The sequence below is a fragment of the Drosophila montana genome, unplaced genomic scaffold (genome assembly GCF_035044405.1).
Source record: "Drosophila montana isolate Dmon_TW-CO22-7 unplaced genomic scaffold, ASM3504440v1 contig_1761_1, whole genome shotgun sequence".
NCBI lineage: Eukaryota > Metazoa > Arthropoda > Insecta > Diptera > Drosophilidae > Drosophila > Drosophila montana.
Window position 1 is genome coordinate 1,361,883 of NW_026996690.1, and position 144,179 is coordinate 1,506,061.

General features: G+C 38.9%; 4 protein-coding genes and 1 non-coding gene across 7 annotated transcripts; 1 reads left to right on the top strand and 4 right to left on the bottom strand.

The window, feature by feature from the left end:
• Positions 1-23,043: 23,043 nt before the first annotated feature.
• Positions 23,044-23,115, top strand: TRNAT-UGU (transfer RNA threonine (anticodon UGU)). The gene has a single exon. It is a non-coding gene; the product is annotated as a tRNA-Thr (tRNA).
• Positions 23,116-37,326: 14,211 nt separating this feature from the next.
• Positions 37,327-38,394, bottom strand: LOC135440950 (uncharacterized). The gene has a single exon (XM_064700369.1). It carries the CDS (start codon positions 38,392-38,394, stop codon positions 37,327-37,329), a length of 1,068 nt encoding a protein of 355 aa, XP_064556439.1.
• A 13,244-nt stretch (positions 38,395-51,638) lies between these two features.
• On the bottom strand, positions 51,639-84,276 carry svp (COUP transcription factor 2). 3 transcript variants are annotated; one of them, XM_064700406.1, is made up of 6 exons: positions 83,327-84,205; positions 69,864-70,013; positions 63,426-63,449; positions 61,970-62,521; positions 53,027-53,184; positions 51,639-52,688 (listed from the first exon to the last, which is right to left on the bottom strand). In XM_064700406.1, the coding sequence occupies exons 1-6, from the start codon at positions 83,961-83,963 to the stop codon at positions 52,572-52,574; spliced, it is 1,638 nt and encodes a 545-aa protein (XP_064556476.1). In that variant the 5' UTR covers positions 83,964-84,205; the 3' UTR covers positions 51,639-52,571. The 3 variants fall into 3 exon arrangements, with proteins under 3 accessions (XP_064556476.1, XP_064556477.1, XP_064556478.1); XM_064700407.1 differs by lacking the exon at positions 63,426-63,449 and having other exon boundaries at positions 83,327-84,199; XM_064700408.1 differs by lacking the exons at positions 51,639-52,688; positions 53,027-53,184; positions 63,426-63,449 and adding an exon at positions 61,020-61,842 and having other exon boundaries at positions 61,885-62,521; positions 83,327-84,276.
• Positions 51,735-52,337, bottom strand: LOC135440951 (myb-like protein A). Its single transcript, XM_064700370.1, has one exon. It carries the CDS (start codon positions 52,335-52,337, stop codon positions 51,735-51,737), a length of 603 nt encoding a protein of 200 aa, XP_064556440.1.
• Positions 84,277-100,607: 16,331 nt separating the features above from the next.
• On the bottom strand, positions 100,608-101,056 carry LOC135440952 (neuropeptide-like protein 31). The gene has a single exon (XM_064700371.1). It carries the CDS (start codon positions 100,896-100,898, stop codon positions 100,608-100,610), a length of 291 nt encoding a protein of 96 aa, XP_064556441.1. The 5' UTR covers positions 100,899-101,056.
• Positions 101,057-144,179: the final 43,123 nt, after the last annotated feature.

The window sequence follows — 144,179 nt, forward strand, 5'->3', positions numbered from 1 at the left end:
TTAAAATGCAAATTTCACATGACTACAAGAAAAGTGGAAAATAAGAAAATAAAAAAAATAAAAACCCCAAAGAGATTTTCACAAATTTCCGCATAACACGCTGCGTACGACTCAGAGTGCGCCCCGCTTGATAGATTGCCAGGCGAAATTGTGGACAAGCGGGGTCGGGCGAGCTGCTGCTCGTGGTGGTGGTGGTGGTGCAGGTGGTGCTGCCTGCCAACTGTATTTATTTAAGCTGTCTGTACAAGTGGCTCACAATTTGTTGAAGATTAAATGCCATCTTGTGTGTTGACAATTTGTTATATTTTTTTTCGCAATGGGTGTGGCCAAGGCTTGAGCTTGTTTGCATCCCATTTAACCAGAAAAGTGTGGGTGTAATTCGGAAGGAGAGGCATCAAATCATTTAAATATCTTTGTACAACTGCGGGTATTTATAAGATTATCTGTAACTGTTCGAAATGAGCTTAGGCTAATAGGTGCTAGAGGGCAATATAGAAAGTAGGAACTAAATATTCGCCACATTCTCAATGAATGACCATTTGAGTAGATTCTTTTTAGTCCAGTTAAAGTTCCGTTTCAATAATGACAACTGGTATTTAGTATAAATTAAAAGTATAAAGCTGACGAGCTCGAGTTTAACAAATAACAAGGTATAAAGGTAAAAAAATTGCAAGCTATTTCTAGAACCTTTCAGTTCTATCATTAGCAGACTAAGCTTTCGACTCTACGACTGCAATCGCCTTTTCCCATTTTTGAAGCTTGAACTTGTTGAGAATTGCAAGCGTGAAGCAATAAAAAAAGTACAGTTAGCATAGCAAATACGTAATAATATTTGTTCGTATCTCACATATTATGGAAGCTTAATTCCTTTGAACATAATTTAAACGTTCCGAGTTCTCGAATGTCTTACACCCTTCTTATTGTTTGTAGCTTATTAATATCCTTGTATCCTTATATATCCCATAATATATTTTATTTGCATTTACATAGAAAATAGTTGGGTAGTAGCATTTTTAATATATAATAGATCAGTAAATGGATTAGGTTGCTTTGCTGATGGAAAACGATAATATTTTGGGCTTAAATGTTAATTTAGCAGATATTCATTTTTTACTTCTTTCTGATTAGCTTTTGAGAGCGTATTTGGGTTACAATTTGAAACGTATTCCTTGATTTTATTTATTTATCATTTATATTTGGAAAATTAGAGAAATTATTTCACAAAGTACTTTTTTTTCGTCACTTTTCCATAGTTATATATATTTTCTAGGGTCAATATAAGTGTTATTCTGCCTCTAAAGCTTCCAAGTAATTAAGGCAGAGCAGTTGCGTGTTTATCTTTAAGTACAGCTGTATATGTAAACCTTTTCTGTGCGCATTTTACCAAAATAACCCAAATAACCTGTTTGCATATTTTGCACATACTAAATAAGGGGATACCTGTATTTGGCGAACAGAAGGATAAACAATTTTGGCAGCTAACGAAATAATTCAAACGGGGCTTATCGCTCGTTTATCCCACCGAGCAGTGCGAAACTTTGCCGCTTAGGTGTAAAGTAAAGGCAAACAAATAAAGTTGAGGGGGGGGGGGGGAACCAAAACCGCAACCAAAACCTCGAGAATGTCGTAACTAACCTTTATTTGTTTTGTGGCAACTGCGTCAAGGATATCCGAGGTTGATAAGCGCCCACGTAGAGCCATTAAAAATGTTCTTTTGTTTTTGGAGAACACGGCGGGCAAACAAAGCCCAGCCTCCCGTCCCTCAGCACAACTCCCTGGCTATGTATAATACATGATGTAGAACAAATGTTATGAAAAGGCGGCCAAGAAATTAAGCGTGTCGACTCGTGTTGACTGCAAATGCCAAAAAGTTGCGTAATAAAGTGCCACGCAGAAGCCGCAAATTATAATTTTAACCTTTTACGCGCCTCGAACTGTTGCCCCACCGCCAGAGGGCGCTGCCAACAGTTGGGTTTGATGGAGGCGGCGGGCGACATGTGTGCCGGCAGCGATAAGCGACGAGCCTTGTGGCCTCGTCTAATAGAATTAAAAGCCAACGGAAGTGCGCCAAGCGCATCGCCGCAGCGCAAAGGTCGTGCCGGATTTTAATGGTTGCCCAAAACCGCCCCCGTTCCCCTCCACTCAGCCAACGAAACCCTCAAACCCACCCGGACGAGTGGCATATGAGTGAAAATAATAATAACAGTAATTTGAATGCTCAACTAGGCAAAAGGGCGAGTGCCCAAAAATTCATATGCAAATGATTTGGAAACATTGCCAAGGGGGTTGACCTCACATCTGGCCCCGCTCGCTGGGGCAACCCTTTCGTGCCATAAATTGAAAATAAACCATTTGCTTGTCTTTGGCCTGACTATGGCAAATAATAATTCAGGATTAGTCGCAACTTGTTTTGCCCCTCGCCAACTCCGAGGTTAATTACAACATTCGGTCAGGTCGGCCGTGCGACCATAAATGGTCGCCGTTCAACTGCTGATAACATAATCTGTTTTTTCTCTTTGCTCTCCGTTGCAATTAGGAACGTGTAGAATGTTAAATTAAATATTTTTATAAAAAAAATAGTTAAATATTAATTAACTTTAAATTTGTACTGTAGTTGGTTTCTCTGGCCTCGTAAAGTATTTGTATTCTTTGTCAGCAGCAGCATATTAATCTAGCTTAAGTTTTTTATTAAAGTAGACTTCTTTTATCTCATGAAGCATATATATTCTTGATCAGCATCGGTAGAATCGACCTAGCCATGATTATGCGTCCGTTTATATGCATGAACGCGTCGATATTTTATTTAATTAAAATACATGTAACATACAACCTTAGATTGTAGCCGTGCAGATGTTGATGAATGCATGTTCGGTGGAGTACGCGCTGGATCCGGCTCAACTTCGTCGGCAATATGGGCTGTGGGTCAAAGGGGGGATACTACTATGCTTCTCGCGCGTTCTTTTTATACCCTTGCAGAGGGTATTATAATTTTGTCGTGAAATGTGTAACGCATAGAAGGAGACATCTCCGACCCCATAAAGTATATATATTCTTGATCAGTATCAACAGCCGAGTTGATATAGCCATGTCCGTCTGTCTGTTTCTATGCGAACTAGTCTCTCAGTTTTAAAGCTATCTTTATGAAACTTTGCAGAAATCCCTCTTTCTGTTGCACGATATGAGCTGCATATGTCAAAACCAGCTGGATCGGACCACTATATCATATAGCTGCCATAGGAACGATCGGTCGAAAAGTAGGTTCTTGTATGAAAAACATTTTTGTTTATAAAGTTATCTTGACTAAACTTGGTATTTATTAGTTTTACTACGCTCCCCATATATATGCAAAATCCTATTAGATCGGGCAACTATATCATATAGCTGCCATAGGAACGATCGGTCGAAAATTATGCTGTTGTATGGAATTTTTTTTGTTTTTCAAGATATCTTGACCAAATTCGGCATTTATTAGTTTTACTATGCTCCCTCCACTTATGCAAAATCTTATTCACATCGGGCTACTATATCATATAGCTGCCATAGGAACGATCGGTCGAAAATTAAGGTGTTGTATGGAAACCTGTTTTGTTTTTCAAGATATCTTAACTATACTCGGCATTAACTATTTTCCCTGTGCTCCTAGATACGGGCAAAGCACTATGAGCATTTTGAAAAGGTTGGGTCTGCAAGGGTATTAAATCTTCGGTGTGCCGAAGATAGCACTTCTTTCTCGTAATTATTTAAAATAGTTACTCGCGTACGGTTTTGAAGGGAGAATTTTTGGGAAGCCGAATGACTAACCTCGAGTCGGGGCAGGGGAAGGGTAAGAGAGGAGAAGAAAGAGATTTAAAAATGTATACTTCCTCAAGCGTCCATAGTGGTGTTATGCTGGATACTTAACATTTTGAACGTAGGTTCATCTATTGTCGCTCTCCACGAAATCGATAGAAATCGAATTTCAGTTAAGAATTTTTAAAACTTTGTCGTAATTTATAGCTTATTATATTTGAAAATAAATTAGAAAAGGACCAGTTGAGTCAAATCCAGAATTCTCCACCTTTTGAAGAAGAGACAAAAGCTATGTATAACCTTGGGATTCGGTATATACACATATTTGTATGCCACATTTATGCCTTCATTAAGATCGGACTGTAAATACCGAAGTAATTCAAGAATGCATTTCCTATACATTGTATTGGCTACTGGAAGAAGAAGCACAACCGCAGCGTAAAGTGTGCAGCTTGCTGCGTGCATGTATGTGTGTGTGTATATGCTTTGTATATGTATTGAAAAAAGTGTAAATTTTGTATCGTCAGCTTTGCACTGGGTTCAGGGTATATTCAAGTCGTGCAGTCTTACCTATTTTTAGTGGTAGTATATTATTTATATATATATTTTAAAAACCTTCTTGATCTCTCTATCGTGAACATTTTTCCTATTGATTGAGTAATTCGTTAATTGAACAACTTAAGATCTCTTTTAAAGTGGGAAAACAACTGGAACAACTCTTGTAGCGCCCACGCAGGATTGTAGATTCATTAGCACCTCCTTAGACGCGTAGACATTGGGCAAGCGAGCAGTTGAGTCAAATTAAATGTAAATTTTTTGTGCGCCAGCCGACAAAAAACATTAATTGTAAGGCAATCAGTCGCACAGAACCCACGCAGCGCCCACAAAAAAAAAGAAGAAAATAAAACCAACAACTGCAATTTTCCTGGTGGCTTCAATCAGCCAACAATCAACAGCGTGTGCAACAAAGTTGAAGGGCAGGGGGTGAGAGGAACTACGCCGTCAATGATCTCGGCTTGCTGCAGTTGTTGCAAATTGCTGGCACCGCAAATTGTGGCAAGCAAAACAAGCAGCAGCAGCCGCAGCAACAGAAACCGACTTGCGACAATTTGGCCAAAAAACACAATGCAAATAAAAGTGTTAGAAATTCGCTTTAAGCCAGACAAAACAAACTTTGCTAACATGCAAAAAACAAAAATTGGAAGTGTATTTCACTTTTTGCGGTTTGTGGCATTTTGTTGCTGCTACAGTTAGAGAAACTCCACGGACAAAATATATGGGTATATTGAAGACCACACACAGGGATTTTACAGAAATTTTAATTGTAATCGACTGACTAAATGTGAATATATATTTATTTTAATTAAAATAAACACAATATAGAATATCTGAAATCCTTTGCAAAGTTCGAAATAAAATCAGTTGGCATACAAAAATATTTTGAAGTTTAAATACCCTTGAATATATGGGGATTTATGTTTTGCCGATTAAAGAGGAGAATAGTAAATCTCGTAATTGCCGTGTTTGATGGAGCTCTCTTGAAAAATAAAGTCATGCACAAAGAATCAATATAATATATAAAAATAAATCCTGTAAAGCTATATGATATATTGGATCGATTTTAATAAGATAGATATATGGAGCATACATATTTTTAATAGGAAAAATGTTTTTCATACAAGAAATATATATTGTATTTACCATATTTCATTGTATCATTGTCATTTGTATTATCTACAAGAGAAAGACTATGTAAAGTTTTATTATAAAAGCTTTAAAGCCAGAAGAGAGACATGGCTATATCAATACGGTTATTGATGCTGATCATGAATATATATATGCTTTATGGTCTAGGATATGTCTTCTTCTACTTCCTGACATAACCATCTATACCATCCAATCAGAAATACAATCTACATGGCTATACTAAAGCACATTAAACAATTTCGTACGCACACTTTTCCCGCTTTTCCAAAACCGAATTAAGCACCAACTGTATTTAATTACATCAGAATTTCCACTAATTAAAGCATAGAAAAGGAATATCAATGACTCGTAAATAGATGAGACAAAGAGCAAAAATTATTCACGCTACATAATTAAAAACAAAATGCGACAAAGACAAAAGGCAAAGGGTTGAGAGGGCTAAGGCTGAGGAATGTTTTGGCTTGTGGCTTGAGCTTTGGCATCGCCTAACCACAAGGCAACCACGGGCAACCACAATGCCACCCACCGAGAAACCACAGGCTCAAAGTGTTTGTCATTTGTGTTTTTTTGGGGCAGGATTTAATTACACTCAATTACCGGATACCACAAGGCGATCCATTTACACTTGAGCTCCACTGGGCACAGTCGATGGCATTTTACCGGGCAACAGGTAAAGTTCTAAACCCCTCCGGCTAGCTCATTAATGCCGTTAGACATTTTAACGAATTTTATGCAAATTGCAAACGGAAACACTTTGAAATCGCGACGCGTCCCCTTCCCTTTGGCCCGACTGTGGGCACACGGCGCAACTCTTTCAGTGGCTGAAACAGGAGCTGTCGGATTATTGGATGGGCCTTTGGGGTTTGAGGTGGTTAGCAGCTTGTGCCATCGTTTCGTGTTAGCTGAGTTATTATTGCAAATTAATTTTTGTTCATTAGATTTTAGAATGTCACAAACTTTCTCGACACGCAGCTGAGACTGAGTGCTGCTCTGCGGTCGGGGGAAATTTTAATGAGATATAATGAGTAGAAGGGAAAGTATTGCATGACGGAAGGCGAAGCTTTTCAAATAAAGTGGGCAAGGTTGTCGATGAGAACCATCGAAGAGAGATAGATAGAAATTATATATAAAACTTATCAAATATGAGAGTAATTTTTTTACCATAATCCTTAATAGTACTCCACATAAAAAAATAGCTAATTTATAGCTACTATATAAGATTTTAAAAATGATAAACTGTAGTAGTAATTAGCATGTAAGATTCTACTGTGATATATCACTAAGTGTCCCACTAATAAATATAACTATAATCACATCGAAGGCTTAGAGAGCGAAACATTCGATGCTCTTACTCTCGCTCTGACACGAGCATAAGAAAAATGAGAACGATGGTGAAATAAAATGATCTGCGACGACATTCTAAAGGTGACGCGCACAAGAACGGTTGCATTTTATTTGCGTCAGGCCATTCCTACAAAACAAAATATTTATCTGAAATAAATAAAATTGAATTCGATATTTTGAGGTCTCACGGTCTACGAAGTTAAAATGTTTACCAAAACTTCCCTTTGAGGCGAAACCAAGCACTACAACAAGGTCATTGAAGTAGGGGAAACTGTGGTGAAAGTATTTATTGAAAAAATCCACAATATCCACATCATGCCCATTGAAGTGTGCTTTGCAAAGGTGAAGTCAGTGTTGTGTAGGCGTCTGAGCGTTGGACTAGCAAAAAGGAGGTCGACGGTTCAATTCCAGTAGCAAAGGAATCTTATTTAGTTAAATATACTCATAATAAATATAAATAAATACATTCACATGAGAGGGCTATGGAAAGGTATCCTTTTTTTTTAGTAAATAGTATATTTATAATAAATATAAAGAAATATATTTTTTTATCAAAGCGCAAAGAAAAGTTTATTGATTTGTATTTCTCTCATGTGTTTTTTGATATATATATTTATTTAATATTCTTTATGTTTAAATATAAGTCCATTATATTTGCGTTCTCCATAGACAGACTTTATATATGTATGTAATTTGTATTGACAGCTTTTATATTTAAATACCTTTGTATGTGGACATATATGCCACACACATACATAAGTATACACACACGCACACACTCTCCTAACTTAAGCCTATTGACTAGCACACACACACGCACCCATACACTCGCACACACACTCTCATCAGAAATGAGCGGTAAATAATCCTTTTGAAATGCCGCAAAGCAAATTAATTAATGTGCCACACAGCCGGAATTTATGGCATGAATAGCGAAATTTGCGGTGGAGCGCAGATGTTACAGGTGCACCTGGTTGGGTGGTGGAAAGGAATGAATATATGTATATACATTGGTTCACATCCTTATGTGCAGATACACTTGACACCCCCTCGGTCTATGCAAATCGATGCGATTGAAACTTTCGCCGCAAAACTCGTTTTGCATATTTTAGTTTTTGAATTATGGCTGAAAGTTGGCTTTTAATTGAAAGTACACAGTGCGGACGGTGGCTCTTTATGAACTCATTGATATCGTAGCATTATGAAAATGAATATGAAAATGTTTATTATTATCATTTTGCACATTTGGTCCTGGCGACACAGAGATGACAAAGCATAATAAATTGCCAGACTCCCCGAGTCCGATTCCGCCTCTGATACGGCCTGAGCTCTCTGTTTTAATGTATTTTTAATTAGTAGCAATTAATATGGTAATTTGTTCAAGTGCTAATAGATACTACGAGCCATAATGACTGGCCAATTCGAAATGAGTTGCGATGAACTGCGGCTTCTTTTGGGATCGCAATTTTAAAGTAGATGGCTATGAGTCAAACTAAAGGGAAAGGAGAAGATGTTAGAGGATATAGTAGTTGTAGATAAAGATAGATATAGATATAGATTTAGATATGGATATAGATTTAGATATGGATATTGATATAGATATAGATATGATATAGATATAGATATAGATATAGATATAGATATAGATATAGATATAGATATAGATATAGATATAGATATAGATATAGATATAGATATAGATATAGATATAGATATAGATATAGATATAGATATAGATATAGATATAGATATAGATATAGATATAGATATAGATATAGATATAGATATAGATATAGATATAGATATAGATATAGATATAGATATAGATATAGATATAGATATAGATATAGATATAGATATAGATATAGATATAGATATAGATATAGATATAGATATAGATATAGATATAGATATAGATATAGATATAGATATAGATATAGATATAGATATAGATATAGATATAGATATAGATATAGATATAGATATAGATATAGATATAGATATAGATATAGATATAGATATAGATATAGATATAGATATAGATATAGATATAGATATAGATATAGATATAGATATAGATATAGATATAGATATAGATATAGATATAGATATAGATATAGATATAGATATAGATATAGATATAGATATAGATATAGATATAGATATAGATACAGATATAGATATAGATATAGATATAGATATAGATATAGATATAGATATAGATATAGATATAAAAACTTCTATATAGATATAGATATAGATATAAAAGCTTCTATATAGATAAAGAAATCTTTTATTTTCGCTTTTAAATCAAATTTAAAGCGATTGAATTTTTTATTTTCTGTTGAATAGGCAATAGAAATTGATTTATATTGTACATAGTCGTATTGTTTATAACAATATGCGTTAAAATATATTTATTGTTGACGAATAAAGTCCGAGCCTCACCCAGCTGATGCTTGTGAAAGTCACCTGAAGTTTCTATATCGAGCGCAGCTTTTGATTCAATTTGATTGTCAGCCAAGCAAATGGGTCTGACTTTAGAGCTAAAGCTAAACCTTTCTGCCAGTTGGAGTAAGACTAATTTTTGGCCCGAATTTCTATAGCATGTGAGATCTAGAGTTAAGCTTAGTTAAGCTAATTATTTAAGGGAATACTTACATGCCCATGGGCTGTATATTTTTAATGTTGTGTAGAATATAGCCATGATCCTCGTTAAAGCTGTAGCTGATGCTATGGTTGCCCTGAACAATGTTGTAGTTCAGATGTTGCTCCGTACCATTTAATTGATCTGTGAGACAGCCTGCTGCTGTGATTACGAATTAGCCGGAAGCAATGGTGCCCGCTCATCTAAAGTCATAGATTGCTGCGATGTTTGAGTTCCTTTGGAATATGCTCACAGTCCAGGGCAAAAGTTGAGTATGTTGTGCGGACTTAATGCCGAAAATGGGCTTACATTTGGGATTGCTTACCTCATTTGTCCAGGTGCCCAGCTCATTGCAGCTATGTTCACCTGGTTCACTAGTCTCCAGCGCACTTTTATAGCCGTCCGCGCAGGTTACAAATAATTCTGTGCCGAATAATTGCGAATCACTTTACAAGTCAACAAAATGCCATAGTAGATGCATTGAGTCGCATAGTGTGCCTTGGTTATATCATCCTATTGGCTGCACAGGCGCACATAACCGTAAACCTCGTGCTGCCATTGCCCTTTCATGCATCTATTGATGGTCGAGCCGAAGTTCACATAGCCCTCATTACAGCTCACTTCCACGATGCTGCCGCCTGGCACACCATCAGCTGAGCCGAATTCAAAGCCCGAGAAGTAATTCTTGACATGCCTGCCCTCTCTCGTTTCCAGGGAACAGGTGTCCGTCTGCCACACACTAGACTCTTCCTTGGTCGGTGTCGGTTTTGGCATCTGTTCGCTTTTCTCAAAGGCCGAAATGTCTCCTACACTTAATAGTAGTGAACAAGTTTCCATCTTTTCCCCTTTTTCGCGCGAGCACATGATTGCAAAAGGAGTCGTCGTTGATGCAGGCGCCATTCTCGCAGCGAAACGATTCGGCTGGACACTGACTGACGACACACAGCTCCGCAGATACATCAAAGCCATTCGTACAATCGTTGTGGCCATTACACACCCGACTCCATTTTAGGCACTTCTTGTCACAGCTAACGGCATGGGCGGGGCTGCATACGAATAGGGAAATATATTATTGTCATGCTGCATGCCTTGAGTATATATTCTGTTCGGTTTGATTAAAAACTGAAGTGAATACCTCGTATTCGATTTGTGCACAAAAACATGTATTTATCTTTGGGCAAAGGAATTTTTACAAAAAAAAAATTGGGTTGGTTAGCTTTTATGTTCGGCAATTTTTTTAGGAAACTGATTCAGTTCAATGCTTGGATTGCATTAGGGATAGGGAATAATGGAATTTCAGGCTCGACCCGTTCGCTGTCTCGATTTAAGCATATTTTTGGCTGCAGTAGTAGCTGCAGTAGGATTATATAGGTAGTATTTAAGACAGAGGAGAGAGAAGCTTAGAATAGAGGCATTCCAAGAAACCTGACTTAGAGTAGGCTTGACAGATAAATAAAGCTGTAGTAGAATATATAGAAAGTAGTTAAGAGAGAGGGGAAAGAGAGAAGTTAAGAATAGATGCATTCCGAGAAGTAAATCAACATGCTACTTCGTGTTCTCATAAAGTGATTAAGTGGCTTATTTCTTTTTTATCTTTATATAAAACTGTTTGTCCTGACTGACTGACTGACTGATTGGTGACCAACGCACAGCCCAAACCATAACAGCTAGGAAGCTGAAATTTTCACTGTAGTTACCTTATGTGATGTAGGTGCACGTTAAGACGGGGTTTCCGGAAATTCCACCCGCAAGTGTGGAAAAATCGCGAAAAACGTTTGTATGTAACTTTTTTGTTTAAAATCCGATCGGCCTCAAACTTATTTTCAAAGATCTTTGTTCAAAATCATTTGAGGGGTGTTTCACACTTTTCGGAAAATCCATGCCTCCTTGGTGGAAATGGAGGTCAAAGATTTGGTGGGTGACGTTTCACGCTCAAATTAGTTCCCAGAGATCTATAAGAAAAATCATTTGGGACGTGTTTCCCACTTTTCGCAGAATCCAAACTTTTTCGGATGGAATGCGACTCAAAGATTTTTTGTCGAAGTTTTAAGTTGTGTCCGATTTGCTTCAAACTTATTTTCAAAGCTCTACATAAGAATGTAATAAATACGTATTTCAGCGATTTGGGAAATTCCACCCGAAACAGTGGTAAATCGGCGGAAAACGGTTGTATGAAAGTTTTTTGTTTACGATCCGATCGGCCCCAAACTAATTTTCAAAGATCTATGTTCAAACTCATTTGAGGGGTGTTTCACACTTTTAGGAAAATCCATGCCTCCTTGGTGGAAATGGAGGTCAAAGATTTGGTGGGTGACGTTTCGCGCTCAAATTAATTCCCAGAGATCTATAAGAAAAATCATTTGAGACGTGTTTACCACTTTTCGCAGGATCCAAACTTTTTCGGATGGATTGCGACTCAAAGATTTTTTGTCGAAGTTTTAAGTTGTGTCCGATTTGCTTCAAACTTATTTTCAAACCCTACATAAGAATGTAATGAATACGTATTTCAGCGATTTGGGAAATTCCACTCGTAGCAGTGGTAAATTGGTGGAAAACGTTGTATGAAAGTTGTTTGTTTACCGTCTGATAACATACGTGCCACGGGCAAGGCCGGGTTATACCCGCTAGTTATGTATAGTATATCATAAAATGAATAAATAAATAGATTAAATATATATAAGAAGAACTTTGGATTAAATTAAATTATGCGAAATTTCAAACATTTTTTTTTTAGAAACGAAGAAATTTTAAGTTCCTGGCGTTCTATACAATACATATATATTTGCTAGATTTAAGAGCTAAATAATTAATTATTTTTAAGATAACAAGTCGTAGTCAGATATAAAATCATAGATGCGTTGCTTACACAGTTGCTACTCAGTTGATTATCAATATTACAGCTGATCACATTATGATAATGCCGATAAAAATGGCAATATTTGAAATTAAAATAAATTTATTTTGCATCCTTAGGCAGTAGCCTGTGGGTTCCTTTATGTGGGTACCTTTGTTAGGGATTATTTTTGTTTTGCTCAAGATAATCCCTAACTGTGCTGTAATGTAAATATAACTAGACTTTGCCCTTGAGGATAGTTTTTAATTTTTTCTACTGTCTGGCTATGTCTTAATTAGCTAATTAATTTCTTGTTGCTTGGTATATTAATGTATGTATACACTTGCGTTGCGCCTTAATAAATTTCTTTATTAGCAATAAGCTCAACTTAATCTTTGCCAGGCACATGTTTGGCTGGTCAGGGTCTGTTTCAGGGGAATACACAGAAATGCGCACAAACAATTTCATCAAAACTGAAAGGCAACAGGCTCAGGCCTCAAGTCACGAATCCAGCTGCAGATTAATTGCATTAATTAATCGCTAAAAACAAAGTACATAAGCAAACAGTAAGCTACCCACGTCATAAGCCCGCCCATGCCCAGTTGTAATCTTTCGCAAAAAGCAAAAGCTTTTGCGGCGGGGCATTCACGAGGATGTTGAATGAGAACATAAAACAAGTGGCATTTCCGTTTTTCATTAAGTCCAGACGAAAAGCCAAATCAAAATGTCTATGGGCTGTGTTTGTGTTTTCATGTATTTTTTTTTTGTTTATTCATATCGCTGCACACAAAATGATTTGTTTGCCGGACAATCGCTTCGGCTTGCCGTCCAGTTTTTAGTGGTTAATTGCAGCTTGGTCGAACCGAAAACCAAAGCGCAATTTCATAATTAACATGGCTTCCATTTTCCACATCAAGCGCAATGCAATAATCATAATAATACAATCCCGCGTTTCCCCGTTTCCACGCCGCAACACACGGATTCGATCCAGTCAGTTGGATAAAATCAAATTTGATGCGAATTGATTGATCATTCCCAGCGGGTGTTGGCTACCTATTGCTGTTGCCTAACCGTCGCCCACCCGTCGTCGCTTGTAATGTATCCTGTAATCGAGTGTAATCCTGTAAAGACCTGCACAGACGAACTCACTCAGCTGGATGCCATTCATTCATTGTTCAAACGTCCTTCCAAATGCCCATCACCCGCCCCGACCAGAAGCCGCTTAACTTTGTGCTGATGAATTAGCTTTTCTAGTTAGTTTGTTTATTGGGTTAGGTTTCAGTTTCAGATCGAGTCTACGATTCTTTACTGAAACTTTATTCACTAAATCTTCATCTGAATGCCATTAATTATAATATAGTACAGTAGTATACAAAAGTGTTGTGTAAAACATAAAATTATAGAGTTTTAAGATCGTTTTAATGCATTTTATATTTATGTACATATTTATGTATACATTTTTAGACTGACCATTTTTAGACTGACTACAAAAATAGTTTTCCATTTAAAGTTGCCTCATAGTATTTTGTGCAATTGCCAAATGTCAATTCTACAAATAGTTTTAGTATTTAAAATACAACTCTTTTACTTGTTTTAATATCTTAAGTGTATTCAAATATCTTTCCCATTCCTAAAGATGTTGACTTTTTGTGTTTTTTATTTGTACTTTGAGTATTTTATAGTGTTTTTTCGCCCATTGTCCGACTGATTAAAAATTCATATTTTTCCACTTTTAGGGCTGCCAAAAAGTTTTTTGTGACCTTGTTAGAGTTACTATGAGGCAGTTATAGTATTTTTTAGCATAGTAACATATTTTATATACATAATTGCCTTTAACGATCAATTTTAATTTATAACTATTTATGACAGTATTTCTCCCATTCCTCCGAAACTTACCTGGCTGGTTGTACGCGAACCTATGCTTATCCGATGACATCTAAAGTCAGCAGGCGAAATGTATCTCCCAAATCTCCCCCATTGTTCCCCTGCTGCTGTTGCTGCTGTCAAACCGCGTTCAAGTCCCAAGAGTCAATGGACAAACAGAGAGAAAAATCAAAATCAAATGCCATAGCAAAGTGGATTTTCCACCCTTTTTATTAGCAATTGCTGAACGCCCCTGCCTGCTGCCCCGGCTCCTGCCTCTGCCACAGCCAACGTCAATGTTAACGCCAACGACAACGCGGCCCAACTACGCTTAGTGGTTGCTCAGTGGTTGTGGGTCGGTAATCCCACAATGAGCTGCCATAATAGATGGCAAGCAAATTGAAGAGCTTTGTCGACGATGCATCGAGTGGGTCGACGGCATTTGCGGTTTGTCGGTGGGTTTGTTTGGGTGGTGGGGTGGCATTGACTTCTGTGTTGCGCTTAACATTTGCGGTTTCGCACTTTTGCAACAATTCGACGACGACGACGACAACGACGACGATGACGGCTGTCGTGTGCCGGCGGGTGTCCTCTTTCACTCGCCCCGCCCCGCCCCGCCTCTCACCTGCCACACGTTTGATTGTACGCAACAGGGTGGAAAGTTGAAGTGCATCCGGCTGGTCAGCTAAATGTGGCTGGGGTTGATTCCATGCCACCCACTGCATAAATTACCAAATGAGACTTTTTGTCATTATGCGAATTATGAGGCTGGATAAAAGGTATTAAATATTTTGGTCACCAGCTTTTCAGCCTTTTTGTCAGCTGGTTTTAGGCTAATTGAAAAATCCCGCCCACCTTATTGGACAACGTGACGCAGCTGGCCAACAATTTTCGGCAATTTGCAAATGGTCTACTCGCTGGGCGCCAGCTCCATTAGTACTCGTTAGTCGCCAGTGCTGTAAACTACCTCACAAAATTATGCCCATTTTTCTTTAATAACTGACTTTTATGAGCTTTCAGAACTGATGGAAATATTTGGTGGTTTATTAGTAGGCGGTGTGGGGCACAAAGTGTGGTGGTATATTGGTACAGTGAGACACAATTGTCTTCAGCTTAGTGTAGTTACCTATTCTGTGAAAAACAAACTTGGAAATTTTATAGAATTTATATATATATGTCTGAATGTAAGTATTTAAATATATTTTAAAGTTAAATTTGTGAAAATATGCTTGCATTGTTAAGCATTTCAAAAGGGCACTCTTCGCTTTCTTATTCTTATCTGATACAATACAAATTTGGTTCATTGAAAAACAAACAAATGTACAAATTTCTTCGCATACAAAATGCTTAAAATATCTATGCATATATCTGAAATTATTAAATGCAAATTGAAGACCTACAAAATTTTCTACCCTAGACTTTTTGCATTTACAGTGAACTCTTTGTCAATATTTTGTTATCAGTTATTCATGCATGACATCATTCACATATGAAATCGCATCTGGATTGTAAACGTGGGTACGTGTCAGCTTTTTTGACATTTTTAAATTTCAATTTTGACACTTTGCTGATGAACATGCGCCAAAAAAGTGAATATATTGGGGGAGGGCAGGAAGTTAACATTTGAATGAAGTTAGGTGGAAGGGCTGTCACACAAATGTGCTTTAATAATCTGGTAGTTAGATGGAAACATGGGTTAATTACAGTTCAGGCAAGGGCGAGAAGAGAAAGTAATTAGACTATCTTAGGGCTACCAGATAGGTTGAAAGTTAAAGAGCAAATAAATTAATCTGCCAATGGAACTAGTTGATAGAACCAGGAGCGAACTAAACAGTTCAGGCAAGGGCCAGAGGGAGACAGTAACAAGTCTATGTGAGGGTTGCCCGAAAGATACAAGGTTGTAGTGCAATTGTACCATGCAAGAAGAACTACTTTAATGAACTAGAAGAGAACTAAACAGTATTACCAACTCAGCTATATGCTAGCTAAATTTATCTATATTCAGAGGCTATAGCTATTTCTTGGCATCCCAATGACAAGTACTATCAACTATGTTTGTGCTAGGAAAGCTACTTCAGATATTTTTAGCTATTTCTAACATTGTTAAAAGCTTCGTTTTTGAATCGTCATTGGGCAACACTGGCAGCGTAGCTAAATTATTATAGATCTGATTAAACTGGTTAAGTCCAGTCATGTCTTCATTTGCATGGCTGTAATTAAATTTGGAAACTGTGACAATTCGTTTTGCGGTACTCTTTCCATTTACCCTTGTTTAAGGATTTTGCACGCATGTCCAACCCTTTGGCTGTTTTGACACGCCCCAGCTTTGTCTAGTTCCCTTTTCAAGAGGAGGCGGGGGTTGAATGTTGTGTGCTACATTATCATTGACATCAGGCAGCACGGTGCGGTCGCCGGCTCCTGTGCATGTCCTGGCCCTGTCCTGACTCTGCAGCCAACATCATCTCCGCGGCAACTGTTTGTAGTCGTATTATATGTCATTGCTCTGAAGTGCTCTCAAATTCTCGAATGTTCGCTTTTTAGCGTTTTTAATGCAGCCACCGCGAGATTTGTGCATTTTAAGTGATTTAATGGATTTTGCATGCATTAAATTGAACGCGAACCCAAGTTGTTAATTGCAATGCGAATTTATGATTATTATTCTGTCGCCCATCTCTGTGTAATGATAGGGGAAATGCGACAAATTTTGAAGTGCGTGGCTCTGCAGTGTGCAGCCAGGCGGAAGGGTGCTCATATAATGGACAACTGTTTCTCTATGAAATGCTCAAAAAGTAAATGGATCTTGAGCATCAGTCATGTTTAAGCTTTTAGAGGTCTTATAGGAAGAGAACACCAATTACACATTGTCAGAAAATTAAACAAAAGATATTCTATTGAACAATATTCGAGTAATTTGAGTTTTATAAATAGTGCTTGGATACCCATTAGAATGATTTATAGCTGAGATGTAGTCAGAAAATTTTTTTAAATAACTCATGAAATAATTTTCATCGAAATCGTGCTTAGGCTTTTAAATTTAAAATTTTTTATATTTATTCATGAAATAATAAGGTTGAAACTCGTAATTATCTCGTAAAAAAAATACGTTGCATATATTAGTTTAAAAACTCTCTAAAATCGTACTTTGGACAATTTATATTAATTTTCAATAAAGATTAATTTTTTGCTTGGCGAACCTAGTCAAGCATCTAATGTAGTTTGATTTTAAATAGAAGTTTAAATTTTATAAAATTCATCTTTATATCTTCTCGTATTTATCGCTTCTGACATGTTTTTTTCAGGTTTCAAACATCTATGTGTACTGTAAATTGGTAAGTTCTATTGCTTTTTACAAAACTTTAAGCCTGGTACCAGGAAACATATGTTTATTTATTAGCTTTTTAATATGTATTTATATATTAGGATTTTTAAACAAAATTTGAGTTTGAAATTTATATCGAAAATGTACATTTAAAGCCTCTAACTTGAGATTATGTCACATATTGCATAATTTCTATCTTATCTATGCTTTAAACAACTGAGTTTAGTTTTTTTGAACGTGCTGCTTACTTTTGCTTTCTTTATGTCGCAAACGAATAATTAAAGAATAACAAGAGACAAACCGTATCGGGACAACAACAAAAGCCAGTTGTCAACCGGGCAACATTCTATCAAACTGTCAATAAGCAATTCATTTGCAAATGCGATTCTCAATGGGAGCCAAATAAAACGGAGAAATTCGCAACAAATGCGCACCCAAGTAGTAGGAGGTGAGGTTCGTGTCATTGTTTGTCAAAAAGCCATTTCGGTTCGTATCGAATTTCAAGAGTATAGCAAAAAAAAAGAAAGATATGCCAAAGAACTTGCATAGTATATAGATCTATATCAAGCACATGAGCCAGTTTCGCTGGTCAAACTCAGTTTGAGCTGCGTTTTGTTTGGGGTAGGGTGTTGCGACAGTCGGAATTGTCGTGCGCTGGAAAAAATACTCCCCCGGGTGGGCTTTTGCCACTCGCATGTGACAGCAGTCGACGCGTTTTGCCACTCAGGCACTCCACATGCGGATAAGCTGGTAAGGGGGCGGGAGCAAGGGGGCGGGTGGAGCATTGGGAGCTGGCAACCTATCAGGCTGTTGCCATCTAACCGAGCGTTGACATTTGTGCCTGTGCGCTTCATGCACAATCAACGGTTCGATTTAATGGAAAAATGAATTTCACTCCACGCTTTGCGGTTTTTTTCATTTTTTTTCGGGCCGCCTTTTGTGTGGGCAGCGAATTTTCATGAATGCGAAAATTGGTTGGCAACAGCCAGGAAAAGCGTTTAATGAACCTTATTTTTCTTCTTTTATTTTTTGCTCTTCATCTCCCCCCATTGGCCGCCGTCGCGCTACAAATCGAAACTCCAAATCGTAATTGAAGCTACGCGCAACTTTTAAAAATGAGAAAACAGCAAAAAAAAAATTATATTTGGCAACTGTCTATGAATTTTTGCATTTGAGTTTTGCTGCATTGTTGTCAAGAGCTGGCGCTTAATTAATTGTGGTTTGGGTCGCTTTTGTGCGATTACAACATATCGCATATAAAAAAGTTTAGATATCCGTTAAATGCTTTCCACTCAAAGCCACACTCAATTTAAATTTAAAAAAAAATTTAAACAAAAAACAACCTTACAGAAAAAATTGACAATTTTTTGACACAATGCCGCGCCCGATAAGCATACTCTGCCAGCGTATAGGAAATTAAATTTTTTCCAATCAAAAACATTTCAATAGCACTTCTCACACACACACACAGTGAGAGAAATGTGTGTGTGTGTGGGGCGGTGAGAAGGGAAGCTGTCCCTGAGCACAGTTCAGTGGAGTTTGACTAACGGCGTCGGATTTATTTCCATTTCATGTCAATAAAGCCTGCACAAAATGTTAAATTTGATGCATTAGCCCGATAAAAGAGACAACATTTTAAATGGCGAGTAGTGTTATATTATAGATTGGTCAAATCTGTCAGAAACGCCTTTTTTCCAGGGCTTTCGACGACTTACTTGGTGAAAATTGAACATATTTTTAATGCGAATCATTTTCCCTCTAGATTCTTTTTGTATAAATCTTCTTTTTTTATATTATAATAATATTCTATTTTTTTATGTATTTTTTTAACTGGTTCTCTCATTTTGAGATGTTTCTCTCCTATTTCTTATTATTGGAAACAGATGTGGTTTTAAATTTAGAATTTTACAAATCTTCTACTTTTTAGTCGATTGGGGAGGTCAATACGAATATAAATTTGGAAAAACTAGAAAGTAATTCTGATTTTTGTTTTTTTTATAATTGCCATGTTTTAAATAAGGACTTTAAAAAACACACTTAACTTTGATTAAGCGCAGTTTTTTGCTTTATTTAATATATTCTTTTAACATTTATCTCTCTTAAATCTGTTTATAATATTTGCCTTCCAATACTGAGAGGCTTCAGGCTTTAGAAGAGCGAAGCATTTCAATTAAATGTTACGCATTAATATTCATTAACTTATTTAGACTCTAGCTGTCTAAAGGGTGGTGGAGAGGGGGGGGGGGGAGTATGTGGCACTTACTATAAGAAGTCGTATAGCTGGGGAGCTGTTCGAAAACAATAACATTAAATCACTTAAAGTGTCAACGTTGTGGCTGCCACAGAGGCGCCCTTGACTGCCTGCACAGTGTCCAGTGCAAGTCCAGATGGCATTCATTATCATAATCTGCAACATCATAAAGCAATTTGGTGTTGCGCGGGGGCCGGAGGGGTTGGGGGCGTAACGCGCTGAGTTGTTTGCGTTGCATAGAGCGTGTTTATGGATATGTGCTGCTTGTTGCTTTCGATTGTTGTTTTTGTTGTTGTTCTGGGGCAGGGAACCAGGCAGAAATCTTAATTACTTGCCCAAGCGAACGCTTGACCTCGTGCAGCGCCTGAGCTCACACGCCCAGGACAAGTGCTGCTGAAGCTGGAGCTGGGGTTGAAGTGTTGAGTCGTCGTCGTCGTCGTCGTCGTTGTGGTCGTCGTCACCCACAAGCGCAGTCGCCCATAATGGGGGTTAATTGGGCTGCTGTGCGCGACACGCATACATCTTGGTAATTAACCAAAGAAGCGACTCCAAAGGCCCATAGGCTAGCCACTGTCATGTCCAGGCAAACGGACATGCTTTCTACAATTGGGTGGGGCAGTGTAGCGTAATTAAGGCCCATTCTTTCACTGTCCGCCATGTGAACTGCTCACTTTCACTGGCCACTGGTTGCAATTGTTAGAGATAAGCATCGCCATCCAGCTCCGAACGCCCATATGCACATTTCATATTAATTTATGTGGCGTTACATTTTGCGCTTTCTCTAGAATTTATTATGCTGCCCAATGATAATATTTATTTTCATTTTTATTTTTGCCTGCTTTCTTTCGCATTGTTTATGTCAATTGGACTTTCTTCTGGGGTGGACTTTCGCAATTTATGGTTCCATTATGTTAATTATTGACAATTGCTGTATGGTCAAGTGCTAATTATTTCTATTAACTGGCATATATGAAGAGATATAGGGAGTGAATAACCCCCGGAGCACTGAACAATTTATGACCCTACTGTGACCATGTTCTGGGCGGCTATTTTCTATCTAAGGAATGTGAACTTTAAACCTTACTTTTCCTTAGACATATGTATCATTGCAAAATAAACGATCGTTCGAGTGGCGAATTAAGTGTTATATACAAGAAAAATAATTCTTCAATTTAGCTTAGAGCATTTGTAATACAGAAGGTGCTGCGTTCAAGAATATAGTTGAATATGTAAAATAGTTTTTCTCTTATTACACTCGATTTTATTATAAATATTTGAGGTTTATATAAATCATTAAAATGTTTACTTCAATACTATACAAATGCTATAAGCCAATGTGCAATGCCCAACAATAGTTCCATTAGTTTTTGTAGAATCTATAATATCTAGCTACAAGCCATATCCTCCATTTCTAAAAGTCATTGTTATGCCAAAAATGTGATGCACAATGCACAAAAAAAAGAAGAGAAAAACTGACCAGAAATAATGGACTATAATGGATGTAAACATAAACTGAAACGCAGGACAAAGAGCGACTGCAACAAACGATGCGGAATAAAGGAACATTTAGATTATATAGAAATTTAAACAAATGCAGTTAAAGAAATTTAGAAATCAAAAAGGAATCATTGCCTTACATCATTAGTCAATGACAACTTGACTGCAATTGCGTCACTTTCACTCGAACAGAACAGATTTCATTAGCCAACTGTCAAATGGCTCTGTGCGTTTGGGGGCTGTGTGCGAGGGTGCGAGCTTGTGGTTGGTAGCCTTAATTGTTATTTGGACAAATTGTTTTTGGGCTAACAAGGCGCAGGATTAATGATTTGGTCAGTCAATGCGTAGATGGGCACAACCCCCCGCTGAGGTGTTTGCCAGCCCTTTCCGACACTCTGCCCAGTTGGGCGCTGACTCGAGGCACCATAAAGCACAACGGTTGCCACATTTTGTGGCATATAAATTGTTAACGGTTTGGCAATTAAAGCCGCACTAATTGCCAACAATAAGACACTTAGGAAAACATGACTTCTGCATGGCAAATCAGACTCAAAAGCAGCAGCTAAGAAAAGGGTTAGCCTATTCCATTTGCCACTTTATGCAAAAACTTAATGTCCAGACAAATAAAAAGGGCATTACCCCAAATTCAATTTGCATTCCCTTTAACTCGCTCCAGTCTGAGGCTGACAATGATGTCATAGTCATTTCATTGCTAGGATAATGACAGGATATCATTACGACATCCTTATCCCAGCCAAATTAGCCATTATGCCAGAATTACGCCCGATTTTTGCGGCATAAACAAATCTTTTGATGTCGCTGAAAAATCAGCTTACAGTCAATTTTTCATTGCAACGCCCGCTAAGAACTGTCCACATTTTAAAGCCTCGCCGAAAGCTTAACTCACGAAATACTCAAATTATTTTTTTTTTGTTTTTACCCTCGGGCTGGAGCCCTTTTGCTCTTTTGCGGTAGATAACGGGCGCAGCCGAGTCGCGGCCGGGCGCAAGGCAAAAAAAAAGTTTTGCGTCATAATAAATAATTTCAACGCATTCGTCTGGAAGGATTAAACCGCAAACCTGTGCGCACAGCCCACCTTTTGGCTCGGGGCTCTGGTCTGCGAATAGATGGATTTAAAAGTGCTGAAAAATCAAAACAAAACTCTTTATTTAAATAAGAACCATGATAAAAGCTGAACATTTCAGTTATGCTCTTAACTCTAATCTGGATTTATATAAAAGTAAATGCGGATAAGTACTTGAAGTAAATGAGGCAACAATTTCGCCTCTTAATAGAATGAGTATTTAAGAAGTTTGAAGAATGAAAAGTTGTTTATAAATCTATCTAACTATTTTTATCAATTATCGACTTAAACATTGAGTTATGCTACGGAAAAGTGGGTGCTCTTAAATATGCCTATATTTATTATAGCTGTATTTATGACTGGAATATCTAGCCACAGTATTATTTAATATTAAATATATTTCCATAGCTATCTATCACATATAAAAGACTGGCGTCCAAACCGTGTTTCGTTCGACACTTATAAAAATCAATTTTATCTTTAAAATCAACAAATCATTTGCAGGCTGCAAACAGTTTTTATCTTCGAGAAAAAACGAAGTATTTCCAAGCTGCACTTAATATAATTGGAAACAAGCATTTGTTATCTAACCTCCAATGGAAGGTACCAGCTTGAACTTGCTTCATATACGAGCGTTCTGATAGATACAAATTTGACTGCCGTCAATTCTTCAACTTGTGCTGGCTACCGGGCTGCATCTTCAATGTACGCCTCTTTAGCTCAGTGGCAGAGCACTGGTCTTGTAAACCAGGGGTCGTGAGTTCAATCCTCACAGGAGGCAGGCAAATGAATTATTTTTTTATTGTAATTATTATTGTTGTTGCTATTATTATTTTGTTGTTATTGTTATTATCACCTTTAAATATTATTGTGATTGATTAGGTATATTACATAACAAAGGTGTTAAAATATATGCCTAATGTACAACTGCGTGTATTACCACTTTTTCCACAGACAAGTTTATTCTTTAAATTTCAGACCTAACTCTCCTCAAACTTTGATCAGTTTCCTTCCGTATTTTATTAATTGATTTTTTTTATAGTGTTAAGCCTTGTATCTGAGCTTTAACCCTTTCGAATTGTACACATTCGAATTTCACAGAATCGTTTTTCACAAATTTTCCACTGTTGCGGATGAGATTTTTTTTAATTTTACTTCCAATAATTTAACTACTGTCAACCTTTTAGCTTACTAACTCCTACGATTAGGGCTCTGCGTTTATCATCAATCAAACAGAACAAACATTTTTATACCCTTGCAGAGGTTATTATAATTTTGTCGTGAAATGTGTAACGCATAGATGGTATCAACAGTCGAACCGATATAGCCATGTTCGGACCACTATATCATATAGCTGCCATAGGAACGATCGTTTGAAAAGTGGGTTCTTGTATGAACAACTTTTTTGTTTTTCAAGGTGTCTTGACCAAACTCGTCATTTATTTGTTTATATATTCATATATATGCAAATCATATCAACATCGGACCACTATATTATATAGCTGCCATAGGAACGATCTGTAGAAAATGAAGTTGTATGTAAAACATTTTGTTTATCAAGATATCTTAACCATACTCGCTATCAACTGTTTTCCCTGTGCTTCTTACATACGGGCAAAGCACTATGAGGGTCTGCAAGGGTATTAAATCTTCGGCGTGCCCTTCTTTCTCGTTATATGTGTGTATAGATAATGCTAAGAATGCGAACCTACCGAAAAATCACTAATATACCTTCATTTAAGAATGCGATACAAGTCCGCAACATTTATATTTTTCTTATTTCCATATACTTTACAGTTTATGTTGATTTCAAGATTGTATAACACTAGCCCAATCTTGCTCGAGTTCAAAAGCTGAACAAAATAAAAAAAGGAATATGTGAGCAGCGCTCAAAGAATATTCAATTTAGAGATTGTAGTCCTTTGACAAGCGCAAATGTTTTACATTTTTAATTAGAAAGTCACACAAGGATGCGAGAGGGCAGCCATGTGTGACATTATCGCTGACAGGATATCAACGGCACGAGCTACCCAACGCCAGAGGGCGCCTGTTGACACCCTCCACCGGCGACATTTGCGCTTTGCATTAAAAGGCTTGGGCAAATAGAACGGGCTTTTGGTTGGGGGTTGGCTTCGTCGTATTTAAGGACATGTTAAGGATACTTCAGCTATTAGTTGATGTCCTCGTTGTTGCCCAAATATTTGCACAAATGTTTGTGCCAACAGCGATCCGCGTGCGCGAGTTCAAAACGTTGTCCGCCGTTGACAACTTTCTATTTGACTTGTTGTTCGCTTTTAATTATGTTGTTTATTTTATCTATGGCCTCATATCTGCTGCTATTTGTTTATAATTAAAGTCGCGCTCTCAATGCGTTTTTTCTTTTTATTATTTTGTGTGTCTCTCGGCGTTTATCGGCCGCACAAATCGCATTTAATTTGTTGGCCATTCAGGGGCCTTAATTAAAAACCAACAATTGAGGCGCCAACGCTTTGTTATTAATTAATTTGGCCTTGGCCCGAGCATGAAATGCGCATTAGCCAATAAATCAGTGCAACTCGCAACGCGTCGCCCGCCAATGCCATTATCCTTATTATCCTGACAATGCCACAACATGGCCATTGTTGTGCCACAGCGCAGCACATTTAAAATGTGGAAATTGCATGTCGCAAATTTGCTGCGCTTGCAGCTGCATTCGAGCCAGTGAAAGGGGTTATACGTGGGAAGAAATTGTAATCCATATATTCAAAGATTATATTTGAATTCTTTCTTATCTGAGCGTGTACGGCTTTTGACTTTAAGCCTTAACAATGTTTAAAGTTCGAAGCCTGTCTTCCTATCTTCAGGGTAGCTTGCTATGAAGCTATATTTAACTTGCGAATACATTTTTTCCATTGTATACAATGTATCGAAATGTGGAAGTCTCTATCGGTCAAGCACATAGAGCACATTTTACAAACATAAAAAAAAAATATAAATATATACATAAAACTAGGTGAAACATCTTATTTTTTTATTTTTAAAGCGAGGTCAGCCGGCTAGCTCTTACGATTCTGGCTGTGGTTTGGTCAATCAATCAATCAATCAGTATATAACAAAATAAAAATTTAAGTAAAAGTTTAAGTACTTTTTAAAGTCTATATCATTATTAAATTTTTAATACTACGCCGAAATAAAGTTAGTTAAATCGCTTCATTGATCTTCAATAATCCAAAAAAAAAAGAAAAAAGCAAGTAGCTTTAAAATTAATTGTCAATTAATTGTAAAGCTCATGATATAGTTAAATTAACACCGAGTTTATTTTAGTTTAATCGGTTCGGACTGTACGCTGATCATCAATCAGTCCATCAGTTAATAAATAGATATGAATGAAACTGGCTCTTAGATTGTAAAGTTTAGACTTGTTAATTGTGGTTATGGCAAATATAACAATAACATCGTTACAAATTTGAGCTGATCATTAATCAATCAATCAGTCAATCAAAAGATTAAAAAAAAATATCTTAAATTGTTAATATTCCTTAAACTTTGCCCAATTATATCTAAAATGCTAACAAGCTAATGATTCTATTTTAAACATAATAATATTAACAAATTGCATTGCAATTACAACAAAAATGCGCTGCAAAAGCAAAAGTTCTATCAAATCAGAAGTAAATTGGCTGCTCGCCTTCCAATTGGAGTGTCAAAGCGTCGCCCCAAAGTATGCAATGCTTTTTTCATCTGCTGACAAGCAAAAATGCTGCGTGACAAAAATGCTACTGGGGGTTGTGGTTGTGGCAATTTATCATGCTGTAAAGTTTGGCGAGTTTGTTGCAACTTGTTAAGCGGCTGCCACGTAGGACAGTGTTGACGGCTGAGCACATGGCTGCACGTTGGTGGGAGGGGGAAGAGATAGGGCCGAGTGTGAGTGGCCGTTAGAGGGCGCCAGTTGCCTGGCTTATTGCCCTGTCGCCGGGACCCCCTTTTAACTTTTGAGCTTGCCACAGCCACGTCACACCCCGCTACTCCCGCGCCAACATCTCTGCCTGACAATTGGCCTGCACGGTGCGTCTTTTGTAATTAATTTTGATGGACGACACGTTGCGCTTAGTTGGCTAACAGCTGCGTACCCAGGTAACAAGCTACCAGGACAACTTTTCACCAGGACCATCAAAAGTTTTTCCAGCAGCCGCAGCCTAATCTCCGGGCTGTGGGTGACGACTGGCAGCTGCGCTTGCCCCCAGCCAACATATTTTGGCGTTTTAATTTTTGTTGTTGGCTTACTTTTGTTTTTATTTTTTGGCTGGTCCATCAATGTCTGGCACAGAGACAAAAAGCTATTAAGGGAATTAAAAATGCATGAAGCTAAAAATGGGTTTTGGCTCAAACCACGCTGATTGCCATGGCTTCCCGGCTACGCCTCGCACTTAGTTAATTAGAGCGAGTCTTTTGGTACTCATTTTGCTTGATTCACAATACATATTTTTATTCATAATTCATAGCGCAAATTGTTTATATCTTGTGGCAGCTGCTCACTAATTGCATGTTGCGACTTGCGGCTAATGCAACGGCAACGGCAACTGCAATTGCAACTGCAACAACGTTTGACTGTTTGTGTGCACTTTGCAACCGTGGCAACGCCCCCCTGCAGGCAAACGCTGTCAGTCGCCTCATTTATGTAGCAGAAATTCTATCCCATCATTGCGCCCATTTGTCTAATTTGTGTGTGCGCATCTTGGGAATTAGAGTTGAGAAATTATAAGCTCACCCACCCCCACACACACATACACTCTCGCACACCGAAACACACACTCACTCATTCATTCACTCATTCATTTATTTATTCATCTTGTTTAATTGCCTAAGTCGGCGACTACAAAACTCTCGTCACTCTCACAGTTCCGCATGCGGCGCAGATCTTTTGTTTTTCTTTTCTCTGCCCCACTCTCTCTCTCTCTCTCTCTCCATCTTTCTGGTTGCATTTCTTTAATTGTTCTATTAGTTTTAATTGATGTACTTTCATCTATTCACATGCTGTCCCTTCAGCTTGCAAATGCACAATGTTTGATTAAGCAATTCACAATAATAACTTTACTTACATATTGTCGTGGTCTGTAAGAAGAAGAATGTCCTCTTAACAGAACATTGCGTATATATAGGAATAATGTATGCATATAAATTTGTATTCTTTCAGTTAAAGCATCAGCTGTAGTTCATCTTTATATTTTCTCTATACTGATATATATCCTATGGTTTCACAACCTTTAAACATGTATCGACCTATTCTAAGCTTGCTTTAACAACCCTTAATAAGCGTTTCCCAACATTAACTAACACAATTAAGTGTTACTTCAATAAACCTAACCTTACATCCTCTAGCTAACCGACCTTAAGTTATAATCATTTCCGTCTGCCTACAAATCCATGTTCCTCTAACTAACCTAACTTTCCGAACCTTACCTAACTTTAATATAATTTAACTTCTCTTCCCTTCTCTTTCCTTCTCTTCCCTTCTCTTCTCTTCTGTTCTCTTATGTTGCCTTATGCTCTGTTCAGTTCTCTTCTCGTTTAAATTTTGAATGCTGACTATCATTTTTTAGTCGGGCATCAGTTTCTTATCTTTCATCAATTAGTTCAATTGTTATTTGATACTTTTAAGTCCTGCTTGTAGGTAATACACAATACATTCGTATTTTTTCATACATTACAATCCTCTTTCAATGACATATTTTTTTCTGATTTTCCATCTCATGCGGTTCCAAAACAATTCGGAATTCCATGCAACATGCCTCAGCACTTCTTTTGGCAGCATTTCTTGCCAAATATCTTGAAAATATTTTTTTCTTTTGGGGGTAAGCAACGGGCCCGTTGCCTTATCGATATTGTTGTTGGGTTAACTCAGCATATTGGTCAGCCATAGGCCAAGTTATTGATGCCGGCGATCAGATAAAGCCACAAACAGAGAGAAAGAGAGAGGGTGAGTGAGAGAGGGGGCAAAATGAAAGAGAGAGGTAGAGCGTGCCGGCTGTTCCAGCGGCCTGTTGTGATTTTGTTGCTGTTGTTGCATCTTGATTTTTTTGTATACCCTAATATTATAATATTGTATAATATTGTCATCAAATGTGTAACGCGTGGAAGAAGGCGTATATTATATTACAAGGCGTATATTTATTCTTGATCTGTATCTACACTGGAGTCTATATAGTCTGTATCTATGTATCTCAGTCTTTAAGCTGTCAGCGTGAAACTTTGTAAAGTTTCATCTTTCTGTTGCAGACAGTACAATTGTCGGAACCAGGCGGATCGAATCACTATATCATATCGCTAGATATCTCGACTAAATCCGGCATTTATAAGCTTGAACATATTTCTTAGATATAATCTATCAGCGGATTACTATATAATGTAGCTCTACAGGCTACTATATCATATAGGTCTATAAGAAAAATCGATTTAATAATTAGGTGTTAGTATAGAAATCTTTTCAACTTTTCCAGAAATCTTCACCAAACTCAGTAATTATGAACTTCACTATTTTCCTTAAATATCTGCAAACCCATAAACCATATATATTCAAGGATATTTCATATTCGGCGTGCCGTTCTTTCTTCTTTTCTGGCTGTGGCTCGCGACAGCGATGACGTTGCATGTGTGACACTTTTGGCACCGCAAATGCTTCCTCATCCTTGGCATAACTCAAGAACTGTGCCATGTCGTTGCTGCTGAGTGGAATTGTGGCGATAAGCGATCAGCTGCCCGACCCACTGTGGCTCTTTATGATGTTCAAGTGGTGCTAAAGTTTGTCTCTTTTAGCGGAATTTAGCATAAGTTCGAGCTGCTTCTGCTGCTGCCGCGGCTGCTGTTTGCTTTGCTGCTGCTAATCAGCAGCTGCCTTTTAAAATAGCCACAAATTATGTTTATGCGATTACCTGCACAGTTAGCCAGCCATTTGTCCATTTATTTGGGCACCCGCACCACGGGAACTGACAGCACACAAACCACCCCCGTTGCCAGGCATCTTAAGTAGCCCACAATGTGTGTAAATGTCGCACGCCTCTTCGGTCCGCCTTGTTTTCTTTTCGCTTTTGTTTTCCCGCTAAAATTTCTGGCTACTTTTCTAACAAATTGATTGCAGCTACAACTGGACAGCGGCCAGCCCGGGCACGATCCCTGCCAGCGCACGCAGGAGCAGAAGCAGCATATGGCGCATCTTTTGCTGTGATTTGCCTCATAGATTAGCCTGAAGGCTGCTGCAACAGACAGCCTCGGCTTCTGCCTCAGCTCCTGGCACTGCGCCTGCCTTCAGTTTCTTTGTCTTTGTCTTGCCGCATTGTCATGGAAATGCGTATGCGCTGCAACTGCAACTGTGTTGCATGCGTCCAGTCTCTAGATCTGCTGGGCATTGTCCCCATGCCATCCAGAATGGTATTCTTTGGTGAAATTTGTATCGCCTTTTCCAAATCTACTTAGCACACAATGGCGTTGAAATAGTCTTATTGCTTTTTGAGTGCTATTTGCTCAAGATTTATGGTTTGATTTTCTCTCTCTAGCTGACCAAAAAATGGAAAATATTACAGCATAAATAACTAGGTATGTGTGTGAGCGGGAGTCCGCAAGGCAGGAAAGTTACGATATTATGCCTTCTATAAGCTGGCAAATCTTTGGTATTTCTATGAAAAATGTCCTGGATAAAATTAGGATACCTTCGCGAAATCACTGACCACGCCCAGCTATGAGTAGGAGTATAACTTGCTGAACACGGATTTCTTATCATTATCTCTCTGACCTAAGTACATATATTACCTTAAAAATTTGGACAGCTGGACACCTTATGAAGTAGCTGTGCTTCTTCTTTCCTTGGCCCATACCATGGGTGGGAAGTGTAATCTTAAGTAACTTCGGGGTTTATAGTCCGAACTTTCAGTGTTTAAATATGGCACATAAAAGTGTGTGCATACTCAAATCAATGGTTATACCTCTTTTCATTATTAGGATAGCTCTACGAGAATTTACGGACGCCCAGGGAGACAGACATGTCATAGAAGCATCTGTTTTGGCTTTATGCTTAGTATTTCGCTAAACCAAATAACATCGGGAATTTTTTATTATGTATTCAGATAAAGGTAGCTTTGTCGGTTAGCTTCTAGAGAGGAAGTTTTTGAAAGTTTATTATGTAATAAACATATATGTATAGTGAACACATTATTCTGACTGTGTATTGTTCTAACTATGTAGTTATCTGAGATCTCATTAGCTCACCAGCGATCTATTCAGTCAATATTTGCTTTAATTCGCAGGCGCGCAAGAGAGTAAGGTCTTGTTGGAAACTTTCTCATTTGATTATTGAGCTGACATTCATGAACCAGCATAGAGTGAACATGAAAAACGGCACCTTAACATCCCACTTGATGGCATTTTTGGTATGGCAGACTTGGGTCAATTACAAACGCCTGACAGATGGGTTCAACATCGTGATTGTGCAGATTTATTCTTTCACCAACTCAATTTTCGCCTCACAACAACAATAACAATCGAAGTGACTACCAAGCGATATTCAAATGTTGTCAAAGTCGTCGATTATTCAAGACGAGGCACTAACTACCGTTCCGAGAAGGCTCAGTACAGCTACAGATGGTAACACTCCCCTCGGTAGGCTATACACACCCACACCTAACCAATCACTTGGCCGATAAATTTCACAAATCTTGGCATCGCGACGTATCAAAGAGGCAGCAGCAGCAGCAGCGGCAACAACAACAATGTAAAATTCTGCGGAAAAACAGTTTTTCCTTTGCTGCGTCACTTTGGGCTCTTTTTCGGGACCTGGGTCTGGTCTGGTCTGGTCCGCTTGGGTCTGGTCTCTCTCTCTGGTTTCGTAGTCGTATTTATGGCATTTGCATATATTTTGCATAACGCAATCGATGGCATCGACATGGAAAATATGTTTACCTTACCCAACTGCAGCTACTGCTTACCTCTGTGCCTCTCTCTCTTTCCATCTCTGTCGCTCTCTCAGTCTTTGGCATTCTTGTGCTTAATTCGGTGAATACAAGTTACATTTGCATAGCATCGAGTGGGAGATGCGCATAGATTTGTTGGGAAATGATTATGCTCAGGCTTTTCGCGAAAATTTCCCGCCATAGAAAGTTGGCCAAAATTAAACAGTCGAGCAGAGTCCGCCCTCAAAATGCGGGCCTCCTAATGTATTATGTATATCCATGCCGACATTGGCATACAAAAAAATGGTACAGAAAAAAATGATAATTAAGTCTACTTGTTGTCTATCTACAAATTAAAATCTAAACAACATATTTTTCATGTTCAAGTCAAATTTTTGCGACTACAACTAAAACGTGCGCCCAAAAACAAACTTAATAAAAGCCACAGACAGCTTAAACTGAGGATCAGCGACGGCGGAGGAGGGGGCGAGGTGATGCGGTTTGGGGCGTGCAATGACGACAAACTCGAGATTATAAATATTTAAAATGCAGTAGCAAACTTTTGGCACGTTATTGTTTGAATAAAAAATTCGTTTCTTCTTGTTGCTGTTGTTGTTGTTGTTGGGGGCTGCGATTTTTATCAAAAACAATTTTTAATGCGCGATTTGAGATAGCAAAAAAAAAAAAGAAAACTAAAAATAGATATAAAAATAAAGCAAATAGATTTCTGTAGCGCCCTCCGCTGAAATTCAGTAGCCGGCAGTTGCTTGACCCGCAGCTGAACTCAAATTTTAAGCAAATTGCATTGCTTTTGCCGCAACAGAGCCACTCGATGACGGTGGTGCAGTGGTTGCAGCCGCTCGCAATGATTGTCTTTCAAATGCGAGCAACAGCCGCAACAATCAACAGCAGCAACAACAACAGCAAAAACAACAACAACAAATGAAGTCATGTTGCTGCAATTGAACTGCAATTGCAAAGTTTGTTCAATTTGTTAGTTTAACAAAATAAAGTAGACATTAATTGAACCCGGAATTTTGGAATAAATCAGCTCGAAGTTCGATCCAACTACATCTAAATCATGCAAGTAAATTATTATAAATAATTATCGTACAGATAAATGCTAATGCTGCCTAATTCGACTGTAATTTGCTTTTTTACAAATATGAATTGCAGTCAGAAGGAAGCATGTTAATATTCATATGATATGTGTGTATATATATTCTTGACTCTAACGAGCCTTGCCCGTCCGGCGAGAAAGAAGCACAGCTGAGTACAGGGTATCCCTTGATCAGTCACTCCCGACTAGACCACACTTACTTGCATACAAAAATGTGACTTGATTTGGGGATAGCTTCGGCAGTTTCTAGGCTTGGTTTGAGCCGGCGAGTATCAAAGCCGGTTCAAACCCATGTTCTATTAAGAGTGTAAAATCTACCGACGAATATTATTTCTCAATTTTATCCTTTCCATAAGCTTTGCAATTATATCTGCTGGATATATATTATATTTTCTGATCTTTTCGGAATATGCATTCAAGTTTTTTCTTTCCATGCCCTTGATCAATTTTTGCATCCAACTCAATTCAACGCAAATTTGCGTGTGGCTTTTGTCGTCATTTGAGTCACGTACAAGCTGCAATAATTTGCAACACGTTCGCCCAGCAAGTGCATGCACATCAGCAACAGCAGCAACAACAGCAACAACAGCAACAACAACTAGCAGCAGCAAGCAGAAACAGTTGATGCTGCAAGCGTATTCTAATCGAACCGACAGATGCGGCGGCTGGGGCTATAAATTGGCAAACCAGAGCCTGACCAGAGCAATCAACACCTGTCCAATGAGCCACAACAACAGCAACAGGCTACAGTAACAGCCAACAGCAACACCCAACAGCCACAAGCGGAGCCCTTTCAACGCATAATTTAACGCTGAGATATGAAGGCTGAGCGGGCTCTATTACAAGTTGATAATCCGTGACGATCGATTGCCTGGTGATATCCTTGGCAATGCAATTAAGTAATGTTACCGGCACAGCAGCAACATCAACAGCAACAGCAGCAGCAACAGTTGTTGCCGTGTGTGCGAAATTCAAATTACATTTATTACCCACACTTTGAGCAGCTGATTTAGTACACTTATCGAGAGATCTGATTGGGTTTTTGGATCCAAACAGATCTGTGCCTTAATGTTGTTATTAGGTTTTATTAATGCTTGCGGTTTGCAGTTCCAATGACAAGCGACTTGCTTTACTATAGAGTTTCACACCCAAGCTGTTGTCCAAATCTCAGGCGCATCTGTTGCGCATTTCCAGCGAAAAACGCGGCCAGATTTCAGCGCAGCGTCTGCAATCAAAGTTTTGCCCGTTCGCCTTGCGCAGTTTCCACAGTTTTCATAGTTTTTCTTTTATTTCCCCCCTCCAATGCCCATTTCGCGCTCTCGGTCTCACACAGTGCGCAATTGACGCGTGTTGGTGATTGCCTTTGCCATAGCCTTTCCCATTTAATGGTGTCCATATGATTCACGGCACTGCGCACCAGGCCAGGTCCGGCCAGCCTAGCCTAGCCTGGCATCGCCATCGCCATCGCCAGCCGATCCGCAGATGCTTTTCGGGTTACTCAAAAATTCGTTAAATACAATTGGATTTCTTTTGGGGCTGCGCTCGCTGTCGAAGTTGATGATGTGCCTGGGCCAGTGCCAGTGCCCATGCCTCGTTGTGGAGTCGTGCCCGCGCTGGGTCTGTATCCTCCTAGGCACTCCCCCGCGGTGCGCAGCGCACTTCCAGCCAGTCAGCCAGCTAGCTAGGAAAAAAAAAACCAAAACAATTGCAATTTTCAGCTAATGCTTATTGCTGGAAATCAGTTTAGAAAAAAGCCAAAGGAGCGAGTGTATGTGGAGTCGAGCTCTCTGGAGCTCTGCTGCCCGAGTCAACTCACAGTCAGAGTCGCCACAGAGTCATCGTCACAGTCACCCGGGCTTGAACTCTCTGCGCTGTTGTCGCTGTTGTTGTTGTTGCACTCCAAAAGGTGAGTCCAGTCCACTAAAAGTCGCCTCTTTGATGAAAACTGTAAATTTACGAACTTTACTTTAATCACCAAACATGAATCGCGCACAGCATGCAGCAGCAGCATGCAGCAGGCAGCATGCAGCAGTACTGGGGCATGCAGCATGCCGCATGCAACCATAGGGAGCGAGTGAGAGAGGCAGACACCAATTGCTTGCTGTTGTTGTTGATGTTGTTATTATTTCTGCTTGAATCAAATTTAGCTAGGTTTATATAGCTGCTTAAATCTCAAGTCATTTACCAGCTATCTGTTTTGCTTATTATTTCTCTTTATCTATTTCATTCCTCTTTTGCTATCGGCTAAATTATAAAGCGCTGGACATTTTTAAAGATAATCGCAAGTAGTTAAAAATTAAATCCGCCATTCAAAACATTAACCTGTTATTTTTCTATAAAACATTTTTTAACTTATATACATAAAAACTAGGAGAAGCACTAAGTGTTTATAATATTAATATTCTTTTTTATGAAAAGGTATTATTTATTTTTATTTTATTAATATTTTTTACTATATTTATGTTTTTAAAATGTAATATTGCATGATAAGAAGTATGATAACTAAATATAAAATTTGAAAATTTATGGTAGATTTAAACCGGCGACTTCTCTCTTGTTAGTTCGAGATTTTGAATTCCTACAGTTTGAACTGTCAGGACTTATTCTTTTATATGCATATATTATATTGATTTTCATATATGACTCAATTATTGAAGGTATTCCGCCCCTTTTTAGTAGGCTCAGCTTTCGATAGTTCCTATAGCTCAACTAGAGTCTATCGATATGTGCAGCTTTCGATTATTGTTATTTGCAAAGTCTATCGATACTATCTATTTTACAGTTATTATGGCTTTTAGACCCATAAGCCCAATGACCCATAGGCCCATTGAGGTAAACAATTGATATCACATTAATTCTTTTTGTGCTCAGACACGCTGCACCGAAATATGCTACCAGCTACACGTGACCAAGTCTTAAAACTCCTGCACCCCGCGATTCTTATAAGACATATGATTTGACTCTTAACTTTTCATGTATACCCTTGCGATTTATATTCAAAATCTGTGTTTCGTGTGGTGCAATTTCGTACAGCTAGCATAAGGCCAAAAGTTGATACACATTGTAATATATTGTGTTCGCTTTAGCTAATACCTTAAATATACTAAGTAGACCTATCAAAATAAGTATCTGCTGAAGACCTTATGATAATTAATAAAAATGGACCAAAGTTATAAAAATCGAATTATTAAAATCGATAAGAACATTTGTAATTAGAATTTTAATAAAAGTAAAAGTTTTGGGATTTTAAAGGATTACCCCTTTAAACTATATTTCCCAACTGCCTCCTACAAATCGAAAGATCGCGCAGACATTAAATCTCAGGTAGAGTATACCATCTTCGGCCATATTTGGGTTAAATTTTTCATTCTTGGTTTGTTTTATTTTTATTGCCAAAGAACATTTTGAGTCGTTGCATGTTTCGAGTCGTCCCCGTCGATTGTGGCAGAAGGCAGCAGAAATATTTCTTAGCATTTCAGCATTTCAACGCATGTTGAGAGTTTTGTTAGCTGTCGTTGTATTCATGTTTTGATATGGAACGCGCCGGGATCCTCCTTTGTCCACTCCACTCGAACGGAGGGGACGACAACTGGGTGCAGGAAGGCGCTCATTGACTTTGCCCTCAAAGTTGTCATTTGGGACTGCTGTGCGGCTGCTTCCGACTGACTTCTGGCTTCGATAAGAGCGGAGCAGAGCAGAGCCCCGTTTACCAGGTTGAGATTTGGGTTCAGGCTATAGCTTCGGGGTCGCAGCATGTTGTCCAGTGTTTATTGTGGCTGCATTTTGTCTTGTTTTGTCGTACGCTGTTTTTTTTTTCTCGTTTCGGCCATACAGTTCTGGCCATTCGCGAGCTCGAGTTTTGTTTTGTTTTTGGTCTTTTATGTTTGTCAATTGGTGTTGTTGTTGCCATCTCTTTTCACTCGAGTGCCATTGTCTACTGCCCTCTCGCTCTATTTGGGACTCCTTGTGAAGCTGATAATTTATTGCATCGCTTGTGCCAAAAACGGTCGTGTGCCTGAAAACTCTTCGAGTCCCGGGCAACAACTGAATAGCCCCGTCGATATATGTGTATATATAGGTATATATATGCGGGCAGGGCAACACCTTCGCATAGCATCTGTTTGGCCAACAACCAGAACAACGCCAACAACAACAACAACCACAACTGCTGTTGCTGCTGCTTTGGTAGCCGTTGCCATTGCCCAGTGATTTGGTCACTTTGTTGATACAACTTTGTTCGGGTCTTCGTCTTATCCTTTTACCCCCACCCCTGCACCCCTCCCCTGCCCCGCTTCGCCTGCTTTATAAATGGCCAACAATGAAAACAAATGAAAAATACGTTTTGTTTTCTTTTGTTTTTCCTGTGTCGCCTGTCGCTTGGAATTAGTAACTACAAGTATGTTAAAAGGTTCATTCATGTTGCGCTTGTTCCTGCGACTTTTTGTCTACTTGCCACCTACCATATACAGTTCCCCTAACCCCTCTCATTCACCCTCACACTCTCTGCACTCGTTACCATTCGCCTGGTATCAGTTTCATTTGGCTGCTTCACGCTTTGCTCTTGTCTGTAAATTGATAGCCACCAAATAGCTGGCATATTTGACATTGACTTTAACTTCAGCCTGGTTTTGAACTCGAACTCGTTGCCGGACAATTTGTAGTCCATTCGATTTAAGTTTATTACGATTGGATGCTGTTTAAATCTCTGTCGATTCAGTGCTTCGATTTTGTTAGCTTTTAAAGTGGTTTCTAATAAAGTTAATGTTGCATGCAGACTTTTCGCTTATAGTTACTGCTATACGCAATATCATTACCAGACTTGGACTTAATTTGTGGATTATTATAATTTTGCATGGGTTGTTCATTCCGGGACTTCTCAATACCATAGCTTTCTTGCTCTACCTGCTGCCCTTCGTATGTTTTAGTAGATTGATTAAGGTTAATTCCATCATTATTATCTAGGATGTTTTGTGCTTATCTGAGCTTTAGCTTGCGTTCCTATTGGAGGATCCCGATAGAATTCAGCTGCTGGTTCAGGATTCGGATTTGTAGACTTATTGATTTGTGTAGCTCTTTTGGCTGATCCACTCTTTAACTCATTGATCTTTGGTTTTGCCGGGAAAGCGCTCCACTTATCGTAAATGGTCAATTTTAAATCGATGCGTTTCTGGGCGACAACCAAATCTTGTAGACCCTTGTCAATTACCTTTAGCTGCTCTGGAGATAAAGGCATGACGGCTTCAGTTAGTTTATGCAGCTGCGCGTTCTGAGTGCCATTCAAGTAGGCCAACTGCAGATCCAAGAAGTTGAGTTTGTTGATGGATACCTCGTGGACAGCTTTGACTAGTTCCACATTCTGCAGCTCTTGTGGCAAATCGGACTGAGAGATATTCAGGCTGCTGAAGGAGCTGTTCAGACTCGACAATCGGGGCAGCACGGCGCGTGAGATAAGCTCAGTCAGCTGTAAGAGACTATTATCAATATCCAGAGAGCTGTGGAGCAGCTCTTGCTGAAAAAAGATGATTTTTTTTTTAATGCCTTTGATTTGATCCTTAATTAGCTGCTGCTCCCGCGCCAGCAAATCAATATTGTGTACAGTACGCTCCATTTTACCATTTACTTTCGTCGTAGTGTTGTAAAGCGACTGCTGAAATTTGACAGTTTGATTTAGTGACACCAAACTAGTTCTGGTAAGCTGCAGTTGCATTGAACTAGGTTGAGGTACTTGTTCGATTTGCTCTTGCAAATTGAAGGATAACAAAGCTATATCATTCTCAATTTTGTCAAATAAATTATTGACGGGACTTAAGTCAAAAGAGCTTGGTTTCACTATATTCCGTAGCTGCTGCACGGCGGCGACTCCTTTGAGGATTTCTGTGGTTGAGCTTATGGCTGTGGTCTTTGCTGTGGTATCCTGTGCTGTTGTATTTGTGGGCTGTTTCTCAGTTGTGTTGGGCGTGACCTGTGCGCCTGTGGCAATTATGCAGCCCAGCAGTGGAATAAGTAGTAGAAAAAGTTTCATCTTGCTCTGTTTTCTTTTAAACTTTCAACTCAAATGTTTACATTGCAGCTTGTAACTGTGCTTAAATACCTTTTGACATATTTTTACTATCGGCTCTTGAGCTTTAGTAGCAATATGTAAAATGTTCTAATTTCTTTTATATATGTTTGTTTTCTTCTTCTTTATCCTTATCATTTTTGTTTGAGCGCATTTTCAAGCACGAATTCGTTGACAAGAACAGCTGCTTACTTGTTGCTGGTTGTTTCAGGTGCTTCACGTAAAATTTGCAGCAAAAATAGATTTCTTTTTGAATGAGTATTTGGCTATTAAAGAATTAAAAATCTAAGCTTTATAAATATGCTTTGTAAGTGCGTGCCTTAGGTGTCTGAGTGTCGAACCGGAATGTTAGAAGTCGCTGGCTAAAATCCAGCAGCACAGATATTAAATATATTTTTGTTATTATTTACAAAAAGCAAAGAGATAAATTAAAAAAACAAAGAAGTGGAAAATGATTGAGATGAGATGAAATGAGATGAGAATACCCAGCCGTCGCCGATTCTTCCCGACCACATCAAGATATTTTCTTTAGGCTCTTCACTATATATCTCTATATGAAAAACGATCCAATCGAAAATTAAAATTGAAATACAATAATATTATAGATTCTGTAGTATTTTCTATAAACTATTCACATCAAAGTTTTGCTACTGATGTGTAACTTTCTTTCTCTCTCTCTCTCTCTCTCTCTCTCTCTCACTCTCTTTCTATCTCTCTCTCTCTCTCTGATCTTCTTTATTTTATCATACTGGCAAAGTTATTTACTCACATTAGCCGCATTGAAGTCAACGGCAAGAACATGAGGGTCACGCTCAAAGTCAAATTTTAATGAAAAAGTGATTCATCATTTAAGCGCCGAGCATCGGGCGACATTGTTAGAGCAATTAAAAACGGGGTAAACGGGCGATCGGCTCCCTCATATCTTACAAATAGTTATTCCGTAATCGGAACTACGAGCGACCCCAAATGTGAGAATGTTACGCGGCCAGCAATAAGCGGGTCAAATTAGAATAAATAGTTATACAAACAATCAACAAGCAGAGACCCCTTTAACATGCCCGGAATGAACTGAGAAAAAGAGGGAGTTGGCTATATTGTTACAGCGAAACAGCGGTATATTGCAACAAATCAAAAAATTAAAAATAAATAAAACTGAATTGAATAATTTAGGTCAGCTATGTGAATAGCCATTGATGAGGCGACGTTGGTTGGATTCTTGAATGGGTTTGCTCGAGGGTTGCTGCCTAAGTAATTATTCATTAATTGCATGTGCGCCTAGAGGAAAACTCGTAGAAGACTCGGAAAAAAGAAAATATGTTCTCTATTAAAGTATATGAAAATATTTTGAAAATAGACACAGCACAAGTGCTGGAACTTGGCGGCCTGTGAGTCGGGTTCACTTATATGCTGGTTGACATTTAAGCCCATTAGATGAGGAACACGTAACCGCAAATAGCAGGTCGTTGGCTGTGGGTGCCTGACGGGGGGGTAGGCGGGGTTGTGGCATGGCTTGCCTGGGTGCCGCATGTCGGGGCATGCAATTATGCATTCATCTAGATTATGACACGACATGCAAGTTCCGATCGCCTTCAGTGTCTTTAGCAGCAAATGAATTTGTTCTTTGCGAGCCAGAGCAACCCATTGTTGTTGTTGTTGTTGTTGTTGTTGCAGTGGTTGTTGTTGCTGCTGCTGGTTGTTTTGATAGCACACATTTTGCTGGCGTCGTCGACGGCACGCGATTTAGCAGCGGCGCGTAATTAATCGTCAAATGAGTTTAATTGTTTATGTCTTTTATGTGAGACTCGAGGCAGGGACCCATACAATGTCGCGTTCTTCAAGTGCCTGCCCCGAGATCCCAGATAAACTCATACATATAGATTAGCCTCGCGAAAGCATGTGTATTTGGGCAGCCAAATTGGAGCAAACCGAGCAAACAGATATGAATCGGCGTTTGCTCAGGCATTATATAATCTGACATCAATATAGAGATTAGGTATCTAACAAATTTGTTTAATGTACCGAAAATCAATTGCATTAAGAAAATCAGAAAATGTTCTCATTGGTGAGAATTTTATTTCTATATGGGAGAATCTCTTAAGAATTTTATAAAATATATAAGTGACTTTATAAGAGTGTTTAATTTGAACCAAAGTAAATTGCACGCAATACAATTAATTTATATTAAAGCTCATTAGAGCTATTAATGCTTCAAGTTCATCTGCAGACTTTATTTTATTCAAATTGATTGATTAGTCCAGATTTCAATTTTGAGCAAAACAGTTTGCAATTATGTCAATTTATTTATATTAAATCTAATCAGAGCTTTTAATGCATTAAGTTTAACTACAGACTTTCTGATGAATTAGAATAAATTCTGGAATGAATTACCCAGTAAATTCTATGCAGTCAATCCAGATTTAAAATTTGTGTAAAAAAAACGAGGCTTAATAAATGTATATTAAGGCTGCGAAAGGCTTTTAGCTACTTCCGCACACTTCTCGTTGTGCTTAAGCTAGAATACGTTGTTCAATAAATTGCATGCAGTCCGTGCAATTAATATAGCTTAAGTCTTTATGGACCTTTTAAAACTCTTTTTTTATAAACAAATTTGAAGGACGTCTCCGTTGGAATTAGAAAACAATAGGAAATATCCAAAGCTTCTTTATAGAGCCACTACATATTTGTTGAGATATTATATAGTTAATTAAAATATTGGGGAACATTGTCAACAAAAAATGGAACGAATAATAAAAAACAAATTCGAATTATAACTTTTTTTTTTATAATATTTATAATAACTTGTTCATGGGGCAAGCTAATTAAAAATGAAAGAAATAACAATCAGCAGCTACAATTAAGAGCTGAAAATTAAAAATATAGCCGCAGGTTATGCAACAAATCTTCAATCTGAAAACCAAGGGCATTACCAGGGGGCTGCTGTATGCGAGGGGTTGAGGGGGATAAGGGGGCGCGAACCATACGCCGAGGTTATTCATCATCAGCCAAGTGCAACCGCTAGACAGGATGTGTTCCGGCTGGTAAATGGATAAGCTTTTTCTCTTTTTCGGGGGAGCAAGGCGGCGTCGCCTTGTTTGGCCGCTGATTAAAACAGAAACAACAAAATTAACCAAAAATTTGCATTTTAATACAAAAATGCTGCAAAACGCGACGCTACATTTTTTTGTCAAGCTCTGTTGCGGGGTGTGAAACAAAGAGAAGCTAATAATTTTATCAGTCGAAAACAGTTGACAAAATCAGCATTTTCTACGGGCTGAGGGGGGATGGTGGGGATGTAAGGGTGGGAAGCACAGTCAGGAGTTGCATCCGTTGGGCGCTGCCAACTTAAATTAACTGTAAAAGCGACCACGCAGCAAGGACATTTGTCTTGGCGCCAGGTCCAAAGGGAAACTGCAGATTTTCCGCGTGCTTTTCTTTCGATTTACAGGCAAGTGGCAGAGTGGGAGCAGTGTGGAGGGGTATGGGGGGCGAATTCTCTATGTGAAGCGTGTGCCTTTGAGATTATTAATCATCTTTTGTGCGTATCTTTCACTTTTCGTATGCCTCATTGCTGTGGCAGCGTCCCAAATGCCACTTTTGAACTTCTTTCAGCACGAATTTCCCCAACGTTTTGCATTTTAAGGAAGTTAGCTGGCAAGGACACCAGGAAATCCTTTGCTAAGAAAATGATGTTGTTTTTACTTTAGCCGCGCTTTTATTCTTGGCCTTATAATTTCAGCTTGGCTCTAATGAATTTCAATTCGTAGCGAAGCACTTGATAAATTATCAAGTTAATTAAGTTTTTTGGATGCACCCAGAAGATAAGAATGGGCTACTCTAATTTACTGTATATACACAGATAAGTGAAAAAAGTTTTGGAACATTTCAAATTTTATATTTTGATTGTATTTGTATTTATTTATTAAGTCAAATTTCGAAATGAAAGTCAAGTTGATGAAAGTAGTAAAGAAAATTAATTAATAAAATAAAAAAATATTAGGGATATGTCCAAGCCTCAAAACGAACAATTATAAGTCAAGAAAATTTGAGTTTTTATATCAAAAAAACGAAGTCTGGATTATTTATATAAAGTATTATATGGCATTTATAAGGGTATGTGAACTTTTTTTTATGGTTTATTTAAATTGTTTTGCTATAATTTATATAATATATTATATTGAGATATCTGAGTATGTGAACTTTTTAAATTATTTTTTAAATGGTTTTACCCTTATTTATATCAAATGTTATATAGGCATATCTGAAATGGTTTACTTTATTCATTGTTTATTTAATTGGTTTTACTTATAATGTCATATCTGAGTATGTGTACTTTATAAATTGTTTACAAAATAGTTTTAATATTGAAATTTTGTAATTTTATCATTTCTCTATATTTCTCACAGTCTAATAAGTTATACAATTTCAAGATCTGACAAAAGTTGCACCAGCTGTCAGCAGTCAAAGCGCCAAGAAAATTTAAAGACTATGATAATAATCATAGGAAGGAATAATTTTTGATAGAAATGGGCTCTGTTGGGAGCTCATTTAAAACGATGCCTACGACTTGCAGGAGTCTAAAAATTAAAATATTTTCCTGATGCGTTTTCATTTATTATGATTCCTGCATATGCTTTGAACTTTAAAGAAAAGGGTAGGTCAAATGTAACATACGATTTGAATAAGTTCACTGCCAGCTCAAAGACACAATTCAATGGAAAAATGTCAAAATTAATTCCAAGTTGGGCCAATCCTATGCAGTTCCTATAGCTGTGGCCGGATATGTAGGGTATATGCTTGATTTATAAGTCCGACGCATGCGCAACTACCAAATTGATCGAAAAATGCCGAGTCGTTGTTGCTGTTGTTGGGATTGTAGGTCATATGTAACATACGATTTGAATAAGTTCACTGCCAGCTCAAAGACACAATTCAATGGAAAAATGTCAAAATGAATTCCAAGTTGGGCCAATCCTATGCAGTTCCTATAGCTGTGGCCGGATATGTAGGGTATATGCTTGATTTATAAGTCCGACGCATGCGCAACTACCAAATTGATCGAAAAATGCCGAGTCGTTGTTGCTGTTGTTGGGATTCTTGTTGTTGCTTGCCCACCCGTGACCTAGTAGAGGCCCCTGGGCCAACCTGAGCACCTCCTGAGCTCCTGCCTCCAGCTCTTCCCCGCTGTACTCAACTGGTTGGCGTTGAGCTTAAAGCGTTAATTCGTAATTTATGTGTCACACAAATCGAAATTGAATGCCAAGCGAAATTATGGAATATTTATCATTTCACACGAGCTGCGCCAGAGGACTTAGTGGAAACGCCTGGTCAGCTGTGGAACGGTTGGCGGGTGGTGGGTGGCGGGGCAAAGCCCCTGCTGCACGAACGTTTGTCAATTCGAATTACGAATAACGACAAAGTGCGCTTAACTTATGTGCGGGCTTGGAGATTGGTGTAAAAAGGCAAAGACCAAAAAAAAAGCAGAACAAATCGAAAAAAAAAGAAAAGGGTTTGCCGCCATAAACTTGATTTCCGCTCCCCCCGAGAATGGAGCTTGGGGCCTCCACTTGGCCTGATCTTGTTGTGGCTCTGTTAACCGTAAAAACGTGAAATATTTATAAGGTTTGCATACCTGGCTTGAACTGTAGCTTTGATGCAGTGGCAAGTGTTAATTGGAATCAATTTGATAATCTCCCAGGGCACAAACACACACACTCGACTTTGTTGTGCTGAGTTCATGATAATTTCGCGGATGTGCGATTTTTATTGAAAATTAACGCTGTGGGGGGCTGCGCCATGTTTTTGCCCCATTGCCCGTTACAGGCCACATAATTCAAATTGTATTAATTTAAATGCCAATTTATTGCCAAAAAAAACCTCTGTACACCCCTTCACCCAAATCCCCTTGGCTTTTATTGTGCGCGCGTTCGTTTATTAAACGGAGCAGCGAACGTCTCGTAAAATATGGACATGCAAAATGGATGCGTGTAACTGTAACTGGACAGATTGGGTATAAATATTTTCGCATTATTATTTTACAGCAATTACAGGAGGAGAAGGGGAAGGTGGAAGGAGGTATCAATATAAAATATAGCCTGCTTATAGCTAGAAATTGGTGGAAAGAGACTGCAAAACGCGTCAGATATAAGATCAAGTCTAAGATTCGAGCCAGCGACCTTCTTTATAAATTGATTTAATAAGTCGAGGTATGCTGTTCAACATGCAATTTAATTTTCTGAATTTTATTGAGAGGCAGAGTTTGTTATAGGGGACATGCTCACTATGCTACCTACATATTTGAAAAATATTATCAACAGCGGACCACTATATCATATAGCTGCTATGGGACCGATCCATCGAAAAGTTGGCTTTGATATGGAAGTTTTTTTTATATTGAGACAACTTGACCAAATTCGGGCTTATTAGGTTAATCTTAACCATTTTTTTCAAATTTGACATGTATCGATTTCTGTACACGAGTTTTTGATCAGTTCTCGGCATTTTTAACATATGGTATACATAGATATTAATTTTGGATACGCTTCCCCAATGCAGAAATTGAAAAATAAATACAACTTGATTTTTTTTATATTAATCTTTTGTATGGGCTCATATTTGAATACAATCTTTATGGTCTTCAAGTTTCATTATGATTGTATGATAAATATAAAATATATTAGGAAATATATAATAGTCTAAAAATACAAATGAGCATATTTTAATTTTATATACGCTTAAATAATACAAATATAACTCGATTTCTTAGAGAAGTTAAATTAAAATTGATACGTGAACACATTTGAATGTCTTTTCTCTGACCCAAGAGGCGTATGATTAAGAGACAGTTAATAAAAAAGTTATTAAGAAAATAATAATATTTTTTTGCTCAGCTTTGCTTTGTTTAAAATATAATAAGAAATAATAGAGTATATTATTTAAAATAAAAATTAAACTAGATTTATTAAGGAAATTAAATTGATTATATGTTATATGTTATCTTTAGAAAGTTTATAACGCTGAGACATCATATAACTGTATATTATATATCGTATTTACTCTACAAATACACCTAACCCTGTGGTTGAACAGAAAATACAATTACCGCCCATAACATCGTTGCGTATTGTTTGTTGGCAATTGTGAAACCACCCGCAATTTGTATGGTACTCAAGCGCTGCAAAATGTGGCTGTGACATGTCAGGGAGCGCTGATTAACATATTATGCGACAAACTGCCACTGGACACGGCTCGGACTGCGAACCAGGAGGAGCACGGTGGGGGGCAGTGGGCAGAGAAAGAGAACTGTGGCAATTCAACGCCTGTCACTGGCTGTTTGCACAGATAATTCACGCCAGCGCCAGGGCAACAAGCAAGGGCAGGGGCGGAAGCAGGGAATTAGAGACAGAGTCAGAGACTTGCCCACACATAACCAGCTTCAGGTCCAGCTTCAGCTCCAACTTCAGCTTCAGCTCCAGTTTGTCTGTTGTGTAATTGAAAAAGTTGACGGCGGGGGCGCATATCTCGAATCTGTCGCTGCCGCTGGCTCTGGCTCCGGCGATGGCTATCAATGTCAGCGATAGGTGAGCGGCCGGTGGCCACAGAATGTCGCCCCGGCCGTATGGGCCAATTAAGGGTTAAACATTTTGCATATGCAGGCGATGCCAGCCCAGATTCTGTCTTTGATTTGCATAATTTTCGGGTTGCTAACTCCATCCACATATCTCTCTCTCTTTCTCGCTGTCTGTCTCGCTCTTTCTCTCTCGTTGTCTCGCCAGCGACATGCGCACGATACATTAATTTATGTGGCTCAAAATGATGCCAAAGTGCTTGGCAAAAAGGGGCACAAAGTGGACAACGCCGGTGTCCAATTTCATTAGGCACATCAGCGCCTTAACCCCTACCCCGCCCCGCCAGCTTAACCCCCTCGCTCGACGCTTATGTTTTGTTTAAATGTCATCGCAATGTGTGTGTGTGTGTGTGTGCGTGTGTTTCCCTGTTTTGTCACATTACGAGAATTTACATAAAATCTATTGTAAGCGCATGAAATTGAATACCCCAAAAAACGAATCGGACATGTGGTCCTTTTTACGTCTCAGAGAGGGGGAGGGGCGGCGGCAGGGGTTAAGGGATTGCGAAGTGCATGATATTTGCCTTTCCGCAGACGCATTTCATAATTTAATTAGCAGAGCCAACAAATGGCTTGGCTAGTTGGGGCGAATCGCAATAAATATCTTTGCAATTTTCACAAGTCATAAATTAGGCAATGGAGGAATTTGTTTTCCAATTACACATATTTCACACCGCATGCCAAAAAATCGAAATTGAATGCTATTTTCTATTTTAATAATTTATAACGCGCCGCAGCCGCTGCAGCAACAAGTACAAATTGTCAAAAGCGTTTTGCATCAGAGGCGCGGAGGCCCACCCATGGCGACGGTCCCGGCCACGGTACCGGCAGCCGGCAGCGGGTACTGCCTAACCCGATCCTTGCCCCCGGGACCAGTGCCACGCGCTCTTAACGAGTCACAAATTCACGTTGCAATTGCCAGAGTCGACGCAGCGACCCATCGTAACTTCTCGGCCAAACAACAGCAGAGCGTGGAGCAGAGGCAGCAGGCTAAGAGAGTGTACGGAGCGGGGGGAGCGGGATATACCAGTTCATGGCTGCCCACCCGCCTAGCCGTGGCAGCCACCCAACCAGTCGCTTATTTTTGCGTATTAACGCGCGAAATAATATTTTATTTTGACCATCGTCAAAGGATTGAAAAATGCACACTAATATCTTTGGGTCTTTGTGACGGCTTTGTGCGGGCCACACTGTCAGCCTGTTCGTTCGTGCTTGTGCGTGTGTGTCCAAGTGTATGCTGCACTCTGTTGCCTGGTGTTGCAAGCAACACACAGTAGTTATGCTTAGCTTTGCCATGCATAAATCTTTGTTGTTTGATTTTTTTCTTTTTAATTTGATAAATATTTCAAGCGAAACAACGGAAACTTATAAATTATCTAAATAAATAGCTAAAGAGAATTAAATAAATAGCTGAAATATATTTGTGCCGAAACAAATAATTTGTGGCTGCAGAGGTATGCACATCTGGTAAATGGAACGTACTGCTAAGCCCTATTCGTAAGTAGTTTTAATATGTTAAGTATATTATTTATCCAATGTAGTCTTTTTCATCATATTTCAATTCCCTCATTCAAATAATAAATATTTTCAAGCATAAAGGGTATTCATAAAATATATTTATTTTTATTTGCTATTTATATGCTTTATATTTTGATTTTTGTATTATATCTGTTGTTTTATTATTTATATAAATAATTTAAAATAATAATTTGAAATAATAATTTGAAATATTTAAATAGATATCATTATAAGGAAATTATCGAAATTTTCCCAAATAATCCTATATTACTTAAGAACTCAATTAGTTGCGGCAAGTTAACACCACAAAAGTGAGTAATTTTTGCCAGATGGTATGCCCCAAATATACATACGGATTATTGCATTAGTCGTGGTTAACTCTAGGCCATGCTGGATACACGTAATTCGACTAATTTTCCATAACTCATTTACAGCTCGTAAAGATAATAATTTGCAGTACGAAAAGTAGTGCGCGGACACACCTTCGATTCTTCAAGCCAAATTCCCACGTTCTCCAGCACCGCAGAACGAATCAATCATTTGCCTAGCCAGATTCCAGTTCCCAGTTTTGTAGAGAGACTGACTAAAAGAGAGAGAGAGAGAGAGAGGGGATGGGGCGGGTTGCAAAATGATCGCATGGCATGCAAAATAGTTGCAACCGTTAACTCTGACGGAAGGTGGCAACACTGCGGATTATCAAGCCAATTGGTCACAAAATCTTAACACCTACAGCGAGTCCAAGGCTGTGCTGATCATCGGATGATCATCTGATCAGATGATCACTCAGTGGCGGCCATTAAAGTCAAATCATTTTTCACATTTAGATATTGGCCGCGGGGCAGGCACAGAGAATCTACACCCACTCCCTGCCGTTCCACCGTCCGTCACAGTCAGTCGGCACAATTGAAGGCAGACTCGAAATCGATCCATCCCAAAATTGCCGCGATCACGATTTGGAAAAATATGTTCAACTGCAGCAGATCTTTCAAACTGCAGCTCTGCCTGCGCCGCTTACATAAAAGTAATCAAATCAACACCTTCATCAACTCCTTTGGATACGCTTGCCCCAACCGCAAAAAAATAGCCAGGAAAGAACGTCTATCTGCTGCAGACCGTTGATGAAATACCCTTGTACACATGTGCCTTACGATTTTACAGTTATGTGCAGAGAATTGAACAATTTTCCATACCGATATTTTCTATATGACATACTTATCCCATTTGAATAACCCCCAAAGATCTATTGAAACACAAATTAGTATTTCATGCCACAAGATAATTTTCATCCGATCACTCCTTAGGCATATGATATAGTGGACCGATCCATAGGTTTTAGTTTCTTGACAGTAGGCTTAGAATGAAGAGAATATATATATATAATCTTTATGTAGTCGTTAATTCCTTCTCTGCGTTACACATTTAGTGACGAAACCGTGAGACTCTCTGCAACGGTTTAAAAAAAGTGCCTTCCTTATTTTGTGCTGGCAATTTGGACTCACGGCTCGAATCGCAAAGCAATCTTTCTTTATTTTTTTATACCCTTGTTTTTTGTACTTTTGCTGCACTTTTTTCGGCTTGTTTCGGTGGCGATCGCCTGTCGATCAAATTGTTGTTTTCGATATCTAATTTGTCATTCGGCAACGGCAGCGACGGGCCGCAAGACAGCCGCAATTTGTTCATGCAACAACTGTGCAACTGGCAACTGGCAACACGCTGTCTGCGTTGCACGATCCTTTCGAACTTGGTTCGGAGTTGCTTGCAGCAAACTAGGGAATCCCGGCATTATGTGCGACGATTATCTTGTCGGCGCGTGAAATTTTCGTGGCGTTGAGGAATTGACCTGCAATTGATACCAATCCATGGCAATCCATTACAGAGGCTAAGCGCGCGAGCTGCATGTCTCATTATTGGCAATTTTGGAGCAGTACGGGGTAATTGGCCAAGCCCCATGCTCATGCCCATGCCCATGCCCATGCCCATGCCGAGGGTCATTTGTATAGAGGTCGTAAGCGGGGTTCACGCCTCAGCTGCAGCATGACTTGAGCATTTATTTTGCAACACATAGGATATGGTGGCAGAGAGAGTGGGTGAGAGAGAGAAAGAGAGAGAGAGAGAGAGAGAGAGTTATGAGAGTTAGAATATAATCAATTGCAAAAAAGAATCCTCTTTGTTATTTCATGTATTTTTTATTAAACAAAATTACTTTAACTGACACTGGATTTCCATATCGAAATTATCAAAAACAAACAGTTTTTACGTTTTCGTTTAAACTAATTAATACTTAAATATATATATATATATAAATATGCTTTTTCTTCGATTGCCGCAATCAACATTTTTGCATAATGCGGAAATTTTATATTTGGCTGTACTTTATGAATGTCAATTTTGATTCACACACATGCATATATACACACACATTCATACACATTCCCCCACCCTCTCGCTCTTCCACGACTATCAACTGTGATAAGGTTTTTATATATATATGTGTACTTGATCTATGTCTATAGCTGCACTTGCTCAGCTCTACGGTGTATATGCATATATTTACCATTCGGTTGACATTTATTATCAATTAATTTACATATTTCGCACCTCGAAATTGTATTTACACGCGCTCATGCGATGCTTTTTAATAACTAACTGTAATTTTTCAATTATTATAATATATAGTTTTATATTTTATTTACACAATGTTTGCTTATCAATAATGCGCAAATACTCGACAATGAACGAAAATTACGAACAAATTTTTATTGGTTTTTATTAATATTATTATTAATTATTTGCTATACTTTTTAAAAGGTTTAACACAATATTATGTACAAAACTTTGGCTGCAGTTGCTGTTGAAAAGTATTAAAAATGAGAATGCAATTCATTGAAAGACAAAATGAAATCTATTTAAACTAAATAGATTTGTGATAAAGTAATTCAAGTCTGCTTTGTATCCATACCAAGTTATATCAGGATATATCCCAAAAAATAAAAAGAATAAAACTCCACAAGAATTTATTTGATATGGCTTTCGTATATTTCGTCTTCTTCTTTATAAAAAAATAATAAATAATTATTAAACAATTTAATAGTAAAAGGAAAACAATAGAAACTTTCTTTAAAAACGCAATTTTTATTATTATAAAATATATAAAACGTTTATATTTATACATATAAATAAAATAATGCTTATTCTATTAGATCGTTTTAAAACTGAAAACTTGCACTGAATTGGTATTGCCCGCATTTTTTTTAAAATTGTTTATAAAATATAAAAAATTAGCTAAATTTTGCAGTGTAAAATAATGAAAGTAAAATTTATATTTTCGTTAAATTTTTGCCACATCTTTGAGACATGGCTTGGAGCAGTTGAGAATTTGATTTTCTTAATTTCCTCATGATATTTGATTTTATTTTTTTACATTTTACTTAAAGTAAAATAAAGTAAAAAAAATTGCTAAAGCACACACAAAATATAATTGCCACACATAAAGTAAAAATATATTTTTGGTATAATTCTGCAAACCACTGGGAGATTAGAGTTTAAAGTACACTATAAAACGCATAGACCTATATAGTTATAGCTGTCTAGTATATATAAATGTATATATATATAGATGTATAAATATATATATATATATATGCTACAAGAAATACATAAATATTTTGCCTAACATACATTTACATTTGTCTTTTTTGTGTATTTTATTTGTTATATTTCGTTTGTGGTAGGGTATATCAAGAATTTTACTTTAGTTTAGTTTTCATTTGATTTAAAAATTAAGTAGAACTCAGTGCCTTTAAATATTATACAGACATATAGTAGAACTGATGGACGCCCAAAGAAAAAAGAGAATTCAAAAATCTTTAAGCGTTAAACGTTAAGGATTTATTTTAATCTTTTTCTTCTTCTGGTACTGTTAACCAGGGAGCAGCTTTGTATCTACAAGATACAAAACCACATTTGGCTGTCAGTTGTGGGCGCCTGGGTGAAAGTTGAAAATTGTTTATGTACAAGTTACAACAACTAAAGGAGATTTTAAAACAATTAAGCTACACGATTCTCGTTTCTTGTTTTTGTTTTTTTTTTTACATTTTTCATTAGAGATTTTTTTTGTTGGTTTTTTGTTTTTTTGTTTTTTCAATATGCATAAATAATTACACTACTTGACATCCACAATGAGAGGAACTTCGCTGATATCGATTAAATTTGGCGGCGATGGCAGCGACTGTTGCTGTTGTTGCTGGGCTGTCGCGACGGCCGTTGCTGTCGGTGTGGACGATGCCGACGACAGCGAGCCAGCTGAGGACGAGGAGGAGGCCATGACCGCTGCCGTGGCCAACTGCTCATGGCTATTGCTGTTGTTGCTGCTGTGGCTGTGGCTGCTGTTGCTGCTGGCCAGCAGCAATCGCTGGTGGTGTTGTTGCAGGCACTGATTTGCATTGACAGCGGCAGCGGCCATCATCATAGTGGCTGCATCGCAGTAATTAGACAGCATTGTTGTTGTGTTCACTGCCGCTGGCATTGTTGTTGTTGTTGTTGCAATTGCTGCTGGTGTCACATATGCAGCAGCAGCAGCTGTTGCATGGGCCATATAATCGCTGCTGCTGCCGCTGCCATTGCTGCTGCAGCCGGCGCCAAGAAAACCGCTGGCGTTCATGTTGTTGTTGCTGTAGTTGCTGATTTGCTGCTGATTGCAAACGCTGTTTAGGCTGTTGTTGCAGTTGTTGCCGCCGTTGCCGCCGTTGCCGTATGTTGCATGCATGGCAGCAACATTGCTGTGATCGTGGCTGTGATTGCCAGCAACAGCAATGCCCCCACACCCATCGCTGCCGCTGCCGTCGCCGCCGCCGCCGCCGCCAATGTTGCTGTTGCTAGTGATGTTGTTGTTGTTGCAGGGATTGATGTTGAGCGTAGTGTTGCTATGATTGGCTGCCACAGCGGCCGCCACAGCTGCGGCTGATGATCAAGTTGTTGTCAATTGGCGCCACATTGTGTGTCACATCGAAGGCAGATAGGGCCAAGAGAAACTGTTGCCGCTCAGCAACATGTCGCGTATCAGCGTTTCGATGGGCGTTTTGCCGACTAGACGCACAAAAAACAACTGCTCAATGACCTGGTGAATAGAAAAGCAGAAGACGAAAGAAATCAGCATGTGGATTATGTGGGTGATAAAGGGTTTTGGGTGATTTTTATAACTATCATGAATTCGAATAAGTATTCAAATCTCAAGATCTTTGGTTTTTTGTGCTGTGTCACGAAGAGCACAGTGCTAGGTCTAGCTTATCAGCTAATATACCAGATTACATAGTTACATAACTCAGGATCTTTTATATATTTAAAAGTTAACTTAAATCAAAGTTACAGCTCTATAATAACAGCTCATATAAGGATTCTATTATTTGAAATTGTATTGACGCCAAGTTTCATTATTTTGCCATAGATGTTACTTACTTGTGAGGAGACGGTACGCAAAGATGGCAATCTTAGTAGCAATTTGCCAAATCTCGTGGGCTGATTCGGATACTGCGTTCGACAATATTCCTCCAACGCGCACTGAGACTTTTCTTGCAGGGATTCAATGTGTGTCACATCCGACAGACCGCAGGCATCTAAAAAATAAGTAATAAGCAGAAATTAGTTTAAAACTCCAGCTCTAATCGAACTCAACAAAGACAAATGAGGTTTTGTGTATGTGCAGTTCACCTGGCGCTGGGCCAAAAAAATGTACGTATTCCAGCGAATCGGCGTCCAGCGTTCACTTCAAAAGTAGCTCAACATAAACATGGGCCACACCCACACACAACAACAACAACAATATCTAGAAAATGGAAAATGACGAAATTGCGTCACTCGCATGATTTATGTCCAATTGAGACAACATGGACGTGGACGTGGACTCAAACACGAACTGCGCAAAAGACAACAGACCGTTTAATTAAATTTACAAAAATTAAACTAAGCGGCGACGCCCTCAACACAAGAGTCATAAATAGTTGACTGGGTGTGGAAGGGAGGTGGGTGGGTCGGTTGACTTGTCGTTAAAATTGAGAAGACATTGCGCATACGCAGCGTGCGCCGTCAAGTGTTAATTGGCAGCGACACAAAAGTTTGCCTATCAATATATGTACATCTTTGTTGTGTGTGTATGTGTGTGCTTGAGTGTAGTAAAACAGCAAAAAATTATGCACACATACATACACATATATATATATATATATATATATTTGCTACTCATATTTGTCGTGCTGCGCCTATTTGAAATTCAAATTAGACATCAGCACTTCTAAATTTGCATAGCTTTAAACATACTCAATCGCTGTTAAGAATGCGTCTTATATCAGCATTTTTTTTTCTTGCTGCTGTTTTCATTTGCTTAATTAGTCAGCGCATACAAAACGCCAAAAAGTATCTGTTGCTACTCAAAAAAAAACAAAAACAGAAAAAAAAAGTATCTTTTGCACATTACGCAAAATTTACAAGTGGCATTTTTAACGGTTTGACTTGCAGCTGGTTTGCGGCAGCCTAATGAATTGGCCAGTTTTGGCGGCTTTTGTGGCCAAACTCTGATGGCATCGCTGTGTGTCCAACGCGTCGTCAACGACGTATCCGATTGCGGTGTGAATTTGAATTTGATTGCATTGCCAAATGCCAGCCTATGGGACGTAATGTGTCGTTTTAATGTCTCGCATTTCAGCTAAGTTTTTTAAGCGAGCAGCTCTTTGAATTTCATTATGCGATTGGATTGGTTCAAGCTGTCTGTGGCTGCACGCAAAGCGTACTTCAAGTTGCCAACTGTCAATTGAAAGCCAATACATTGAGCCACAATGTAAAATGAGGCAAACAAATTGCCAAATGGGTTCATTAGAGTTAACCCCGCAAAGTAACCGATCGCTATTTGGATTTGTTTATGCGATAAAGCTGGAAAATTGTTGTTTAAAGAGCTCATAAGCTGGAGTCTATTAGTGTTTATTTATCGGGCTATAGTTTTGGCATAAAGTGTTAATTCGAATTCTAATCGAAATGCTTCCCTATTTTTTTCCCCCTTCATGTTTTTCTAGATCTAGAAGTTGGTCTCTTCCTACCCATTTTGTTTAAACTAGGCAAATTATGAAGTTATTTGATTTTTAATAAATATTTTTCATATTAGTTTTTCTTCTATAAAAATTATTTATCCTTAAAATAATTATTATTTAAAATTTTGTACCGATATTTAACCGATTTTTTTTAATCAGATTATATATTTTCGAAAAAGATCTAGAGTAAATTATATATAAGTTAAATTAAAACTAGTCAAATACCTAATTTATTTTATTACCAAAAACATATATAAAAAATTGCTATAAATATTTCTTAACATAATTTCAATAAATTCAGTCAATATTAATTGCTAGGTATTATCTTAATACATATAATAAATACATCAATTTTCAATTATTTTTGTTTTTAAGTCAACAATTATCAAATGCTGGCTATTTTAAGCGTTCAATTATAAACTTAAATAAAATCGCCGACAAATGACTTCTGTGTGCAAATTGTAAAAATAAACAAAACTCAAATTCCCGATAAGTGTTTACATTCATTTTGTTCATTTTCTGCCATTTGCTAAGTGAATTGTCAATTTTAAATATGCCGCAAAGTTGAATAAATAAAAATTACAATTGCATTAAATTATACAGCTGAGTATAAGAAGAAGAACTGCAATCACATAAAAAGCACAAAGTTCAAGTGTAGGGAAAAAGAAAATTGCAAACAAATCTTTAAGCTATCAGTGCAAAACTCTCCTCGCCACAAGATACTTTATGGCACAACAGAAACTTGCATTTAGGCCAAATAAACAACCAAACTGAACTCCAGAGTTGGCCGCCCCTCCCCACCTCCCAGAGCCACACAATGCGCGTAAATCAAGATAAATGATTTGTCGCCGAAGGCAACAGAAATTCAATTAGCCATTATTAACCATTTCATTTCATAAACAACCAACCGAAAATAATCGTGAAGTTACAAATTAGATCTGAATAGTTGGGGATGAAAAGCTTTGCGAATCACATCGCTTGGCCATGGTCAATAATTGTCAATTGACTTTGGCCATTAGCTTTGATGATCCTGTGCCCGAGTGCCAGTCGAATGTCGTAAAAGAAAACGAGTCCGGAGGACATGAGAAGAAGGCAGCAAAAAAGCGGAAAGACGGGCTATCTCCATCATGCCGAAGACTAAATACCCTTACAGGTATTTTATTAAAAAGTTTTCAAATGTGTGAGGGGAACAGTAAAGTTCGTAATATCTGAGTCTGGCCAGGATATCTGAAAACTGTTCTATCGTTAGTGCCTATGGCAGCTATACGATTAAGTGGTTCGATCCGCCCAATTCAGTTTCTGAATGAGACGACAACTATATATACTTTAAATACTGAGAGCCTAGTTTGCTCAAGAAGAGAGAGGTTGGAAGACGAACTCAGCAGATGATACTATGTGAAGTCGGATTGGTCTCCTCTTTTGGGTAACACATTTCGTGACAAAATAACTATTCCCTCAGCAAGGGTATTTCGAAGAAAAAATGTGCCACAATTCGAATCAATAAGCCAGGCAAAAATTTTATTTTCATTGAAATGCAGAAGACGTCGACGACGACGAGGAGCGAGTGAAAGAAATTCCAGTTTGTGAATTTGGCCAAAAGAAATGCAGCTTTGGAGCCCGCGAGCTGCAGCTTTCTCGGGCGTTTGCAACGGGCTGCGGCTATAACTATGGCTTAACTTGGCTTTGATTTTTGGCTTTTTTTTGGGTGTTTTTTCTTCTTTTTTTTTAACTGTTTTCGGGCTGACTGCGCTTTTGGTTGGACCTCTGCCTGGCTGCCTTCTGCGCAGTTACTAACTCAGCGCGGAGATCGTGACCGCGTGTTTTAAATGCATAATGACCGTAAAGTAGTTGATGTAACTACGTAACCGAATTGTGCTGCCAATAACAACAACAACAACAACAACTGCAACTACAACAACATGCATATCGAATAAGGAGCAGATTTTTTTTTGTATTTTGGTCACACAAGAACGTGGCACAGGCTGCGCCCCGCCCCCCACGACCCTGTCTCGCTTTCAAGCCGTCTTGGACCATAGCAAAGGTTAAGCTGTTTAACCAAAAATTATGAATTGCTGCATTATATTTTATTATATAGTTTTTATGGCCAACGTAGTTGTTGTTGTTCGACTTGGGCTTCGTGTCTGCTCTGGTAACAGTTATAACTTTATTTAGTTTTAATAAGCATTAGTACATAGAAAAAAATAATAATAATATGCCTGCAGATATGATTCGGGCCTTTGGGCTAAGTTCATGTTAGGTCAACTGTGAATTTATATTCGAGCGGCATTTTTAAAAGTTGTTCAAGAAAAAATGCAACACATAAATGACAGGTATTTGCTGGGTGACAACGCTTTGACTAAGTTTGGGGAGAAGGTAATGTAAAAATGGGCAATGGATACATTTTTGTCAAGGAAGGCCATATTGCGGAAATATATCTTTATATTCAAGAAAGATAAAAGGGTTTCTGGAGAGATCAAATATAAGCTGATATATACGAAGCTTATATAAGTATTAGAGATCTAAGCCAGAGGATATGATATATTTTTCTTTCATTATCTTTCGGTATAGATGAGGCATTTTTTTTTAATGCCTGTAAGTTCGGTTTGTAATATTAAAAAAAATTTGAATTGTGGTTAAGAACTCTTGTACAATTGTTTTCACTACATATTCTTGTTATTTTAATACGATTTTTTAAATGTTTCGAGAGATATAGAGACCTTTTTTTATCTTTTACACCGATATTTGAAAGCTTAAAGCCAACAATAATATGATCAGTTAGAAAACATAAATGTTTGCTAAATTTGAGAAAATTTGAAATTTAACATTACAACATTCAATCGGTTTTTTGGTTTAAAGAAAAAAAAATCGCCTGCTTAGAAAAAATTACTGAAAACAAATAAATATTTATATTATATTATATGTAAATAAATATGTTTTTTTGCAACTTCTGGTGTTTGGATAAAAATTACAAAATAGAATAGATTTTGGGGCTCATATAATTTCATAAGTGGTATACAAAATTTCTGATGGATGCATTTTAACACATCATAAAAAGTTTGTATTATATAAATAAAATTATAAATTTTTTTTTGAAAACCTTAACCTGGCTACTTAAAAAATTAAATAAAAAAAAAGGTACATTACGTTTATATCTAGTATATGTATTATTTTCTAGTCAAACGTTTTGCTATTGGCCGAAATGTTTAATATCTGACATTGCGATCAGTTTGATTGCAGCTAAATCTTGGCTCTGAGTTTAACTGATACAGCATCAAGGTTTCTGAGTGAGAGGGCGAGCTGGGATGAAATGGAAAAACGCGCCCAAAAATGATTCTAATCAAAGAGGTCTCTGTTCGAAACTGTTAATTACAAGGCACAAAAGGCACGTCTGTGGCAATTTTCAGAAAGTAGCGCAGGCGATCAATGAGCATCCACAAAACGATTTGGGCAAAATGGAAAAAAACAACACAGGCAGACATAGGCAAGAGGCAAAGCCAAAGCCGCAGCACAAAGGTTGGCCAAGAGTCGTAGCCAAAGCTAAAACCAACACAAAATGTTGGTCAAAAAGTGTGGCCAAGACATGAAAGCTACAACTCTTAACAACTGCAACAAACGACAGCAATCAGGCAGCCAGTGCGGTCAGCGGGGGCGAGGCGATAGGGTGGCGGTTGCAAGAGCTAGACGAGGCCAACAACCAGATTGGAAGATGCACCACAGAGCCCGCGCAGACATGTCGTCAACGTGCCGCCGCCTGGGTCCAAGGCAGAAGATCTACTAAGTCTATACCCGGTATTTTACTACCGCGCGATCGTGTCTATCACAAGCAGGTGGGTGAGCAGCGGGTTGGTGGGACGTTGAGGAGGAGGGGGATTGGGCACTGCAGCGATTGATCGGCTGCAGTTTATGGACTCATGCAGCCAATTCAAATGCAATTGCGCTGCACAAGAGTCGAGAGTTTCAGTTGAGAGTTGCAGTCGCAGCGCTGGCAACACGAACTCGCGACGCCCCCTCACAATGGACCAAGAAACCCCAGCCCAGGCAACAAAACCCGTAGATCGACACACACAGCGTTTGGGAAATTGGAAAATTATTTTCATGGCTCTAGCTGGACTTGGCCAACAACAAAAATAACAACAACAACAGACTTGGCCAAGGAGCAGTCGTTGCGGCTTGTAAGTAAGCGACATAAACGAGTGTTGTATTAATGTTCATAATGTGGTATCTCGACGTCAATAAACGTCGCCAGCTCCAAAGGGGGGAGCAGTGTAGCAAAATGAATGAAGGGTTGTTGAGGGGGGGGGGGGGGTTGCCGTGTAGTCAGTGTCGCAGATCGAGGACAGCCGCCGCAACGTGCGCCCGGGACAGCTGCTTGACATGAGCAGCCAACGGTTTGACAAAGCAGCACACATGAGCGGTGGACTTAGGGGGGTTAGGTGTGTGGAGGGGGGTTTTCGCAAAGTTGCAGTTGAATGCATCGCTGCATTTTTTGGCCACCGTAAAGTGGACAATGGGCAGATAAGCGTGGCAGACAAAGCAGCAACAGCTGCGCAATCTTCAACTTAAGCTGACTAAACTTAAACTAAGTTTGGCATTTAAAATAAACTTAAACAAAATAAATATGCAGAGCCTCGATTTTGTCTTTTGAACAAATAATATTTGCATACAAATATTGTGCATTTATTTCAGTTGAAAGAAAAACTAACAAAAATAAATAAATAAAAAAATCTAAAAAAAACCATTAAAATTAAGCCATGTGCCATATTAGTTTTAAAAGTTTAATATTTATGTAACTGCTTACTATATATGTAAGTATGTAAATGTGTATGTGTTAGGCATATGCAAGTATGTGTGTGTGTGTGTGTGAGTGCAAGTTGCTTCCAAAGTCCAGAGTTGGTGCCGAAATGTGTGTGTACGAAGCTGCTTTGTGTGTGTGATTTTGTATTTTTCTTTCGCTTTGGTTTAAAAATAAAAAATGCAAAATTAGTAATCGAAAAAAATGTATATGGAAAACTATGAAGGCAGCTAGTTTATAGCTAAAATGTTTTGTTAGTTACTTGAACAAAGTAACTAGGTGCATTCATAGTTTTCGTTGGGATGTGGCATATGAATCGGGCATTATACTATATGACTTTGGCTTAATGCCCGACTCATAGGTATTGCCAGAGACCTCAATCAGCAATTATTTGTTTTGAATTTTTCATCATTTCAAGGTTTCTTGGCAATTGAATAGTTTAAGCAAATTTTTCATAAAACTATATTGTGTATAATTGCTTTAAAAACGATCAAATCCTTTTTATTTTAGATAATTTATAATAATAATAATTAATGAAATATAAATAACTTGATCATGAAAAAAAATAAAATACAAATTAAGAAAGGAAAAATAATTTCAATGTTTTTAAATCTTTTATAAGTATTATTATAAAAAATTTAAAAATAGAGAAATTATTTTAAAAAGTTAAAAAGATTTACAACGGTAAATTTTTTTGAAATAAAAAGTTTTTAAAATATAACATAATTAATTAGTTAAAATTGAGAAAGTTAAGATGAAATATATGAAAATATTAAAGAAAATAATAATAATTAATTAAAAACAAAATCTAAAAAAAATACTGTGTGATAATATTTCTATGTGGAAATTGGGAAATTTTCTCAACAATTTGGAATTTTAAATTTTCTTCTACTTTGGCTGCACAACAATTTAAAAGAGTAAATGGTACTAAAAACATTTATCAAATTATTGATAAACCTGTTCTCCAAAATAATTTATATGCTTGAACTTGTTCTATTTGTGCTCAAAGCAAAGTTTAAACTACATAGATTAACTAACTAAGGTAAGTTATTTAAGTAATATTTTTCTGGTATTAGTATCATATAATAGTATAGTATTAATAGGCAAAACTCAAATGTTGTTAACTAAATTAAAAATAAGCAAAAATTAAAAAACAAAATACGAAACAAAAACGAAACGCTTAAAATTAGTCAACAAGCTTAAAGAATTAGTAACAAATGGAACACAAGTAAAAACACAGGTTAGGTTTAAATTTTTTGTTTAACAGCAACAGCAGTGTATATTCTTAAGTCTTCTTCGAGCTTCTCGCTACGCTTCTCCCTACACTTTCCTTATCATTTTCTTTGTATGCATTTTTTGGTAAAGTTTTTTGATCTAAGCTAAATTACGACTAAAATAAGTTAAGACTTAGTTTAAAGGCAATAAATACATAAGCAAATAGGCACTAAAATTAACTTTACAAAAGATACATATTTAAGTACTTCATAGATACATAGAGAATAAGCTATACATAGATAGATAAATTAGCTAAACTAAACTGTTCGATAACTGACTAACAAACAGATCGACTGACTCTTTAGGAGCTGGTTAGGGGCTACAGCTGCCATCTACTGCCCGCTAGGCTATATGGCGAATATCTATAGCTGGGACTACCGAAGCTGGCGCCGCTGCCATTGTGAGCGGCCGCCGCAGCCGCTGCTGCCGCCGCCGCCGCATGACTCACCCCAAAGGGCGTACTGTGATGGAACATATCAAAGGCCGAACCGAAGGCGCTGCGCGGCGGCGTCTGATAGAACATGGCCGCTGCAGCAGCCGCCTGCTGCTGTTGCTGTTGCTGCTGCTGCTGCTGCTGGCCCGGCGTCTGATATGCTCCAGCCAGTGAGCTGCTCGCTGTGCTGCTGCTGGTGGTCAGTGCGGTGGCGGCGGTGGTTGCGACTGTGCTGCGCGGCGAGGCGGTGTGTGAATTGTGGGAGGATGAGGCGCTGTGGGAGTGTGTGGGCAGCGAGGCGCCCAGACCGCTGCTGTTATTGTGGCTGTTGCTCGAATCGCCGGCATTGCCATTGGAGCTGGCATAGAGCGCGGCAAGGAGATCGACCTCAGCATTGGCATTGGCATTGGCATTGGACTTGGCGCAGCTGCTGAAAGCGCTGCCGGCGGAGGGCACAACAGGCCCAGAAGCAGCAGCAGCTCTGGGCTTCGATTCGCTGGGAATCGGCTGCAACTGCTGCTGCTGTTGATGCTGTTGCTGTTGCTGCTCCGCCTGCTGCACTGCAGCCTCGACGCCCGCCACGCTCTTCATGAAGGTAGCCAAATGTAAGGGCGCCTGCTGCAGCTGGGTCTCAAACTCCAAGCGATTCAACTCATCGAGATGCTCACGCACCACGGCAAGCACATCATCATTGCTGCAATCGGCGAGGCCAGCATCGCTGGATGTGGACGCCAACGCTGCCGGCACACGTTTGCCCAGCAGAGCTGAAACTTTGGTTAGCAGTGCGGGCACATCCTTGTACAGGATGTCCAGCAACTTACCGGTGGTGAAGAGCACAATTGCCTTGAGGCAGGAGTACTCGGCGGAGTCGACATGCAGCGCCTTCAGCTTCTCCACCTGCTCCTGGAAGATGCGTATGTGATCCATGAAGGCCACCACACGATCCGCGGCCATTGGTGAGGCATGCAGACCCGCGGCGGCCAACAGCGGCGCCACATGCAGCGGCATCGAGCATTGGCTGGCATTTAGAACGAACAGCTCCGACCAGACGAGACGCAGCAGTGCCACCTGATCGGTCACCTGCAGCTCCGGAAAGAAGGGTATATTCTTGGCCCACTCGACGGCCGAGAAGAGCAGACGGGCGGCCAGCTCGCAGATGTTGTCAATGCCCATAATATTGTTAGGCTGCAGGCACTGGCCGTATCGGGATGTGGGATATGGCTCGGCGCGCAGCAGCAGCGAGATGTAGGAACTGAGGTACGAGTGCCCATTGAAGCCAGCCACGCCCATTGGATCGCCGTTGGCCAGCTGATACTGGCCGTGCATGCCGGCCAGGCCGGGCTGTGTGGGCGGCACGCGGCCACGTTGAACAGCTGCAATGAGAGAGAGAGAGAGAGAGAAAATTAGTATCTGTATCTGTGTGTATGTGTAGTTGTAGATGTATCTGTATCTGTATCTGTAGCTGTAGCTAAGTAATTCAATATGCGCGCTCTTTTGTGCGCTTATTTTGACCGCGACATCACACGCCGCACAATGTTGCCCCATTCAACGTTGTTGGCAAAGCTGCCACAACGCACAATGCCTATCGGGCGCCTCAATCTGTACGCAACCTCTTCGAGACGCTGCGCTCCCTTTTGTTCTCGTCCCGACAACGTCATAAGATACTTTTCTGCTTTGCAATACCTTGAGCTACCCTTAAACCCTTTTCTTTTTTTTTAGTTTTTGTCTTTTGCTTTAACATTTTCAATCTCGTACCCGAATGCAACCCCCTTGTTGCCACAACTGCTTAGATATGCAAATTTGACTAAATACTTTCAACGCATCTTTAAGATACAAGATATGTACATGCACGAGTGTGTGTGTAACTGTTGAGCAGAACTTAAGCCTAAAATGTATAAACAAGGCGGAAGCAACTAGTTAATCAAAGCTCAGTCTACAGCTGTTCGAATTGAGCGTCAAAGCTCAGCAACAAATAAGAGCGTAAGCTTGCAGGGGAGATCACAAAAAACGGCAGAGTATTTGCTCTCAGCATGGTAAAAAGTTGATCGCAAGAGAATTTTAGAATAAATATAACTTGAAGTTAAATATATCAAAGTGAGCATAAGAAAAGCTTCTGGCAAATTATATTTATGAAAGGTTATGAAAAAGAGAGCGAATGAGCTGCATTATGATAGAACCGAGAGAGCCAAAAATATTGCTGATTCGAATAAAGTTCAAAGCTCTTCAAGAGATAATTTAAAATGAGCTTTTTTTTGCTAAGTTGAGAGATAAACTTACTTAAAAGCTGCGCCCGAGCAAATCCTGTCAGCAGAAAGAGAGAGCGACAGGTTATGAAAGAGAAAGAGAGAGATTACTGATTACTGAGTTGAGAGACAAATGAACACAATAGCTGAACTTTGAGAGCACAGAAAGGCTTTTCCGGCTTTAAATGAGAGATTTTAAAGATGAAGGGAAAGAGAGATATTGCGCTTGATAGATTAAAACTCTGCTCTGACTATAATTGAGAGAGACATTTGGAAAACTAAGTTTTCATAGAACACAAGCGATTCTTGGTTAGTGAAAGCTCCAGAAGAAACTAAGACAGCTTTAATGCTAATATGAGAGTTCTTTCGAACTTGAAAAACTTTATAAAAACTGTATTTCCATATCAAACTGACGCAAAAGCTGGCGTTTAGGAGCGCTCAATGGCTCTTAGTACAAGCGCATTCCTTAGCTTTGAACTTTGACCCGCAATTCCCTCAGCTAAGAGCTTACACCTGCATAGGATACAAAGTTGAGACAACTATTTAAGAGGCTTGGCCATTCTCCAAAACGCATTTGTTACATTTATTTGCGAAAAACAATGGAGCTTTGCGCGTTGATACTTGAGTGTGGTTAGCAAATGTGGGTTAGCAAAGGTTTTTTTTTACACCTCAAAATATGAGGTACACACCTAGACGGAGTCATATGCACCACACCTAACCCCACTCTAGAGTTTGAAGCAATAGGCTGGGTTCCAAAACTAATCGAAGCAAAAAAATCGCGAAATTCAGCCCAAGGCGCTGAAAAGCAAATAAAGCTAAACATGATTATTGATCAGGCCAAGTGTTGGGCACAGCCATTGTCTAAGGCTCAACAAGCACACACACAGATGCACACACTGACACACACAGATGGACGCTCACACACACATCTGGCCAGGCAAAAGTAACGTCTTTTGTTCAAGCGAAAAGCGAAAGCATTTCTGGTCACTCGCACAAAGCGCACAAAAATCGTAAAAAAAACACAGGACCTGGTTTAGGATGGGATAACAGAAAAAAAGGGAAGAAGTGTATTTGTTTATTGCCTTTACCCAAGCAATTAAGTGCAAGGGGGTTGCAGAACCGGAACTACCAAAAGACTTGACCACTGTCCAGCGCCGGACGAGACAATTATTTATGAAATACATTTGCGTAATTTGCGCAGGCCGCTGATCCTCAACATGTCTAGGCAGGCAGAAGACGCTGCTAACCGGTCTGGTGCCCTCTCTTTCACTCCAGTGTCCAGTTTTCGAGCATGGGCTTATTTATGCGCCTGGGAAAATATATTCCACACTGACCACAGTGACTCAAAAGTTGCCAGACTGACCGCAACTGCAGCGCAGATCGACTCCAGATAACACAGCAGCCAGCAGCATCAACAGCAACAACAATAAACAAGAAGAGGAAGAAGATTCAGCAGGAGTAGGAGATGGCAGAGTCTTCTTCTCTCTGCTCTGCCATTTTGCTTGATTACTTAATGAATGCATTCTGTGGGCCAGCGCACGTGCTCAAGTCTCTCGACTGCGCTTTTGTTTTGGTGTATGTGAATGTGTTGTGTGTTAAGCAGCGCACTTATGTAATCGATAAACGATATACAAGTCATCGAGTCATCGCGTCATCGCACATGTCAAGCAGCCACTTGAGCGCGTGCCCAAGTGGCCCACAGCCAATTGTGGCCAAGTGGATAAAGCATCTAAAACCGAGCCATACTTAATCCGTACCCAAAGGGTTTTGAATGGATATCTATGGAAATGCAATTTCCGGCCTCGGGTTCAAAATGCCTTTCACTTTATATGCGAATTTGCGTTTTAAATATTTTCCTTGCTTTTAATGTACTTTGTAGCGGATGACGTTAAGTTAAAATTTACATTGTTAATTATAATGCATATATATTCATGGGATGATATAAGAGATTTAAAGTGTCATGCGAATTTAGCTAATCGTCTTTCTAAAATTTTTTTGTACATATAAATTAACATGATCGTTAAGACTCTAGCTAGGATATCTGTTGCTTCTTTATTGAAAAAAAAAACGAGAAAGAAGTGCTATCTTCGGCACACCGAAGATTTAATACCCTTGCAGACCCAACCTTTTCAAAATGCTCATAGTGCTTTGCCCGTATCTAAGAAGCACAGGGAAAATAGTTAATGCCGAGTATGGTTAAGATATCTTGAAAAACAAAACAGGTTTCCATACAACAACTTAATTTTCGACCGATCGTTCCTATGGCAGCTATATGATATAGTTGCCCGATGTGAATACGATTTTGCATAAGTGGAGGGAGCATAGTAAAACTAATAAATGCCGAGTTTGGTCAAGATATCTTGAAAAACAAAAAATTCCATACAACAGCATAATTTTCGACTGATCGTTCCTATGGCAGCTATATGATATAGTTGTCCGATCTTAATAGAATTTTGCATATATATGGGGACCGTAGTAAAACTAATAAATACCGAGTTTGGTTAAGATATCTTGAAACACATAAAAATTTTCTATACAAAAACTTAATTTTCGACCGATCTTTCCTATGGCAGCTATATGATATAGTGGTCCGATCTTAATAGGATTTTGCACATATATGGGGAGCCTAGTAAAACTAATAAATACCGAGTTTGGTCAAGATATCTTGAAAAACATAAAAATGTTCCATACAAAAACTTAATTTTCGACCGATCGTTCCTATGGCAGCTATATGATATAGTTGCCCGATCTTAATAGGATTTTGCATATATATGGGGAGCGTAGTAAAACTAATAAATACAAAGTTTAGTCAAGATAACTTTATAAACAAAAATGTTTTTCATACAAGAACCTACTTTTCGACCGATCGTTCCTATGGCAGCTATATGATATAGTGGTCCGATCCAGCTGGTTTTGACATATGAGCTGCGTGCAACAGAAAGAGGGAATTCTGCAAAGTTTCATAAAGATAGCTTTAAAACTGAGAGACTAGTTCGCATAGAAACAGACAGACGGACAGACGGACAGACGGACATGGCTATATCAACTCGGCTGTTGATACTGATCAAGAATATATATACTTTATGGGGTCGGAGATGTCTCCTTCTATGCGTTACACATTTCACGACAAAATTATAATACCCTCTGCAAGGGTATAAAAAAAACAAATAAACAAATGCACGTTAAGACAGGGTCTTAATTCCATTCGAAAGCGTGAAAAAATCGCGGAAAATGGTTGTATGACACATTTTTCTTTACCATCCGATCGGTCAAAAAGTCATTTTCAAGGATATTTGCTTAAATTCATTTGTATGCTGTTTCACACTTTTCCAAAAATGGGGTGCATTCTTGCTGGAAATGTCAGTCATAGATTTAGTTGGTGAAGTTGCGGGTTCAAACTCAAAATCTGTATAATACAAGCTCAAACTCATATTATCCATATATGCTTCTAATTTTTTTTAATTGAAAAGCGTTTGATCATAGGCTATAATTGTAAAAAGTTCAGGGATTTTATATGCAAGGCATCTTCAAAAAGTTAATTTTCATTTCTGGAGCTTCTAATTTAATAGCAACTATTAATTCATTATAAAGTATATGTTAATCAACTAATAATATATAAAAATATCTTTTCCTTTTTTACTGCTTTTTATCTAGCTACAGCCTAGTTTTCATATATCTGTCGAACTGCACACAGAAACCGCCCTTCAACCCTCTTTTTTGATAGCTTGCCGACCAGTTCCAAGAGTTCAAGTTCAACTTTACTGTTTCAGCAGTAAATTCCGTCGCTTTAATTTATTTTTCCTCACAAAAATGCCTTTATAAACTGAAATTAATTTTACTAGCCCAACCCTTGGCTGTAGAAAATGAAAAACAAGTTTCTGCACAAATTATTGTCCAGTACGCTGACCCAACCGAAGCCCAGTCCGGTCCAGCCCCTCCAATTGACACTGCAATTTAATTAGAGCGACCTTCGTGCCTTGATTTTATGCGCCTTTTCAGGTTTTTTTTGGTTAGAATTTCTTGACCAGGTCTCCCAAGGCATAACCTTTGTGCCGCTTTTGTGCTAAGTAGCGCCCGAAAAAAAATGAGGCAAAAAAATAAAAAAGGGACCGAAATTCTATGCAGAAAAGACATTTTCTCACGATTTCTCGGCGCTGATATAGGTTTTGGGCTATTGTGAACTAGTTTTACGCAGAACTTGTACATTAGGAAATGCCATGAGAGGAACGGGGTGGTGGAACCAAAGGTGCTGAACTCTTTTGCGTTTTTATTATGATGATAAAGTTGACAAGTTGTTGTCAGTGCTGGTGGCAGCCACAGGTAATCGCATATTTAATGGCCCAAACAGGTAGCCCACAGCTGGGTTCATGCCGTGTCATTAGCCACAAACAACATTTTGTACTTGGCCTAGGCAAATTTTTTACTATTATTATTTTTTTTTTTTCGGCTGCTCGTTGTTCATATTTTTGCGCAATGCCCAAACGCGACGAGGCTTAAATCAATGTTTAGATACATTTAATTACAATGCGGCTATAGCTGCATTTTAATTGCCTCGTTCTTAACCCAAATCGCAGCAACAGCTCAACATCTGCTGTTGTTAGGAAGGGGGGTTATTAGCATTTTGCGAAAAACCTGTCAATATTAGTGCAAATAATAACAGCTTTGTACAGCAGCTGGACAGGTATCTATCCCTCCCTCTCTCTTGCCCTCTCTCTCTCTCTCTCGGCCAGACAGATGTTAATTGTTAATGCCGACAACTACAGCTAACCAACTAACCAACTAGCCAGTCAAGCAGTCACCCAACCAGTCAGTCAGTCAGTCAATCAGTCATTCAGTCATTCAGTCAGTCAGTCATGCAGTCACCCATTGATCGATTCACAGTGGCGTCTGTCAATTTGTCGTCGTTTGCCAATTTGCGGACAAAACATTTGGCCCAACTATGCCAAATATTTGTGCAGCAAGCACTGTTGCATGCTGCCTTTGATTAAGTCGAAGCATGCACTGCAAAAAATCAAGAGATACAAACTAAAAACACACAAAATATTGTTTTTTGTTTAACTTTAGTGTTTGAACCCCTGAGTAGATGGAATATAGATAAACATGTCGAGCACTTTCCGTCGTTCCTAGCCAGCACGACTTTATCCTTAAGCTGTCCAGCTTTTACTCCCAATTTTCTTAGAGTGTATGTCACTAGATCTAATCGAATTAACTTTAATAAATCATTTGTGCCTAGCGGCTGCGTGCCACCAGAGGCACAGAAAAAAAGTGTCGACACACAAATTACAATATCGAGCTAATTCCTAATGCGAGTGTGTATGCTCAACTATTCAAGTATTCAATTATTCAACTGTTCCGAGTATTCGATATATTCGAATACTCATGCTCATTCAATGTTGTTTTTTTAATTATTAACCAGCGACCGAACAAGTTTGCATTTGATCTCTAGGGTCAATATGCTGTACCCAATGCTTAATTGTTTTTTTTTCTGTGTACCCTGTAACCATAAAATGTGTTAAGTAGACATGCTCAACTTGTGCAAGCTTGTGTAAGACATAAAAGAAGTGATGCGGAATACATTACTTCATATATTTATTATAGGGTAACGCCTAGTCGGGCACGTACTAAAAAGTCTCAGCTTAAATAGTTATTACATTGTTGTGTGTGTGTCTAGACAAATGACTCTATGGTTTGCTTTTAATGTAGTTTAGGAACTTGGCTAAATGTCATGCATGGAGTTTGATATGTAATGTAATATGACAATGATTGGATAGCTAATTGGTTGTCTATAAGTCGTATATGTGGACAGCTTATTGAGTTATCTGGAGGACTTTTAATGATGCATTAAGATGCCAATAGTTTTAGCTATTTAGAGGATTAAGAATTAGCTGAGTAAAAGGAGATCTATTAAGCTTTAACTGTTTTGAATTTATCTTTAAGTTATTAAGAGAACTCCCAAAACTCAGACAGTTTTTTTTTCTTAGTAAGACTTACTCTCTAAGAGCCTGGTAACAGCTGTATCATCCGAATGAGGCGTTCGGAAAGCTTTTCAATTGGGCTCTTTAGGTTTGGGGCCTATCATCAAGTGGCACTTTGACTGTAGCCACATTCTTTGGCAGACCACTTGGCACAGTCCAAATAAACCCCAGCAAGTAGAGCGCCCAAAAGAGCAGCGCACAGTTGTCAATTGTGTGAAAATTCCTAGCATGTGACATTTAGTTGTCCCATTTATTGGACCGAATGTAACCTACATACAATTGAAAATCAAATTTTATTTCTTGTTCTACTTCCGTTTCTATCGTTGTTTCATTTTTCTACTCGCTCGTCTTTTCGCCTGCGGTCTCTGCGCATTTAATTTATTTATGTATTTGCCTCACTGTTTGACTTTTAATTGACCCACACCCAATGCGAGAAATTTCGAATATTGTAGTATATAGTACATAGTATATGGCAGCGGTTAGTTGGGAGGACTTACCTTCGCGTCGCATGCCCATTTTGAGGCACTTTTTCAAACGGCAATATTGGCATTGATTGCGATGATGTTGATCTATGGGACAGTTTCTGCTGCCCCGACACGAATATGTCAGGTTGCGTCGCACGGATCGCTTAAAGAACGATTTGCAGCCTGAAAATAAGCAAAAGAAATGAACAATGTGGAAATTAATGAAATGAATAATTGATATATATTTAAACATTTTTAAGATTTTCGTAATGTATAACAAAGTTTATAAGAAAGCAAAATATATTAATAAATAGCTATTGTTTGCAAATGGATTATTGAGCTCGCAGTAGGTAATTCGATTAATCAATCTAAGATAGCAATATTTTTGATTGTATATATAATAATAAATAAAATATTGCTGGAACAGGATATCTTAAACAAGCAGAGCGTTCCAAATCGATAGTCGATGGTTAGAACTATCAATGTCGATATTGGTCTTAATAAACAGACCAACGATAGTCAGAACTACTAATATCTATAGTCGACAGTCAGAGTTGCCAATATCGATAAAAGTATTAATAAAAATATCGATAGTGGATAACCAGAGCTTTCAACGTCTATAGCTAGATTTATCGAAAGCGAAAGTAGACTTAATAATTAAGCTTTATTACAATGTTTCCTCTAAATTATGAAATCTTTAATCGACTATTCTAAAATCTGAGCATTGTACACCGCCAACTGTTATCTATAACAAATTTGAGCCAAATAAATAGTACCATAATTTGTGCCTTGGATCATCCCAAATTAATTTTTTCATTTGCCTGAAACATGTTTTTTTCCATCTAATACCAAGTTCGCATAATGCAACAGCCTTACAGCACTTTTTTATACTCTTCTCTTTCGCAGAAAACATTATGACCTAGCCTATATGCCAGCATACCTTTAAGTATGCCTAAGCCAAGCTAACGCTCGCTGTCAGTTACACCTTCGAATGCTTTGCAACAAGCAAAACAAATTCCATGGCACTTGGATCAAAAAAAGAAAAGAGGGGCAACAAAAATTGTTACCACTTGTAAAGCAAAGTATCCAAAGTGCAGAACATGCCACCAAATGCGGCAAGTTGCGCTTCACTTCATGACACTCGCAGTTGTTTGTCCTAGTCCTGGTATAAGCCAACTCGCCCTCAACCTCTCTCTCTGCCGCGCTTGTTGCCCATGTCAATGGTCATGTTACACGTTTCATGGCTTAACGCCTTCCATAAAATTACCTTTAATGGCTTTCAATTAACAAAGTGTATCTTTGGGCACGAAGATACGAATGTATCTCTGAGTGGCCAGAGCCTAAGTAGAAGAAGAGGCAGTGCCTCCTATATTGCTGGGCGGCTGCTGAATTTTAGTTTTTGGCTTCACGAATTTACTGTTAAGACTGAACACTAGACAAGCTGTTGTTGTTTTTGTTGCTCTTGCTGTGGGCAGCCATTAAGCACTCGCTGATATAGTTGGAGCCCGGCGCGTTGTTTACAAGCTTCACTGCAATTTGATGTCGCCATGTAGCTGAACATGTGTATCACTTGCGTGCCGCCTGCCCCCTTCCGTTTCCCTGCACACTGGCAAAACGTGCGTCCTGTTTGGGTGGGGGACCCACTTTGGCTGCGGGGGCCGCACTTTGGGCCATGCCACACAAAATTTCTCACAATAACTCAAAACAATGGCATATGCTCATAAAATTCGTTTTAAGCTGTAAAATCATCATCAAACAAAATATGTAAGGCCCAGTGCCAGGCACAGTCGCAGCCATGTCTCTAGCTATGCGATCAGCGCTATAAAAGCTATTCAATGCGCGCTCCTGCCTAAGCATTCAGGGGGCGAAGGGTGGAGGAGCCAACGGACGCAGACAGGGCAGACTGCGTTGCGATCGTGTGCACCAAAACGTGCCCAGGCACAGTGAATTTAAAGCTATTAGCCCAAGTCGATCAACAAATGCGCTACAGTTGGGCTTAAAGCTGATGAAATATAAAAAAAGTTTAGCTTAAAGATGTAAAGCTCTTAGATAAAGATAAGATTGATCCCTTGACTAAGAAGCCTAAATAATAAATGTTAAACAGGAGCTCTTAAAGCAGACAGAAAGCTTTTGATATAGCGGAAAAGGCACATCATTTTAATTTGTTCTTCATAAGAGAAAGTCTGAAGCTTTGCGAGCTTTAAGACAAACTAAAAGCAAAATTGACTATTGCGAAGCTTTACTATTTTTGAAAGCTCCATGCTTGATAAGGGGTTTCTATGTTCGCAAAAACTGTAAAAGCTTGCAAAGGCTTTTTAAATAAATTTGTTAAAGCTTACAGTGGGAAATTACTTCAAAATAAAAGCGTAAAGGAGCTACTTTGTAGCTTTCTACTGCACATAACTCAAGATAAGATACAGTATCTGAGTGTAGCTGCATCTAATATGAGAAGGGCATGCTGCAATGTCTAAGCTGCCAAGCCAAACGTTGGCCTCACACGCCGCGCTAGACAAGCCCAAGATGCAACTAAAAGGCATCTAGGAAATATACACACACTCACACACACACACACAGATACACACATGCACAGCACACACTTAAGCTTTTACACCATATGATCTACGAATAACGATATTGTACCAAGTCACGATTTCTGCACAAAACGTACCGTTGCCTGTGCCTCTTTTCCACTCTGTGTGGTTGTGGTTGTTATTGTTGCAGTTGTTGTTACTGGTGTGGACTGCGGGACAGTCTGGACAGGCTTAGGCCTGGCCATGGTACCTACAGCTTTTGGCCAAGCATCGAAAAATAAAAGAACTGCAATCGGCCAGGCGGCTGCCCATATGCGCATATCGCTGTTTTATCTGGAGCTGAGACGATGCGAACGCTGCGCCGTGTCGTTATTGATGAAGATACGAGCAGAAGCATTCAGCTATGAGCCAGTAAGATACCGTAAACCCCGGCCAGACGAGGGGATACGCTGGGGCTCTATGGCATATCATGTTATATCAATAACCGCAAAAGGGTGGAGCGAGAGATGCCCAAACCCAGATACAGATACAGCTACAGATACAGATGCAGCCATCGATGAAGATGCAGCTGAGGCTGTGAAGGTGTAAGGACCCAAAAAATCAAAAAAGTCACTGCGAGTGCAAAGCAACCCACTCTGTACCCAGCCAGCCCCACCCATACATACCACCCGCTGCCCTCTGGGAAGCCCTAGAGCAGCCTGGCTCTCAGGGGCCTTGCTATGGCTTCAAAAATGTATCTCATAAGTGCAGACAGTTTAGCTATAAGCCAGGCGCACTTTGCGGTAGTTTCAATTACGCTGAAGCTTAATTGCAAGCCTTGGGAGAGGGCTGGAGCGGGTCTTGAGGAGGAGTGCGGGGCAACTCTCGCGTGCGCTACGCGCCATAAAGCGTTCAATACAGTTAGACTTCCAAGAACTACAGCTAAGCTAAAGCGTTCGTTCTATTAATTGAACTTCCTGAAATGTGTGCGAAAAGGCAAGATAACCAATGCACCCCCCGTTGCCCAGTTAGCCACCACCCGCCCCCTTCCCTATACCCTATTAATGCTAGCGTGACCATGGCCATAAGACCCCCAACCATTTTCCCCATAAATGAAAGTGCAGTCAACGCGCGGCTTTTTCCGCTTGGCCGCCTCAATTTGAAGCGTGAAATTAGTTGGGGCCACAGCGGACGAGTACATATGAGTACCTTTGAGTATTTGTGCGTATCTCTATGAGTACAATGAATATATATATAAGAGTACTTCGTTATTACGCTCTTTGAGTACCCATGAGTATTTGTGAATATCTCTATGTGTATAATGAGAACCTGTGTGAGCTTCAATATATTTACGTTTTTATATATTGAGCTGTAATTGCCAATTCGAGTTTGTACAGCAAACGAGTACATATTAGTACCAATGAGTATTTGCAAATATCTCTATGAGTATTTGCATGAGTATCACTTAGCTGCAATTGACAATTTGAGTTTGGTTTTTTGGCCAATTGCATTTTTTTTGCGCTCGGTCAATGCACCGTTGCCGAGAAGTGTAACACACAGAAAGTCAATAGCAGCGACCAGACGCCGCCCCATTGTCGGCTCATTTTCTAATTATTAATACACACACACACACACACACAGGCATACACACACACCCAAAGTACACAGCTAGAGAGCCATCATTAAGTCGCAATAATTAAATATTAAGCTTACATGTGCAGGCAGCTAGTTCAAGTAATTAGCACAGCGGCTCAAGACTTGAAGGCTAGAGATGAGGGCAGGTTGTGACACGAGCAAACACGACTCAACACTAGTTGGTAAAATCTATATATTCTACTATTGAAAACTAGTAAAATTATAAATATTTTGAATGAATTCACATGGGTTAAAAGTCGTGAGAGTCGTGTCGATTGTGTGTCGATATTCCTGCTCGTGTTCGTATCGAAAACGATCTGACACGCGCTCATCTCTATTGAAGACAGGCAAACTGATGACTGAGATTGGGGCGGCGGCAAAGCCAAAGCGCAGCAAAAGCTAGACAAAGTATCTGGAGTACAACCGAAACATAATTGCAGACCCAGACACGAACCGCAAAATGTTTTAACTTGCATGCACTTCGAGTATCTACAAAATGCGCTGATTATGAACGCGCTTGAACTTCACGAGGCGGAAGCTCAGTTCCAATTGCAGTTGCTGGCTGTTGGCTGCTGGCTGCTAGTTGCAGTTGCAGGTGCCCCCCACAGCTGATTACTGGGTAACAGGTAACAGGTAACAGCAGGCAACGCCACTCGGGGTTGACATTGCTATAAAGCAGCAGGGTTTATAACTCGATATAGGTCAATGGTAAAGATACTTGTGGGAAGTATCTGAGCTCAAAGCTGAGACCCGAGTGCTGAGCTGCGATTGCAACAAACTTCTCAGCTGTGGCAAATTTAAGAACTTTCCACTTAATGAAAATGTTGCCCAGACTTAGCGAATTGTAAATTGGTTTTGTTTGAATTGCAGCTGGTTACTGTTGGCAATTGAATGTTGAAGATACTTTGATACGACTTGAGATACAAACGGTTGGAATGTTTATGAACTGCAGATACTTGTATAAGGTTCACTTCAGATCATATAATACATGGTCTTGTGTATAGAGTGTTAGCTCTTAAAATGCAGTTGTACAATACTAAGTTGCCTTTAATCATGAATCTATCTTAGGCTGCAAATAGTTCTCGGCACGATAGTAAACCTTCAATACACTTTGATAGCAACGATTGTATTGATTAAAAATGATCTCATAATATATGAACAGATCTTTAGATATAAGCTTAAGTCGTAAATTTTGATTTCAAATTACACCGGTTGAGCGGGCAAAGATCATATAGAACTTTTAATAAATGTAAACTATTTCTAAAACTCTCACCTATAAAGAAAATCTTAAAGAGAGCATGTGAAATAGTTAAATCCTGGCTAAATTTGATTAAAAAATAATATTTAATTTTGTAGTTAAAAATATGATACTGCTTTTATATAGCCAAAACTTTACTTAGTTAATTTATTGTACCACAAATTAGCTCTGAGCCTTAGGTACAGACATTGGGCAGAGATATTTATGTAGTTTTCTCAGCTAGCTGCTCACTTATTTGATGCAAACCCGTTTTAAAACCCACAATTTTTATATGCCCCTGAACCTTTTGAATTATTTGTATATAGGGTATACTGTTTTTGTGCAAATGTATGTAACAGAGGGAAGGAAGCATTTATTCATCTCCATAATGTATTTAACGTATATATGCATATATATTCTTAATGAGGAAGGCGAGCTGAGTCGATCTGGACTTTTGAAATCAGTAATATATGTTCTCCTATGCTATAGGCAAAACGTGCTTATAATTTTTTTTCGATATATTTTCTTTATTGAACAATACAGATAAATATCGATTTTGAAGCGAAGATTATCCGAGCTAGATCCTCCAAACTTTGTATGTAGGTTCTCGTATAGTATATACAATTTAAAAATACTTAAATTTTTCGATACCTATCCCTCTCCCCAACGAAATTGGAAAAAATGAAAACATTTATAAATATACTGCCTTGCGATTTGGTTTACACACGATTTTAATGTCACATTTAAGCACTGGAAAGATCATAAAGATCGGACTTTGAACACCGAAGGTAATCAAGAACGCATTTCCCAAGGTAGGAGGATAAAGGAAGAAGAAGCAGAGCCGCTGCCTAAGTGCTTGTGTGTGCATATGTGTGTGTTGTTATAGAAAGAAGCGAAAATCTTTGTAATGCACAACTTGGATCTGGGTATCTCCTAGTCGAGCACTTCCAACTAGATGACTATTAGTTGTTGCTTTGTAAGCAACAAGTCCAGGCAACGCTTGGCCCATATGCCACCATATGCAGAGCAATTCGCACGTTGCACAGCCGACAACAACAATAACAGCAACAACATCAACATCAACAACAAAATGCCGACTGAGTCTTGGCGAAAATAAAGATAAGCGATTTAGCTTTGATTTAACTGATGCTATGTGAAGTTATGCAGCCGAAAGGCAGCCTCTATGGGAAGTGGCCAGGCCGAGGCGGAGGCCCAGTTCAAGTCCAAGTCTGCGCGCCTGGTCATGTATACGAGGGCTCTCTGTGGCAGCAGCACATGGCGATAAGAAAGGTTATGTTGCTGCGGCCGTGGCGTTGCACTATTAAAGACAGAGAGAGAGAGAGAGGGAGACTGTGCCACTCCGCGGGGCATGTCGTCATGAGCTGTTCTCCGCAAATGTTGCAAGTGCATATGGAGGATGCCACAAAACGTGCACAGTTGAAAATAGTAAAAGAAACCAAATATATATTTGTGTGTTAGGGCAACGTTGCAGCTGATCGATTAGCCAAGTTAGCTGAAAATGAAAATTGCGCATGAAGTGGCAACAACTGTGTCTGCCTGCCTGCCTGTTGCACGTTGCCCCTTGGCTGCGGCTCTGCTGCTTAACATAATTAATTAAACCGTTACATTATAAAGCGGATCAAGTCGCTCGCTAGTTCACGATTTTTGTCCGTCTGCCGCGGACAATGTCGGGCAGGGGGGGTAAGGGAGTGGAAACTTTACGAAATCGCATCGTGTCAGGATGCATTTTTTGCGCCTCATTTGGCTGAGACGAGGCACCGAGTTGCAACTGCAACTGCAACTGCAACTGTGGCAGCAGCTTTATTGGCTTTAACTTGGCTTCTAAGTACAACGATTTGTACTACAAGTCAGCGCTTAATGATTACAATGTCGAGTCTCAGTTGTTGCTGTTGTTGTTGTTTCAGTTGTTTCAGTTGTTGCTGTTGTTTGTTTTGTCTTCGGAAAATCTGTGTACAATTAAGTTTCGTATTCGACGCGATTTTGCTGTAGCTTTTTAATGAAGGGCCGGCGCTTGTGCCAAATATTTTGTAAACAGGCCAAGCTCTTTGAGCTCATTAATGTTGACACCGAGTTGAGTAATGCACCCCAAAGCCAGAGTTGCCACAGCTCGATCAGACATCATGCATATAACCATAAATATCCACATTTTCTTAGCTACCTCGTAATTTTATGGCCACAATTTGCCAAAAAAAAACAACCAAAATAATATACATAAAACAAATAACAGTTTGTGCCCCGGGTGATGCCTGAAATGGGGTGTGCGTAAATCATGTGTTTTGTCTGCGCGAGCCAAATCGCACGGAAGTTATAAATGTTTATCATAAAGCGATTTATATGCTCTTATAATAAATGATATGGATGCTTAATTCATTGCTCTCCGCTCTCTCTCTCTCGATCTCTCTCTCTCTCTCTCTCTCTCTCTCTCTTGGTTGGCAGCCAAAATGATGCAAATTTAATACAAGCTTGGAAATTTATTAAGCTTTTCGTTACTAATTAATAAGTAAAATACGTTTTGTGGCGGGCGTCGCTGCCACGCCCCCTGAAAATATACAACCGCGCTGCATAAGGCTGCAACGTCATAAATTGCAGCACGAAGAAAAAAAAAACACACACACACATCTGAAAAACGCGCTGTGGGCGTTGTTAATTTTTTTGAAATCGTATTTACTTTGTTGCTGTTACTTATTCGATTTTTATTATTTTTTTGTTTTGGGTTTTTTGGGGCATCGAGTAGACAGCTAATTGATTTATGTGCGCCTTTTGTTAAAGCTCAGCGAATGTGTCTACCAACTGGAATTTTCATATAATTTAAGACTCTCGAATCTGAAGGCGCCATTTCAAGTATTTTTACCCCAACCCTTGCGAGGTGCAACTGCGAAAAGCCATGAAATTCGCAGCATTTTACATAAGTGAAATATATTCCAAATAAAAATCAAAAGTCAAAGGTCAAGAAATTTTATGTGCATCAATAAAATAAACAAGAAAAATATATATGTTTTTATATGGTAAAAAGAGGCTTTGCCAGGGCCAAGTAATGCATTTTCATATATAAATAATAAAAATTAGTGTGAAGTTAAGAGCATGAAATTAAGAAAAGACGAGTTTAAAGTATTTCAAGGGTGAATTTGAAAAACTACAAAGACTCCGTAATAATTTGTATTTCGGCAACTTTTCTACAAGAACTTTGAGAATTTTTTTTTTTGATTTTCTGACTGCAATTTACAAATTAGTTCGCATGAAGAGAAGAGAAATTTGCGTTAAATGCTTTATTTGCCTACATCATAATGAAGTGAATTAAAAAGCCACACATGTTGTTCAGCAAATTTCTTCAAAAGGAAACCCCTCCATAAAAAATGAAGTAGAAGAAACAAAGATACACGACACAGACACACAATGATGACTATGGACAAGCATAAAGCAAACTGTGACATTGTCAACATCAAAATTTTGTTTTTTTTTCTTGGGAGGGGGGCTTTAACATGGAACACGAACCTCCGCTTGGCTTGACCAACGTGCGGTTCGGCATATGAATTCTTGAGTTTGGGCTGCGCTTTAATTGCGGCAACGTGGGAAACTATTTAAATGGGTTGACATCAAAACTTCCTTCATTTTTATTTTTTATTTTTGTTGTTTAATGCACTGTGCAAAATGTTAATGCACTGCGTCGGCCTACTCTATCAGGTTGACAAAGTATCTGTGTATCTTTGAGATACATTCGCACAGAGCTAATGCGCGCCGCTCGCGCTTAACAATTAGACAAGCTGGCAATTTTCTTCAGAGGCGCCAGGCCAGGTCTGCTTTTATTATTTTATATCTATGAATTTTCCACTGCATTTTCCAAAGGCTTTTCCTTTGTGCTAGTTTATGTTTATGTGGCATTTAATTAATTGCATGCCTGCTACTTAGTTGTTGCAGCAATTTTTCATAAAATTTATTTGTCATTTTCATGTGGGGCAGCAGATAAATCAACTTAATTAGCTTTTGACATGGGCGCTAAGATAACTTTTCATGCAATAAATAAACGCAGCAACATTTGCAATGCAAAAAGGTGTGGAAAATGGAAAAACGCACAGTTCTTGGAAAGCTGCTGGCAGCTATATCAAAGCGTATAGAGAGTGCGCCACATGGGAGTGCGCGACCAGAAGATACCCTGAACAAGGTGAAAACATACACGCACTCACGAGCGTTTTGCTTCTTCTTCTTTCAACCTCCACACTATATTTGGGAAATGCGTTCTTTAGTAACTTCGATCTTTATGAAATTTGGAGGGCTTTAATATGGAATGCTTGGGGGATTATATACCAAACCCCAAGGACATACCTCTTAAAATTTTTAAATATTTATAATATAAATACTTCGTAAGCTCATAGATGTTGCCTTCTGCCTATTGCATTCATTAGCACAAAGTCATGATACCCTCTCAGCCAATTTCAATGGGTATTGGCTATAAAAAGTCGCATAAATGAAGAGCGTATGAAGACTGTGAAAACCTCAAGTATTGCCTACTAATAGCCATGACAAATAGCTAAATTAATAGGCGAGGGAACACTACGTGGTTGCAGCAGTTGTTGTTGTTCTTCTTGTTGTTGTTTTTCTAGCTGGTCTGGCACATTAGAGGCATGCACTCATCATTAATATTATCAGGCGGCTGATATCAGCGCACATTTTTCAGTCAGCAGCCTGAACCGTGACTTTTAGCCAAAAGGTTAGGCGGCAGAATTTGTGGCTGCAGTTCCCAAATGTTGAGAGACAACATTTATCTTTTTTTTATAAATATATATGAATATATTCTGAATAGTACTCGATTCGTCCAATTTCACCTACAAATTAGAAGAAACAGTTTGGTCGAACAGCTGTGTGCGAAATCAAACAAGTTGCTAATACAATGGACACAGCCCGGAGGGGTAAGGGGTTAAGGTTCAAGGCACAGATACTCTACACACACACACACACACACACACACACAAATATGCACGCATAAGCTACAATTAATCTTAGAGTACGCGGCGTTGTGGAGGGGGCTGCCTTTTGGAATAAATTTCACATACTGCGCCCTGCGACTGGACAGAGCTGGCAGACAGCGCCGACAGGCAGCGAACTGAGAGACAGACAGACAGACCGCCAGATAGACAGACAGACAAGTGAGACAGCAGCGCGGGCAAGAAAACGAGTTGTGGCAAGTATCTGCAAGTACGTGTATCTCAGCTTGGAAGTGAATCAGCTGAAAGGACGCAACGGCGCACATTATGGCATTTTGGTGCCAAAGCGATTCTCAAAAAACAGAGAGAGGGAGAGCGAGAGAGAGAAAGAGCGAGAGAGAGAGGGAGAGGGAGGTAGAGCATATAACGCATAACTGGCAATGATATGCGCCTAAGCGCTTTACTATTTATTTTGAAAAACATTTTTGTGTGTGCCTCAACTTGAGACGCGAGACTTGAGACTACGACGGGCATAGAACAAAATAGATTGCTATCGTGGCAACATCATCAGCAGCAGCAGCAGCAGCAGCAACCGCTGCCCCCAAAAGATACACAACAACAACAACAGATACATGTATCTGTGAGCTACATGCGGCATGCGGCAAGCGGCTAGCGGCGGGTGGCGAGTTGCAGAAAACACCTTCAGAACGCAGCGAGGCGGTCACCGAGCCACATATTTCGATTGTTGTTGTTGTTGTTGCATTCTAGTTGTTGTTATTGTTGCTGCGCATGCGTACAAAATGCTGGGTGATTAATAATAATAAAAGCGCCTACAATGCATTGCGAACCGCCAACGTACAGTGGTAAGAGGTACGCTTTGTATCTGTAAGATACTTTTTGCTATTTGGCATTGATAAGAACAAATAAAGGGAATGGCAGCAAGTTATATATAAATATAAAATATATATTTATATAATATAAAATATATATTTATATAATATAAAATATATATTTACATATATGAATGTTATTTTGGAAAGAGAAGCCCTTTAATCTTGATTTTCTTAAATAATTAATAGGCAGCTAAAAACTAACCCGGGAAATAATGTTAAATACAATTTTCTTTTAGTTTCCAACTTTTTTATATAAGAAAAGGAGCCAGAAATTATTATATAAAAAGAAATATATAAGAATAAATTTGAATAATTAAAGGGAAATATCATTTACTTAAAATTAATGGGAAAATCTTTCTTTTTAAATGCCTCATACATCTTTGAAATACATTTATATAGATTATTTATTAAATGTTGGATTTAGCGACCTTTCCTTGTTATAATTATTTGTTTGGCTGGTTCAAACAAAATTGAGTATTAAAAATATTTTTAAGTCAAATTTTCAAAAGTTCCTAATTGTTCTCTCACTTTTCTATAACTGCAACCACTGTGCGCATAGATACGCTCTGCAGCTGTAATTTCTCTCTGACTAAAAGCAGAACATTTGAAGAGATACGAATATGACAACTTCAACTTGGCGTTCTACTAAATGGCAGAGCCGCTGCGTGCAGCGTTAATCTAAACTCATGAATGCAGTTTTTCTTTTTTTTCTACCTCAACGCTGAAGTACTTCAGCTCCGCCCCGCCACCCTCGCCCTCACCCTCTTCCGTCTACCAGCTGGTCTCTCGGCCAGGTCTAAGACAATAAAAAGGTGGGCGCTTCATTTAGCGGCCGCAGCCGCACAATTTGCATGTTTGCACAACAATTGTTTGGCTTGGTACAAAAGCGCACCGTATTTTATTTAGATAATAATAATTCTTTTTTTATTTTTTTTTATTTCCACTCTTTTATCTGGCGATAAGCGAGTCGAGGAGACGTGGCGGGTGCGTGCGCCGGGGCGGGCTTCGGAACGCAGCTGTAACGGCGTTTTGACCAGACCGTGGCGGCAAAAGTATCTGTGTAAGTGCGTTACATAAGTGCCGGCACTTTTTGAGATTTTCTGCGAAAAATTTCATATGCAAAAGTAGCTCAGATTTGAAATTGTGTCTGCAGCTACATAGATACAAAAGTATCTCATGCAGATTTGGTTGAGAGCGCGAATTTTGATTTGTGCGACTTTTCGTAGGAAACTACAGTAAAAGCTGGATAAGGCAAAAGTAGCTGAGAATTGATTCTTAGCTTAAGATACAAAAGTATCTGTGGCAAAATGCAGCAAAGATTAGAATTGCATCTCAGACACAAAAGTATCTGACAAACGATTAGTGAAAATTATTAAGTGAAAAGTAAGCTGGAATTGAGATGCATAAATATTGTGAAATGTTTTTAGTAGAAGCAAAAATGTCTTAAAAATCGAAGCAGCCTAAAAGTATCTTTTGATAATAGTCAAAAGTATCTTTGTAGTTTTTAAGTAAAAAAAGCAGTTACTTATTTTGCAATTAGGATTTTAAAGGTACAGTAGTGACTGACTAATACCGAAGTAGGGCAACTTTAAGCTGCTGTTAAGATACAAAAGTATCTTTTACGGATTTAGTTCAAGTAAATTAGGTTTCGGTGATTTTAAATCATCTACATATATTTCATCTAACGTAAATATTCGGTAAAGCAAACGAAATTTAGAGTTCAATTAGGGGTCAGATAGTAAGATACAATTGTATCTGAATCTGAGTTAGCCGATACAAAAGTATCTTTAAGGCAAGAGCTAAGAGCTACATTTTGCTTGATTTTCTCTAAGAGCACATTTTATAGGCTGGTTGCACTTCAGCTGTATATACTGTATGTTTTTGTTCGCACTTAGCAAAGTATCTCAAAGATGCTGTCAATCTTAACGCCTAACTCCCTGCATATTTGCAACACACACACACACAAACACACTCGCACACCCACCTTAGACAACTTGCCATACATCACCGAATTTTATTGCCAACTCATCAAACTGCCATAATTCACAGTAACTGTCAAGATCAGCACGCTTTTGAGTAGTTTCTGAGTTCTGCCTGTAAAACTATTTGAACTCAAAGTCAACATTTCTGTTTGGTCATCCATGCAGATATAAAGATACAAAAATACACACGGCTACAAAGCCGAAGAAGCTACAATTGAAATCAACTGGCGATCTCTTCAGATTAACTTCCAATTGCAGTCTTATAAGATTACAAAGCACAACCCCTCTGCTGTACTCACCTTCACAGGTAAATTGTCCGTAGTGCTTGCCGGAACTCTTGTCGCCGCAGACGACGCACTCGATGTTCTGTTTGGAGTCAATCTGGGAGCCGCTATTGCTGCTCTGCGAGTGGGAGCTGTTGGCCTGGGAGCTGGGCGTGGTGCTGCCACCATTGCCGCCCGCCGAGCCGCCCAAGCAGCTGGCCGACTGGGAGCCCTTGATGATGGGCACCAGATCCGCGCCATGGCCGGATTGTGCGGCGCTTGTGTGATGTGCGGATGTGGAGCCGCCGTTGGCGCTGGGCAAACTGGAGAGATCCTCCTTGATGACATGATGCGCGCTTTGGTTAAGGTTCGCCGTGGAGGTGCTTAGTCCGGACAGATCCTGTTTGATGCCCGCTGACTGTTGGCTGGCCACGCTGCTGGGCGTTGTGCCACCCCCGCCGCCGCCGCCACTGCTTGTGTTGGTGCCCGCCAGCGAGCCGGGTCCGGCCGAGGCATGCAGATGGCCGCCCAAGTTGGGATCATGCCAGGCGCTGTGCGGCGGCACGCCCAGCGACATGGAGCGCGACAGGCCCAGATCGAAGGCGGACAGCTCGGCGCCGGACTGCGGCCGCGGATTGAAGAAGGCGGGAGCTGTGGACGGTGAGGCGCACATGACGCCGCCACCGTACACGCTCAGGGAATTGTGCGTAATAATTTTGGCGGCCGGATCGGAACACGTGGAATAACCGCTGGAATACACTTTGCACGGGCTCCACGCACAATACGCAGAAAAGTCACCAAAAGACTGCTTCAAAAATTTCTCAAAATATTTTCCAAAATATTTTTTTTAATTTTTTTTGCTTTCACACTTTTTGGCAAAGTATTTGCTTAAAATATTTTTTCTTAAAATTTATTTTTTGTTTAATTTATAATAAATATTTTTTTTTAATAATTTTATTTTATTTCTGCTTTGCACATTTTACACACAGCACGAAAAACACTTTTGTGGTTTTTAAATTTCGCTTGTGGCGCGTTTATTTCTTCTTTTATTTTTAATTATTTCAAAATATTTTTAATTTAATTTGTTGCACACGCACGCATTTAATAATTTGCGACTTGATAAAATTTGTATTTATTTTTTCATTGCTCGCCTTTGCGCTGTCACTTTGATGTAGAAAATTTTATATATGTATTCTTTTTGGTTTTCAAAGAAAATTTAAAAATTTTTTCTATCTTTGTGGAAAATGCGCGTCATGCGAGCAGCGAAATCTCAGCTGTTCTCGTAAGGCCTTTTAGAGCCTGACTGGCAAAACATTCGTGGCAAAAGGTACACGACCCGACCCGACTCGACCGTTTCGACCTAACGACACATCACACAAATCTCTCTCATTCCACCACTCGCGTAGATACACACGGCCAAAGATACAGATACAGATACAGCTGCACCCCGGTTGCCGCGGCGCTATTGCTGCACCGCTCACACCCACAGCATTGCAATGGCCCATATCGCGTTTGAGTGAAAATCGCCGCTCGCACTCGCACACACACACACACGCGCGCTTTGGCTCTCTTTGGTGGCGGGGCAAGACCTTCGATGCGTTTGGCTGATTTGCTCACGCGGACTCACCACCACCACCACCACCAGCAATAGCAGCAGCAGCAGTAGCTAACTTTACAGCTACATTTGCATGCACGCGCTCTCTCTCTCTCTCTCTCTCTCTCTCTCTCTCTCTCGCCCTCACTCTGCCGCTCTGTGAGTGAAAAGTTGGCTGGCTCTCGCGCTCATTGGATTCCGTTGGGCGTCCAACAAGAACTTGTTTCTGCTCGGATTTTGTTTTGCTGCTTCTTTTTTTTCTCTTATTAGTTTTTTAGTTGGCGCATCTGTTAGTTGACTTACCGTTAAGTTTCTTATCTAACTGCACCCAAAAACCACTTTTTCGGCTACTTTAAAATGAGCTCCACCTACCTAGAAAAAAAAATTTATATATATTTTGACTTGTAAGGTTTTCTGGTTGGCTGCTTAAAGTGCGTTGTGCTCCATATTTTCTTTCTCGGGAGCTTTTTCTTCCTTTGCTGACAAAATTGTGTGTGCTTATCTTTGGTCTGCTTTAAAGTAATGGCCGATCTGTGAGATATGCATGCGTATATACTCTTAAAGCCGACTGCCATTGGCTGTGCCCACAGATAAGCTATGCAAACTAAAAACTCTGGGTAGTGCGAAGTTTCTCCTTAAATTTTATGGAGCAAAATATAATGTGTGAATTTACAATTGATGTTAAATCGAATAGAATTTAAAGTATTTGATTAAAAAAAAAGTACTGAATCATTTACGTAGGGTTTAAAGCATTTGATATATAATTTTATTTTTTTATTGAATAAATTACAAATTAAATAAGGTTTTAGTCTTATAATTTCTGTGAAATATTATTCCCATATCAAGATTTTGAATATTACAGTTACTCTTATATAATAGTTTTTAATAAGTGTATTTAATAAAAAATTTTAGAGCTCTACTATATTTTCATATAGTAAATTTGAAACCATTACTTTTTAATCGAAAAATTCATATATATTTAAAATTTAGCATAACTGCTTAAATAATGAGCAAATCTTTGGCAAATTTGGTATCTATACGCTCTGCTCTTTAATAAATCAAGCCTTGATTGGTTATTTTAATAAGAACTCAGTTTTCTTGAGTTTTTGACAATTGAAGAGTTCAATAATGCTGCCTCTTACTCTCTATTCGAACCAAAAATCGATGTTATACTACTTTAAGCCTTATCTGCTTGCTGAAATATGCTACATAGCTGTTTTATTATATTATAGACCTTCTAGAACTATATATTTAAATGGTAGTTTAGATTTCCTGAGTTCCCTTAAGTTTCTTTATGCTAAATTCTCAAATTCAGGCACTTCTTTAGCTTATACTCAAATAAACACAATGTTTTTGTTTCCCTCAACTATTTTTTCATGTTAGTTCTACTTAAATTTCCCCCCATTTACTCTAACGTCGGGGTGCTCCAAGTGAAGCCCATTGACTGCTTGAGTCTTAATAAAATTAGAATAATATCTTATGCTAATTGGATAAGGCAGGCGCGGTCTTATTAGACACCAGCTACGTGTCGCGACATGCAATTCGATACACTTGAAAAGTGCCAAAACATGAAATCATAATTTAATTTGATTTTAACGAGACGGCAAAGCGATGCCACATGTGGCACGTTGTGGCCCACACCTGACCAAGTCTTGCATTTGGCATGGTAAAAGCTGCACAATTAGAAACGCCAACATAAATATATTTTATTTTCTTCTACAACATTGTCGAATTAGCATTTTGCAGCAATTTGCACGCAAAGAGCGTAGAAATTGAAACAAAAATTTAAATGCGTTGAGGCCTAAACAATTTGAAGGCACGCGAACTTTAGCTGCTGGGAAGTGGGGTAGGGTGGTGGGTGGAGGGGGAGCCTAGGAAGCTGCAGCAAAAATATTGAAAATATTGTCGACCCAGTTGAGAGGCCAAACAGGGGCCAACCCCTCAGCCCACAATTGTCTGATTTTTTTATTTTTGGGGTAGGGCATGCGGAGCAAACGTACAATTGGATGATCAGCGAGGTGGAGTGCATTTGGTTGAGGGGTCGGCGGCGGTGGGCAGGGCGCAGGCAGCTGCTAATAAGTCGAGTGCCAATTCGAAGTGCTTGCTATGTGTTTCCAATAAGCGGCAGCAGCACACTCACTCAGTCAAGTTTCGTCAAGTTTCGTTGAGTCACTCTCTCACACACGCACACGCACGTACGCTCACACACTCAATTGCACTCACTCAATGCGAGACAGCCTGGCAACGCCTTCGATAGTGCGTCTCGCTCACGCTGCCAGCGCGGCTGTCTCGCTTGCACGCGCTAAAGCGCCGCGGCTGGCTTATCATTAACTGTATCGGAATTTGTTTTTTGTTGGCGCTCTTTGAAAAGCAAAAAAAAAAAATAGCAGAAGAAGACCAGCAAAAAAAAAGTGGCAGCAGCTAAAAATGTTGAGTTTGCTTTTTATTAACACCGCTAGATGTCTCTCTCTGGCGCCCATTAAAGTCTAATTCAATTGGATTTCAGATGCTGCCGCTTAGTCAGTGGGAAGGGGCGATGGGGGGTTTAACACGTCCTGTAGCTGGCTTTTTTTAGTGTCCTGCCTTTGAACCTAATCTCTTGGTTCTCGGCACCTCTTGTTAGTGGCTCGTATGTTACTCGTGTGCACTGTGAACAGTCCCCCTGCCACCTCTCTCAACCTGCCCCCTCTGACACAGCTTCTTTGGCAATGCATTGTTGTGGTCGTGGCTCTGCGCAGAGTTCGCGCAGCCAGGCAGCACCTCCACCCTTTTGGGTTAAATACTGACAACCCCATTTGAGCGCCTCTTTGCACTCGCTGCCCGCTGCCCCTTGCCTGCTGCTGTCCCTTTGGCACCTAACCCCCAACTTTGCCATCCATGTTGGCAACTGGCCAGTTCCATTCTTCTTTCTACTTGTAATTTTTTTCAATTTTTTTTTTCTACTCTGGGGCAGTTTATTGAAAGTAATGTTCGCCTTAAAAAAAAAAATGTCGTACAAGCGCTCGGTTAGGAAGAGGAATTTGATATATGCTTTAAAAGACGACAAATACTAATCCAAATCACATATTGTTAAAGAGAGCCGGGCTAAATATTAACTAATCAACCAAATGCACTTTAGAAAGCTTTTTAGTATTTCTAAAATAATTCAAGGCTAACTATATTAGAAATGATTATAATAAGAGATTTTATAATTTTGTTCCATATTGAATTAAATAATGTAAAATAATATTTAAAATACAATGGAAGCTCAATAGTTAAATTGTAGTTATATTATATATATTTTATTATATACCCACTTATCAGAATTATCATAATCTTATAATGTTCCAAGAACTGGATTATGAATGTAGAGAACATTTATATTGTAATATCTTTACAAATAATTTCAAATACAAAAAGTGGTCAATGCTTGCAAATAGCATTAAATAAATAATATATTATAAAATAAAATAATATATAATATTTTATTAGCTGGCATCAAGTTTAATTAATATCAATAAAAAGATGAAAACAATTTTGTTTTTATATATTTTATGAAGTAAATAATAAATAAACTAAGCCCGAAACTCGAACCAGCTAATAAAATATTTTAAAAACGGAAAGGTCGTCAAAATCAGTTTTATTTTTATATATTTTATATATATTTTTATATATTATATAATATAAATTAAATCAATTTATTTAAGTAATATAACATATAATCATAATATATATATATATATATATGTATATATATATATATAATATATATAATATGTATTAATATTAATATATTTATATAATATAAATTATAATCATAATTTTTATTTTGCAAAAATTTGTTAAGCAATAAATATTATTCGCAAATTATTATCATCGCTGCAGACGCAACGTTCTTATAAGCGAGGAACCACTGTAGCAGAGAACATAACTTATTTTAATTATTAAACAATATAATTCTCTTATAATCTCGAGCCGCAAACAGTTTGGGCTGAGAACTGAGAGCTGAGAGCTTAAACATGAATTAAGCCTCTTACAAAATGGTTGCCTAATTGAGGCTATAATATTATTTGTATTTAAGTATTACTTATTATTCTAGCCTTGCCAGTAAAACCATGCTTGGCTTTAATACTAATAATTTATATTCCTTATAATTACATAATTTATTATCAATATGTATTGGCTTATTTTTAACTCTTTTTCTTTTGCAATATCACATTTTGTCAATATTTAGAAATGTAAAAATGCTGATAAAAATATATAATTTTTTAAAATATATATAATAATATTTAGATTTAAAATTTGATGGAGAATAACAATTGTTTATGTCGAATATATACATAATATACTAAATATGTAAATATATATGATCTACGATCTACACTTCGGTCGGTTGACCTAAGGTGGAATGCGGGACTTTAATTTACTTATTATCCGATACTATTAGCTTTTAGGTTATCTTTAATTAAAATTATATTACCTTATAATAACTATAACTAAGCAGAGCATATGAAACTTAAAGAAATGTTTATTTATTATTTTAAAAGAACGAATTCTTTAGGCTTTTGCTTTGCAACGGAAAAATATTATTAAATTCTGGCCAAGTAGCCTAATTTAATTGTGAGAAAGTTTCTATAAGTTCAGCTCTATATAGTGTTTTTTTTTATGCACGGGCAACAATGATTAGATAATGCACAAGTTTATAGCTTTTAAAGTTTCGCCTGTGTTTTAAAACTTTCCGTGTTGGCTTTAACTGCAGCTAGTTAAGGGAGCTGCTCAGTAAATAGAAACACAATTCTAGACATATATATGTATACATGCACATATACATAAATGCATATGTGCACCAAGGACTCGAGCAAGAAGTGCACTTATGTAACTCACACACAAATACACACACATACACATACACATACACATACACATATACTGCTATAAAGCATCTATATAGCTACGTGGATACTTCACACAAAGCAAAACTTCTCTCGCCCCAAACTCCAATCGCATGCATACCACCCCCTACACCCCCTACACCCCCTACAGCCCACACTCTTACACACAGCAGCCAACTGGCATATAACTTACATTGTTGCTTGCTTCCCTTTTGCCACGCCCTCAGCCGGCAAACACCCTAACGTCCCCTCGCCTTGTCTACGAAATAAAATAAAACCCTCTGCTCCCATTTGGCGTGGCGCGCAAAACTTTTGCATTGATAAATTTTCTAGTAATTCCTCTTTTCGGCTCGTCGCTTTTGCTTGTTTTGCCTTGTTTGCCACATTTTGGGGCAAGTTCTGGTTGCGCGACGACTTTATGAATAAGTGCTAAAATGCCAGAGTCCAGGACCGCAATGGACCGGGCCATGTCATCCTGGTTAAACTGACGAGCAGAAGCATACCATCTGCAATGCCCCGCCACCCTCGCCCAGCCCCTGCTCCACTTTTCGTTAAAAAAAAAGTATCTTTTGTTTGTTGTTGTTGTTTTTGTTTTCCAGCCTGATGATTCATTGGGGAAAGTGGAGCCGTCGCCGTCTCAAAATGAACAAAATGTATTCGCGTACATTTTCACTCGCTGTTTTACAAGTACAAAGATACACACACACGCACACACACACAGCCTTCATTTGAAATAGAGCCCCCAGAGTTTGGAGTTTCCCAACTCTGCGTCCCGATGATGGATTCATTTTTTGTGCTCTGCTAAAATTTTCATCAGTTTTGAGCACAGTTTTTCCCTTTTTAATTTTTTAGCCAGTTCTTTGAGCTATTGTATTTCTTTTGAGTAAATATAAGCCGGTTGCCCGGCCTTGCCCGTGGCAAGTTTTGTGCATAACATTTTATACAGAAGTTTTACATACAGTTCCCGCCCATCAAAAATTAAAATCTGCCCTTACTATCTTTAACTCCACATTTATTTGAAAATATATTTAAAGTTAATTTAATAAAGAAGGTTGTAAAGCTTGAAGCCGAAAAGTAAACTTTCGTTCATTGAACCTTTGACGCGCATTTTCCATCCAAGAGCGGTGGAAACCCGTAAAAACGTATTAAATAAATTCTCACAAAGGTCTGAAAATTTAAAAATTGCGATAATCAAAAAAAAAAACAAATGTTCGCCAAATTTCTACAGTTACGGGTGGAAGCTCCAAAATTGTTGAAACTTCATATCATTTTCGAGCGGCTTTGAGAATAAGTTTTAAGCCGATCAAACAGAACTTTAAACTTTCCACCATCCGAGAGGTGCTGACTTTTCAAGAAGTATGAAACATGTCTGAACTTTAAGTTTCAGAAAGATCTTTGAAAATGATTTTGAGGTGGAACGAACAGCAACTTTTTTACTAAGTTTCATCTTTTTTATATGTCTTTTATATTTAATTCGCTTTCGCTTAAAGTTAGTGAACATTATTAATTTCTCAGCTCTTTTATCTTTTACCGAAAACTATATAAGTTAGTATTTGACAGTAAATCCTATTTTTAAGCAAATTTCTCTTTAATTGGAAAATTAAAAAATGATTTAATATATAAAAAAGTTAATGCCTTAAACTAAAAATTTGATAAGGAACACTAAAGCAGACCAATAACAATTCGAATGCAATTTTCATTATGAAAGTCATTTGCTCTTTAAGTGCATTGTGCCCAATCAAATGCAGCACATGCAACCGGAAAAGCGATAAATTTAAGGGTTTCAAATGCCATATACCATATAGTTACCATAAATACATGCATATAATACTCCCTCAATATATAGCCCTTTTTATATATATATATATATATATAGACTGTTTGCGCTCTACTCGAAATGTATTTCGAGCGCGCATGTCAAAAGGTCACCTGAGCGAATGTGTGTGAGCGCGTGTGTGTGTGTGTGTGAGTGTGTGTATTTGTGCTGTGCTTGGCAGTAATTACATGCGAGCCTCCCCTTTTTAGTATGAGCAACTAAAACGCCCAATTTTATTTATGTGTCTCGGCCGAGCCCAAGTCCAACCCCATGTGAAGCAAAGCTACACTCAGAAAAAAGACTATGACTCTTATACTCAATTTTCTGCCTAATTTCTTTCTGAATGAAAATTCACAGTTCAAAACATTTATTTGATTACCGAAATTTCTAAATACAAGACTTAAATGCAGAATTATATTTACCTAAATTAATTTTATGTTCATTCAGAACTTATCAAACTTATTTTATGAAAGCAAATTCTTCAAATAAATAATTACAATTTCAAATCAAACTTTTTTTCGGAGTGCACTTTCCCGCGATCCCTTCGCGCTCCCAGTACATTGTCCAAGGCCCCATGAATTAAACATTTGCGATAAAAGGCTGGGCTGACAGCTTGGAACTGCAATGGAGAACATGTCACAAATCATTAGCACATATTCAAATCGGGTGTCAAAAGGTCGCACAAAATGGGGCGCTCGATAGGCCAGGCCACATATATAACTGCTACTTGGAATCCCAAGCAAATAACACAGCGTTTTGGCTTGCGCCTAAAAGAGAAGAAAAAGTACAGAATTTAATGCAAAATATTCAAATGCATAATTTTGACCTTAAAAACTTTGCCTAATTGCGGCCACAGGCAGAAAGGTCAGAGGCTGCTGCTCAGCGGAACAATAGCCAAAAGATGCGAGATGCGAGAATTCAAATGCTGAACTGTTGCGGAATCTGGCTCAGGTACCAGGTACCAGGTTTGAGTGTCCAGCGCTGACCCCATGCCATAAGAAAATTAACCTTTGTGCTCGACGGCTAAAACCTCACGACGCAACGTTGACAAGTTCAACCCCCTGGACTGGACCTTACGTATAGGCTACACATACTGGTCAGCTAGCAAATGCAATCAATTTTTCCTTTTTGCGTAAATTTTCTGCTTGATTTTCTTAAAATCTTACACACACGCACACGCTCACATTTCTAAAGGGTTCTACCTGGCTGGGTTCTGGAACGGAGTTCCTTCTGGCCTACAGAAGAGGGGGGTTGATTTTGATTTTGGGTCAATTTTATACGCATTTCCATCTTTGAGTTTTTGCATACGCCGAGATTTGTTGGCGTTTCGTGTCCCTTTTGGTCAGCGTGGGAATTGCGCACAAGGATATTGGCCAGCGTCAGCTTGGAAAGGACTTTAATCCGATTTTAATGAAGCGCAACGCTTTGCGGTCTGCTGCATTTGTGCGCCCCGTTCCTGTTCCTTCGTTTTCCACATTTTTTTCGCCATTCATTTTTGTGTACATCTATTGAAAGCAAGATTTTTCTTCATATTTTCCGAGGTAAAAATATTTGGAAGAATAAACTATTTTCCAAGCAGCTAAAAGTCATTTCTTGTTGGGGGAGATCAGGTTTTAAAGCTCGCAGAGAACTGCTGGATGTTAACCGTAGTCTGTCTCGTAGATTTGGTTTTTCTTTTTGCGAGTTGGTATGAAAACCAAGCCTGCAAGTGTGAGTTTGAACTGTGCTGGTTCGAACCCGAAATACCTTTTGTTGTTTTAATATTAAGGAAATCCGAACTGAATTATATTTACTTGCAAGATGTGTTGGCTCAAAACAAAGAAATTTGAAAGAGACTAAACGTGAGGCATGGATATAGAAAATCAAGTTCACGTGCTGAACATTGAGGCAGGACGCTGGTTCGAACCGAAAACCAAACCTGCGATAATATCTCTTGGCTTGCAGCCCTGACGAAGAACATAAATAAGTATTATCATAAGCCTGACAGAAATATAATTATCTGTATGCAGGAGACTATTTGTCCCACTGATTGACTGACTGACTGATTGATGGAAGCATTAGAGCTGGAAGTCTGCTTCTTGTTATATTTGCTACCTTTTTAGTCCTAAGAGAAAGCTTTGACTTGTATTTGGGAAAATTGCACCCGCAAGTCCGTAAATGTAGTGAAAAATGGTTGTATGAAAAAATAAAAATGTATTGGAGAAACCACAAAATAAATCTGTTGAAAATGCGTTGCCCGCGCAAAGCCGATTAATACGCGCTCATATGAATGCACTCTTAAGGTTAAGCATTGAATACGAATTGAACGAATTTCACACATGGGCGCTAATGAATTTAATGAAGTCATTTTTCTTAAACCGATTAAGAAAACTACTTACAACAAGCGACTGCCCCTGCCCCGCTGCACTGCTGCCCCATCGCGTTGCCTGCCCCCTTTGCCACATTCTGCTGCACGTCACTTAGAACAAGCGAGTTCATAATTTCGCGTCATTAATCATTCGCTAACAAAGAGATCTTGCGTCGAGTGCGAGGCATCTGCGCGGCGGGAGGGTGGACATTTGGGTGATGCGCCGCGATTGACAGCTACCAAAAGTGGCCTGGGCGAAAGTAATGCGAGAGCTCGAGTTGAGTTTAAGCTGAAGTTCGAGTTTGGCTGCCGTGGAATTAAAAAACAATTGTTAATTATTAAATTTTAAGTTTTACACACTTGGCCCCAAATGAGGCTCATCAGCGCATGGGGCCAAAAGCAACAGCAACAGCAACAACAACGGGTGACTGTGGCACAACTTGGGGCCCAATCATCGACTGTGTTGTGGCCGACACCTCGCTGATGAGATCATTCATCAAACTTCAAACTTGTAACTCGAGACTCGAAGCGAGCGGGTGAAATGAGTTGCCATTGTTGAGAGCTGCCAGCCCAGACAGAAAACATTCGGCTCGAGTTGGAGACTCTTTTTTTTTCCAGTGTGTGGCTGCCAACGTTTGACTTTGACTGCTTAATTATGGCAGTCAACGGTGGCAGCAACAACAATAGCAACAACAACAGAAACAAAGGCATCTTGTAGCCAAAGTGTTCATCTGAGCCTTGACTACTTACGGTCTAAATGGTTTATGAATGTTTATTTATCACATTATAGTTAGGAGTCTATTATATTGCGAAAAGAGAAGCGAGAAATAAAACAGTTTATTAAATAAGTAAATAATTCAAATCATTTATAGTTAGTTTGCAAATAAATAAATACAAGAAATTTGATTATGAAGTATTTATTGAGAAAATGTGTGTCTCTTATCTACACGGAAGTTCAGCTATGTGCGAGAAAACCTTAGAACTGACAAGGCAGGGTACTTTCTATTTGAACACTGTCCTCTGGAGCATGCCTTCAGTTGATACAGTAACAACTCTTAATTAAAGAAATGCTCAAGATATACAAATAAAATGTCGCTAAACACAATAGAAAACAATTTCTGTTTAACATATACAAAAAAATTGTTTTCTTAAATTTTGTATGCATGTTTTTATATTTGTAACACCTTTGCGCAGGGTATTGATTTTTTGTCAAGAGATGTGTAGCGCATAGAAGAAGACATGTCCGGATCGGTCCATTATATCTTATAGCTGTCATAGGAATAATCGGTCGAAAAGTTGATTCTTTTATAATAAAGGTATTCTTTATCTGCACATATGCTCCTTACATATGTGCAACATCCTGTTAACATGCAACATCCATAACTATTATATAGTTTTGTAGAATGAATACGTCGGAATTTAAATTGTTTTTTTGTTTTTAAAGAAATCTTAACCAAAATATAAAAGACATGAATTATACTTACATCTATTATATATCTTTAGGAAGTATCTGCTTATGACAGTTTTTTTGTATGGAAATATTTTCGATTTTTCCAAATATATTCACCAAATTATTTTGCTCGCTCGGAGGCCTTACGTCGACAAGTATATTTTATCTTCGGCATGCGATAAATTTTATTGTTTACAATATATTTGCAAATGACTTCACAGTGAAAACTCTGCCAAGGGACACTCCTATTATGTGGACACTCACCTGCGCAGATATTTTCTCTCAAACCATTATGAACCAGGCCATACTCATTCCCTCTTTATTCGCCGACTGTCCGCTCAGGAGAGTTCTCAATGTGACTTTGGTTGCAAATAATATTAAAGGATCAACTTGTAGACTTCTTAGTGCTAAATAAATTAAATAAAATTAAACGAATTATTTTTCTACGAAAGCTTTCACTGAAAATTCAATGTCAAAAGTCGTTTTGCATTTAAATATCATCAGAGGATAGTTTAGCAAAGGACTCAGGACTATTAATTCGAAAATATTTCTTTTAGTTCATATATTAAGTCCAATTACAGTCACTTAGGCACACACACTCGCACACATCCGCACACACACACGCACACACCCGCACACAAATCTCGAATCTTTCTTAGTTACCATCAAGTCGGATTAAGTTAACCACACACTGGGCCCCACCTTTCGCATCTCCGTTTAGCCACAAATCGGGCGCAAGCACAAATGCATAGCAAATGCTGAGAGTGGAAATATAATCGCACAATGATTTCCTTGCCCGTTGGCTATTTGTTGAGTCTGCGAGGCATGGGAAAATCAATGTGCATTTGTCGGCCAGGAAAATGCCCGTCTGGCCCGGCGGCTGCAGTTGGGTAACGTACAACAACAACAACGAAGAACAACAACTACGAACAACAACAATGTGCCACATAGATGGATTTACATGGACATGGACATGGACCATAAGTCATCGGCATTGATAGCCATCAATCGCGGGCCGTTTTCCAACGTTTTCTTAGCGCGAAGTGTAACTACAATTAGTCGGGTGCTGGGGCTGCGGCCACAGATCTGTTGCCTCTTGGCCGGCACACATATGAAAATCTTTTGGGGCTCGTTACTCCAACGCATTTTCCATAACTTGGTCATTTTTCTTAGACACTGCACATGGCGGCTGCCAAGGTAACCACAGACACAGCTTCAGCTTCAGCTTCAGCTCCCGCTGCCCAGTTTCTCCAGTCTGCCCCTCTGCCCCTGTGCCCCTGCTTGTACGTCACTTTGTCAGTTTGTCAGTTTGGGTCTTGTGGCCCCGTTTGGTACCGTCGCGTCTGGGCTGAGAAGTCTGCTGCGGCTCGTTGAACCTTTTTAACCGTTGCTTGGTCAAGAGTTGTTAACCATATTAAAGTGTTCAATGATTAATTACACGCGTCCAAGATTAATTGAAATCAATCAAAGCTGAAGTTAACTAATGGCAACACGTTTGTAATCTACGTTTGCCCGGTGTGCCAGCCCCCGCCCTCATCCTCATCCAGCTTCCACACGAACTATGCTCATGTGTGCACGCCTGGAATTTCTTATACGACTCCTACTCCTGACCCACACATTCGTTTTCATACTCATTTTATTGGCCGCAGATTTAGTTTCTTCTTCCTCTCTCCCTCTCTCTCTGTCTCTCTCTCTCTCTCTCTTCTCTTCTAGTTTGATTCCCATGCTTAATTACAATTAGAGGTCTGTGGGTTAGATGTCTAATAGCTATGGGCATGAGTTAGGAGCTGGGCTAGTTTGTTTTTTTTCTTTTCAGCAAAAAGTAAAAGTATCTTTCATAAAGCTGCAGAAAATTTTAAAAAAATGTTTTTTAAATATAGAAATAAAATTTTAAAATAATTCTATGATTATTTTAAGTTTTATCAGTAAAATATGCGCTTATTTAAAGAATTGATTGAGTATCATTTATGTACATGTTTTATTTGTGCGAAACTTAACTATTTTATGGAAAAGCATGGCCAGTTTTAACAGATTTTTATTCAGTTTGTTCGGTTAAACTAGCTTCGTGTTATATAATAATTATAATATTCCAAGCTCAAAGCGGTTCGCGATAAAACGATTTTCAGGTTTGTTTACAATATATAGTTTTTTTTTTTTTACTGATTTTTATCTAATTCGTTTGGTTATAGGTTATTAGGTTCGGTACATATAAGAAAGTGTTGATCATATGAATTAAAAATGTTAATGAAACGATTTAACTTTTTTAACACATATAATTAGTGTCGTACATATTTTGAATTTGATCTACACCTAAAATTGGCATCTATCAAGAGTAAGGTAAGCCCCATAGTTTGGTTCTCCAAATTATTTCTATTTTAAGGCTGAGCCTCAATAACTATTTATATTCAGTCAAACATTTTTTGCAATAAAATTTGGAACAGTTTGGGTTTCGTTTCAGCTATTTTTTGGGCAATTGCTTTGAATTAGATTTCGGTTTATATTAAATAATAAAAAAATAAGAACACAGCGCTGCGAGACAGAATATGGTACATATCTAGGAGTTCTCTGCAAATCTAAAACTCGATCGGTTTAAAATCAGTTTTCAGTCGTGATTTGAATATTCCAATCCCTTTATTTTCTCTCTTCATCCGATTTTTTTCCATATGAGCCGAATTTCCATCAGCATTTAATTAAATTTTATTTGGTATTCATTTTAATTCGTCCTTTGACACAAAATATATATAAAATATTTATTAAAGATATGCACGTATATACATAAGTTTTCATGCATTCCTTTTCCCATTCAACACTTTGCTCATATCTTTTTATGAAACCACGAAAAAAGGAAGCCACAATGTAACACGTGTTCCACAGACACACACACACACACGAAAGTGTAAACTGTAAAATCGTGCACTAATTAAATTTAAAATTTGGGGCTTAATCATGTGACACACAGAGAGATAGATACAATCGGCTGAAGGCAAGGCAATATCAATTGGCTGACAGTATGCTAAATTATGGATTATGCCCCTGGGGCGAAGACAATCCGCATATCGGTTACCATGTGCCCGCACGGCGCACGTGTCCTGCGTGTCCTGTGTGGCAAAACATAACCGATTCGCTTCCTTCCGGCAACACACCTCGTCACAAAAGCGCCGCAAATGAGCGAAAGACGAGCGGAAGCAGTCGGTGGACACGTTGAACCCCATCTCTAGCTCCGACTCTAACTCTGCCTCAAACCCACATGTGGTTAATTATAATTACGCAATTTTAATATCAAAACATGCCCGGCACGAAAGTCAGTTTGTGGCTCCGGGCCCGGGCCTGGTCCTGGGCTCGGGTTCGGGTTCGGGTTCGAGTTCGAGTTCAGCTCGAGGTCCTGGACAACCTACCTTTAACTAACTGTGGGGGTTGTTGTTGCTGGCGTTGAAAAGGCGCAAAATGATGAATGAAATACGACGATTTTCAATGACAACAAGCCACCCCCGTTGGGCAAGAAACTCGACAGGTTCGAGTCGAACCCTCGTCCTGGTCACACCTCACACCAGCAGCACGCACACTTTGAGCTTTGATTGAGCATATCCGGTGGGATTAATGCGCAAGCGGGGGTAGGTGGGATGTTTTGCGGTTATTTATGCCCACAAGTCAGTTTGTCGGCGGCTCGCCTCGTCCAGCCAACCGCAAAATATTAGCTTTTATGATATTGATAGAAGCCGATGTCTATTGACAATTAAACAATAGCCCGAAACAGTCAAGCCAGGGGGCGGAACTGTTGCCACAACAAGCCACGAATATGAATACGAATACGAATACGAATGCGAGCACCCATATGCCCCACAGGGATAACCATCTGACATATAGCACAGAGACTGCCTGAAATTGGCGCAAAATTAAAATGCGTGCCTTGGTTTGGGTTGCGGCTATTCGCTTCCAGAAGAGGGGAAGCGGAGAATTTTATTTGCGTTGATTTTTATGTTTATTAGCGGGATTAATACATCATTAATCTAATCAGCAGATATTTGGCTCAATTTGTGAGTTCGGGTTTTATTGCGTGCTTAACGCATATGCCGCAAATTTAATTGTCAGACTGTGTCTATTTGTGTTTACCAGACTGTCAGCTGCGAGGCTATGCTGTGAAAACTTGGTATTTAGTCTATAGAGGAGCTAATCACATGCTTATTATTCGAAAGTGACAAATTTTTAATTAATTTTAAGTTAGTTTAAAGGTAGCTTGGTATATATGAGCGCATTTTATGAGCTTTAAGCTTTAATATACTTAAAGCTCTTCTCATGCTTAAAAAGTTTTCTTGAATGTAGAGTGTATATAAATAGAGCTAGGTTATATGAAAAGCTAAAGACTTTTGTGATATGTATGTCTTTATACATGTGTGAATAATTTATAGATATGGATAGGTTTAGGTTATAAGAATAGGCATACGTATATAAAGTATACGTATGTGTGGGTCACATGAGTCCACCTCAAAGGTAATTTATGCGGAACGCGCTGTTTACTTGAAGAAACAAACAAATTAATTTAAATACGTATTTTGTTTAACGGGGGAAACAACGCGCAGTTGCTGGCAGAGCAGCAAGAAAAAACAACAAACAAAGGTGACAGAGGGAAAGAAAAAGAGAGCGGGAGAGAGAGTTGGCACACAAAGGTCATCTAATAAAAATTCAAATGATAATAATTATGGCAATCGTACGTGATAATTGCAGCAAGACATAGGCACACCCACACACACACACACACACCCCAAACACTCTGTGATGCGTCGCTGGATGATGGTCTGACGTGTCTTCAAAAACCAAAAGTAGAAGCAGCCGCCAACTCGTGACAGCTCTGGAACAGAAACAAACAGACGGCACAGGCACCGTCACAGGCACAGGCACACACAAAAATCAACTAATTAGTAGGTATCTGGCCATGGACAGCGGTGGGTTGGGGTGACTGCAGGCAAAGATTAATAAATAAATGGAGATTTGCTGTTATTTATTTTTAAACACACATATCCCAAGCAGACGGCGTCGCGGCAACAGGCACGCACAACCTAAACCGGGTCAACACATTGCCATGGGCGAGGTCAAGTTCTGCTCTCCATATGTGGAATTTCACTTTTAAGAACTCCAATTCGGAAACTCACTAATCTAATTAGCAGTATATTTTGTGTGGGGGCCGAAAGCAAATGGAATGAAAAACACTTTCAGTTACTTTCAGTCTTATTTATTACACATTTTAACCGTAGAAACCAAAGCCAGGACGTCCAAAGCCGCCGCCGTAGCCACCATAACCGCCGCGATGATGATGTCCATAGCCGCCACCAAAGCCGCCACCATAGCCGCCACCATAGCCGCCATAGGGTCCGCCAAAACCGCCGCCGTAGGGTCCGCCAAAACCGCCGCCAAAGGGTCCTCCAAAGCCACCAAACTGACGCTTGGTGCGCACCTGCTCCTCAGCCTGCTCCTGGGCATAGGCCAGGGATAGCAGGACACCCAGAATTACGGCGAATAAGATTGCGGCACGCATTCTGAACTAATTTATTATTGTTTTTTGCTTGTGTTTTTGGCAAGTTGAGAAATCGAACTGTGTGCGTCTGTTGGCCAAGAATTGGCTTTTATAGGCAGCGTTTCTATCGTTTATCGCCTCGATATTAATGAAATTCAAGAACAATCTAAGCAGAATTCCCCCCATATGTTTACACAAAAATCGAAAGAAGACAGAAACTCGTTTTTTACTCAGCTCAAAAACAAAAACACAATTTGGCCGGCCACTTAATCTTTGCTAACCGCAAATTTTTTTCTGTTTTCTTTGTGACTTTAGTTTTGACAGGCTTTGTGACGAAATAGATGAGTCTATAAAAAACGGGTTCCGAACCTATTTTTTTATTTGCCCCAAGACAGCTCCCAAAAAGTCAATGAGCTGATACTTTATATGCGATTTTTTTTCAGTTTATGCAAATTACTTCAAAATATAGATTTTGATGCCTTCTCGTGGGAGATATATGTTTATATTTTTTTGGGGACTTTTTTGCGGGTATTTTGAGGCTGTCAGTACGCATAAAATATATTTTTTAATAAAATATTATCGCATAGGCTTATGTAACTGGAAATATGCGATTCTGATATCATGCAGTTAATTATATGCCAAGAGTTTCCGCCAAGTTACAAACTGGTTGCCAGAATTTCGATTTACTTTAATGCAAATCAGCTAGAAAATGTATTTAACAAAGACATTGATTAGCGCCATGTAAATTATATTTCATTTCCAAGAGTTATAAGCAAATTTCATTTACACAAATTATACAAATTTAGAAGTCAGCCAAAAAACAAATTCAGTGTATTTCATATGGAAATTTTATACAGTTTTGGCATAGTTTGACTGTGGGCTAGTTGGGATAGAGTGTGCGCTATAAGACATAGAAAGTTTAGAGGCCAAAATTTGACTTAATTCTGTACTCAAATTAAGAACTGCTGTCAAGCTGGAATTTTCAAAATTTGAAATTCCAAAATATTATAAATAAAAGAAAAATTAATTAAAATTAAAACAAAATTTAAATATATTTACTTTAGTATTTTAACTTTAATTATAATGTTCAGATTTGACCAAGCTTGGCCTGTTGGTTGATGGGAAAGAGCATTGGCTGGGGATTGTATAGTTTTTCATAACAAGACATTTAGTCTAGCGCCAACGTGTTAATAACAAAACGCAAACAGGTGTGAAAGATTTGTGTTGTTGTAAGCTCTAGCGCTCTTTTATTACTATTACTATTTGTTGATCATAGGAAAAGGCAATACGATGTTTTCGATGCGGAAGCTGGATGATTGTTATGTTTGGGTAAAAAACAAATACACGTTTATCGCTGGAAATGCCCAGAATGATCAATGATTGGACGCCAAGCACAAGCATATTAAATTACCACATGGATAGAAAACAAATATCAATAAAAAAAGCTGTTGCTGTCCATTTTGAATTTGATGTGCTTTGATCTTTATATGCTGCCTTCATGTTTGTGCTTTTATTTTTATTTTCATTTAATTTCTGATTCTGATATGTGAGTCGGCAAATAAAACTTCGAACTTGTGGTAAGAATGAATTCGCGTCATAAATCAGCAAAGTTGGCGCTGTGCAGCGGAAGCATCGATCGATTCTGTTGTCAACGAAGCGACAGAGCAGATCATCCTCATGATTATTATAATCATGATCACGATCGTGTTCATTAACATTATCAATGTCTGGCAGTTGCACATGTGCTTCGCAGACTTTCAGTTCGACAAAGCATTTTCTTCTGGCGAGTTTTCACTTCGATTTTCAATATGTGTCGTTGCGTTATTGTTGTGTGTGGCAGTGTGTGTGTAAGTGTGTGTGCTGTCATGTGATTTAAGGGTACCCGTAAATCACGTCGCTTGTCTAATTTCGTCTCGCTTGAGATTCCCCGCATACTTGCCAGCTCAATGGAATTATTTCTTCATTTCAAGCCTGTCAAGTGCCTCCAGCACTCTGCCCCACATTTTCGCACATGAACGCCACAATCTAGCTGTGTCTCTCTCGTTCTCTCTGTCGCTCTCTCTCTCTCTCTCTGTCTGTCTTTCCACACTTATCGATGCAGCTTGGCTTTTGCGCAGCATTTATCGCATCTTTATCTGTCGACTGTATTTTGTATCTGTATCTGTCTGCTGGATTTGCCGTATCTGTAACTGTGTCTGCGCCAACTGATCGTACAACTTGTATGTAACTCACTTTGCATGCTCAAAACCCCAACCCGAACACCACCTCCCCCCTCTCAACATATTTGCCACTGTTGTGCCTTGGCTGCGCGTCTACGCGATCTGCCAGCGATCGGTGATTTGTGTTGCCGATCCTCGATCGAGCATAACATTTACAGACATATCAGCCAGTTGAGCACACACTCGCACCACACTAGCCCAAACTAAGAGTTGTTTTTGTTGTCTTGTTGAAACCACCAAACGATCGCTTGTTGATTATGGAGCTGCTGACAGAGCTACCTACTTGGTTAGACAAGTTCTTCAACAACTACGACAACTGCGCAGCGCAGAATTGAAAAGTGAAAGTTTGAAGCATGACAAGTTCTACAAATGAATTAGACTTTAATTAAGTTATGATGAAATAAAGTAAGACAATACTAACACAAATATAAAAAGTTATTTTAATGCATACTTAATTAAATTTTGCTCCCTATGAAGTTATCAGGGATTAAATAAGGCAAAGAAAAGTGTGTATATACATATATATAAAATCGCAGGCTTTAGCACTAATAATGAGTTTTTTTTGTAATATTTTAAGGGAAATGGTAGAAGGTATGCACAAACTGAAAGATTCTTAAAGTGTTTATACTTATAGAGAAACTACGCATCAAGTTTGGTGTATCTAGCTCTTATAATCCTCGAGCTATGCTTAAAAAACCATGTCTCAAAATCGATTTTTATGAATATTTTGAAAGTGAGAGTAGATATCGGAAATATATAATAAAGTTGTTTGCCGCATGGCATAAAATAATATACAATATTCCAAAATTGTAGGTCTCTAGCTCTTATAGTTTTCCAGATCGTAAATAATGATCATGTAGAAATCTTAGTCAGATATTTCGCCAGATGTTTTCAGGCAATTTCTCTAGATATACACAGTCTTTATTCGGTTCTGATATATTGGGACAGAAGTCTATAATATCATAAGATATATATTAGTTATATATTAAATCGATGTCTATATGTTCAATCTAACTTAAAAGACCTCAACTGAACTCTATAAATATGTAACTATTTATTAAAGCAATCATATGTGAATTATTTACGATTTAAGCTGCAGACGAGCTGTAAATTTGTGATTATTTTTCACTTGCGAGTGGCGCCGCTTGTCGGACACGCCCCCCGCCTCCCACACAAACACGCACACCTGAACAATAGGTGGAAATACGAACCTGTCATTATGCTGAAAAGGGCGCTGACAGGTAAAATGTCATATATATGTACATAAAGCGTAAACCATTTGGCATGCCATCAAAACAATGGGAGGCGCATTAAATCACGCAATGCGCACCAGAAATTGAAGTTTCCATTTCATATATCGCATTATGGTTCAAGTTTTACTTTTTGTTTATTGGCTATGTCGAGAGTTAATACGGAAATGTCACGTGTTTGACAGACATTCAATGGGCTTTAACTAACTTTTATGACACCAATTATTAGATAATACTTAGGCTACATGACATTTCCGACTGTCAGTTGCTAACTAAATTAATTAGTTGCTAACGGAACTAGTTCATGTTCATGCTTGTCAACTTATTGGAACTACAGTTTATATATGTGTGAAATTCAGGAAAATACTTTGATATATTTCTCATTTCCTTGCCTTTTGTTCTTTTTTTGCAATTAAGATTTATGCATATTCGTACCTTTAGGCAAACATTTCGATACGCAAATAAAGAAAACTGCGAATCATTTGAATTTCGCTGCCTTTGTTCGTTCGGAAACTTTAATTTTGGGATTTTCATAAGGATTATGGGGTAGATTTTCGCACATGCCCAGGCGCCCTACATATGCGTGCTCTACTTGGTCCAGCAACAATGGATCTGTGTCCCGGACCAGCGCGTAGGGTGTCTGTGGATCTCAGGTAACGCGCGCAGACGCAGCTGGACACGAACTGGACTTATTTACCTCTGGTGGTTGTACTCAAGATCTTCGCAGATCTTAAATGCATTTTCTGTGATTTTCGTACCAATTTTGTTTGATTATGTGAATATTTGATGATCGGTTTTTCCATGCAAAACATGTTTGCAATTTTTAAGTGTGTTTTTTTTGTGGGGTAAAAAAATTTGCTTTGTTTTTTGTTCGCGCAGTCATAATAGGGCGTTACGTGTTGCCAGGAACTGTATCTGGGGTAGACATAACCTCAATTAGCCGATCTTGACCTTTTGAGTATGTTTTCTAAGAAGAGAAAAAAAAATTAGCATTCCGGGCTACGCAAATATATAAAAAAGATATTTGAGAAGTGTGTTTTACAATAAATTGAAATTAAACGAGATTTTCGTTACTCCCATAGAAGATTTATGGGAATATTCATATCTTAAGAAAAGTTCCTTATTATTTAAAAAAAGAATGCACCAAAATTATAAACATTTATTTTCAATGGAAGATTTATGTTATCCAAGAATATTCATACCTTAGAAAAAGTTCCTCAACATGTTAAATTTGGTGTAATACTTTCTGGAATATTTTTATAACTGAATTAAATATTAAAATATTCCATTTACTATTTCATCCTACATAGCTTAAAGTACTTTAAATAAAGCCAAATACTATTTTTTAATTAATTATTTCAAAGTTTTGAGAGAGGTTCCTTAAAACTGTTTACCAGATAAAAAATCCAACAAATATCAAAATAAGCATATACTAGTGTATTTCAGTTTCATTTTTTTCGTGACAAATTCAAACATTTGATCGTACACCTGGCCTTGGTACTGTTAATTTTGCCGCCAGAATAAATTGCAATGCTGTCAGCTAAGACAAAAACCCCAAAAATCGTATTCAAATGCCGACTTCACGCCTAATCAGCGTCTAAGACGCTGGACAAAGGCAGCTCTGCATAAATTTTGAAACCCAAAGAAAATGAAGAAGAAGAAGTAGAAGCAACAGCAAGAATCAGAGCAGTAAATGTGAAAATGTAAGGCATTTATTTTGGGTGAAAACTTACCTTTTTGTACGGCTGCTTGGAAATTACAACTCTGTCAACATTGATCTTTGACCTTTACGCCTGAATAGCCAAATCGCCAGACATGCAAAATAATGCATATGAGATTGCAGCCAGAGAAACGGACCTTAGGGGTTGAACTGGACGAAAGGCGCGCGGGGTGTGTTACTCAGACTTTACTAGAAGAAAGGAAAATAGGAATGCAGAAGGAATATGAAATATGTTAGGGAGTGGTATGCATATAAGCTCAAGTTTTAAAGTATTGCAGTTTATATCGAGGCTATCTAGACATAAATATCATATTTATTACAATATTCCATCAGCTGGTCGTAAAAATGATATCAAAATGCAATTTTGGAAATCCATTCAAATGAATTGCTACCACGAACTAAGCTACTTTGCAGCCAACCTCAGGTGATAGAGCTCATAAAAATAACACTTGAGATCTATTGTAAATTTATGAGCACAAGCCTCGGGAACCCTTTTAGAGAGCAGCGCTCGTGAGGAGTAGAAATTGCAAGCGTGCCACATAAAACTCTTTGCCAGCAGCTCAATAGGTGCTGCTCAAGTGGAGGATGTATTTCTGCCATAGAACTGTTTAGTGTGTTGACAGAATACTTAGGGCATAGGCGTGGGCGTGGGCGTAGGCGAAAGCATGGGCGTGGTTGTGGACGCTCTCTGGAAGCACGTGCCGTCAACAGTTGCAGGCTGTGCCATAACTTTTCCAAGTTGTCAGAGCGTTTAGCTACTTAAACACTTGAGATATCATTTTTGGACGTCTGCTCGGCAGCGCTCCCCTCTCTCTCCCTCTCTCTCTCTCCCTCACTCTACCCCACTCTCGCTGTCTCTTGCGCTGCCTTAATTGCATTTCTTTGATGCCACACATGCCACACTCGAGAGTCAAGTTGGCGCTTCGTTTCATTTGTGCTGGGGAGTCTCCCGTTCACATTGTGTTAATTTTTGGTATTAGTAAATTTATTTGGTTTTTGGCAGAGATTTCGTCGCTGGAAAATTTATTAGCACATTAAGATAAAAATGAAGTCGTTTATGTCGTTTGCCTCCATGGACTGGATGCCTCCACTTGTGGTACTCGCGCCGCTCGTTCCGCTTGCATTTTGACATTAAATTTTATTGCCTTTTTTGCAGGGAGAGAGGGAGGCAGGCAGGCGTACATAGGCATAGGGGCAGGGCGTGGCATTATCGCATCATTTGCTTGTCCCTGCTGCTGCTCCTCCTCAAGCATTTGGGGAATCTTGTAGTTTTGTATTTTGAATAATGTCAAGCATCCTAATGCTAGATTTGTATGGGCTTACAATTTTTGGGCGCGTTCTGTGGGCCGTCGTTTGGATGGATTAGCAGGTGCGGTTTGCCTGGGGCATTAGCTTGAGCGCGTTTAGATGTAATAATGGTATTTTTAATATTTATATCTAATGGCAAACAAATTCGACAAATTTGTTTAGGGCATTGGAACTAAAGGTGGCGGCACTTTAGCTTTATGTCTGTTGAATGGGGCCAAGAACATGCAATTGATATAATCGGAATAGTTGTAACTATTCAAGCAATTTGTTGTACAGATAAATGCATTGGTCGCATGTTTATTTTATAACACACACCAAATTTCAGCACCGTTGCTGAAATATTGACAGAGATATAAAGCTGAACCGCTTGCGAACCGGTTAATACCAAATAAGACTTGAAATGTGTCAAACTAGGAATGGTAACAGGCCTGTTATATGGATAACTCTTAAAAAACAGTCTAGATACTACGTTTCAGCATCACAAATTGAATGTATAGCATGTTGCGTTTTGAAACCAAACACCATTGGACCGGTTCATAGACTTGGTTAAGAGTTAATATTACTTTGTATAAGTCCTGAAGTATATCTTGCAGGGATAGCGTAAATATATAAAAAGTTACAGCGTGGAAAGATATTTACTATGGATTGCACTTAACATGCATTGTTATTATGAGTTTTCCCATATCTAAACATTTCCTTTTTAGCGCTAAACCACATTCGAACCGGCTGTAAGTTCAACTTTTTATAAGTATATACTTTGGCACCGCATTTGAACCGGTCTTAAAACCAAGTTTGCATATATATTGTCTTTGGCATGCGCTTCTTATGCATTATTTAAATGAGTTTACACATATCCATCTCCTCATGATAACTCAAATATATCCTGGCTGAACCACAATTTGACTGGCATTTAGACTTTGTTTAGGCCTGCAATTCGTTTGGAAACATAAGAATGTAGAGCTAAATTTATTTATATCATCTCATCAGATTTGCCCTAATGTGATGCTGAACCAGTTTTAAACCGGTTCAAGAAATGTAAGCATAGACATGCCTTGGTACTTTATTCCAAATTTGTAATAACAAGATATTATTTTGCCTCAAAATCATTTAACTAGCACGCAAAGTGGATTCAAATGCGTTTCTAACTACTTTTAGTGGTTCCTGCGCACATTTAATGCAGTTAATGCGATCATAAAGCATAAACTGTTTGTCCTTTGGCTGTTCCCAACTTTGCTGCACTCCGCCCCACACCCCACGTCAAGCATTCAAAATTCCCATGGAAGGATAACGCTGCAGGTTCCGCTTAGGAAGTCAAACTTCCTGAAACGGCTGCGAGGGTGTGAGCACAGCCGGACTCCGCCCCGGCTATGAGGGTTGCCCCGCCACAAGTCCTGAGTCATTTGGCTGGGCTGCTGGCCTGTTAGCCTGGCCAGTATGCCGCCTGTCCAGCCACAGATTGAGTGCATGACTGACCAAACAGGACTCTGACTACTCTGACTGGAGCAGCTTGACGTGCTGACTGACTGACTGGCTGGTTGACTGACAATTAAGCGACACACAGCGGAAAATAGACGACGTTGCATGCAATATCAAAGCTGCGACCAGCTGTGGCAGGTTCGTTTGATTTTTCAGTTGTCACATGACAGCGCAGAGACAACGCCAGCGCCGTGTGAAAAAGTGACTTGGAGATTTTTTTAACAAACAGGAAGTTGACGCTGCACAGGAAATGTGATTTGTAGTTTTTTTTTTATTTCTACTCTCTTATTTTTAACTATATTAAAATGTTGTTTGTTTAAGCGTCGCCTCGCTTGAAGAGTTCTGTTTTGAGTTTTCTATTGCAGAATGTGTCCTGCTTCAGACACAGGTGAGCGTCCGAGTTGATTTGAATTCTATTTCCACATCTTTTTCAACAGCTCTTAAAGTCAAGCTCTGTGACGAGCGCCGCCATTTTGTTTGAGAAGTCAATGCTCCAGGTTGACGCGGCTTTTTTTCTTTCGGCAACGCGTTCCAGTTAAAATATATAACAAAGCCAAGCCCCGGCAGACATGAATACTGTTATTTGTATATCCTGATGCAAACAAGTTGGCTATTGGGTATATTCGTTTTTAGATTGTATGACAACTGTCGCTGCAAAGCGCTAAAAACTATTAATGAATTAACTCTCACTTCTTAAACAATAATTACAGGGTTTGCCTCAGTTTAGCCAACGTGAACGCAGTCACAAATTTTGCTTGAATTTGAAACGGGGCTGTCTTCGTTAGATTCTATTAATTTTGACAATCCCTTTTTTCACATAATATTCTTAATAATTCTTTTTGTAATATTGTAGCCAAACGCAGGGTATCGCCAAGTCCAGCACTTATATACTCTTAAGGATTCCCTATGCCACCTTAAAGCTACTTTGTACTTTTTAAATATTTGTATATTATAGGGTATACCGTAGTCGCGCATTGAGGCTCAATCACTACTTTAGTTTGCATTTTTCATTTTCAATTTTGTTTTTTAATTTTGTCTAACTTTCACAGGGTATTTACTCGTCTGGCAATCACGCCTGTATCTTTTTTCGCTTTGCGAATCGCGTTTAGTAAATTTTTTCATTTCCTTTGCTCCTTTTTTTTGGCGCATGTCCTTTTGAGGCCTCAAAGGCGGAAATGTCGGGCTCATGTGTCGCCGTGTGCTTTTGTGTGTGTGAGTGTGTTGTGTGTGTTTGCGTGTGTGTGTGTTTGTGTGTGTGTGTTTGTTTGTTGTTGTCGCTGGGAGTTGTAATCAACATTTTTGCAATGAGCAAAAGGCAGCCTGAAAATGATATCTTCCTATGCAAGTGTGTGTGAGTTTGTGTCTGTGTGTGTGTCTGTGTCTGTGTGTGTTTATCAAAAGAGTCAACTGTGGCAACCTGGTTGCTCTGCGTTGAAAATTTCAATTTAATTTTCCTGTGCTGCCATTTCATGTTGTTTGCTTTGACTTCAGCTCTTCAGCCTACTTGTGTGTGTGTGTGTGTGAGTGTGTGCCTCATTTTGACGCATGACAACGCGCGAGTGACAGGCGCATGTCCTTCTGCCCAGAAACGGCTGCACCTACACACAGCCAACACTCCAGTTCATACCCATGCCAATGCCCATCCTCCTGTCAGCCCGGCCTCATCCTGGCTGCTGCCAGAGGAAACGCGCGCGCTGCTCATTTGTCGCACATTTGGCTCGTCTGTTTTTCCTTTATACATTTCTTTTTTCTTTCTCCTTTTTTTTGCAAGAAATTGAAGTGTCACAAATTTTGACATTCGAATTGTGGCTTATGACAGATCGACTCCAGCCAGAGGTGGGACACAAAAACGCATTAGCCCAGAGCAAACACCATATGGTTTATTTCTTCACAATCGCCCAGCACCTCGACGGGCACTTTGAACCATTTTCTTTTATATCTAGAAGAAAGTAATTTTAAATTGAATTTGGCTCTTAAAGTTCAAGCTCTGTTAAGACCGTAATCATCCACTGTAAATTTTGGAGTTGATGAAAAGCAAGAAGTGAATTCTTTGAGCCGGTCCTAGCAACAATAGCTCCATAGGTATTGAGGAATCACTACCAATATCAGCTTATTCGCATATCCTTTTTTTAATCTAAGTTGAATTATATCCCTCTTCTAAAGAGGCAAAACGTGCTTCGAGGAGAAATTCTGCTTCTACCCAGTTTATGATGGCTTAAAATAAAACATACTCTAAATACCTTAATATTCTTATAAAAATGGTCCTAGCCCAATTCTGATCTAAATGGACTCCCAAATTATATGAAGGAAAAAATACTCCTTTGATAATAATTTTAATTAATTCCAGATTTTCAAATTCCCTTTTTTTCTTAATTCAAAGGTTACCTTCTAGATATTCCAAAAACTTAGTTTTTATCATTTCTATTGATATCTAAAATCCGAGAGGATCAAGCTCAATTTTAAAATAAAAATGTGAAGACTGCTTACTGAAAATTATGGAAATTTAAAAAGATATTTAAATTCCTTCTCTGCTTTTAAACCCTATTGCCTCTACTGGCATCATAAATCAGAGAGATAAAAGCTCAATTTCAAGATGAAAATTCTGGATTAAATAAGTAGTAATTTTTATAGATATTTGAGTGACTTCGTTTTTCTTAATTTCTAGATTATTTTCTTAAAGCAGAAATTATCTTTCTATCGCTTCTACTAAACACACACATACCTCAACTCAGCTTAGTATACGTAACAATATTCTTTACTTTAGAGGGTAGCTTAGGTGTACACATCACATGGGATGTGAAAGTCAAACCTAAACCTAAGAACAGCCCGCTAAAAAAAAACAAAAAGGGGTTCGGTTTTGGGCCAGCGCGAAGCAGTAGAAAAATTATGAATTTATGCAGATCGTGTTGTAAGGGAGCGACAAGGATTCATTTGTGTCATCAGTCAACTTGATGGTGTAATTATATGAAATTACAAAAACAACAAAAGCAACAACAACAACAAGAGCCACAATAGCTGAAAGCGAAGTTCAAGTGCTGCGCACAGCCGTGGAAAGTGTTAATAATGATGATGCCACGGCGAAACTGGATGCTGGTAGCAGAAACAGGATATGCCGCTCGCAGGCAAATAATTGACTGTTACGCGCCTGTTATCCTGCACGGAGGACACTGTGTGGCCAGGAAGTTTATTAATTTACATGTCAAGCGAAACGCAGAGAGCCGCGGCGGCTGGGTGTCAATAGGTGAAATTTCAAACCAAAACACAACTGTAAGCTTGTATAAAGAAGTTCGTAACCGACAGATACTTGCCTGTTCCAGCGAACACACCCAACGAGATTTATCTTCATTAAAGATGAACAAACGTTTTCTGTTTTTTTGTTGTTGTTTTTTTTTATGGCCAGCAGCAGTTCCGGAAGTGCACTACCTGTAAATACTTCCAGAGAAGAGCAGCAGCAGTCGGCGGTTCAGTTCAAAGCAGTTCGAGCACAACAAACAAAAGCTGTGTTTGCAGTTGCATCCGTCAGATACACGCATTCGGTCAGAGCGCCGCATAGCTGTGAGCAAATTAGCAAGATCTTTGAAACAAAGACCCCCCTTACAGCGACCCAAAGTTGTCACCGAATTGAGCTGCAGGTGTCAACGGTGCTGGTCAAGATGTGACCATTAAAACAAACACTTCGCCCAGGCCGTTAAAAAGACATTAAAAGCCATGAAAAATCATTTGGACGGTCGCTGCTCTAGAAACAAAAACCTTATGAAGTTATAAATTATACCATTTTTATGAGCCACACGAGTCAACGTCTGAGGTTCACAAAGGTTCACCTAAATAGGTTTTCGCTGTTATTTTTTTTTTAAGAAAATTTAGTTTTTAGTGAACAGCGCCGGATGTTTGCTTAGATAATTATTTTTACGGAACTTATAAGCCACAAGGTTTACGGTCAGCGATGTGGCCAGCTGAAGTGTCGCTTATTAAACGTTTAAGGATGTGCACAAAGAGGAATGCGTAAAATGTAATGCTCACGCGAGCTTAAGCACAGACGATCACGGTTCACAAAGCTGTTAGTGGGCAGAGCTTTGAAAACTCAGCACTATTAATAAATAAAACTTTAATATATTACAGATCAATTACATTCTGATATGTAAAGCTTTTAAGTATGTAAAAATAAGAATATGCCCGTGGTTCGAGTATATCCATGTGATTGGAACTCTTTAGCGGCCTGGTTGGTCACATTTCAACAAAATGGCTTCGGAGACAAATACTCAACACATGCGCCTGGCACATGAAATGTTGCCCTTTTCGCATTGACCCTTTCTGGCGGAATTGTAACAATGCGAACCGCACATGGGACCAGGGCCATTTTGAAAATATATTCGCGCAGCTTGACCTATGAGGACAACTGGGACTCGGACACTCCCCTGGCACCGGAACTGGGAAAACGAGACAAGCAGCAAAAAAAAAAAACTGCGCACTCTTCAACAGGGCGCGCAAAGCTAATTTGAATATAAAAATCATTAAAATTCAACGTGAAAACGTCTTAAGTTTCCTGCTGTTTGCAAGGACGAGTACGACGAGTTGTACTGTGAGAAGAATTGCTCAAAAGTACGGTGCTGACCTCTGATCCCGTTGGGTGTCCTGTACGCGTCTCAAAGGACAGGCGAAAATTACGTGCGTGACTGACCAATGCGCTGACCAATGTCCAGTTTGTAAGCTGACCGCCGCATAATATATCCTTTGAGCGTAAAGGGATGGATGGATGGAGGTTTAACTCGTTGTCCTTCAACTGTCCTGTTCGAGCATGGGCTTGGCCCGGCCAGATCTACTTCTTGCCTGTCTTCTTAATGATTAATAAAGTCTAATTTATGAAAATAATCTGTTTGCTTCGGCAGTATATTTGAAATGGCCGCACAGCCTTTGTTGCGCCCCTTGTTAGTCCACACATCGCTGCCACCAGGTGTAATTCGAATCGCAATTGCGTTGCATAACTTATCGGGGCTGACAAACCAAAACAATGCCAACATCAATCAAAAGATTTCCACGCGGAAGCTTTACAATTCAGCTTAGGTTTGTGTTTTGAATAATTAGCTTAAAAGGATCTATTATATTTGATATAGAATAGGATTACACGCAAGAATTTCTGGAAAGCTTTTCAGCTTCAGCTAGAAAAGTGAGGATGAGAGAGAGAGTGATGGGGAGGGAGGGAGAAACAGCTCAAAACCTTACAATGGATATATTGCTAAGGAGTGAAAGAGAAAAAGAGAGGAAGGGATAAGATATTCCGAAGAATATCTTTGATCATAGAAAATAATATTCCCGTAAATGGTAACAATTTCTGGAGTAAAATTAGGCATTGTTGATCTTATTGTATTCTACAGTAGGAGAAGTTGAATAAGTAGAATGTTGTAGAATAATCCTCTAAAGCATTTTTCAAAAAAATGGAAATGTAAAAATAATAAAATGTTACGACCAACTTTATATTCTAAAGTTTGAATAGGACTTGCAGCATCTGAAACACGTCAATAAATATTGTTGACTTCATCAAACAGAGTTTACATTTCGTCAATTAATATTTAACGAGCATCATGCAAGTTCTCTTGGCACGTGTAGCCTGACATAAAAAAGAAAAAAATAAATAAAAAGGAAACCCGACCAAAGATGAGAGTGCAAAAGTCAAACTAAATAGACAGCAGCCGAGAACCTGAGCATTCAGGCATCCCAAATCAAGATCGGCAATGCAGATGCATATAAATCAAACCAGAAGAATGGCAATACAGAGCGATAAAAAGTACAAAAAAAAAATAATAAAGGAATGAAGGCGCTGAACAAGATCAACAAGATCAACCCTTCGGTGCAAACATTTTGATCTTAAGCATTAAAAAGCAAACAAACCCGAGCTCAATGATAGCCCAAAAAAGAACAAAGCTGATGATGATGAAGACGATCCCCGATGCTGATGCTGAGTGCCCTAATTTGTCGAGCTAACTTCGTTTCGAACATAAATGGGTTAAAGAGCCGCCGAACCGCACACACGGAATGGTCCACAATGGGCTCGGAGGCTGCTGCACGCGCAGGGTCCAGACCTTGGTCATAGGGTTTATACGGGTGCAAGGGTTTTGATCTTGTTCTGTCTGCCGTTTGCTACGCCTGATCGGCTTAAGTGGCGCACTGAAAGGATTACGAGATCTGCGCTTCCTCATTGTTTGTTTTTTTTTTTTTTCAACGACAGCTACTGTCCCACAACCCTCAGCCCAGGTTTGAGCTCAAAAAATCATCACTGACAGGGTTTTCTCAACTGGCTCTCGAATGCTCATTGAGTTTTACGCATCCGCTTGAGAATGGAACGATTAGCATAGCAATCCGATTGTGAGGATCTGCAATTGTTGCCATTGTTTAAAAGGTTTTTAACACTCTTCTGCCCGAGGGTTGTTCGCGAACTGTTGTGTGGGCGTGCGACAAGTGACGGAAACATTTTCAGTTTTTCCCACATTTTTAGCTCGACTCAAACCGCGCTCAGCAGGGGCGCCCCTGGGCACAGCCCTTGCCAATTCTCACTATCTCTGGCCTATAAGACGGGCAATTGTCATACTCTGCCAGTGTGTGTGTGTGTGTGCGAGTGTGTGTTTGTGCATTTCGAGTGCCATTGAGAAGGCGTTGAAGCGCGCAATTTTACGTGTTATTTTCGCTAAATTGCGCTAATCGCTTAAACTTTTCAGCGAGCAGGCAACTGTTAAGGGCGGAAAGGGTATGGCAGCGGTCTACTTAGTATTTTGTCTTTGTCATTCCGGCATTTTCGTTTTCTTTTTTATTACATAAAACCCATTTACCAAGTTCTCATGACAACGGCTTATAGCGCGTTTATATTACACATTTAATAGAAATCAAATGCGGAAGTAAACCCCACGGTAGCTGTTCATAAGGTGTTTAAATGTGAATAAATCTGAGGAACATACAGGGTAATGTTATTAGGATTGGAAGTACCTTAAATCAAGCAAATATATTTAAAGATTTTATATTTTCAAATAATTGGGGCTTTTTTTTGACATTTTGCAATGAATTTGAAAAGAAATCAAAATATAAAGCTTACAATGTTATTGAATATAAATAAGATACATTTTAAAGTAGTCACAAAAATTAAAAAAGATAAGATGAGATAACCTAATGAGATCCTATAGGTTTCTATACTGGTCTACGAATAATTTTAAAGATCTTCAAAGTTCAGGTTTAAGATCCTAATGCATACATTAATTTAGTTTTAAATGCGAAATTGGTTCAAAAAGATGTGCCTATATTTTGCTACTTTATTGGGCAATTGCACACATTTTGAAAATATTTATAAATATATATGTATTTTATCATCATGCCAAAATGGCAATTTATAAATATTAAAATGGAAGCAACAACAAAAACTTTCCAGACAAGCAAAATAATTCATATAGTACAAGGGGAGCAAAAACATGTCGTTTTTTTCATACAAATCTCTCTCTATATATTCTATATATATGTATGTGCATGTATATATTTATGATTTGCTGCCAACTCAAGTGTTGCTGCTGCTGCTACTGCTGCAGACAGTTTGTTGATAAGAAGCATTTTGTTTCTTTTGAACGACTGATAAGCCCCATTAAAAAATGCTGGACGAGGTCGATTGACCTGCTTTTAAGCGGCGACTTGTGCGCGTCCGTTTCATCAAAAGTGCTCTTAAAAGTGCCACTCCCCCCACTCACCGCCCCCTCCCTACAAATACACGCAGCACTTCCCTGCTGCTGCGTCTGTTTTTGTTTATGACAGGCTGTCAATTGTCTGTCTGAAAATGTAAACAAAATTGCATAGAAAATATAAATACGATTTTTGTAAAAAAATATCTACGCTCATAATTAGCAGCTAAATGGCACTCAAATAAAAAACTAAATAAAAAATATATATGCAGGCTATATGGTACATATATATGTCTGTCTATCAGAGTGTCTCTCTGTCTTATCAGACGCACGCATCAGCATTTGCGCGCGTTGTTCATTATAATCGCATATGGTTTATATAATTCTTATAGATAGTAACGGCAAGTGTGATTGTTATTTGTATTTGTTTTAATTTTTTTTACTGAGTTTTGTTATATTTTTATTATTTTGTTTTCCTGTTCTGCCTCGATTAACTCTGCTTATAAGTAGAGTAAGTTCCATGCTGAACTTTTGGTCCTGATCTGTGTGCAGTGCACCATTGCCGATCTTTGGTGACATCAATTTTTAGGGTGAACAATTTCAATTAGGTTTACGCTGAACCGAGATTGAGATTAAAGACAGCCAAAGACGGCGCCCAACAGCGCTGCTTAGTTGAGCATGAAAGCAGCGAATCGATTGCCAAGTCGAGAATTTGCCATTGATAATGCAATTGTTTTACAAGTTAATCAGGCAACTGGGCAGGCGGCATGAATGTATCTATAGCTAAGCCTATACAAGCTGCATATTTCGATATACACTGGAAAAAACAGTGAGCATAAACCTAGTCCAGCAGCAGTCTGATCTCAAGAACCTTTTCTTAAAGCCGAATTCCGAAATCGAAGAAGTTGTATACTTTAAATGAAAGCAAGCTATGCTTAATTCAAAAAGAACAGGTATTTTTTAACAATTTTTTTTTTTTTTTCAATTGAAGAAAGACACCTCATATATGTAGAACACAACATATTGAATTCTATTCTGCTCATGCTAGTTTTGCTGAGTGTAGCTGCGTCTTTGGCTGTGTGTCTGTGTCCCACGCTGCCCAACAAAGCCGCTCATTTTGAGTGGTTCAGACAATAGATACATATTCATATTAGATGCACATTAGCTGCCACCCCCAGCCCCTCTCATGCGCTCAGAAGCTGGCTGGCTGTGAGTGCACTTCAGCTAAAACGGCTGCTGCAGGAGCCACACGATCCCACGAGCCCAAACTCCGAACCCAAAACCCAAACAAAGGCTGCTTTTTGTTTGCAGCAGTTGAGGCATAGATGGATGGATGGGATAGTATGGGATGCTTCGCTGGCTGCTCTGCGCTTCTCTTTTGCCAACCGCAAATTGTCGCCAAGGAAGCTGTAAATGTTGTCTAATGTGCACCCTCGCAGTCCCACACACACACACACAGATACACACACACGCACACAGCTAACAAGATGCAAACTGTCAGATACAATGGGCAGCGGGCAGCACTCTGGCTGGCCACAAAAATACCGTTTAATGAGCACAGCTTGACTATTCTGTAGATCTTGTCAAAGGATATTGATATTAGCCGGCTGCCCATTTATCTCGGAAAATCTTTTTCCTTAAGCCATTTCGGCCGTATTTCTTCTTACTTTATGTGACGCCCATTACCTTTCTCTCTCCCTCTCTCTCTTTCTCTCAGTCATAGTTTTTGTTTGACCGCAAGCTGTCCAAGTCGAGAATTACGATTGAATTACAGTTTCCTTCCGCATACCGAAGGCGCATAAAAATTTAAATAGTTTTGGGACACTCGACTGAAAGACCCCAAAAATGTGCAGCGTCAAACTCAATTGCAGCGTATACACAAAAAATGGTCCTGGTTGGGATTCGATTAGATTAGTTGGAATTGGTTTGACAAAGTGGCTTAGAGCCTATTGAAATGTGGAAAAATAGCGAATATGCAAAATTTTGATTAACTTGGAACTGATATGCTAGGCCTATAATTTTGTATGATCTAATACTAATTAATTAAATAAAAAATTTACTTGTATTATTTTTTGCAAGTTTTTTATTTTTTTATTTATTAACCCAAACTTGAAATAGAAGCTAACGAATTTCTTTAATAAATCAATTTTAACAAAAAAGTGTTTCTTATGAATTTATTAAATTATAAACTAAACCAAATCTAAAAATTAAAATTGATTTATAATTGCTTTAGTTTGTTTCTTAAAAAAATTTCGTGTTATTCGTGTTATTATTATTATTATCGGGTATATTAATAACTTTAATAAAAAAAATATATCTTTGAGTTTCAGAAATGAATAAAAAAGTTGTTAAAATGACCATAATAATATTTAATAACAAATAAAAATAATAAAATTAAAATATAATAACAACTCAAAAATTTAATTAATTAATAATAATTGAAAAATTAACAAGATTAATAGTAATAATATTAAAAATTATAAAAATAATAATCGTTATATTAACTAATAATAAATTTTAGATATTATATTATTAAAAAAATTAATTTGAATTTTTGTAATAAAAAAAGTAGTAATCATAATAATAATCATTAAAATATTTATTAACCAACTGAAGGATAATAATTATTAAATTATAATAAAATTACTTAAATAAGAATAAACTTATACTAATAAATTAATCATAAATAATTAAAGCAGCTGCAAATATTTTGCATCTAATCAGAAATAAGCTCTCATTTATGTAGAGTAGTGCCTTTTGCAGCTTAGCCTCATTTTGTTGCACAGACAATAGGCGTAAAAGGATAATGCTTAGGACACTTGAGACTCATCATCTGTGCACTTCATATAAATGTGTAATTTCATATATGCAATGCATGCATTGCTGTAATAATGGCTCCGAAATATGCCTCCATTTGGGAAGTGCATTTAAGTGAAGTTGAAAATGAATAATTAATAAGACATGCAAAAGTTGCGATCTTTAATAACTCATATTAATAAATGCATATCTAACTATAAGAATTATTATTATTATTATTTGTAATATAATGTTATTTCTTTTTATTTTACAGCTGAAAAAAAAATATATAAAGGAAGAGCCGCCCTTACTATAAAAATTTAAAGATCTCTTCCATCTCAAAGATCTCCGGGTAAGTGATCTATATAAATGGGGCGTATCAAAAAGAACTAGATGCTGTGGGAAAGTGAATTAATAAATTACGCTCACAATGGCCGACCTTTTGGGCAGCACCTTTGTAGCTTTTGCTCTCCATTGATTTGGTCGATTTGTGAAAATGGCATCATTAATTATGGGCCTAATCCGTCAGCAGCCGTCAACGACTGCCATTTGCTGAAGCCTTTCGCTCACCTTTTTGGCCGTTTGCCCAGTTCGCAATGGACAGTTTCCGGCGAAGGATTCCGTGGGTCATTAGGCGCAACTTTCTCACACTCCGTCCGACTGGCCAGATAATAATTAACCATGCCAAAATAGCGAAACTGACCATTGAGACGGCGAAGTCCATCAGTTGCATCAGCTCCGAACGGTCAATGTCAGAAACTATTATCTCTCTAATAACCATAAACACACGCGCTGGGCCCGTAAGGGGATACTTTTCTCGGGAATTCCTTGAGGTATATGCCTGGCTGAATATTTCATAATTTTCTGCTGTCCAGTTTGCAACCCTTTCGTTTTGTGCAGTCTCTGATTTTTCCTTCTTGTGTTATTTTTTTTTTTACATACCCAGCTCGCATCCTTTTACTTTGCTTAAGCCTTTTGTTTTTCTCGCCATTGTCCGGTTCGGGGCACTTTGCATAATCAATAATCCTTGACGCTGGCTGCCTCACATTGTCGCATCGGCTGACCAGCGAGCCAACACGTCTGAAAAGATAAATTATGGTTTGTAGTCAAATTGAAGGCAAACAATCCGCACAAAGACGCATACCGCACGGGGATTGTGTCTCGGTTCGGTACAGGGACAGGGACAGGGACCGGTACAGGCAGCACTGGATGCCGTTGCACACTTCTCTCTTCCTCTCCATACGTATATTTGGGGTGGTCTTGCAGAGACAGCTGCCTGCCGAGAGACTGGACACTGGTCAGCGTTGCAATTCTCAACTTGAGCAGTCGCTGGGCGAGTATGTGACAGCGGGGTGTATTGCTCTGATTGTGTGTCTGAACGGTCTGTTTGTTTTCCTATTTGAATTTATGTATTAATTTGATTGCACTTGGCGCCTAAACAAAGTAGTCTAACTAAGTAATGAAGTAGTTAAAAATACGAACTGAATATTGGAATGATAAAAGCCAAATATTGTTTATTATAAAGCAAATTGTCGCTCAATGGTCACCTATGTGTCAGGTTCTTCGATATTAAAACTCTAGTCTGAGGTTTGTTTAAATATTCGTATCCAACCGAGTCTCAGCATCGATATAAAACTTGTCTGTATTGGTGCTTTCATGACAAATAAATTGTGATACGAAGAGAAGAAAGGGTACTCTGATCGAGAATTCCTGACTAGCCGATACCCTGAACCCACAGCCAAGCTGTCACTGCTTGCTGCGACATTTACGCAGCATCTGTGCTTCTTATTCCCTTCGAACCAATTTTGCGAAATGCATTCTTGACTAACTTCGCTTCCAATTTTTAGGCAATTTTGAGGTCTTAAATATAGCCTACTATAGTATGCAAATACCCAGGCACAAGGCAGTAGCTCTTATAAAGCCTTATTTCCTAAAATGGGGGGAAATGGAATAAAAGTATCCAAAAAGTGAAATATTACCAATCTGTATATTACCAATGTATAATCATAAGTATATCTTGCTCTTATAATCCTCGAATTTATACATATCGATATTTTGGAAATGCGACGAGGAATCGAAAAAAAAGATAAGCTTCTTCTGCGTATAGGAGAATATATGTTTAATTTTCAAGTCTCTAGCTTTTGTTGTTTCCGAGAACGATGTGATAAGATAAACCGGCTAACATGGCTATAGCGACTCAGCTGAGATGCTTCCTTCTGCCTATTACATACATCTGCACGAAAACATGATACCTTTTTACACATTTACAATGGAGTTAGAGTATGATAATCATGCTGCTTGTAATATATACAATTTATTTTATTTTTGCATTACATTTTGTGTGCCTAAAATCTGCAACCATCTCAATCTTTTTGAGAATAAACATCTTTGTATTCAATAAACGTATCTATATATATCTTTAGTTTGGCAAACGTTAGCCTAAGTATACTGAACGCTACCCCCGAGATCAATTCGGTGACCTTTAAGAAAATCAAACATAATTATCGTTTTATTCAAATTGCTTAGGTCAGTTGACCTCTTGCTGCCGCCATATCCCATATTATTATCTCTGGGGTTACAGTTGCTGCGGAATGACCGAAAGAAAGTCTTAAGACAAACGAGCAGCTGTGCAAATGTCAAGACGTAAGTGTCAAAATGCTCATTAATAACAAAAGTCCTTAACGCGGAATCGAAACCTGGATGCAATGCAGATGCGGCTGCGGATATGACTGGGATGGCATGTAAGGATAACGGGCGCTGGGCAAACACATTGGCAGCTAGCAAAAGAGAGAGAGATGAATCGATTGGATGAGAATGCAAAAATCCGAAAAGTACAGGCTAAGCCTACAAAGCAACTGGACAATGGTTGGAACTTTGTCAAAGGATGTTTGCGCAAGTAAACATTGAGACAACTATCCACACACATACACAGGACAGCACAGGACAGGGCAGGACAGGATATGCAGCACATACTGTCCCTGGAGCCTGTGGCTCTATGGAACGGTGTTAAATTGAAAAATTATGATAAATAGCATAATGGTAATGCTGCACAACAACATATCGCAACATACCAAACATCCCACTGTGAGCAGTCGAGTAAGTAATATGCAAAAAGGACATTAACAGACGCCGGCCGCGTCTCAGGACTTGCCGGCAAACGGCAAAGGGTTGCCGCCGAAAGACAATCGAGGCGTCGTCGACTGTTGAGTGTTGCTAAAGTGTGCAGCGGCCTATAAAGGAAATCCTTTCGCCACGGGATATCATTTACGCAAACTCCAAAGTTTGACCGATCCCCGGATGGCAGGACATACGTGCCGCGTGCGTGTGTGTGCCTCTGTGTGTGTGTTTGCTTTTGTTTATCTGCCCGGCAATAGTTCACATAAGCTTATCTCCAGTCCTTTCGCCAGTCGTGCAAAATGTTTGCGAAAACTTCACCAATTGCCGGGCGGACTACCCAAGGGGGTTAGGGATGTTGGCAGCCGTCAAAGGGTTACAAAAAAAATATATATAGCTCCATTTGGTCGCCCAGCTTCGGCTCTACTTAAAGGATATTCACAGCTTAGTCGTGTAATGCGTTTTGGCGAATGTCCTGTGTTTGCATTTTATCCGCCAGCGCACGATAAATGTCACGTAAATTACGCGCCGAGATTTTCCGAATGCTCTCAATGGTCGTCTTTCCAAACTTAATGCCAATATATCCTATGCCGATATTTTCTTCACCTTAAACTAAGAGATCTAAGAGATCACAAATATAATAGAACATTAAAAAAATCTAAAAATTAAGATCTTCGCGTATATATTTTTTTTTAAGTTTCCATTTTTAAATCTATTTTTTCTCTAGATATATTACTTTTTATAATATGATACTAGATATTATTTGTGGTTTTACAATAGGAAATTACCAAATCCATATATATATATTAAGAGAATGGAAATTGAAATGGAAGGGTAGTTTGTGAAGTAAAAATAACATAATGAATTCATACTTTCAAGAGTTATGATCCTTTTTTTATACATTTAATATTCTTTTCTAAAAAAATTTCCATCTGCAACCTTTAAGCATTTCCCTAGGATGATCTTTTATAATATGTGATCGTTATTCCACGTGGTTTTATAATAAGAGAGTGTTGCCAAAGATCTATAAATATTTAAGGAATATGTAACCACAGCTGGAACTGGTACTGCAGCTGTAGCTGGGGCCTCTTGGCATGTGTCTGCCCGCTTCATTTGCCGCCTAATCGTTGTTGACGCGCATAAATTTCAGTCTTCCTCAGGAGGCAATTAATTACAAGGGTTATAGCAAGCGGCTGCCTACACATCGGGGCTCACCCCTTTCGATTTGCTCGGTATTTATTTTGTCAACAAGCGGATTAGGCTGCGTGGTAATACGATCGCCCCAAACGAAGACAAACGAGGGCCCCAGTGGAAGCCCTAGCGCTGTGGTCTGTGATTTTCTTCTTTTTTTTCGGTAAGGTGAGAAATTGATATTTTCAAAGTGTCTCAAAATGTTCGAAAATGTTGCCATTGACAACTGTCAGAGGCGGCATATTTTAAGGACATGTCTATTTTTATTAGAAGCCGAGTTACCCAAAGTTTCTCACCAAACCAACCCCAGGAGTCGGTAGCTCCAATTAAAATTTAATTTTAAAGCAAACACTAATTGCTCTCTTTACTTACTCTACTCCCCGCCCACCACACCCTCCGCTCTGACTCGAACTGCGCCTAATTTCGCCCCTAGCAAGCACCCCTTGTTCTGGATATTGCTTTGCCCCTGCGGTTGCGCCTGTCGCAGGTGGTTTCCTTCAACGTTTGCTGTGGTGCTTGCGTGCCACTCGCCTGGTTACATAAAAAACATTTACACACAGATTTTGTTGTGCCACAAACCAATTTTATAGTTTCCGGATCAAAAGATCATTTCCTGCGCCAGGCATATGACAGGATGCTTGCAGACTGTGCCTGGGAGTGGGCTTGTGGGAAAATTCTGTTAGTCCTGTCGTGTAATAAGTACTATTTATAGATAGCTAATGATGTGCTTTGACATGGGAACTGTAAGGTTCTAGCTAGATGAATTCTCTGTGCTCGGAAATTATGTTAGCTTGCAATTCTCAACAAGTTAAAGCCTCAAAAGGGGGAGAGTCTATTACAAAACGTAAGATATTCTGTATCGGTGTATGCTAAACGATATAATCTACATAACAAATTTGGGGTCTTAAGCTCTTATTAATTTCGAGATATGTTAAAAAACATCATTTCGATATCATTTCTTATCGATCTTCTTGGAAGTCGGCTAACTTATCAATAACTATCGGAATGTATTTGACCTGGGCGGGCCATTGGAGGAACACGAGAACGACGCTTTCATATATATGGAGAGGAAGGTCGAAAGGACAGACAGATATGGATAGATGGACTCAGCTGTTAATGCTGGACAAGATTAGATGATGCCTCATTCTGCCTGTTACATATATGTGCAACAAACTTATTCCATAATCAATGGATACTGTGTCTAACAACCTTAGTATTTATGCTTAGTTTAATATTACAAATATTCAAAATATTTATCTAGAATTTTAAGCAAAATACCCAAATGAAACCCTATTTAATTAATTAAAAAGCAAACCCCTTGCTGATTTACCCAAGGTCAGCTCAGTCGAGCAGAAGACTCTGGCACGCGATCGCCGGAGGCTACTAATGGTTTATATATATATATAAATATAAAAATATATATCTCTGTTCGTGGACGCACATGTGCGCAAAACCACAGAACGAGTGCTAAAAGTGCAGCCGCTGTCCAGTGTCCATGTCCTGTGTCCACAAATGGCAACTGAAACCGAACACTGACTGCGCAGGCTGGCAGCAGCAGTCCGAGCAGATATCCTGACAGCAGGTAGCCAAGGATCAGTTGGGTTCGAGCACTTGACTTGCTTTGTTTGGCGTGATTTGTTTAGCTCTCGCTTACAGAGTGCAATTAGGGCAAAACCGCAGCATGTGCCCAGGGCTCGGCTCGGCTCGCCTGCCAGTTGCCAGTTGCAGGTAGCACTAGGTGCACGGTAAGCCACACCTGGCCGCAGTTCACAGCGGGTCAGCCTTTGGCATATGCAACGATTTGCAGGCATTTCCTGTTTGCGACATTTCTCTGCATCTCAATATAGAGAAACTAATTAAGCATAAACTGACTAATTTCTCTGTTCTTTTTGTGTTCCGAAAATCTTTTGAGAAAACTGTGGGAAATTCTTGCTGGAAATTCAAATTGGAAATCTGTGCTCCCCGATGGATTACCGCGCCGCGTTTCTCGCGGTGTTCAAATTACGCTCATTGCGCCTCCGCCCCCGCCGCCTGTGCACAACGCGCTTGCTGCCCCTCCAGCTCGGCTGGAAAATTCATTTTTCCCGCTTGCCTGCGTGTAGTTGAATATCCTTGGGAAAAGGCCAGCAGCAGTTGTGGCATGTAACATTCTATTCTATTCTTTGAGTGACTTTTCTGTATGGTTTTCTTTTGTGCTAGGTAAATATTTAAATATTTTACGTGATTTTGGAGCAGTTGGATTTCCTGGTGACCCGGATACAGGATGTGTGGGCATAGGCAGGTTAGGCTCTGGCACAAACAGGTGTAGGAAGTGAACTTTCTCAGGATCGAACTGAATGAGAGAGTGAGCAAACGGGGAGAAATCTTAAAAGCAGTGAAGGTCTTACTTTTAATACTAAAAGAGGAATGTATTATAAAGAAAATCAAGTTAAAGATTCTGAAAAGTAAAGAGAGCATATGCCCAAAGAGCACATATCCGCTAAAAAAAATTGTTTGATGGAAAACTTAAAGAACAGATTTTGCAGTAAAGAGAAACTATGCTCAATATAAGTCTGATTTGCAAACAGTAAATAAAAAAACGACGATGAAGCAAGAAATAAACTGAAAGTTAAAGATAATATTCTGAACTAAAGAGAGCATATGCTTAATGCTTTAAGAGACGTATTTGTCTTACATGTTGATCAACTCGAATCTAGCTCAGCTCTCTTGCAATTTCCTAAACCTGGACTCACCCCCTCTAACCGCAGTTTGGTAAACATGTCAATAAATCATTAGATCATGCGGCACTTGCATGTCATCCGTCCACTCGAGTGTCAATAAAGCAGCAACAACAACAACTGCAACAACGAGGAACTTACGAAATCAATAGCCGGAAAATAGTTGACAAAGCAACCGTAAAACAAACACGCAACCAAAAATCCAACACCGAAAACACCAGAAATCACAAATTAGCTACACGAGTGTGAGAAGAAAACCCCCAACGACAACATTTAAATAAGGAAAAACCTCGACACATGGTAATCTGCTACGAAAACATCTGGACAGGCATTAAAAATAAAAAATAAAATTTCATATTCCTGGGGAGGATCTACGACAATTTGGCCGTGGAGGATTACAATTTATGAAGGAGACCCAATCGATTCCACAACGTTTAACTATAAACGGGGGAATTGCCGCCTGAAGGCGTGCATTTCTTGCACTCGTTGGAATTTGTTACAGTGCGGGAACGAAAAAAAGACGAGAGAAAACATTTCCGTGAGAAGTATATGACATTTTTTTTATACTCCGACAGGCAGGATGAGGATGTGGGGGCATTAACAGAACTTTTCAGATCACGAAGAGAAATCCTTTGCTATCGCATGCGCTGCTGCTGAGTTATTTACGAGTTTTGTGAACTGTAAGTTGAGATCTGGCCGCCTGTTATCTGCCAAAGACATGCTCTGTTTCCAGCTCCAATTATCAGTCGATAAGCGTTATGACTGTGGCTTATCACGAAGAAAGAGATTTTTATTTCCAATTGACTAGTTCAAATTTTATTTATTGCCCGCCAGCAACAAGTGTCTCAATTTACAAAACCCGAAACTAAATCTAATTTTAGATAAGCTAGTTAAAAGATTATAGTATAGGGATTTTGTGGTCTCTTTATCAGTAGCCCAATATCTGAAATTTCACACGAATCAACTGCACCCCTTTTTTTCGTCTCAATTATGACTCAATAATACTTTCAATATTTATATCAATTGTTATTAAATATTATTGCTGCAACCCTTAGAGGGTCGTTTATTGACCGTACCGTGATATGTTTACACCCCTTTTCGATATTGGCAACTGTCGCTCAGGTTCGTCTAAAAAAAAAATAGAAACCCGAAACCGCAAGGCAATCAAAGCCGAACCATGTGAGAAAATGATTGGGTTTCAGCAATTACGACTTCGATACGAGAGGGTTGCATTGAAAGTGTTAAATAACCAGGTTCCGGTACGGCTGTCCAGCTACTCGCCAAGTGGTCAATCGCATGCCCTGTCCCCCGCTTAATGTCTGCGATTTACATTTCAAACCGTCACCAAGGAAGTAATTAACCGACTCAAGAAATGCAATGCTCAAGAAATCGTATAAATAGCTCTGACAAAATATGCGCATTGAAGACCGGATGCTCGGCGTATCGTATAGAGTTCGATTTGCATTTAAAGCTAAAACACATTCTCATTACGAAATTGCAGACACAGATGTTGTCAGGAATGTCAATGAAATACTTATGCATATGCATGATATATTTGTAAAATGCCTCTGAGTGACAACTGTGTGACCGAAGTTTAAGTATTAAACAACATCTAGTTCTTACGCGGTTCTTTCTCAACTTTAATAATAATAATGTAAAGGGCGTTTTAAGTATATATGTGCTCTATAAGTATGTCGCAGCATTAATTGCTTGTGTTATCATTAAATTTCTTTTTTTTGATTGACTTTTTTAAGACTTTCCAAACCGTTTTTCTAATTATAATTTTGCGCATAGTTTTAATGAATTATAGTCAACATTTTGAGCAAGAACTCTAGTTGTAAACTCTACTGGCTTATCATAAAACAAATGCATATCTATATTTATCAGAAATAAAAGATTTAATCCTAAACGGAACCACTTTTATGTACACACAGATCTGAAACTTCCGCTAGGCCGCTTCTCAGATTTGAGTTGCAACAGTTCCCACAACATTTTTCACCTCTGGTATTTACGAAATGCTCTCCAGAGACAACAGATTGTGCATATACTTGTTTAGAGACCGAGGCGCATCAGAAGTTTCTATCGGCGACCCAGTTGCACTGCACAGTTCTATTATGATGTCAAATATTTGCATGCTGATAAACTTGGAAGATCTTGTTTGGGTCTCTGTGTTTTAGACAATTGTTTGTCTTTTACTGCATTACGCATACTCGCACTTCCTTCAGCTCTAGTTCTTAGTCAATTTCTTTCTTGGGGCCCAGAGAGCCTCAACTGAGTTCATTCATAAAAATAAATTTGGTGAGAAAGTAGTCTGTGGATTGCGTCAGGTGGTGCATATCTCTGGTATGAAATACTTTAGATTTCAACTAAAAATCTTGCCGCTAAATGCAAATAGACTTGAATAAATTTACACACGCTATACAGACTTTGCTTTATGGCCGCGCTGATAACTGACAAAATTTCTGGTTGTAAGTTGTGCATTCTTGAAGCAGCTGCTTCGAGGCGCTTTCCCACCCAAAAAAAACAGAAGAAGAATACTGGAAATATATGTTGGCCTATACTCAAGCGGGCCTTGGCTAAGTTCAAAGGTCATATTAAAATTTTAATACCAAAAAAAGGTAATTGAAATTGGCGCAAAAACGAGTTTTCTATGCACGAAAAAAAAACTGACCCATGGGAAGTTTTCGCTCAGTTTGACCTTTGACACGAACCACCCTAAAATAAAGCGCGACCCGTTCAACAGGATAGCCTAAAAGACAAAAAAAAAAAAACATTGAACCCCGGGACTTGCGCGACTTAAACTGAGTAGCTAGCGACTAGTCGCTAGTTGATTCATTTCCCATTCATATGCATTCACTTCACATTCACAATTATGAATGCGCGATCAGAGTTCAATTGTTCAATTAGCTGCCGCGCAAAACTTCTATGTATGAAGAGAATTATGAATGAATGCCAAGTTGATTTGAATGTGAGCGCTCCCGGAGTGCAAAGCTGACCCCCCCCTGCCCTCCCCCCTAAAGAGCAGTCAGCGGGTGCCCCCACCCCTCTGTTACTGCTCCACTCTACTCATTAACAGGCAGTTACTTAATCATGTTAATGGCATTAAGCAGCTTAATCGACGGCAAGATCTAAGCGCTGGCGTCGATAATCAGCAGACCCCAAAGCAGACCCCAAGGCGCAGACCCAGAGAGAAAGAGAGAAACAGAGAGAGAGTGAGAGAGGGGGGGGGGGGGGGGGGAGACCACCCAGCCAGCTTGGGCTTCATCTAATTAAAAACCAAAAGTGCAGGCGGCTTGTAAATGTCAAGCGGATTGTCAAGAGTTCGCGGATCACGAACTTCGAGCCAGTTGCAAAATCAAAATGCATTTAAGCCCAACCCCGCTACCCACCCCCCATTTCCATTGACAATTGCTGGCGACAATTAAACGAAAGCCGCTGCGGCAGAGATCAGACGAAGAGAAAAAAAAACAGAGTAGGAGAAATATAAAAAACATGCTCGTATAATCATATAATTGATGCTGTGCCGAGCCAACCCCGCGTATTGACATTTGTCTGCTTGACATTTTAATATATTTGTTTGCGAAATTTCATTATTTTTTTTCATTTTATTTTTTTAATCACAGTTTTCGCTCATGTGTAGCAACATTTTCATAAAAAATAAAAACTGTGGTGAACAAAAAAAAAATCATTTGTTGACCACAATAAAAAGTGACCGGCCAAATTAAAAGGGGTTAAACTTTTTGTTGATCTCCTGGCTCAGCATCCGAGCGCAACCGGTAAGAGGAGACCTGAGGCCCCGAGCCTCATGTGAGCAGCTCTTGTGAAATAGTATTTTGGGTTGGTTTAGTTGAAAATATGAACACACTTGGGAGCAGAGGGCAGAGGGTTCAGCGAGCGGCATTAGAGGTGAGCGGCAGAGCACTTTATAATTTAAATTGTTTTTTATTTGGGTAAACACTTTTTGTTACATATAGTTTTGTTTAGATATTCATTGATTTTTGCGAAGCCAACAATTGATCATAACGGAATCTAATAAACTAACGTAAGCTAGTTATATTTGAGGAAAAGTTTGACGTTTGAGGCTTACAGCTTTCAGTAAGACTAAAGTATATAGAAGCATCATGAAGGGCACGAAGTATCTTAAATATTCTAAGTTAGCCTAAACAAACGGAAGTCCCATTGCTTCAATATGCTCTTGAGATTAAATCGTATTTAAATTTATATTCAAATTTATTTCCTTCTCCCGGCCTTACTTATAAACGAAACAAAAGACAAAAGTCGAATGTTTTTGATAGTTGGAAAATAAAGTGCCAAAACTATTAGAACAGAAATAAGTATACCCTTTTAAAACATTTTCAATGGGTTCAGGTTATAAAAAGAGGGCGAGAGATCAAACAGAAGCCAGAGCACTAATCACCTGAACATAAAGACATTCAGACATACGCCTTGGTCAACTGGCCAATGGACAGTTTTTGTCTTCTTGTATTTTTGTGTTTTTATTTTTGGCTCTAAGCATCTGGCCCCGAGAACAATAAACCAATTTGAACGCCCACAAAATGAGCATGAAATTGCTTACGGAAGGAAGTTCATGTGCCACAAAAACAAGGCCTAAAACAATTGTGATATAGAGGCGTGGCCGTGGCAAGGCGTGGCGTCGGGAGGGGAAACTAAAATAGTTGTCCGAGCTAAAGAAATGTGGTAATAAATGCACAATTGGCAAGGAAATATGCTAGCATAAAAGGCTAAAATGCTCATAAATATGGGCAATTATTTTAGCTAGCAGACACAACAGAAACAACACAATGTATGTGTGTGAATGTGTGTGTGCTTGTGTCTTGTGTCGCAGGTCGCTCTGTGGTCCTTTCGTCAGCACGTAAATCAAGTCAATGGCAACAAGAGAGTGCCGCCTCAGTAGGTGTTGCCCATTGACCATTGTCCTTCCCGGCAACAACAGGCTTCCTGTGGCTGCCAACTGCTGCTGCTGCTGCTGCTGACAAAGACATCAAAACCATGCGACTGGGCTTAAACTGTTTGGTATTCCGCAACGAGGCCAACACACCCACGTGGCAGCTGCCGCCTCTCAGCCGGCGGCTAATGCGGTAATTAGATAATGCCTTAAGGCCTCAGTCTGTCTAGGCACGCGGCAACCCGTCCCTCGGCGGGTTAAAGATTGCAATCTGCGGACCGTAATGCGATACTCTGCCCAGGCTCAATTTTCTTGCTACAGTTTCCACTTTTCGTGTGGCAACAATTGCCACCCCTTTGGGCCGCATCTCGCGTCGGTATCAATTTCGGAGGCGCAGCCCTTTTGTGAGCATCCTTTTTTTTTTGGAAATCGAAAACCGCAAAACATTAGTAAGCCCATTTCTGTTATTATTTGCTGTGTTTTTTATTTTTTATTGTTCTTTAGCCGCAATTGTAATTTTGTCAAGCAATTTGTGCAGTCAAAAAAAAAACAAATGAAAAGATTCCTGTTCGGTTATGCGCCATATGATACTTTACTAGATGTTTTGATTAGCCAGCTTTTTAGGTAATTTGGCTAAGAGGAAGATGGAGATAGAAGAGAGAGGTAGAGAAGGGGGAGAGAGAGAGAGAGAGAGAGAGAGAGAGATTCAGAAAATATCAGTTTTAATGGATGGTTATTGTATAAGAAACATTCCCGTAACTTTCTTTAATGCTAACCTCAAAAATTTGTATCAGGGGTAACCCCAGCAAAAACTCTTGATTTTGTAGTCATCTTTATTTTTTTTAGAAATATGCGTAAGAGATCTGGAGATATAATTTCGATAAATTTCTTCCGTTCTAACCTTAATTAGTTAACTATTAACTAAATAACAGCATGAGAGCGATAACCCTAGAGAAACTCTTGTTTGGGTGTTGGACTGTTTTGTGGCCCATTTGGCTAAGAGAGAGAGCTAAAGAGATTTATTGAATGCATAAGCTACAAAATGTCCGTTACTTTCATTTGATGTAACCTCAAAATGTTCACTACAGCCGCAAGAGCGGCAACCCTAGAGGCAACTCCTGACTTTGTATTCGTCTATTCTTTAAGAAACTTGATTTGAAAGCGATAGAGCGAGATTTCTTAACCCTTAGCTATAGAATGTCCGTTGCTTTCATCAGATGCTAACCTCATTAATCGCAATCCTAACCATGCAGCATCAGCAGGGGCAACTCTAAAGACAACCCTTTGCTAACCCAGCTGACCATTGGTCAAATGTCAGTTATAAGCCCAATGTCAACTTATATTTGTGTGTGCAGCAAAGGGCAGCTGTTGGCCTCATGCAACAAACATCTCAAGAACAAACTCCAACAAAAAAAACTCAAGATGCTGCGACCCTTGCGCGACCTTCCACAAAAAAAATTAAGATCTTGTTTTGCAACTCTGCCAAATACAATTAAAAAATACAAAAAAACAGAGAAAAACATAATAGAAATGCAATTTGATTGAAATGCCAGCGAAATGTCAATCAAGGAATTATGAAGCAAGCCTCTAGAGAAACTTAGCATCTGTGATAAACCGAAAATTGAAGTATACATTTCAATCTTATGGTTCAATAGGCATTCGCAGCCTATTCGGTTTTATGTTTTTTTTCTCACCCTGCAAAACTTTAAGAAAATGCATTAAAAATTTCCCCCATTTTGTTCAAAAATAAATCAAGTTTTTTTCCTCAAAAAAATGTAAGAAAATTTGTAAAAATCATGCGAACAAGAATTCTTTAGAATTGTCTAAAAACTTAACGGACTATGCAAATGCAAGTAATGTTTGAGGTCAGCTAAGGTCAATGCCGGACCGTTGTTTACTTTGACCGAAGGGTTGGTTTACTTCTACGCGCTTATTTGTCCAGCTGCTGCTGCTGCCCGAAGCTCAAAGATCTTCAACTGTGATTTTTCATTAGAAAATCATAAAAATGAAATCGCAATTGCCGCCGTCGAGGCTTATTATGCGTGACAGTCCACAAGAGCATTCATAAGCATGACAATCGTATCGCACTAGACATATCTCAAGACATAAACCATATGAGGTTTGATTGTGCCAACGTTTGCGCAATCAAATTCAAGGCAGATGTCCGCTCAGCGCTGCTTCACACATCCCGATACTTGCCCAATTCAATTAGCACCAATATCGATGCAGGGTAGAGAACGACAGAGGGGAGACTGAGAGGGGAAGAGAGGGCGGTATTCCTGCCGCTGTCCTTGGCGTTGGTGGTGGCGACTGCTGTTTTTATGAGGCGTGCCAAAAGGGGCTGACAAAAGGCAGTTGGCACCTTCAATTGGATTGACATTTCGGCTGTCATCTATGCGAAATGGGAGCTCTATTTTATATGGGTGTTATAAAACCGAATGCTACAGTTGGATATAGAAGCCCGAAATGATGCCTCAAGTGAAGTTAATTAGATATTTATGCGAGGCGCTGTCTGGGATTTGGTCATATCATAAAATATAACGCAGGATATTTGAGCGGTTCTTCTTCTGCCGCAAAGTAGATGCTGCTGTGCCTTTTGTGGCTCTTGAATTGCTTCTACTTTTATTATGTATTTTTGATATAATAAATAATATTTAAATTTAATTAAATAACTTTTTTATATTTTCTTTGAACCATCATCAATTTTATTTGAACACATTTTTTATATTACTCTTAATTTTTTTAAGAATTGCGCAATGCAAAAAGAGCGAAATCTCTAAGCCAATAATTTATTGGCATCAATAGAAATGTCTGTCTGCTGTTATGCAAATAAGTCCGTTCTTAAGATATCTTGTGAAAACCTGGCATAGATCCGACTTCTTATTACACACAGAATATGTACATTGGACTCTTCCCGATAGATACACCATATTTAAAGGAAACATACGTCGAAAATTGAGTTTTTGATTTACATCAATAGTCATGACTGTTTGTTTTTTTTGCAAATAATTCTGTGTAATTTGAAGATATCTTGTTAAAACTTGGCACAGAATCGACTTTTTCCGCAGGCAGTATATATTGGATTCTTTAAGATGGAAACACTATATATATAGGAAAAAGTTGAAAATTGAGCATTATATTATCAATATCGGACTATAATATCATACAGAGATTATATATACATTTCACATAGAAATGAAAATATATATCTCACATGAAAAATAATAATTTGTTGCATAAAGCACATGATTCTTTTTCAAGATATTCCCAACTTGGATAGAATTAAATAAAATTGAATTCCGAGCTTGACTGTTCTTTAAGAATATGAGTAAAATTATTTAAAAATCGGTTCACTATAATATACTTCAGTCCATATGGAATCAAAATGCCTTAATTAGATTTTTATAAAAAACAAATTTTTTTCTAACGTTATCAAATTTCTTAACACAAAATTTCTTACAATACGATCCGTATTATATTAAGTTTTCTATTTTTTATATTTATCTAATCTAATTTGTACGAAACCAAACTGAGTATCAGAAAATCTTCATTTAGGCGCAAACTTTTTGTACAAATTATTAAAGAAAATGCGCGAAAATTTGCTGCAGCTCCATTGTCTACTTCCCATTCTTCTCTGGCGCTTATGCTTCGAGCTGTCAATAAATATTTATGCATTATGCGTAAACAAAAATAATAAAGTCAACTTAACAAAGGAGCAAAAAAAATATATATAGAAAACGCAGACAAAACAAATTCTGAAGTGCAAAAAATGGGCGCTGCCCGACGCCACGCGGCTTTTTCTTGCACATTTCCATACCCATTTCACATTTTCCATTTGCCATTTTCTGAGCCCTCAGCCTAAACCCAATTTCGAGCCGAGAAAGAAGAAAGCAAATGAATTTGTTTGCCTTCAACGCGGATGCAATGAAATATTCAAAGGGCGACGGCAGCGGCTGCTGCGGCTGCTGCATATGCAAAAGCAAAAGATGCAAAAATATTGGCAAAGCCTAAGAAACTGGGTCAAAGGTCAGCAACGAACACACACACACAAACACGCACACAGACACGATCGTCGGTCGCTTCGGGGTGCGCAGCGGCAACAATTTTCTATGCGAATGCATTTTCGGCCGCTCATATGCAAAAAGAAAAAAAATTATGCCCTAGTTCAGGCTCGATCTTGATATGCCGCTGTTCCCCTCCGCCCGTTTTGCCATTTCCCTCGTTACGCTTGACATTATTTCTGTCAATTTTCAATGCATTTTCCACTGCAAATCATTTGGATTTCGCATTTTTTGTTATATTTTCGCAATTTTCGAACATTTTTGTAACGATATTTTCATTTTTACACCCAGTTTTCCGGGCTGGGCGGGCTGAAGGAGGAGGCGTCGCTGTGAAAAGTGCGCGAAATTCAACGCATTTACACATATTTCTGGTTTCGCCGAAAGATCATTAATTATCATTTTTATCTGTTGCTGTGACTAATTCGATTTTTATGTGTTGAAATAATTTTGTTGTTTGTGTTTTTTTTTTGTGGGGTGTGTTATGTGAGCTATATAAACAAAAAGTACAGATTCCCAAAATGGAAACAAACTATATATATAAAAATACATATTTTTCTGTGCCTGAATAAATAAATATATGTATGATAAATAATTAACAAATAAAAATAATCTTAAATAAATTAAATTAAAATATGTTCTGAGAATAACATAAAAGAGTCCAAATAAATTAAAAATTAAAAACAAAAACTCAATTAAAAAAAAAATATATTCCTTAAAACCGAACTAAATAATGTTATATTAAGTTAAATCAAATCGTTGAAATTTAAATTCATAGATAGAAGCATGCTTTAGTTTATATATAAAGTGCTCCTCTTTAGACTCTTGCTCATATTAAAAATTCAGTTACAAGAAACTTTCAAAAATACTTCTATTATCATGTAAGCTGCAAGCTTTCTCAGGAAAAACTAATTCCTAACGGTCAACTGTCCATCATTTCCAGTCTCTGAGAGCGGAGAGTTGTTTTTAACTGGACCAAACCGCTTGTCACCTCTGAACCAAGCAGATCACCCGAATCGCCTCTGACAACATGTCAGCGGCAATTAATAAAGAAAGTTCAAGATTTTAACCCAAAAAGCAGAAAAGAAAAGCGAACACACTTCTGGTTTTTAACCCCAGTCAAACATTGGCCAAATGGACCAGCATCTTTGATCTTTAAGGATCTGCGCTCTTAACACAGGCAAAAAGGGTGACACCCTTTCCGCATCCTGTGCCTCATCAGCTTCATCCCTTTCTCTTTATGAACTCTTTAACAAAAAATTGCTTTTTTTCGAGTTTTTTAAACCCAATAAAATCGTAGTTTGATGAATGAGTTGCAGCATCTTTGGGCAAGGGTCGCTGGGACTATTTGTTTAAGGGGTTCAAGGGGTATTGGCACAACAAGTTATTAATTACATGGTTGAATCCGAGGTTCAGCCCCTCGAGAGGGCAACTAAATATAGCAAAATGATTTCATTGAATTCGGAATTATCTGTTGCCAGCTTATGTCACAAAGTCTATAATGTTTTTTTCTTTATTTTTTTTTTTTTTGTATATTTTCGGGGGGATTTTAATCTTTATGTATTTTTGCTGCTGCTGATAAACGGTTCTCAATTCTTATTGAAATTCCTGCGACTGACTGTAAAGAACTCAATATTTTTTTTATAGCTGCTTCGAAAATACGAAAAAATAATAAAATATATATATGTGTGTGTAGGAAGCCCGGCGACAGAGGCACACGAGAAATTCATTACTCAACGTGATAAGCGGACCGACTGATAAGCATATGCCACAAAAACAAAGATTCGACTAGAAACCGTTAGACGCAGCATGCTGCGTGCTCCACTTGGCTGTCGCCAGTTCGCTTCCCAACTGGAAAATCTCTCATTTCGCGTGTTTCCTCTGCAATTCGCTCTGCATGCGTTCATCAACTGCGGCCATCTCGCTCGCTCGCACGCACACACAGTCGCCACAATTGGAGCGCTGGGGTCTCGTAGTGCAGGCCCGAAGGTTAGAGTAGCACACAATTTGATTAGCAAATAAAAAATGAGCGCCAGCCGCTGCTCTGCTCTGCTCTGCGCTCTCTCTCTCTCTCTCTCACTCGCTCTCACGCACACACAGACAGCTGCGGCGCTCAGCAAAGCACTCAACAAAATGGGCGGCGCTTTGGCTGAGCATGAGAGCGTACGAGTGTGAATGTGCATGTGTGTGCCAGTGCGAGTGAGTGTAAATGCTGCTGAGTGCATGAGTTGAATGAGCAATTCTTGAGTTTCGTCAAGTTAAACGTTTCTTATGTGACATAAACAGTGAGCAGTTTGCCAATTGGCTAGCTTAACAGCGATATAAAGTGTTAGTTAACAGCATGCCTTGCTTATGTTAAGAAGCAATGGAGTATTAAAGTTAATGGAAAAATAATATAAATAATACAAAAATTTGTGAAATATAAACAAAAATAATAAAGGCAATATAATCTATATAATAACATTAGATCATTCAGAAACATATAAAATTGTCATATATAATTAGTAGAAAGGATAATAGGATTCTAATTTGAAATCTGAAAGCCCAATTAACAAATACTTTTCTTCGGCAAAAAATAAATTGAGATCGACTTTTAAAATAAACTTGAATTTAATTTATTTCTATATAAGTCAAACTTATTGAATTTAGCTAAAATAAATTATATAATTACATACATATATATTTATATTCATATACAGCACGCTTAACTGTTATGTTAAAAATTCCTTTCAACATATTCAAGACATTCTTTAAAAATTCTTGATAATTTGGCGCATAGCGTAAAATACCAGTTGTGGATCATAAATATAGCTAGCCATAGATTAACGTTAAATGGATGCCATGCGGAGTGGAAATGCGAATGTAAAAATTGTGAAATTCCAACGCGAATTCCTATTAATTAACAACCTTTCAGAGAGGCATTCGGCCGGTGCCACAGAGCGGCAGCAACGTTCCCGAACGCCCTCCTCCGCCAGCTCCTCTTTCCCAGCTTGAACCCGAGACCAAAAATGAAACTGAGCCTCGCCTCGCCCCGACTCGCCTTGCCTCGTCTCCCCTCGTCGCGGCTCGGCTTGTGCCTGAAATAATTAATGATGTGGCGCGCGCGGCGTCTCAACTTTGTTGCTGTGCAAATATTAGCAAATTATTTTAGTTTTAGAAAATCTGCACAGAGCCAAAAAGCTGGGCCCGGTCCGGAGACCTGGTGCAAATTTGTGCTGTTTGCCTTGCGACTTGGCTGTCAATTTTCTCAACTCTCAAGACAAAGTCGAGCATCCCCCTGGTGATGATGCCTAATGGCAGGGGCGGCGGAGCGGGACACTAATGATGTTCTGTGTGGGTTTATGCCCGTCTTACCTTTCCCTTTGCCTTAACCATTCCATTCATTCCGGGACTAACTGGCAATATTTGCACTTTTCCGTTTGGTTAAATGTCACCCCGAGCCAAGGCTCAGTCGTCGTCGGCCTCTAATTGTTCCTCTCGTCAACTACTTTGTGTAATTAAAAACACCTTTCAACTGTTCAAGGCAAAGATGTTCATCTGCTGCTCTCCTCTGTCTTTTCCCAATCTCCAGGCATTTTGTTTGATTAGCAAATTTGTCAAATTTGCCACAAAAATCAATTTATCAAAGCTGCTAATGATGGCAGCAACGTGGATAGTAGCCGAAATGGCAATTGATCAACTTTATATGTTAGTTTTTGGATAGAATACCTAAGATTTACAATAGGACTAGCTGTAAGATCCATAGTTTTCAAGTTGGATTCAAGAAGCCTAGGTTGAATATACAAATTTATCGATTCTGGGGAAGTAATTGATATTTTGAAAATTTCGTGATCTGCATATACAAAAACATATATTCCAAATTCAAGTTATCTAGCTTTTGAAATTCCTAAGATCGCTGAACATATGCCATACAGATAGACGGGCATTGAGACTTATCGGTACTTCCGTTGATGCTGATCGAAAATGAATATACTTTATAATCCCTTATGACCTACTATTGTAAGCTGCTTCCTTTCCTAGATACAGTGTATTATAATCAAGTTCCAGCAAATACCACTCATGAGAATAGCATAGAATGGCGATTTGCAATTAAAAACTCAAGTGGGAAGGCTAAAAGCATATCAGTTATATATATCTAAAAGCAGAAAGTAAATTAATCAAGCTCTAAGTATTACTTTATGCATCCCCACTAAGCATTGCACATATATCTTTGGAAAAATATCTTTTAATATCGGAGTGGATACACTTTTTAAATGCTTGAAGTGCAATTGAAAAAGAATTTCGGAGCTTAAAAACTATATATCAATTATATGAATCTGGAAGCAGAATTTGTTTTGTGATCTGAAGGAATCAACATTCTTAGTTGCTTTAACTCATGAAAATCGCGTAGAAAGGCGCTGCACAATTAAAGAGCCAAGTTGAAGATTCAAGAGCATATGCGATATATATTTGAATGCTGCAAGTATATTAGTTAAGCCCTAGCTATGATTTTAATTTGTACATCCCCTACTCCATGGATATGTATCTTTTGTGATCTGAAAGGATAAACTTTTTAAACGCTCAACGCTTGCCAAGTGGCTGAATAATTAAAACGCAGGACATATGTAAGCAGAATAATAACAATAACAACAATGGCAATAATAAACTTTTGCCTGGATATGGATGGGGTACGCACATACACACGCACACACACATTTATATACATATGATATATGGCTGGGCTGTGCCTGTCGCTAAAGGCAGCAATTATGGCGCATCAGATTGGAGATTGGAGGCGCTGCGCGTAAAGGAGCGAAAGGATAAAAGCCGGATGTCAAAATATGGGTAATAAATGTGCTAAACAGACGCAGCACCAAGATGATACACTTGTACGCACACACACACACAGAGACACACGCACACACACACGCATGCATAGCTGATGAGTTAAATGGCAAATGCTAATGGAAATGTGACAGGCAGTCGCAGGAGTAGGCAGCAGAAGCAGCAGCTGCCTGTCTTCAGCAGCTCTTTATTGCGACCCCCAACCCGCATGCTCCCCCTACACACACACACACACACACACACACACACACTCACAGTCACATATGTAAATACACACCACGTGAATTTAGTGGTTCCGGAAGTTTGACGGCATTAGAGAGCGAATTTTATTGCCGTCTTGAAAGTTTGCTTACGCTTGCGAGCATAAATGAAAAGACGCGAATTGAAATTCATGGCAAAGCCACCCAGTGGGTGTTGGGTGCGCGTGTGTGTGTGCTGTGTTTTATTGTGTGTGCCTTGCGGTGTAGCTGCGTGCGGCACTTGCAACTAAACGTGCCACAAAGCCAAGTTTCAGCTCGTGCCGCAAGCCTTAATCTAAATCTGTTGTGCTTCCGCTAAGGATTGCGGCTGTAAGGATTGAGTTGGGGTGTATGGGGAAGGCGTGGAAGGGGGTAGGGGAAGGGGAGGGGGGAATGGCTCGCCTAACTGGCGTGTAAATATGGTTAGCAATTCCCTGAACATATGTTTGCTTATTCATTCGCCTCGTTGCTATTATTGTTGTTGTTGTTGTTATTGTTGCTGCCGCAGACAAACAATTAAAATGTTGTTGCGGATTTAATTGAAAATTAATTGCAACTGTCGCCCCCCCACCCGATTTTCCTTGCCTTCAACTTATATTTGTGCCAAATTAGAAAAACATGTGTGTTTTATAATGATGTCACATAGGAGTAGAAGCTCGGCTTAGCATTCTTTAAAGCTTCTTAAAGTCCTTGTGCGAATCGCTCGAATATTAACTAAATCTGTGCTCAATTTAAATGCTTTATTGATCAACTGATATTTTGGTGGTATTTTTTCTTTCGCAGCTGTATCTACTAGAGACGGGCGGGGGTTCTACTTTCAAAGCCCGGCTCAGCAGGAGCATGCAAAAAAAGTCCCATCTCGCACGGACAGTTTTCTAAAAAACCCAAATGGGGCGTTGCCTCTAATTATTTGTATCGATTGTTTAAGATAGAAGTGAGATCAGCTGCGATATTCAGATACGGATCAATGTTTGACGTAGCTGTTTCTCGTCATTTATCGTGTCTTATTCGTGCTTTTCGAGACAGGCCCGGGCCTGTGTGTAACATTCTATATTTATATCATTTGATTAACTAGAAATCCCAGCCTGATGCATACTTTCCGCTCGGTGGGTTATTTCCCCTCCGTCAGTCACAAAATCTGATCACAAGTTCTGTTGGGTGCTTAACATAGGGCAACAACCGAGTGCAGCAACTCAATTAGAGAGTTTGTTTGATTAGTTTGCAGTGCCTCCTACTCCATTAAGTGGCTACCACAACTGCAAGCCGGAGAGCAAATGGAATTTAACCTCGAGCGGAATGAAATAAATGAGCTGCCATTGGCTACTGATTGTTGAACTCTTGAACTGTATCGGTACTTAATAGAAACGCAATCAAATAATTGCGCAAAGTGTGCCACAATCAAATATAGCAACAAATTAAACAACGCCAACACCAAATGCAACAGCAACAACAAAAGCTAACTGTCATTGCGGTTGCTTCTGCTTCTGCCTGCGAATCGATAAATCGACAAAGCCGCAACATAAAATACAAAAAATATATATATTTTTACAAAAAGAAGAAAATAGTTAAGAGACGCGAAATAAGTTATCCGACTGCCCCCCGCAACCAGCGTCTGGTCCCGTCCAAAGACCAAAGCGATAAGTTTACAATTGCTTATGACTTCAATTAATCTGTGGAAAGCGCCTACGCAGCGGGCTCTCAGAGCGATGGGATGGGGGGAGGAGTGCAAAAAAAAAAAAAATGATAATACAAAACCAGACAGAACAGTTAACTGCGAAAGTGTCGCACACAAAATACCCTTCCACCCATATATTAGATACATACATCTGCTAGATACTTTTCTAGGCTCAATTTTGATTTAAAAATATATAAATAAAAAACGCAGCACGAGCAAATATTTAAATAGATTGTTCAATTATAATCTATATGATATAGTACTCCGAAAATGTAAATTACTTTGCTGCAAACAACACATTGAAGATCGTATTTTTTTTTTTAATTTAGTTAAAGTATCTAAAATTACTAGAAAAAAATGGTGTTCGGTCGATGTTTTCTATGGGTGCTATGATATATATGATATATTAGTATGATATAAAATTTCCCGATGTTGATGCTTATGTATGTCATATATTAGTGAGGCTTTTACTGTTGAGATTGGTCAAATGATTGTGATACCTGTAAGCTTTTTAATACATAAGTTTGTTTATTTTACCGATAGTCCCATGGTTCTTATAGCATATACTCATCCAAACCGGCGGACCTCGACAAAGAAACAGATCAACATAGCTTATTGTCTTGGCTCTTTATGCCAAGATAAGGAATTTAAATACTTTTTCGATGAAAGATATTCCTGCTAAGCTTCACACTTATCCTGGAAACAGTTAAATACGCTCTGCAAGACAATAAAATTCATATTTCTGCCTGAGCATTTTTCAAGCATTACATTTGTATCTGAATACTTTAGAGGATTCAAAATGTGGCATATGTCTAAATAAAAGTTTAAAGGATTGAATGTTCCAAGTTTCGTCATAAAATCGAACTATCCCTTGCAGCTAGGGTATTCAAATGCACAGCTCACACAAAATACTGTCTAGAATTCTGCACGAAAGTAGAAATTGGCAAGAGCTGCGTTTGCGGTTGACTCGCATTCGGTTCTCGTCTCTCGCATTCGCATACCTTCTCGCTCTGACAAAGTAGTTGCAGGCGGGTTCTGGGACTCAGACGCAGCCGCAGAAGACAATTGACCTGAAATTTCATTGAAGATGCGCGCGGTCCATGCAGCAGCCACAGCCAGGGCCATGGTCAGGGGCAGTGACTGGGGCTGGGGCTGGGACTCAGCTACAGGTAGGGGGAGTAGTAGATGGGTGCAAGAGTTTGAAATCTATACAAAACGGTAAATTGCTTAGTCATTTGGCCAAGTTGCTGCGTTGATGATGCCTAAGACTCGGCCTCGGCCTCAGTCTCCGTCTCGGTCGCAGCCTTCGCCTCGACAGGCGCTGCCCGCATCGATGATTGTAATCATGATCATTATAATTATTTGACTTTGCCATTATTATCAAAATGAAATCGCATGCTGAGTGCCATGCAACCCACACCGCAACGCCCCGAACCCGCTCTCCCCGCCCTGTTTCTAGCTGTGCCTATTGCCAAGTCCCTGTCTAGCACGCAGTTGCAGCTCGTGGAGCTTTCAGCTCCCAGCTCTTTGCTCTCAGCCCTATTTCACACACCCACATGAACGATGCTCGTCTGCAGCGCCACTTCCACTTGCCCGACTCCAGGTGTGCGGTGGGCAGGTACACAGGTGTGCGGGCCTGGGCACATCTGAAATTGCTTTCTTAAATTTGGACTCGGCTATGTGAGGCACTCGCTGCACTAAGCCTGCGAGCTGACCAGTTTAACTAATTTCTTGGGTGGCTTTCATGGGAACATGAGTAATTGTGGAAGAAGAAGAAATTGTTGAGGCTTTCGTGTGTCTTTCACAGAGTACAACTGGGAGCGGGACACATATGAATGTTTTAAAACAGTAACTGATAAGTTTGAGGTCAATTTGCCAAAAATTCAAACTGAAATTTGGAATGATTTTTATTTCTTTTTATATTTAAAGTTATACAATAATTCCTATTTTCTTGATAGTGATAAGCGCTCGTCAGGCAAGATAAGTCTATCCACATGTTTGCTAAATTATACTCATACCCAAATATACGCATACTGACACATACGAATACTCATAGATTTGCATACCCAGAGATATGCAGACTGATAAATGAACACACAAAGATATGCATACTCATACCTGCGAATACTCACATATATGCATACTTTCATTTACGAA

Excerpts from the sequence above, each read along its gene's own strand:
- LOC135440950 (XM_064700369.1), bottom strand. The coding sequence starts at position 38,394 with ATGAAACTTTTTCTACTACTTATTCCACTGCTGGGCTGCATAATTGCC.
- LOC135440951 (XM_064700370.1), bottom strand. The coding sequence starts at position 52,337 with ATGCATGCAACATACGGCAACGGCGGCAACGGCGGCAACAACTGCAAC.
- svp (XM_064700408.1), bottom strand. The coding sequence starts at position 83,963 with ATGTGCGCCTCACCGTCCACAGCTCCCGCCTTCTTCAATCCGCGGCCG. Across the intron at positions 70,014-83,326 it reads CGGACAATTTACCTGTGAAG|GCTGCAAATCGTTCTTTAAG; the intron begins GTGAGTACAGCA and ends GCTTATTTTCAG. Across the intron at positions 62,522-69,863 it reads AATGGGCATGCGACGCGAAG|CTGTTCAACGTGGCCGCGTG; the intron begins GTAAGTCCTCCC and ends CTCTCATTGCAG.
- LOC135440952 (XM_064700371.1), bottom strand. The coding sequence starts at position 100,898 with ATGCGTGCCGCAATCTTATTCGCCGTAATTCTGGGTGTCCTGCTATCC.